This window comes from Coregonus clupeaformis, chromosome 5 (assembly GCF_020615455.1).
Source record: "Coregonus clupeaformis isolate EN_2021a chromosome 5, ASM2061545v1, whole genome shotgun sequence".
In the NCBI taxonomy this organism is placed as follows: Eukaryota; Metazoa; Chordata; class Actinopteri; order Salmoniformes; family Salmonidae; genus Coregonus; species Coregonus clupeaformis.
The window spans coordinates 32,330,025-32,474,203 of record NC_059196.1 but is presented as its reverse complement, the minus strand read 5'-3'; the positions used below and the strand labels follow the sequence as shown (position 1 = coordinate 32,474,203).

The following is a 144,179-nucleotide window of genomic DNA, read 5'->3' as shown; positions in this document are numbered from 1 at the left end:
CATGGAAAACAGTGTGTAAATGTCAAGTCATATAGAGCCTGAGGGGAACTGGGACAACATAGGGAATGGCACAGTTTAGAAATGACTTTTCCCACACTCTATTTTAGTATGTGCTCTTCTGCACTACTGTCTCTCTCACTTACTCTCTCAAGGTGTTACCCACACACACACACACCAGCAGGGCACGCACACACACACACACACACACAAGCAGGGCACGCACAAGCACACACACAACAACAGCAGATTATTCTTTCTCAAGACAGATGAACATTGTGTACCTAGCAGAGAAATTCAACAGCAGTCCTTTCAATGTTATTTTTCTTCATATTTAATGTAACCTATTAAACCAGGAAGTCCCATTGAGACAGGGGCGCAACTTTCACTGGGGACAGGGGACGGGGGGCATGTCCCCCCCACATTCTGAAATTGCATTTTTGTCCCCCCCCAGTTTTATCATTGGAATGTGATACAAAACAAGGCAATGGTGTGCTTTAGGACCATGCGGATGCCTCCGAGCGGTCGGATAGGCTGTTTGGAGTGTTTATCCGACTGGATAAAAAAAATAATAATAATAATAATAATAATAATGTCCCCCCCACTTCTAAAACCAAAGTTGCGCCCCTGTGTTGAGATAAGCATCTCATCCTCCTGCCCCTCACTCTGCTGATGAGACTACTCATCTGGTTTCCTAGATAATATCAGTGTCTGATTGAAAAGCAAGGACGAAAGGACAAAGACAAACACTTTAGCCGTTAAGGGAATGGGGAGGTGGTTACTAAACTGTATGTTGAATCAATGATAAACTGCTGATAAGGGAACTCTGCCACAATCCGGAGGTTGATTGGTTGATTGGTGTGTGTGTGTTCATTATTTTATTAGTCTCCAAAGTATATGGTTTAGATGTGTAACAGAGTTAAGAACGTACGATAAACTCACTCCAAAGCTAGCTCCATGGCACCGATGGAGCCATCCAAGAGGTACCTTTTTGCAACTAGCTCTCACAGTCTCATGTCAGAATTAGACTTTCATCCATGTTTCTCAAACACTTTATGAACACCTGTTCTTTCCATGACATAGACAGACCATGTGAATACAGTTGAAAGCTATCAAATCACATCAAATCAAATTGTATTTGTCACATACACACGTTTAGCAGATGTTATGCGGGTGTAGCGAAATGTTTGTGTTTCTAGCTCAAACAGTGCAGTATATCTAACAATTCACAACAATACACACAACCTAAAAGTAAAATAATGGAATTAAGGAATATATAAATATTAGAAATATTAGGATGAGCAATGTCGGAGTGGCCGTAAATAGACTAAAATACAGTAGAATAGAATACAGTATATACATATGAGATGAGTAAAGCAAAAATATGTAAACATTATTAGATTGACTAGTGTTCCATTATTAAAGTGGCCAGTGATTTCAAGTCTATGTATATGGGACAGCAGCCTCTAAGGTGCAGGGTACGTAACCGGGTGGAAGCCGCCTAGTGATGGCTATTTAACAGTCTGATGGCCTTGAGATAAAAACTGTTTTTCAGTCTCTCGGTCCCAGCTTTGATGCACCTGTACTGACCTCGCCTTCTGGATGATAGCGGGGTGAACAGGCAGTGGCTCGGGTGGTTGTTGTCCTTGATTATCTTTTTGGCCTTCCTGTGACATCGTGTGCTGTAGGTGTCCTGGAGGGCAGGTAGTTTGCCCCCGGTGATGCGTTGGGCAGAACGCACCACCCTCTGGAGAGCCCTGCAGTTGCGGGCGGTGCAGTTGCCATACCAGGTGGTGATACAGCCCGACAGGATGCTCTCAATTGTGCATCTGTAAAAGTTTGTGAGGGTTTTAGGTGCCATGCCAAATTTCTTCAGCCTCCTGAGGTTGAAGAGGCGCTGTTGCGCCTTCTTCACCACACTGTCTGTGTGGGTGGACCATTTCAGATCGTCAGTGATGTGTATGCCGAGGAACTTGAAGCTTTCCATTTGCTCCACAGCGGTCCCGTCGATGTGGATAGGGGCGTGCTCCCTCTGCTGTTTCCTGAAGTCCACGATCACCTCCTTTGTTTTGTTGACATTGAGGGATAGGTTATTTTCCTGGCACCACACTCCCAGGGCCTTCACCTCCTCTCTGTAGGCTGTCTCGTCATTGTTGGTAATCAGGCCTACTACTGTTGTGTCGTCTGCAAACTTGATGATTGAGTTGGAGGCGTGCGTGGCCACGCAGTCATGGGTGAACAGGGAGTACAGGAGGGGGCTGAGCATGTACTCTTGTGGGGCCCCTGTGTTGAGGATCAGCGAAGTGGAGGTGATGTTTCCTACCTTCACCACCTGGGGACGGCCCATCAGGAAGTCCAGGACCCAGTTGCACAGGGCAGGGTTCAGACCCAGGGCCCCGAGCTTAATGATGAGCTTGGAGGGTACTATGGTGTTGAATGCTGAGCTATAGTCAATAAACAGCATTCTTACATAGGTATTCCTCTTGTCCAGATGGGATAGGGCAGTGTGCAGTGCGATAGCGATTGCATCGTCTGTGGATCTATTGGGGCGGTAAGCAAATTGAAGTGGGTCTAGGGTGTCAGGTAAGGTTGAGGTGATATGATCCTTAACTAGCCTCTCAAAGCACTTCATGATGACAGAAGTGAGTGCTACGGGGCGATAGTCATTTAGTTCAGTTACCTTTGCTTTCTTGGGTACAGGAACAATGGTGGACATCTTGAAGCAAGTGGGGACAGCAGACTGGAATAGGGAGAGATTGAATATGTCCTTAAACACTCCAGCCAGCTGGTCTGCGCATGCTCTGAGGACGCGGCTAGGGATGCCGTCTGGGCCGGCAGCCTTGCAAGGGTTAACACCCTTAAATGAAGGAGAGCCCACAGTCCTTGGTAGCGGGTCGCGTCGGTGGCACTGTGTTATCCTCAAAGCGGGTGAAGAAGGTGTTTAGCTTGTCCGGAAGCAAGATGTCGGTGTCCGCGACGTGGCTGGTTTTCCCTTTGTAGTCCGTGATTGTTTGTAGACCCTGCCACATATGTCTCGTGTCTGAGCCGTTGAATTGCGACTCCACTTTGTCTCTATACTGACGTTTTGCCTGTTTGATTGCCTTACGGAGGGAATAACTACACTGTTTGTATTCTGCCATATTCCCAGTCACCTTGCCATGGTTAAATGCAGTGATTCGCGCTTTCAGTTTTGCGCGAATGCTGCCATTTATCCACGGTTTCTGGTTAGGGTAGGTTTTAATAGTCACAGTGGGTACAACATCTCCTATACACTTCCTAATAAACTCAGTCACCATATCCGTGTATTCGTCGATGTTATTCTCGGAGGCTACCCGGAACATATCCCAGTCCGCGTGATCAAAACAATCTTGAAGGGTGGATTCCGATTGGTCAGACCAGCGTTGAATAGCCCTTAGCATGAGTACTTCCTGTTTGAATTTCTGCTTATAGGAAGGGAGGAGCAAAATGGAGTTGTGATCAGATTTGCTGAAGGGAGGGTGGTGGAGGGCCTTGTAGGCATCCCGGAAGTTGGAGTAGCAGTGGTCGAGTGTTTTAGCAGCACGAGTACTACAGTCAATGTGTTGATAGGACTTCGGTATCGTTTTCCTCAAATTTGCTTTGTTAAAATCCCCAGCTAAAATAAATGCGGCCTCAGGATATGTGGTTTCCAGTGTGCATAAATTCCAGTGAAGTTTTTTGAGGGCCGTCGTGGTATCGGCTTGAGGGGGAATATACACGGCTGTGACTATAACCTAAGATAATTCTCTTGGGAGGTAGTACGGTCGGCATTTGATTGTGAGGTATTCTAGTTCGGGTGAACAAAAGGACTTGAGTTCCTGTATGTTATCACAATCACAATCACTGCTAGAAGCAGAGCTGCCATTTCTGTTGGCGCCATTTTCTATGATCCCTTATTGATGTTACTTGTTAAATCCACTTCAATCAGTGTAGATGAAGGGGAGGAGACAGTTTAACCTTTTACTGCAGTGGGCTAAATCAGGGTCGCAGAGTGTTTCTTGGTAGGCTTAAACAAATCGTCTTTGAAACAAAAGTGTATACATCACACACATGGTTATGGGCTTAAAAAAAATAAGACACCTGTACCATGTCAGATATAGAGTTGAAATGTATTACATTTTGAGTTTGCATCCCTATATTACACTTTATATACATCACAGAAGACTGAAATGTAACAAAACTGTTTGACATAGAAACACCGGGTTTTCAGCATTTAAAATAATTTTTATTATGCAATTATGAAAAATATTAATAACATTCCACCCATGAAGCCACTAGTTAATTTGACTACAGGAAAGAGCTACAGAATGATTTTTAAGCCTTGAGACAATTGAGACATGAATTGTGTGTGTGCCATTCAGAGGGTGAATGGGCAAGACACAAGATGTAAGTGCCTTTGAATGGGGTATGGTAGTAAGTGCCAGGTGCATCGGTTTGTGTCAAGAACTGCAATGCTAATGTGTTTTTTAGAACTTTATCACATACTGTATAGTTGCGGATGGGTTCTTAGCAATTGCGGGCGGGTGCAGATGAACAAACAGCTAACCCGTGCACCACTAGTGTGTAGGGGTCTGTGTGTGTCCTGTATAGGGTATGTCTGTATGAGTGTGTGTAGGGGTCTGTGTGTGTACTGTATAGGGTCTGGCTGTGTACTGTATATGTGAGTATAAGAGAAATATATTGTACAGGAGTTGTCGATGAAGACAACAGCTGTCTGTCTCTGATGTGAAATGTCAGATCTGAAGTTAGTTAGTTTGTATGTCTGTGCATGTTCATATTTTATACAAAACCATCAGTCTAATGAGGTTTTCATGCATGCTCTCTCTTTCTATCTTCCACTCTCATCCCTCCATCCCTCTCATCCCTCCATCCCTCTCCATCCCTCCATCCCTCTCCATCCCTCCATCCCTCTCTCCGTAATAAAGAGACATCAAGCGACATCAAAGGGACACCCTGTTTACTGCTCCAGTCTTCTGTTTTTATTGTGTTCCAGCGTTTCATAAACATGACCTTTCTGTACAAACACACTGTTTCATGTGGGCCATCAATGCCAACCGGTGAATGCACGCTGTGTGTGTGTTCATGCGCGGCGTGCGTTTGTGTCTGCTGATGTTCCATTAGGCACATCAATCGACAAGTCACTGTTACAAGTAGCTTTTTCTCTCCCTGTCGCTCTTCTCTCTCATCTCAACCCTTATTGTAAATCAAAAGTTCGGGGACGTTTCTAGCATTTTAGGGGCCCTAAGCAAGATTCGTTTTTTGGGACCCTTAGCGTTTACACACCATGGCGCTTATGTCGCTTATGCCTAGAAACTGCACTGCATGAGCTTGTTGTCACTTGAGGCAGTAAAAAGTACCTTCATGTCTTAAAATCAACACTCTAAAGTAATTTTGTCCCCTGTGTGCGTCCTTGATTTGACAGTAGGGTAGACAGTTTTTTGTTTTTTTACACGTAGCTATGGATACACGTAGCTATGGTTTAACTTTTTTATTTATTTCTATATATTTCAGTGACCTCCGGAGGTGAGGCTGGGATGTTAAATCTCTACAAAGAAACAAGCCTCCTCCCTCGGGTTAAAAGACAGGCAGGGCAGGGTGATATTGAGGGAGTGCCTGGACAAGGTCAGGGCAGGGACAGGGGGCAAAGGTGAATGTTGGAGCATGGCATAGGAGACAGGGGTGAGTGAGATGGCTCTATGGGGTGTGGAGGGGATCAAAGCGGGGGTTTAAACTCACTGGAGGAATGTGTGTTTGGATGGAGGGCATGTGGACGAGTATCTGTGTGTCAGCAGTAGTGTGTGTGTGTGTCTGTGTGTCATCAGTAGTGTGTGTGAGTGTGTCTGTGTGTCAGCAGTAGTGTGCGTGTGTCAGTAGTGTGTGAAGGACTGAGTTTTCCTTTTCTCCTCAGAAGGCCTGCAGCTCAAGGTTTTCATCAATCTCCCTCATCCTCCCCTTTCTGCCTCTGTCTCTACACTCTATTCCTTTAATCCTCTCTATTCCTCTCTATTCCTCTATTCCTCTCTATTTCTCTCTATTCCTCTATCCCTCTCTATTCCTCTATTCTTCTCTATTCCTTTATCCCTCTATTCCTCTCTATTTCTCTCTATTCCTCTCTATTTCTCTCAAGTCCTCTCTATTCCTCTCAATCCCTCTATATCCCTCTATCCCTCTCTATTCCTCTCTATTCCTCTCTATTCCTCTCTATTCCTCTATTCCTCTCTGTTCCTCTATGTTCCTCTCTATTCCTCTCTATTCCTCTCTATTCCTCTCTATTCCTCCATTCCTCTCTATCCCTCTCTACTCCTCTTTATTCCTCTCTATTCTTCTATTCCTCTCTATTACTCTGTATTCCTCTCTATTTCTCTCTATTCCTCTCTATTCCTCCATGGCTCTTTATTCATCTCTATTCCTCTATTCCTCTCTATTCCTATATTCCTCTGTATTCCTCTTTATTCCTCTCTAATCTTCTATTCCTCTCTATTCCTCTATTCCTCTCTATTCCTCCATGCCTTTCTATTCATCTATATTCCTCTATTCCTCTCTATTAATCTATTCCTCTCTATTCCTCTCTATTCCCCTATCCCTCTCTATTCCTCTCTATTCCTCTGTATTCCACTCTATTCCTATATTCCTCTCTATTCTTCTATTCCTCTCTATTCCACTGTTCCTCTCTATTCCTCTATTCATCTCTATACCTCTCTATTCTGCTCTAATCCTTTCTATTCCTCTGTTCCTCCCTTATTCCTCTCTGTTCCTCTATTCCTCTCTATTTCTCTATTCCTCTCTATGCCTCGTTATTTCTCTATTCCTCTCTATTTCTCTCTATTCTTCTATATTCTTCTATTCCTCTCTATTAATCTACATTTTTACATTTAAAAATTCTATACCTCTACTCCTATATATTCCTCTATTCCTCTTTATTCCCCTCTATACCTCTATTCCTCTAATCCTCTATTCTTCTATGTTCCTTTATTCCTCTCTACCTCTCTATTCCTCTCTAGTCCTTTCTATTCCTCTCTATTCCTCTCTATTCCTCTCTATCCCTCTCTAGTCCTTTCTATTCCTCTCTATTTCTCTCTATTCCTCTATATTCCTCTATTCCTCTCTATTCCTCTATGCCTCTCTATTGCTCTCTATTCCTCTGTTCCTCTCTATTCCTCTATTCCTCTCTATACCTCTCTATTCCTCTATTCCTCTCTGTTCTTCTCTATTTCTCTATTCCTCTCTATGCCTCTTTATTTCTCTATTCCTCTCTATTTCTCTCTATTCTTCTATATTCCTCTATTCCTCTCTATTAATATATACCTCTATTCCTCTCTATTCCTATATTACTCTTTATTCCCCTGTCTATTCCTCTATTCTTCTCTATTCCTCTCAAGTTCTATCTATTCCTCCATACCTCTCTATTCCTCTCTATCCCTTTATTCCTCTCTATTCCTTTCTATTCCTCTCTATTAATCTATACCTCGACTCCTATCTATGCCTCTATTCCTCTTTATTCCCCTCTATACCTCAATTCCTCTCAATTCCTCTATCCCTCTATAATCCTATATTCTTCTCTATTCCTTTATTCCTCTATACCTCTCTATTCCTCTCTAGTCCTTTCTATTCCTCTCTATTTCTCTATATTCCGCTCTATCCCTCTCTAGTCCTTTCTATTCCTCTCTATTTCTCTCTATTCCTCTATATTCCTCTATTCCTCTCTATTCCTCTATGCCTCTCTATTCCTCTCTATTCCTCTGTGCCTCTATATTCCTCTATTCCTCTATTCCTCTCTATACCTCTCTATTCCTCTTTATTTCTCTATTCCTCTCTATTTCTCTCTATTCTTCTATATTCCTCTATTCCTCTCTATTCCTATATTACTCTTTATTCCCCTGTCTATTCCTCTATTCTTCTCTATTCCTCTCAAGTTCTATCTATTCCTCCATACCTCTCTATTCCTCTCTATCCCTTTATTCCTCTCTATTCCTTTCTACTCCTCTCTATTTCTCTCTATCCCTCTCTATTCCTCTCTGTTCTCGATTCCTCTTTTCCTCTCTATTCCTCGATTCCTCTCTACTCCTCCATGCCTCTCTATTACTCTCTATTCCTCTATTCCTCTCTATTCCTCTATTCCTCTATTCCTCTCTATTCCTCTCTATTCCACTCTATTCCTATATTCCTCTCTATTCTTCTCTATTCCTCTATTCCTCTATATTCCTCTCTATTTCTCTCAAGTCCTCTCTATTCCTCTATTCCTCTCTATTTCTCTATCCTCTCTATTCCTTTCTATTCCTCTCTATTTCTCTCTATTCCTCTATATTCCCCTATTCCTCTCTATTCCTCTATTCCTCTCTATTCCTCTTTTTCCTCTCTATACCTCTCCATTCCTCTCTATTCCTCTCTATTCCTCTGTTCCTCCCTCATTCCTCTCTATTCCTATATTCCTCTCTATTCTTCTCTATTCCTCTATTCCTCTATATTCCTCTCTATTTCTCTCAAGTCCTCTCTATTCCTCTATTCCTCTCTATTTCTCTATCCTCTCTATTCCTTTCTATTCCTCTCTATTTCTCTCTATTCCTCTATATTCCCATATTCCTCTCTATTCCTCTATTCCTCTCTATTCCTCTTTTTCCTCTCTATACCTCTCCATTCCTCTCTATTCCTCTCTATTCCTCTGTTCCTCCCTCATTCCTCTCTATTCCTCTATTCCTCTCTATTCCTCTCTATTCCTCTCTGTTCCTCTATTCCTCTCTATTTCTCTCTTCCTCTCTATGCCTCTTTATTTCTCTATTCCTCTCTATTTCTCTCTATTCTTCTATATTCCTCTATTCCTCTCTATTAATCTATACCTCTAATCCTCTCTATTCCTATATTCCTCTTTATTCCCCTCTCTTCCTCTATTACTTTCTATTCCTCTCTATTCCTCTATCCCTCTCTATTCCTCTATTATTCTCTATTCCTCTCTATTTCTCTCAAGTTCTATATATTCCTCCATACCTCTCTATTCCTCTCTATCCCTTTATTCCTCTCTATTCCTTTCTATTCCTCTCTATTTCTCTCTATCCCTCTCTATTCCTCTCTGCTCTCGATTCCTCTCTTTTCCTCTATTCCTCTCTATTCCTCTCTATTCCTCTCTTTTCCTCTATTCCTCGCTATTCCTCTCTATTCCTCTATTCCCATATATTTCTCTATTCCTCTCTACTGCTCTATGCCTCTCTATTCCTCTATTCCTCTCTATTCCTCTATTACTCTATATTCCTCTCTATAACTCTCTATTCCTCAATTCCTCTCTATCCCTCTCTACTCCGCTTTATTCCTCTGTGTTATTCTATTCCTCTCTATTCCTCTCTATGCCTCTCTATTCCACTATGCCTCTCTATTCCTCCATGCCTCTATATTCCTCTCTATTCCTCTATATTCCTCTCTATTCCTCTCTATTCCACTCTATTCCTCTATTCCTTTATATTCATCTCTATTTCTCTCATGTCCTCTCTATTCCTCTATTCCTCTCTATTTCTCTCTATTCCTCTATATATTCCTCTATTCCTCTCTATTCCTCTCTATTTCTCTATTCCTCTCTATTCATCGATTCCTCTCTAATCCTCTATATTCCTCTGTTCCTCCCTTATTCCTCTCTATTCCTCCATTCCTCTCTATTCCTGTCTATGCCTCGTTATTTCTCTATTCCCATCTATTCCTCTCTATTAATCTATACCTCTATTCCTCTCTATTCCTCTATTCCTCTTTATTCCCATCTCTTCCTCTATTCCTCTCTATTCCTCTCTAATCCTCTAACCCTCTATTTTCCTCTATTCTTCTCTATTCCTTTCTATTGCTCTCTATTTCTCTCTAAACCTCTCTATTCCTCTATTCCTCTATATTCCTATATTCCTCTCTATTCCTCTCTGTTCATCTCTATTCCTCTATCCCTCTCTATTCCTCTATGCCTCTCTATTCCTCTCTATTCCTCTATTACTCTATATTCCTCTCTATACTCCCTTATCCTCTCTATCCCTCTCTACTCCTCTTTATTCCTCTCTATTCTTCTAATTCTCTCTATTCCTCTCTATTCCTCTCTATTCCTCTCTATTCCTCCATACCTCTCTATTCCTCTATTCCTCTCTATACCTCTCTATACCTCTCTATTCCTCTCTAATCCTCTCTATTCCTCTGTTCCTCCCTTATTCCTCTCTATTCCTCTATTCCTCTCTATTCCTCCATACCTCTCTATTCCTCTCTATCCCTTTATTCTTCTCTATTCCTTTCTATTCCTCTTTATTTCTCTCTATTCCTCTCTATTCCTGTCTGTGCCTCTCTATTCCTCTATTCCTCTCTATTCCTATATTCCTCTATATACCTCTCTATTCCTCAATTCCTCTCTATCCCTCTCTACTCCTCTGTATTCTTCTCTATTCTTCTATTCCTCTCTATTCTCTCTATTCCTCTCTATTCATCTATTCCTATCTATTCCTCTCTATTCATCTCTATTCCTTTCTTTTCCTCTCGATTTCTCTCTATTCCTCTATATATTCCTATATTCCTCTCTATTCCTCTCTATTTCTCTGCTCCTCTCTGTTCCTCTACTCCTCTATATGCCTCTCTATTCCTCTCTAACCCTCTCTATTCCTCTGTTCCTCCCTTGTTCCTCTCTATTCCTCTATGCCTCTCTATTCCTCTCTATGCCTCGTTATTTCCCTATTCCTCTCTATTTCTCTCTATTCTTCTATATTCCTCTATTCCTCTCTATTAATCTATACCTCTTTTCCTCTCTATTCCTCTTTATTCCCCTCTATCCTCTCTATTCCTCTCTATTCCACTCTATTCCTATATTCCTCTCTATTCTTCTCTATTCCTCTATTCCTCTATTCCTCTCTATTCCTCTCTATTCCTCTGTTCCTCTCTATTCCTCTATTCATCTCTATACCTCTCTATTCCGCTCTTATCCTCTATATTCCTCTGTTCCTCCCTTATTCCTCTCTGTTCCTCTATTCCTCTCTATTTCTCTATTCCTCTCTATTTCTCTCTATACTTCTATATTCCTCTATTCCTCTCTATTAATCTATACCTCTATACCTCTCTATTCCTCTATTCTTCTCTATTCCTTTATCCCTCTATACCTCTCTATTCCTATCTATTTCTATCAAGTCCTCTCTATTCCTCTATTCCTCTCTATTCCTCTCTATCCCTCTATTTCTCTCTATTCCTCTCTATTTCTCTCTAATCCTCTAATCCTCTCTTTTCCTCTATTCTTCTCTATTCCTTTCTATTCCTCTCTATTCCTCTCTAATCCTCTCTATTCCTCTGTTCCTCCCTTATTCCGCTCTATTCCTCTATTACTCTCTATTCCTCCATACCTCTCTATTCCTCTCTATCCCTTTATTCCTCTATATTCCTTTCTATTCCTCTTTATTTCTCTCTATTCCTCTCTATTCCTCTCTGTTCCTCTCTATTCCTCTATTCCTCTCTATTCCTAAATTCCTCTATATACCTCTCTATTCCTCAATTACTCTCTATCCCTCTCTACTCCTCTTTATTCTTCTCTATTCTTCTATTCCTCTCTATTTCTCTCTCATTCTTCTCTCTATTCCTCTCTATTCCTCTATGCCTCTCTATACCTCTCTATGCCTCTATTCCTCTCTATTCCTCTCTATTCATCTCTATTCCTTTCTTTTCCTCTCTATTTCTCTCTATTCCTCTATATATTCCTATATTCCTATCTAGTCCTCTCTATTTCTCTGTTCCTCTCTATTCCTCTATTCCTCTCTATACCTCTATATTCCTCTCTAACCCTCTCTATTCCTCTGTTCCTCCCTTATTCCTCTCTATTCCTCTATTTCTCTCTATTCCTCTCTATGCCTCGTTATTTCTCTATTCCTCTCTATTTCTCTCTATTCTTCTATATTCCTCTATTCCTCTCTATTAATCTATACCTCTATTCCTCTCTATAACTCTATTCCTCTATTACTCTCTATTCCTCTCTATACCTCTTGTCACGGTTTCGGCCGAGGCTGCTCCTCCTCCTGGTTCGGGCAGGCTTCGGCGGTCGTCGTCTCCGGAGTACTAGCTGCCACCGATCTATGTTTCATGTTCGTTTGGTTTGGTCTTGATGTTGTACACCTGTGTCTAGTTAGTCCTCGTTAGTGTTCTATTTAGTTCTCGTTGTGTGTGTCTGTGTTTGTGTGTTATTGTTTCGCTGTCGTGTTTTGTGCGCTACTGTTTGCCTTGTGCATTTCGTATTTTCCTCCTCTGTGTTAGGAGGTTTATTACGCACTGTTTGGTGACCCTTTTGGTTTTCGCCTGTGTGCGGACTTTCTCGCCTCCGGGCGTTTTGACTCGTGATTTTGAGTGTGCTGTTCACTAAAGTCTATTGGACTTATCTTTCTGCGTCCTGCATCTGATTCCTGCACCACACCCACCTACAGCACCCACTGACAGAATAACACACCATTATGGAATCAGCAGGATTGGCTGTGACACCTGTGTCGCTCGAGGAGCATATCCATTGGCAGGAGGGCCAGATAAGACAACTGGAGACCGCTCTACAGGACGTGATCAACACCCTGCACCGATGGGAAGCCAGCAGGGTACCCACACCTCCACCTACCCTGTCCACCCCATCGGCCGGTCCACCAGCCCCAGGTCCGGAACCCAGGAGGATTCGGCTCTCGCTCCCGAGGGCATATGACGGCACAGCTGCCGGGTGTCAGGGGTTCCTCCTGCAGGTGGAGCTCTACCTGGCCACTGTACACCCGGTGCCCTCGGGACACGAGCGCGTTTCCGCCCTCATCTCCTGTCTCTCGGGAAAGGCGTTGGAGTGGGCTAACGCCGAGTGGAGGAAGATGGACGCCAACACCATCTCCTACGCCGAGTTCTCCCGCCGCTTCAAGGCCGTGTTTGACCATCCACCTGAGGGCAAAGCGGCGGGGGAGCGGCTAGTCCACTTGAGACAGGGGAGGAGGAGCGCAAAGGCGTTTGCTTTGGAGTACCGGACTCTAGCGGCGGATGCAGGGTGGAGTGAACGGGCTCTCATTGACCATTTTCGGTGTAGCCTCCGGGAGGACGTTCAACGAGAGTTGGCCTGCAGGGATACCCATCTGACTTTCGACCAGTTGGTTGATATGTCCATCCGTTTAGACACCCTGCTGGCCACCCGTGGACGTCCCGAGGGGGTCCGTCCATTCCGCCCTCCGGCACCTCCGAGCCGAGCCCTATGGGCTCGGGGGTGCCGGCGCTAGAGAACGGAGTAGGGGAGCCCGAGGGGCCTGTCTCCTGCACCAAGTGCGGTCGCGGAGGGCACACTGCGGCAAGGTGCTGGGGAGGGTTCTCCGGGGAGAAGACGACAGGCCACGCACTGGGGGCCTCCCAGGTGAGTAGACGCCCCACCTACCCAGAGCTTTCTGTTGCGCACTTTTGTATACCTGTTGGTTTTCCACAGGTTGCACCTCATTCCCAGCATAAGGCGCCTAGTAGATTCAGGCGCAGCTGGGAATTTTGTTGATCGAAAGTTTTGTTTAGAGTTAGGGATCCCTCTCCTACCCGTTGACAAACCTTTTCCCGTTCATGCCTTAGATAGCCGTCCGTTGGGGTCGGGGTTGATCAGGAAGTCACAGCGCCACTTAGGATGTGTGCGCAGGGGGGTCATGAAGAGACTATACAGCTGTATCTGATCGACTCTCCTGCGTACCCAGTGGTGCTGGGGATTCCCTGGTTAAGCACCCATAACCCTGCTATTTCGTGGCAACAGAGGGCTCTCGATGGGTGGTCTGCTCAGTGTGAGGGGCGATGTCTGGGTGTTTCCGTGGGGGCGACTTCGGTGGAAAGTCCAAACCAAGTGCCCGCATTGCACATTCCGCCTGAATATGGGGATTTAGCTCTTGTGTTTAGCAAAACTAGGGCGACGCAGTTGCCTCCCCATAGACAGGGGGATTGTGCGATTGATCTCCAGGCAGGAGCAGCGCTCCCACGGAGCCATGTGTATCCTTTGTCTCAAGAGGAGAGAAAGCTATGGAGACCTACATAGCCGAATCTTTGAGACAGGGATACATTCGGCCTTCCACTTCCCCCGCCTCTTCGAGTTTCTTTTTGTGAAAAAGAAAGATGGAGGGTTGCGCCCGTGCATTGATTACCGTGGTCTCAATCAGATTACTGTGAAATACAGTTATCCACTCCCTCTGATTGCGACCATGACGGAGTCATTGCATGGGGCCCGGTTTTCACAAAATTGGATCTCAGGAGCGCGTATAACTTGGTGCGCATTAGGGAGGGCGATGAATGGAAAACAGCGTTTAGTACCACGTCAGGTCATTTCGAATATCTTGTCATGCCATATGGGTTGATGAATGCTCCATCAGTCTTTCAATCCTTCGTAGATGACATTTTCCGGGATATGCAGGGACAAGGGGTGGTCGTGTACATTGATGATATTCTGGTGTACTCGTCTACCCGAGGCCGAGCATGTAACCCTGGTGCGACGTGTATTGAGGAGGCTGTTGGAGCACGACCTATATGTCAAGGCAGAGAAATGTCTGTTTTTCCAGGAATCGGTCTCCTTTTTGGGTTATCGGTTGTCCGCGTCAGGGGTGAGTATGGAGGTGGATCGTGTGTCCGCTGTGCGTAATTGGCAAACTCCAACCACTGTAAAAGAGGTGCAGCAGTTCTTGGGCTTTGCGAATTACTACCGGAGGTTTATCCGGGGTTTTTGGACAGGTGGCAGCTCCCATCACGTCCCTTCTGAAGGGGGTCCGGTGCGCCTGCAGTGGTCAGCTGATGCGGACAGGGCCTTTGGGAGACTGAAGGACCTGTTTACGTCGGCTCCGGTGCTGGCGCATCCGGATCCCACAATTCCCTTTCAGGTTGAGGTGGACGCGTCTGAGGCTGGTATAGGGGCCGTGCTCTCTCAACGGTCCGGCTCGCCACCTAAACTCCGCCCCTGTGATTTTTACTCCAAAAGCTCAGCCCGGCGGAGCGTAACTGCTGACGTTGGGGACAGGGAGCTGTTAGCTGTAGTTCAGGCCCTTAAGGTGTGGAGGCATTGGCTTGAGGGGGCTCAACACCCTTTCCTCATTTTGACTGACCATCGGAACCTGGAGTACATCCGGGCAGCGAGGAGACTGAACCCTCGCCAGGCTCGATGGAGTATGTTTCTCACCAGGTTCGTATTTAAAATCACGTACATCCCTGGGTCCCAGAATGGCAAGGCAGATGCACTGTCCCGGCGGTATGACACGGAGGAGAGGTCCGTTGAGCCTACTCCCATACTACCGGAGTCTTGCCTTGTGGCACCGGTGGTGTGGGAGGTCGATGCCGAGATCGAGCGAGCGTTGCGTACCGACCCCAGCCCTCCACAATGTCCTGAGGGTCGGAGGTACGTTCTGCTCGAGATTCGGGATCGACTCATCTACTGGGCTCACACGTCACCCTCCTCAGGACATCCGGGTATTGGCCGGACAGTGCATTGCCTTAGCACTAAATACTGGTGGCCTACTTTGGCTAGGGATGTGAGGGTTTACGTCTCCTCCTGCTCGGTGTGCGCCCAGTGTAAGGCGCCCCGACATCTGCCCAGGGGTAAGTTACAGCCCCTACCCGTTCCACAACGACCATGGTCCCACCTCTCGGTGGATTTTGTAACAGACCTTCCCTCTCTCAGGGGAATACCACCATCCTGGTCGTTGTGGACCGGTTCTCTAAGGCCTGTCGTCTTCTCCCTATGTCGGGTCTTCCTACTGCCCTACAGACCGCTGAGGCCCTATTTACCCACGTCTTCCGGCATTACGGGGTCCCCGAGGATATAGTGTCTGATCGAGGCCCCCAGTTTACCTCCCGTGTGTGGAGAGCGTTTATGGAGTGTTTGGGGGTCTCGGTTAGCCTTACCTCAGGGTACCACCCGGAGAGTAACGGGCAGGTGGAACGTGTCAACCAGGATGTGGGTAGGTTTCTGAGGTCGTATTGCCAGGACCGGCCTGAGGAGTGGGCGCGTTACATTCCCTGGGCCGAGATGGCCCAGAACTCTCTCCGCCACTCCTCTACTAACCTAACCTCTTTTCAATGTGTATTAAGTTACCAGCCGGTTCTGGCACCGTGGCAGCAGAGCCAGATCGAGGCCCCTGCGGTGGATGATTGGATGAGGCGCTCGGGAGAGACGTGGAACGCTGCCCACGTCCACCTGCAGCGGGCCGTCCCTTCGTCACAAGGCGAGCGCCGATCTCCACCGCAGTGAGGGCCGGTGTACGCACCCGGAGATTGAGTCTGGCTCTCTACCAGAAACCTGCCCTTCCGCCTGCCCTGCCGGAAGCTGGGTCGGCGGTTTGTGGGGCCCTTTAAAGTCCTGAGAAGATTGAACGAGGTGTGTTATAGGTTACATCTACCTGTTGAATATAAGAATATTAACCCCTCGTTCCATGTGTCTCTTCTCAGGCCGGTGGTAGCTGGTCCACTCCAGGACAATGAGATAGGAGAGACTCCTCCGCCCCCATTGGACATCGAGGGGCTCCGCGTACACCGTTCGGTCCATCTTGGACTCCAGACGCCGGATGGGGGGTCTCCAGTATCTCGTGGAGTGGGAGGGGTACGGCCCGGAGGAGCGGTGCTGGGTGCCGCGGAGGGACATCCTAGACCCATCTCTCCTGTCGGAGTTCCACCGGGACCATCCCGCGCGCCCTGCTCCGCGTCCTCCTGGTCGTCCCCGAGGCCGGGGTCGGCGCACGGCTGGAGCCGCGCGTCAAGGGGGGGGTACTGTCACGGTTTCGGCCGAGGCTGCTCCTCCTCCTGGTTCGGGCAGGCTTCGCGGTCGTCGTCTCCGGAGTACTAGCTGCCACCGATCTATGTTTCATGTTCGTTTGGTTTGGTCTTGATGTTGTACACCTGTGTCTAGTTAGTCCTCGTTAGTGTTCTATTTAGTTCTCGTTGTGTGTGTCTGTGTTTGTGTGTTATTGTTTCGCTGTCGTGTTTTGTGCGCTACTGTTTGCCTTGTGCATTTCGTATTTTCCTCCTCTGTGTTAGGAGGTTTATTACGCACTGTTTTGTGCGCCTTTTGGTTTTCGCCTGTGTGCGGACTTTCTCGCCTCCGGGCGTTTGACTCGTGATTTTGAGTGTGCTGTTCACTAAAGTCTATTGGACTTATCTTTCTGCGTCCTGCATCTGATTCCTGCACCACACCCACCTACAGCACCCACTGACACCTCTCTATTCCTCTATTCCTCTATTCCTCTATATATTCCTCTCTACTCCTCTTTATTCCTCTCTACTCCTCTCTATTCCTCTCTATTTCTCTATTCCTCTCTGTTCCTCTATTCCTCTCTATTTCTCTATTCCTCTCTATTTCTCTATTCCTCTCCATTTCTCTATTCCTCTCTATTCCTCTCTATTCCTCTCTATTTCTCTATGTATCTCTATTCCTCTATTCCTCTCTATTCCTCTCTAAACCTCTATATTCCTCTGTTCCTCTCTATTCCTCTCTATTCCTCTACTACTCTCTATTCCTTTCTATTCCTCTCTATCCCTCTCTGTTCCTCTATTCCTCTCTATTTCTCTATTAATCTCTATTCCTCTATTCCTCTCTATTCCTCTCTATTCCTCTCTATTTCTCTATTCCTCTCTTTTTCTCTATTCCTCTCTATTTCTCTATTCCTCGCTATTTCTCTATTCCTCTCTATTCCTCTCTATTTCTCTATTCCTCTCTATTTCTGTATTCATCTCTATTCCTCTATTCCTCTCTATTCCTCTATTCCTCTCTAGTTCTCTATTCCTCTCTATTTTCTCTATTCCTCTCTATTTCTCTATTCATCTCTATTCCTCTCTATTCCTCTCTATTCCTCTCTATTCCTCTATTCCTCTCTATTCCTCTCTATTCCTCTCTATTTCTCTATTCCTCTCTTTTTCTCTATTCCTCTCTATTCCTCTATTCCTCTCTATTTCTCTATTTCTCTCTATTTCTCTATTCCTCTATTCCTCTCTATTTCTCTATTCCTCTCTATTTCTCTATTCCTCTCTATTTCTCTATTCCTCTCTATTTATTTATTCCTCTCTATTTTCTCTATTCCTCTCTATTTCTCTATTCATCTCTATTCCTCTCTATTCCTCTCTATTTCTCTATTCCTCTCTATTCCTCTATTCCTCTCTATTTCTATATTCCTCTCTATTCCTCTCTATTTCTCTATGTATCTCTATTCCTCTATTCCTCTCTATTCCTCTCTAAACCTCTATATTCCTCTGTTCCTCTCTATTCCTCTCTATTCCTCTACTCCTCTCTATTCCTTTCTATTCCTCTCTATCCGTCTCTGTTCCTCTATTCCTCTCTATTTCTCTATTAATCTCTATTCCTCTATTCCTCTCTATTCCTCTCTATTCCTCTCTATTTCTCTATTCCTCTCTTTTTCTCTATTCCTCTCTATTTCTCTATTCCTCTCTATTCCTCTATTCCTCTCTATTCCTCTCTATTCCTCTCTATTTCTCTATTCCTCTCTATTTCTCTATTCATCTCTATTCCTCTATTCCTCTCTATTCCTCTCTATTTCTCTATTCCTCTCTATTCCTCTATTCCTCTCTATTTCTATTCCTCTATTCCCTCTCTATTTCTCTATCTCATCCTCTATTCCTCTCTATTCCTCTCTATTCCTCTCTATTCCTCTATTCCTCTCTATTCCTCTCTATTCCTCTCTATTTCTCTATTCCTTCCTCTTTTCTCTATTCCTCTCTATTTCCTCTATTCCTCTCTATTCCTCTCTATTCCTCTCTATTCCTCTCTATTCCTCTATTCCTCTCTATTTCTCTATTCCTCTCTATTTCTCTATTCCTCTCTATTTCTCTATTCCTCTCTATTTCTTTATTCCTCTCTATTTTCTCTATTCCTCTCTATTTCTCTATTCATCTCTATTCCTCTATTCCTCTCTATTCCTCTCTATTTCTCTATTCCTCTCTATTCCTCTATTCCTCTCTATTTCTATATTCCTCTCTATTCCTCTCTATTTCTCTATTCATCTCTATTCCTATATTCTCTCTATTCCGCTCTATTCCTCTATTCCTCTCTATTTCTCTATTCCTCTCTATTTCTGTATTCATCTCTATTCCTATATTCCTCTCTGTTCCTCTCTATTCCTCTATTCCTCTCTATTTTTCTATTCCTCTCTATGTCTCTATACCTCTCTATTCCTCTCTATTTCTCTATTCCTCTCTATTTCTATATTCCTCTCTATTCCTCTCTATTTCTCTATTCATCTCTATTCCTATATTCTCTCTATTCCTCTCTATTCCTCTATTCCTCTCTATTTCTCTATTCCTCTCTATTTCTGTATTCATCTCTATTCCTATATTCCTCTCTGTTCCTCTCTATTCCTCTATTCCTCTCTATTTTTCTATTCCTCTCTATGTCTCTATACCTCTCTATTCCTCTCTATTTCTCTATTCCTCTCTATTCCTCTATTCCTCTCTATTTCTCTATTCCTCTATTCCTCTCTATTTCTATTTTCCTATCCTTTCTATATCTATATTCCTCTCTATTTCTCTATTCCTTTGTATTTCTCTATTCTTCTCTATTCCTCTCTTTTCCTCTATTCCTCTCTATTTATCTATTCATCTATATTCCTCTATTCCTCTATTCCTCTCTATTTCCCTATTCCTCTCTATTCCTCTATTCCTCTCTATTTCTCTATTCCTCTATATTCCTCTATTCCTCTCTATTTCTCTATTCCTCTATATTTCTCTCTATTTCTCTATTCCTCTCTATTCCTCTATTCCTCTCTATTTATATATTCATCTCTATTACTCTATTCCTCTATTCCTCTCTATTTCTCTATTCCTCCTTATTTCTCTATTCCTCTCTATTTCTCTATTCCTCTCTATTCCTCTATTCCTCTCTATTTCTCTATTCCTCTCTATTTCTCTATTCCTCTCTATTCCTCTATTCCTCTCTATTTCTATATTCCTGTCTATTCCTCTCTATTTCTCTATTCCACTCTATTCCTCTATTCCTCTCTATTTTCTCTATTCCTCTATTCCTCTCTATTCCTCTCTATTCCTCTATTCCTCTCTATTTCTCTATTCCTCTCTATTTCTCTATTTCTCTCTATTTCTCTATTCCTCTCTATTCCTTTATTCCTCTCTATTTCTCTATTCCTCTCTATCCTCTATTCCTCTCTATTTCTCTATGCCTCTCTATTTCTCTATTCCTCTCTATTCCTCTATTCCTCTATTCCTCTCTATTCCTCTCTGTTCCTCTATTCCTATCTATTTCTCTATTCATCTCTATTCCTCTATTCCTCTCTATTCTTCTATTTCTCTTCTCTCTTCTTAATTATTCTCTTCCCTTTCCCCTTTTCCTTCATTTCCCATTCTCATTCTTAATCTCTGATCTCCTACCAGTTGCTGGCCTCTGTCTCTCAGACCCTCTATCCATTTCTAGAGTATGTGTTCATCTCTCTTCCTTCTTCCCCTTCCTTTATTATCTCTCTCTCTCTCTCTCTCTCTCTCTCTCTCTCTCTCTCTCTCTCTCTCTCTCTCTCTCTCTGTCTCTGTCGCTCTCTCTCTCATATCTCTCTCTCTCTCTCTCTCTCTCTCTCTCTCTCTCTCTCTCTCTGTATTTTTTCCCCTCTCATTATCTATGTGATCAGTATAACTCTGTTGGGGAGAGGTGAGGGATGGTGTGTACACAAGGTATAACTCTATGGGTCTGTGGTAGAGAGGTGAGGGATGGTGTGTACACAAGGTATAACTCTATAGGTCTGTGGTAGAGAGGTGAGGGATGGTGTGTACACAAGGTATAACTCTATGGGTCTGTGGTAGAGAGGTGAGGGATGGTGTGTACACAAGGTATAACTCTTTAGGTCTGTGGTAGAGAGGTGAGGGATAGTGTGTACACTAGGTGTCACAGCAGTGATTTGCTTTTACAGCAGGTATGTTTGCCTAACAGTCACCTATCAAGGAGAAACTCTCCTTCTCCACTCTTCATTTCCTTATGGACTTTTTACAGACCTCGCTCTGTCAGCTCCAATGGCCCTTGTAAAGAATAACCCAAATCACAGCTAGTTAATGTTCACCCCATTTGTCAAGTGTCTTACAAATTCAGTTATATGAGTGTGTGTTTTTGCTCGCTCGGTCATGGATCTTCATGTGGGAAAATTCAAATTTCCATCACTGTAAAAACTCACATTTTCCTCAGTGGTCATAATATTGGCCTCATATACAGTATAAGCACATGGCATGTAGCGTATGTGTAATGCCTTGACTGTTGCACTCGCTCTGCCAAAACCCACGACCATTGCTATTCGAACTTCCGGGATGGTTTTAAGGCTCTCCCGCACCCTCCTTTTGGCAAATCTGACCACGACACCAATTTTCTTCTCCCTTCCTATAGGAAGAAACTCAAACAGGAAGTACCCGTGCTTAGGACTATTCAACGCTGGTCTGACCAATCGGAATCCACGCTTCAAGATTGTTTTGATCACACGGACTGGGATATGTTCCGGGTAGCCTGGGCCTGGGGCTCCATGCAAGATCTCACTTCGTGGAGTTGCAATGATCTTGAGAATGGTGAGGAATCAGCCCAGAACTACACGGGAGGATCTTGTCAATGATCTCAAGGCAGCTGGGACCATAGTCACCAAGAAAACAATTGGTAACACACTACGCCGTGAAGGACTGAAATCCTGCAGCGCCTGCAAGGTCCCCCTGCTCAAGAAAGCACATATACAGGCCCGTCTGAAGTTTGCCAATGAACATCTGAATAATTCAGAGGAGAACTGGGTGAAGTTGTGGTCAGATGAGACCAAAATCGAGCTCTTTGGCATCAACTCAACTCGCCGTGTTTGGAGGAGGAGGAATGCTGCCTATGATCCCAATAACACCATCCCCACCGTCAAACATGGAGGTGGAAACATTATGCTTTGGGGGTGTTTTTCTGTTAATGGGACAGGACAACTTCACCGCATCAAAGGGACGATGGACGGGGCCATGTACCGTCAAATCTTGGGTGAGAACCTCCTTCCCTCAGCCAGGGCATTGAAAATGGGTCGTGGATGGGTATTCCAGCATGTCAATGACCCAAAACACACGGCCAAGGCAACAAAGGAGTGGCTCAAGAAGAAGCACATTAAGGTCCTGGAGTGGCCTAGCCAGGCTCCAGACCTTAATCCCATAAAAAATCTGTGGAGGGAGCTGAAGGTTCGAGTTGCCAAACATCAGCTTCGAAACCTTAATGACTTGGAGAAGATCTGCAAAGGGGAGTGGGACAAAATCCCTCCTGAGATGTGTGCAAACCTGGTGGCCAACTACAAGAAACGTCTGACCTCTGTGATTGCCAACAAGGGTTTTGCCACCAAGTACTAAGTCATGTTTTGCAGAGGGGTCAAATACTTATTTCCCTCATTAAAATGCAAATCAATTTATAAAATTTTTTACATTCGTTTTTCCTGATTTTTTTGTTGTTATTCTGTCTCTCACTTTTCAAATAAACCTACCATTAAAATTATAGACTGATCATGTCTTTGTCAGTGGGCAAACGTACAAAATCAGCAGGGGATCAAATACTTTTTCCCCTCACTGTAGGTGATGTTATGCCCATTGTGACTATTAAAACCTACCCTAACCAGAAACCGTGGATAGATGGCAGCATTCGCGCAAATCTGAAAGTGCGAATCACTGCATTCAACCATGGCAAGGTGACTGGGAATATGGCAGAATACAAACAGTGTAGCTACTCACTCCGCAAGGCAATTAAACAGGCAAAACATCAGTATAGAGACAAAGTGGAGTCGCAATTCAACGGCTCATACACGAGACGTATGTGGCAGGGTCTACAGACAATCACGGACTACAAAAGGAAAACCAGCCACGTCGCTGACACCGATGTCTCGCTTCCAGACAAGCTAAACACCTTCTTCGCCCGCTTTGAGGATAATACAGTGCCACTGACGAGGCCGACGTGATTAAGACATTTAAGCATGTTAACCCCCGCAAGGCTGCCGGCCCAGACGGCATCCATAGCCGTGTCCTCAGAGCATGCGCAGACCAGCTGTATGGAGTGCTTATGGACATATTCAATCTCTCCCTATCCCAGTCTGCTGTTCCCACATGCTTCAAGATGGCCACCATTGTTCCTGTACCCAAGAAAGCAAAGGTAACTGAACTAAATGACTATTGCCCTGTAGCACTCACCTCTGTCATCATGAAGTGCTTTGAGATACTAGTCAAGGATCATATCACCTCTACCTTACCTGTCACCCTAGACCCACTTCAATTTGCTTACCGCACCAATAGATCCACAGACGATGCAATCGCCATCACACTGCACACTGCCCTATCCCATCTGGACAAGACTAATACCTATGTAAGAATGCTGTTTCTTGACTATAGCTCAGCATTCAACACCATAGTACCCTCCAAGCTCATCATTAAGCTCGAGGCCCTGGGTCTGAACCCCGCCCTGTGCAACTGGGTCCTAGACTTCCTGACGGGCCGCCCCCAGGTGGTGAAGGTAGGAAACAACATCTCCACTTCGCTGATCCTCAACACTGGGGCCACACAAGGGTGCGTGCTCAGCCCCCTCCTGTACTCCCTGTTCACCCATGACTGCGTGGCCAAGCACGCCTCCAACTCAATCATCAAGTTTGCGGATGACACAACAGTAGTAGGCCTGATTACCAACTATGATGAGACCGCCTACAGAGAGGAGGTGAGGGCTCTGGGAGTATGGTGCCAGGGAAATAACCTCTCACTCAACATCAACAAAACAAAGGAGATAATTGTGGACTTCAGGAAACAGCAGAGGGTGCACCCCCCTATCCACATCGACGGGACCGCAGTGGAGAAGGTGGAAAGCTTCAAGTTCCTTAGCGTACACATCACTGACAAACTGAAATGGTCCACCCACACAGACAGTGTGGTGAAGAAGGCGCAACAGAGCCTCTTCAACCTCAGGATGCTGAAGAAATTCGGCTTAGCACCTAAAACCCTCACAATCTTTTACAGATGCACAATTGAGAGCATCCTGTCGGGCTGTATCACTGCCTGGTACGGCAACTGCAACACCCAAAACTGAGGGCTCTCCAGAGGGTGGTGCGGTCTGCCGAACGCATTACTGGGGGCAAACTACCCGCCCTCCAAGACACATACAGCACCCGATGTCACAGGAAGGCCAAAAAGATCATCAAGGACATCAACCACCCGAGCCACTGCCTGTTCACCCCGCTATCATCCAGAATGCGAGGTCAGTACAGGTGCATCAAAGCTAGGACCGAGAGAATGAAAAACAGCTTCTATCTCAAGGCCATCAGACTGTTAAATAGCCACCACTAGCACATTAGAGGCTGCTGCTGTCTATTGAAATCACTGGCCACTTTAAGAAATGGAACACTAGTCACTTTAATAATGTTTACATCTTTGACTACACATCTCATATGTATATACTGCATTCTATTCTATAACATTCTACTGTATCTTAGTCCATGCCTCTCTGTCATTGCTTGTGCGTATATGTATATATTCTTAAATCCCATTCCTTACTAGTTTTGTGTGTATTAGGTATATGTTGTGACATTTTTTGATATGACTTGTTAGATATTACTGCACTGTCGGAGCTAGAAGCACAAGCATTTTGCTACACCCGCTATAACATCTGCTAAACACGTGTATGTGACAAATAAAATTTGATTTGACAGAGACACCCTGTAATATACAGCCTAGAGAGCCTGTAGCTGGTCTGTAGCTGGTCTGTAGCTGCTCTGTATTACCGTGCTGTGAGCTGACACACTGGATGACATGTTAATGAAACACACATTCTGACCTGTCCAGAGTGTGTGTGTGTCAGCGGCGGTCAGTGCCGTTTCAGATGAGGGAGGACGATTTTTTTTTCAGGAGCATGGCCTTATTTCTATTACAGCATATTGGATGACTGTCATTCATATTCCATTCACCCAGTTAAATGTAACAGCGATAGGTTTAGGATACTACATGATACTCACATTTTCCCTGTACCCATCATGAGGTTGCAACAACCTAGCCTATGAATAAACGTTTATAACGTAGGTGCACACATGTCGAGAGACACATTTGATTTGACAGACAGTGACACATGCAGTGGCGATTTTAGCATGTAAATCTTGGTGGGGCAAACAATTTTTTTGGGGGGATGCATGCCAGCAAAGCCACTACATAACACAACACAACATTAAACAATACATTAATTGCACTATAACGGTGACAAACGGTGCCCACAAACTGTTAGGGCCTACAGTGAGGGAAAAAAGTATTTGATCCCCTGCTGATTTTGTACGTTTGCCCACTGACAAAGAAATGATCAGTCTATAATTTTAATGGCAGGTTTATTTGAACAGTGAGAGACAGAATAACAACAAAAAAATCAGGAAAAACGAATGTAAAAAATGTTATAAATTGATTTGCATTTTAATGAGGGAAATAAGTATTTGACCCCTCTGCAAAACATGACTTAGTACTTGGTGGCAAAACCCTTGTTGGCAATCACAGAAGTCAGACGTTTCTTGTAGTTGGCCACCAGCTTTGCACACATCTCAGCAGGGATTTTGTCCCACTCCTCTTTGCAGATCTTCTCCAAGTCATTAATGTTTCAAGCCTGACGTTTGGCAACTCGAACCTTCAGCTCCCTCCACAGATTTTCTATGGGATTAAGGTCTGGAGACTGGCTAGGCCACTCCAGGACCTTAATGTGCTTCTTCTTGTGCCACACCTTTGTTGCCTTGGCCGTGTGTTTTGGGTAATTGTCATGCTGGAATACCCATCCATGACCCATTTTCAATGCCCTGGCTGAGGGAAGGAGGTTCTCACCCAAGATTTCACGGTACATGGCGCCGTCCATCATCCCTTTGATGCGGTGAAGTTGTCCTGTCCCCTTAGCAGAAAAACACCCCCAAAGCATAATGTTACCACCTCCATGTTTGATGGTGGGGATGGTGTTCGGCAGCATTCCTCCTCCTACAAACACGGCGAGTTGAGTTGATGCCAAAGAGCTCGATTTTGGTCTCATCTGACCACAACACTTTCACCCAGTTCTCCTCTGAATCATTCAGATGTTCATTGGCAAACTTCAGACGGGCATGTATATGTGCTTTCTTGAGCAGGGGGACCTTGCGGGCGCTGCAGGATTTCAGTCCTTCACGGCGTAGTGTGTTACCAATTGTTTTCTTGGTGACTATGGTCCCAGCTGCCTTGAGATCATTGACAAGATCCTCCCGTGTAGTTCTGGGCTGATTCCTCACCATTCTCATTATCATTGCAACTCCACGAGGTGAGATCTTGCATGGAGCCCCAGGCCGAGGGAGATTGACAGTTCTTTAGTGTTTCTTCCATTTGCGAATAATCACACCAACTGTTGTCACCTTCTCAACAAGCTGCTTGGCGATGGTCTTGTAGCCCATTCCAGCCTTGTGTAGGTCTACAATCTTGTCCCTGACACCCTTGGAGAGCTCTTTGGTCTTGGCCATGGTGGAGAGTTTGGAATCTGATTGATTGATTGATTCTGTGGACAGGTGTCTTTTGTACAGGTAACAAGCTGAGATTAGGAGCACTCCCTTTAAGAGTGTGCTGCTAATCTCACCTCGTTACCTGTATAAAATACACCTGGGAGCCAGAAATCTTTCTGATTGAGAGGGGGTCAAATACTTATTTCCCTCATTAAAATGCAAATCAATTTATAACATTTTTGACATGCGTTTTTCTGGATTTTTTTGTTGTTATTCTGTCTCTCTCTGTTCAAATAAACCTACCATTAAAATGATAGACTGATCATTTCTTTGTCAGTGGGCAAACGTACAAAATCAGCAGGGGATCAAATACTTTTTTCCCTCACTGTGTACATAAATCTGTCCCAACAGCAGATTCCCAACAGCAAGAGCACACCTTACCACTGCTACACCTTGTCTGGCAGCGAAACAGTTCATTCAGCCTCATTTACTGCCTTTAAAAAAAACATAGCTTATATGGCTGACTTGCGATGTACAAACTATGGCATAAGGGGACAACAAGCGGATAAGAGGCAATCCGTAATTTCGATGAAGACATTAATGAGCGAGCTAGGATGGACGTAGTCATTATAACTTTTGAAATGTACAGCAACAGAATTCAGAACATGGGTCGTTCTTACAGTGTTCTCCCTGTACACCAAGTCAGAACCATAGGATAAATAAAGGGGGCATATAAGCAGACAATGAAAGCTCTTACAATATTCAATGATTACATTTCTCTAAAACAGGTTATAGGCTACATGTGCACCACAGAGTCAGAACAGTAGGCAAAATTAAGAGGGGAAAATAGACCCAATTTTTAGGGTGAGGCACACAGCTTACTACACAACATACACTTAGTATTACTTTCTTAGCTACAGTATACATATCTCCCTGGCATATTACATCAATTTCGGACTCACTTGAACAGGAAGATGGCGCGGTGGTTCTTCGTGGGCAAATTTTGTCATCAAACTTTGTCATCAAAGTCTCACATTCTCTGGATTTATGGTGCATTCAAGACAACTGGGAACTCTGAAAAAAACAACAAGGTTGAATCATGATAATGTCAGTGATCTTCAGGTCGTAGCTCTAGGCTCCCGAGTGGTGCAGCGGTCTAAGGCACTGCATCTCAGTGCTTGAGGTGTCACTACAGACCCCCTGGTTTGATTCCAGGCTGTATAACAACCGGCCATGATTGGGAGTCCCATAGGGCGGCGCACAATTGGCCCAGCGTCGTCCGGGTTTGGCCGGTGTAGGCCGTCATTATAAATAAGAATTTGTTCTTAACTGACTTGCCTAGTTAAATAAAGGTAAAATACATTTTAAAAAAAGAGGCCCGAGATCCCGATTTACAATTCCGAGATGGATGACCGTTCAAAACATATTTTCCCAACCGGAGCTAGTTTTTTCCTGAGTTCCCAGTTGTCTTGAACTCACTGAAGTCAGATTTCCCAGTTCTGAGTTAGCAGTTGTGTTGAGCGCGGCAGAAGTCATGCTGGATTGACAGCATGGCCAATGTTGATGTTTATCATTTTAAGCTTGGAAAAGAGACCCTTAAACCGAGAATTGGGACCACACACCCACTCCACTGAATGGCAGGCTAGTGTTTGCTTTGCAATGCTTGCAGTTAGCCACTGATTCCTTCCAAACCACTCAATGTTGAATTTGCGATTTCCAACTTGTTGTGTAATGTTTATGTCCAATGGCCGATGAGCACAGATACGTTTTATCTATAATTTCTCTTCATTATTTATCTTAGCTAAGATTTTGAAAGTATGATGTTGACATGATCAGTCCAATCAAAGCTACTGTAGATATAACATAATTTGACGTCATTTTATCTGTGGCCAATGATCTTGAGCCTTCTTGGAAGGGCACTTCTAATGTAACTCTATGGCAGCACCCAAGTGGCTTGAATTTTCGTGCTCTACCCTTAGATTTGGCAGTGACGTAGTGTCCCCATGAGTGACAGAACACTGAGCCAATCATGGTGCGACTAGAGATCATTACCCACCTCTACGCTCTGTATTTTCCGCTGGCTGCCCCACCACCACAGAAAGCACTGAGCTAGGCTGAAACACCTGCATTTTGGAGCTGCCTTACTCAAGAAAGCAAAAAAGAGACCATATTTGTATGAAGGCTTTATTAACTCAAAGATGTTTTATGTATTTTTTACATTGTTTGCAAACTGATATGTGACATGTATTAATGCCAAAATAACATGTAAAACAGGCACAACACTTCAGCTGTATGTGACCAGGCGAGAAAACCTTTCCAAGCCAAACCATATCATAACCTCTACACACAGCCTTCATCGTTGTCACCATATTAGCTAAAGTAATGTCACAGTCAGCATAGCTAATAGAACGAACGTGTTAGTAAACCTGCTTTACGGTGTACATTCAATAAGCAGTTACACCGGCGGGCCCCGGTGGCAATAAATTAGTAAAACCAAAAGCTTACCTTGACTTGGAAGAGTTCCAGTGTTGTGTTGGATAGTCATAGCCAGCTAACTAACATAGCATCCCTCTGTTTGAGCAGGGTGTTTCAGTAGGCTAAACTAGCTAGCTGCATTTGCTAGCTAAGTGAAACTGAAAGTGAAAAAATGACGAAATCTCTCTCTATTTCTCTCTTGTTTCTCCTTCATTTAGGAATAAATTAATTTGTTCAAAACTGTTCAACTATTTTCTTTCTCTCCCTTTGAGTCAATTACTCACCACATTTTATGCACTGCAGTGCTTCCTAGCTGTAGCTTATACTTTCAGTACTAGATTAATTATCTGATCCTTTGATTGGGTGGACAACATGTCAGTTCATGCTGCAAGAGCTCTGATAGGTTGGAGGACGTCCTCCGGAAGTTGTCGTAATTACTGTGTAAGTCTATGGAAGGGGGTGAGAACCATGAGCCTCCTAGGTTTTGTATTGAAGTCAATGTACTCAGAGGAGGACAGAAGGTAGCTGTCCTCCGGCTACACCATGGTGCTACCCTACAGAGTGCTGTTGAGGCTACTGTAGACCTTCTTTGCAAAATAGTGTGTTTTAATCAATTATTTGGTGAGGTGATTGTATTTAGTATACTTTTATCTAAAAATGATAACTTTTTAAATGTTTTAAATTTTTAAAAACTATGAAATTCACTGAGGAGGATGGTCCTCCCCTTCCTCCTCTGAGGAGCCTCTACTGGTGTGTGCATTGGGGAAGGGTTTGTGTGTGTCCGTGTGTCTTTCTGTGTCTCATCTACACATGCGTGCACACAAACACACACACACGTTGGCGATATTAAAATCCCAGCGTGCTCTAACTGCAGTGAATAAGAGAGATTGTGGCCTGCTGAGTTTATTGCATGTCCGAAGCAGACTGCAGAGAGAACGTTGAGGGAATGTTACAGGAACGTTGAGGGACCGTTACAAAGACGTTTAGAGCTGTTTATCATCAGCCCCTCTGGATAAAGTAAAAGAGAGGAAAGGAGGCAGAGAGGGAGGGGGTTAAGGGGGAAGGGTTTTGGAGAGGAAGTGTTTTTTGGGGAACTTTAGTTTTCCCTAGAGTCTTTCTTTAGCTCTGAGGCATCTTTGCCCTTGAAACATTGACAGACACAGCCTTGTAACGGCAATGTGGATAGTACAGAACACTCACTGACAGACACAGCCTTGTAACGGCAATGTGGATAGTCCAGAACACTCACACACAGACAGAGTACTGTATATGTGTATGAGAGAGTGACAAAGCAAGAGAACATGCAAGTGCATAAATATGTTTGTGTATAGACCATGTGTGCAATTTACTTCAAATATATATACAGTATATACAGTACCGGTCAAAAGATTGGACACACCTACTCATTCCAGGCTTTTCTTTATTTTTACTATTTTCCACATTGTATAATAATAGTGAAGAAATCAAAACTATGAAATAACACATACTGTATGGAATCATGTAGTAACCCAAAAAGTGTTAAACAAATCAAAAGATTAGCCACCCTTTGCCTTGATGACAACTTTGCACACTCTTGGCATTCTCTCAACCAGCTTCATGAGGCAGTCACCTGGAATGCATTTCAATTAACAGGTGTGCCTTCTTAAAAGTGAATTTGAAGAATCTAAAATATAAATATATACTTCATGATTCCATATGATTCCATTTGTGTCATTTCATAGTTTTGATGTCTTCACTATTATTCTACAATGTAGAACATTGTAAACATAAAGAAAAACCCTGGAATGAGTAGGTGTGTCCAAACTTTTGACTGGTACTGTATATATACAGTATACAGACACACACTCAAATATATATATGTATACATATACATACACACACATATATAAATGGAAGATGTAGAGGGTGCTCAGCCAATGTGATTCGAGGTGCAACCTATGTTTTATCAATGTTATGTTTTGGGCTCATAAATACTTTATCGGGGGTAACATCTCATCCTCTTTATCTCTCTCTCTCTCTCTCTCTCTCTCTCTCTCTCTCTCTCTCTCTCTCTCTCTCTCTCTCTCTCTCTCTCTCTCTCTCTCTCTCTCTCTCTCTCTCTCTCTCTCTCTCTCTCTCTCTCTCACACTTTGTGTACTGACACCTGATCTGGCCTAGCCCCGCCCACCTCCTGCAGGGCTTCAGGTGTTGGCCATTATTAACCTGTCAATCACTCAATAGCTGTCAATCACAGCCCTCCACTTCTCCTCTCTCTGCCTCTCTGCCGCTCCCTCCAACCATTTAACAGTTCCCCTTCTATTCATTAGACTTTTATTGTGATAACTGGTCTTGTTCAATTTCATGCCCTTTCCTCGCTATAATCAATCTGCACAACATGCCCATTAGTTATTACTATTAGCCTCAGTTTCAATTGTCTTAGAATTTAATAATGATTTAATTTATTTTCTGTTTAGTCATTGAGGCAATGGAGTGTGTGAGCAGTGTGTGTGCGCGTTTCTATCTCCCTCATCTCTCTCTCTCTCTCTCTCTCCACATCGGGGTGTGTGTTTGTGTGTGTGGGTGTGTGTGTGTGTGTGTGTGTGTTGATAACAGTGGTTAGAAAGAAAACAGGACCTTGTGTTTCAGTGGACCGTGGTGGTCAATGAAGCCATAAACGCCAGAATAATTACTCTTGATGAAAATACATCAAAGAACACACACACACACATATATTAATGCACATACACAAAAACGCTAGCATATTTTCTCTCGGCCTTCACCGCTCTTGCGCAAACATTTAATTAAAAACCAGAAGTCTTAAATGCCGTGAAATTACATTGGCGGTCCCAGTATTTATGATAAGAGCTATGAATTATATTCTCATCCTGAAAACACAACACCAATAAATTACACTTCCACTTACAAGCAATGACAAAGTTTTGTAAATATGGTTTAATCTCCTAAATGCCTTTGTATTTTTACTTACTTACTTACTTACTTTCTCTCTCTCTCTCTCTCTCTCTCTCTCTCTCTCTCTCTCTCTCTCTCTCTCTCTCTCTCTCTTTCTTTCTCTTTCTCTTTCTCTTTCTCTTTCTCTTTCTCTTTCTCTTTCTCTTTCTCTTTCTCTTTCTCTTTCTCTCTCTCTCTCTCTCTTTCTCTTTCTCTTTCTCTTTCTCTTTCTCTTTCTCTTTCTCTTTCTCTTTCTCTTTCTCTCTTTCTCTCTTTCTCTCTTTCTCTTTCTCTCTCTCTCTGGGAATTAAAGGTAATTGAGGAGGATGTAGGCTAATGACAGTGGAGACTTGTGTTGGCCACAGTGGTTTCTGTCTGGGAGCAGAGCTGGAATACACAATAGGGCATCTGACATTCTCAATGTTACTGTGGTGCTGGGGAGAATAAAATCCACTTAGAGAGAGATTGGGAGAGAGAGACAGTCTGGGGATGAGTAACCATGAGGTCTTTGACATCGGCCATGTCCAGAAATAACCCCTAGTAACACCAACAGAAAGTTTGAGGAGAAAACACCAACCTGAATAAAACATCTAACAGTTAATCTCTGACTTGTTCATAGACAAACTCACCATCTTGATCTGTCTTGGGTAGTCAGTGGAGAAACAGTCTTGCTAACTCCTAACCCATTCAGCAGGCATAACCCAGCCTCTCTCCAAGATCCTGAGCAGCCCCTGTTTCACACAGAGTTGTTTGTCAACGTCCTGACTCTAACAGACTCTACAAACCCTCCATTGTCTTATTGCCTGTATAAGAAGCATACGATTAAACCCCCCGATGGAGCGAAGGAGGCTGGAATGGGGCATCTCCCGCTGAGATTTGACAGCCTTCTGTTTACCAAACGCTCCCTCCTTTCTCCCTCCGTCATCCCTCCTTTCTCCCTCTCTCTCTGATTCCACCCATTCAAAGGGATGGCCAGGCAGAGGGGAAGCCCTTAGGCAAACAGACTCTGAGCCCAGGGACAGAAGACCATTGATGGCAACCGTATTGACAGGAACACTGAAAGACAGGGAGAGAGAAGAGAGAGGAGAGAGTGAGAATGAGTGATGTGAGAAAGAGGGGCGAGATAATGGAGGGAGGTAGGTTTGGGGGATTGAGAGAAGGTTCTGGTAAAATTTTTGTCAGAATGTGTCGGAAATAGACGGATCATTATCCAGATATAAGTGAGTTACAATCAGTCAGATGTTGCTGAAGTAATACTGCTCACGTGTGTGTGTGTGTGTGTGTGTGTGTGTGTGTATGTGTTCTGTGTACAGTGAGGGAAAAAGGTATTTGATCCCCTGCTGATTTTGTATGTTTGCCCACTGACAAAGACATGATCAGTCTATAATTTTAGGTTTATTTGAACAGTGAGAGACAGAATAACAACAACAAAATCCAGAAAACGCATGTCAAAAATGTTATAAATTGATTTGCATTTTAATGAGGGAAATAAGTATTTGACCCCTCTGCAAAACATGACTTAGTACTTGGTGGCAAAACCCTTGTTGGCAATCACAGAGGTCAGACGTTTCTTGTAGTTGGCCACCAGGTTTGCACACATCTCTGGAGGGATTTTGTCCCACTCCTCTTTGCAGATCTTCTCCAAGTCATTAAGATTTTGAGCCTGACGTTTGGCACCTCAAACCTTCAGCTCCCTCCACAGATGTTCTATGGGATTAAGATCTGGAGACTGGCTAGGCCACTCCAGGACCTTAATGTGCTTCTTCTTGAGCCACTCCTTTGTTGCCTTGGCCGTGTGTTTTGGGTCATTGTCATGCTGGAATACCCATCCACGACCCATTTTCAATGCCCTGGATGAGGGAAGGAGGTTCTCACCCAAAATTTGACGGTACATGGCCCCGTCCATCGTCCCTTTGATGCGATGAAGTTGTCCTGTCCCCTTAGCAGAAAAACACCCCCAAAACATAATGTTTCCACCTCCATGTTTGACGGTGGGGATGGTGTTCTTGGGGTCATAGGCAGCATTCCTCCTCCTCCAAACACGGCGAGTTGACTTGATGCCAAAGAGCTCGATTTTGGTCTCATCTGACCACAACACTTTCACCCAGTTCTTCTCTGAATCATTCAGATGTTCATTGGCAAACTTCAGACGGGCCTGTATATGTGCTTTTTGAGCAGGGGGACCTTGCGGGCGCTGCAGGATTTCAGTTCTTTACGGCGTAGTGTATTACCAATTGTTTTCTTGGTGACTATGGTCCCACCTGCCTTGAGATCATTGACAAGATCCTCCCGTGTAGTTCTGGGCTGATTCCTCACTGTTCTCATGATCATTGCAACTCCACGAGGTGAGATCTTGCATGGAGCCCCAGGCCGAGGGAGGTTGACAGTTCTTTTGTGTTTCTTCCATTTGCGAATAATCGCACCAACTGTTGTCACCTTCTCACCAAGCTTGGCGATGGTCTTGTAGCCCATTCCAGCCTTGTGTAGGTCTACAATCTTGTCCCTGACATCCTTGGAGAGCTCTTTGGTATTGGCCATGGTGGGAGTTTGGAATCTGATTGATTGATTGCTTCTGTGGACAGGTGTCTTTTATACAGGTGACAAGCTGAGATTAGGAGCACTCCCCTTAAGAGTGTGCTCCTAATCTCAGCTCGTTACCTGTATAAAATACACCTGGGAGCCAGAAATCTTTCTGATTGAGAGGGGGTCAAATACTTATTTCCCTCATTAAAATGCAAATCAATTTATAAAATTTTTGACATGCGTTTTTCTGGATTTTTGTTGTTGTTATTCTGTCTCTCACTGTTCAAATAAACCTACCATTAAAATTATAGACTGATCATTTCTTTGTCAGTGGGCAAACGTACAAAATCAGCAGGGGATCAAATACTTTTTTCCCTCACTGTATGTGTGCGTGTGTGTGTGTACGTGTACGTGTGTGTGAATGTCCTTGCGTGAATGCACGACTGCGTGTGAGCATCTGCATGTGAGTGTGTATGGCTGAAAGAGCATGTGAGTTCACAAAGACCACAGCGGCTGCTCTGACTAGATCATTGTCCTAACTAGATAAGAGAACAGTCTGCAGTCACCACTCTAAGATTTATCAAAAGACACACGCACCATTACACAGCTATTCCCACACACTAAACACTTCCCACACACACACATTTCCCGGTCATTACCCATGGATGCCCTGGAGTGACAGGGTATCAATTTCAGAGGGGACCCAGTGGCCCGTGTAGCCCTCTCTCAATGGAGACAGGGGTGTGTGTGCGTAGTGTGTACGTGCGTCTGTGTGTGTGCGCGTAGCATTAATTACCTGTGTGCTGCTCAGGCTGCGGTGGGAAGGCACAAAGGTCATCCCCGGGGAGGGGGTAATTATTAGGAAAAAAGCTTTTTAATTTACCGCTGTCTGGTGCCATTCCTGTGAGGAAAGGAACCATATCACACAGCGCTTTGTGAGAGGGATTAAGGCCCATAAAGGCACACAGGTGTCCTACCCCACTGACCTTATGACCTCAGAGACATTCTGACTTTATCAGGACATCCATTGTCCCCATTGAACTGAACTGAACTGTTCCCACTCATGTCAGTCACCTGAAGGGGATAACAACAGGATATAGAGTAACGGAAATGATGATGTCAGGAGATATGACATAATATCCCACATCCATGCTAACACACGCATACAAACAGACAGACACACGCGCACACACACACACACACACACACACACACACACACACACACACACACACACACACACACACACACACACACACACACGCACTACATAAACCCATTCCTTTACATGCAACACCACAGACGCACACACCCAGCGGGGGGCCAATACGTTTTTTAATGAGAGCAGGGTATTCTGTCAGATTGGTTTTCCCAGATCGGTCAGATTTCTTTAGCCTGCGTGCTCTGTCTGCAAATAAATGAACCCTGCCACTCACTCACTCCACCAGAGCAGAGCCAGCATGGGGTCCCAGTCTCCTGACAGACAATGATCTCTCAATCCAAGGGGACGTAATCCATTTAGTTGGGGCGGCAGCGTCCATTTTGTGCCTTTATTAAAACGAGCCTTTAATGCGTTCCTGTGGTTAACGGAGGCGACCGAGCGGAGAAGATCACCACATGGCTGTTTTCTCTGAGTCAGGCTCTGGACAAGCTGCTTCACTCTATATTACATGGACAAACATGAGGTTGGGTTTTATCAGATAGTGAATTATTATCCCAATGATGTCTCACTACCAGCAGCACCTCTACTGTCAGAGACAGCATGTCACGCCCTGGCTCTGGGGACTCTTGTATGTTGAGCCAGGGTGTTAGTTTCTTTGTGTAGTGTCTATGTTTCGTTTTCTATGTTCACGATCTAGTTTAAGTGTTTCTATGTTGGCCGGGGTGGTTCTCAATCAGAGGCAACGAGAATCAGCTGTTGCTTGTTGTCTCTGATTGGGAACCATACTTAGGCAGCCTGTTGTGCACTTGTGTTTTGTGGGATCTTGTTCCGTGTAGGTTTGTGTTTTGTTAACCGAGGACTTCACGTATCGTTTGTTGTGTTGTTATTGTATCGTGTTGGAAAAGTACACTATTAAAGAAGATGTACGCATATCACGCTGCGCCTTGGTCTACTCATTATGACGATCGTGACACAGCACCTGACGGCTGATCCAGCAATATTCTTCTAGTGGTGTGAATCTCATCTGATCAGTTGTGCAGTCTTGGTGAGGTATCCAATCTTTGTTAAATAAGTTTAGTAATAATAAAATCGATTAACTTTTTCACACAGGACAATTTACTGTGTAGCAGTTCCATATCCAATGTTGTGCCTGGTCTACATTGTTAGTGCATGCAGAAAGTGCAGGGAAAAGATGTGGGTAAGTGGTTGGTGGGACAGCTCAGGACTCCAACATGTGGAAGTAATGCTTTGTGTCAGTGGGGAGAGGTATGTCTAAATCTCCTCTGAAAAGAAACGACTCCTCGGCCCCAGTTTCTGCAGCGAAACTAACCGGCTAAAGGTGTCCAGCTATGAGGTCGCACACACACAGACACACAAACACACACACACAAACACACACGCAATCTGGAGATGGGCTGCTGTTGCCATGGGAACACATGCCAAATCCTTGAGTGAGACGTATTTAAATGGAAATATCCTGAACCCTGATACATTTCAGAACCCTTCTCTTTTCCCTCTCCTTGTCTTGGCTCGTTTGGGCATGGCTGGTTGCACGGGAAAGACAGCAGGGGCCGAAAGGTTTTTAAGAAGATTATCATACCCACAGTGAGGGAATACAGAAACGAATCAACGCACACAAACGCAACAATGACGTCAAGGAGGGAGAAAGAGGAAGATGGGGAAAGGGCAACGGATGATTTAATTCAAGTTGTCATGTTCATGCTTAAAAACCAGGACAGCCCTAATTCCTCTTTAATATGACTTTTAAAAGGATACTGAGCCGTTTGGAATGAGTTGGGAGTGGATAGAAGGGAGCGAAGAGGGTGGGGGACATAAAGCTTGTGGATTTGGATGAGGACTTCTCAAATAGTTTAAATGGCACATTAATGTTTTCCTCTCAATTCTACCAACTAACATCAGAAGGTTTGAGTTTTATATTTATAAAAGAAAAAGAGCAGAGGAAAATTCAGTGTGGATAACAGGATTTACTCTTCCCCAAGATGACTCCTGCTCTCCATGTGACCAATGCTGTGTGTGCACATGCTTGTTGGAGCTTATATTTGTCCCAATTGGAAATGTGTTCTTTGCATATCCCAACTCTTCCTGAGACACCATCGGAGAGTGAGGTAACAGCCAGGGTCTGCCATTATCAACGGCGACCCTGGCACAATTAGGGTTAAGCTCTTGCTCAAGGGCACCGACAGATTTTTCAACTTGTTGGCTTGGGGATTCAAGCTAGCAACCTTTCGGTTAATGGGCCAATGTTCTGACCGCTAGGCTACCTGCTGCCCACAAGATGCGTGTGACAGGTGTGTGTGTGTGTTTATGTTTATGTGATACATATTACCAGGGTAGCCGTGGGTAGCATTGAGTAGGCACTGATAAACTGGTCCATTATGGTCTGCCTTGGCAAAGATCCCCAAGGAGCAGTACAACACAGAGAATATTCCTCTTGTTAAGCACTAGCTTGACTCTGCCTTTAGTTTGCTGTTTACCTACATCTTACACTAAAGGAAGCAGCTTATTAATCAACAGTGTTTTTCTCTTCCTGGGTGCAAATGTGCCGTGTTTTGAGTAATGATCGTCTGAATTTAATTTGTACACCTTTGAACGTGTCTGCCAGTGGGTGGGTGTATTTGTGTCCGTGTGTGTTAGCAGTTCTGCTTCTGTGTATGTGTGAGTGCGTGTGTTTCATTTATAACCCTGGGCAGTAAAATGTGCTGTACCGCTGCTCTCTCTAATTAATCACTTAGCTGGTGCTAGAGGCTACAGCTGCTCTGCTTTGTCCTGGAGAAGTACAACACAGCACTATAACCTACTTCACATCCTAATAGCCTACACATCACTAACGCTCTCCCTCAACACATACATCCCACTGGGACAAAACTGGTTGAATCAATGTTGTTTTCACATCATTTCAACAACAACAATTCTATCAACCCAAAAATTAAATTTGATGACAGTGAATCAACGTGGAAAACTGATTGTATTCGCAAAAAGGAAATTAATTATTTTAACCTAAATCCAATGACATGGTGAAATGTTTTGATGATTTCACGTTGAAATCACGTTAGTGGACAAAAAAACTAATGTAAATCAAAACTAGACGTTGAACTGATGTCTGTGCCCAGTGGGATATGCTCACATGTAAAAAAATTAAATACATTTTCTTTGTCACATGTGCCGAATACAACAGGTGAAATGCTTACTTACAAGCCCTTAACCAACAATGCAGTTTTAAGAAAAACAAGTTTTAAGAAAGTATTTACTAAAATGAACTGAAGTAAAAAATTTAAAACCAAGAAAATAGAAACAAATAATTAAAGAGCAACATTAAAATAACAGTAACGAGGCTATATACAGGGGGTACTGGTACAGAGTCAATGTCTGGGGCCACAGGTCAGTCGAGGTAATTGAGGTAGTACAGTTGAAGTTAGAAGTTTACATACACTTAGGTTGGAGTCATTAAAACTAGTTTTTCAACCACTCCACAAATGTATTGTCAACAAACTATAGTTTTGGCAAGTCGGTTAGGACATCTACTTTGTGCATGACACAAGTAATGTTTCCAACAATTGGTTACAGACAGATTATTTCACTTATAATTCACTGTATCACAATTCCAGTGAGTCAGAAGTTTACATACAGTGGGGGAAAAAAGTATTTAGTCAGCCACCAATTGTGCAAGTTCTCCCACTTAAAAAGATGAGAGAGGCCTGTAATTTTCATCATAGGTACACGTCAACTATGACAGACAAAATGAGAAAAAAAATCCAGAAAATCACATTGTAGGATTTTTAATGAATTTATTTGCAAATTATGGTGGAAAATAAGTATTTGGTCAATAACAAAAGTTTCTCAATACTTTGTTATATACCCTTTGTTGGCAATGACACAGGTCAAACGTTTTCTGTAAGTCTTCACAAGGTTTTCACACACTGTTGCTGGTATTTTGGCCCATTCCTCCATGCAGATCTCCTCTAGAGCAGTGATGTTTTGGGGCTGTCGCTGGGCAACACGGACTTTCAACAAATGCTTCTTACGAAGCCACTCCTTCGTTGCCCGGGCGGTGTGTTTGGGATCATTGTCATGCTGAAAGACCCAGCCACGTTTCATCTTCAATGCCCTTGCTGATGGAAGGAGGTTTCCACTCAAAATCTCACGATACATGGCCCCATTCATTCTTTCCTTTACACGGATCAGTCGGTTTGGTCCCTTTGCAGAAAAACAGCCCCAAAGCATGATGTTTCCACCCTCATGCTTCACAGTAGGTATGTGTTCTTTGGATGCAACTCAGCATTCTTTGTCTTCCAAACACGACGAGTGGAGTTTTTACCAAAAAGATCTATTTTGGTTTCATCTGACCATATGACATTCTCCCAATCCTCTTCTGGATGCACTCTAGCAAACTTCAGACGGGCCTGGACATGTACTGGCTTAAGCAGGGGGACACGTTTTGCACTGCAGGATTTGAGTCCCTGGCGGCGTAGTGTGTTACTGATGGTAGGCTTTGTTACTTTGGTCCCAGCTCTCTGCAGGTCATTCACTAGGTCCCCCCGTGTGGTTCTGGGATTTTTGCTCACCGTTCTTGTGATCATTTTGACCCCACGGGGTGAGATCTTGTGTGGAGCCCCAGATCGAGGGAGATTATCAGTGGTCTTGTATGTCTTCCATTTTCTAATAATTGCTCCCACAGTTGCTTTCTTCAAACCAAGCTGCTTACCTATTGCAGATTCAGTCTTCCCAGCCTGGTGCAGGTCTACAATTTTGTTTCTGGTGTCCTTTGACAGCTCTTTGGTCTTGGCCATAGTGGAGTTTGGAGTGTGACTGTTTGAGGTTGTGGACAGGTGTCTTTTTATACTGATAACAAGTTCAAACAGGTGCCATTAATTCAGGTAACGAGTGGAGGACAGAGGAGCCTCTTAAAGAAGAAGTTACAGGTCTGTGAGAGTCAGAAATCTTGCTTGTTTGTAGGTGACCAAATACTTATTTTCCACCATAATTTGCAAATAAATTCATTAAAAATCCTACAATGTGATTTTCTGGATTTTTTTTCCTCAATTTGTCTGTCATAGTTGACGTGTACCTATGATGAAAATTACAGGCCTCTCTCATCTTTTTAAGTGGGAGAACTTGCACAATTGGTGGCTGACTAAATACTTTTTTGCCCCACTGTACACTAAGTTGATTGTGCCTTTTTAAACAGCTTGGAAAATTCCAGAAAATGATGTAATGGCTTTAGAAGCTTCTGATAGGCTAATTGACATCATTTGAGTCAATTGGAGGTGTACCTGTGGATGTATTTCCAGGCCTACCTTCAAACTCAGTACCTCTTTGCTTGACATCATGGGAAAATCTAAAGAAATCAGCCAAGACCTCAGAAAAAAATTGTAGACTTCCACAAGTCTGGTTCATCCTTGGGAGCAATTTCCAAACGCCTGAAGGTACCACGTTCATCTGTACAAACAATAGTACGCAAGTATAAACACCATGGGACCACGCATCCGTCATACCGCTCAGGAAGGAGACGCGTTCTGTCTCCTAGAGATGAACGTACTTTGGTGTGAAAAGTGCAAATCAATCCCAGAACAACAGCAAAGGACCTTGTGAAGATGCTGGAGAAAACGGGTACAAAAGTATCTATATCCACAGTAAAACGAGTCCTATATCGACATAACCTGAAAGGCCGCTCAGCAAGGAAGAAGCCACTGCTCCAAAACCGCCATAAAAAAGCCAGACTACGGTTTGCAACTGCACATGGGGACAAAGATCGTACTTTTTGGAGAAATGTCCTCTGGTCTGATGAAACAAAAATAGAACTGTTTGGCCATAATGACCATTGTTATGTTTGGATGAAAAAGGGAGTGGCTTGCAAGCCGAAGAACACCATTCCAATTGTGAAGCACGGGGGTGGCAGCATCATGCTGTGGGGGTGCTTTGCTGCAGGAGGGACTGGTGCACTTCACAAAATAGATGGCATCATGAGGAAGGAAAATTATGTGGATATATTGAAGCAACATCTCAAGACATCAGTCAGGAAGTTAAAGCTTGGTCGCAAATGGGTCTTCCAAATGGACAATGACCCCAAGCATACTTCCAAAGTTGTGGCAAAATGGCTTAAGGACAACAAAGTCAAGGTATTGGAGTGGCCATCACAAAGTCCACGATCATCTCCTTTGTCTTGATCACGTTGAGGGAGAGGTTGTTATCCTGGCACCACACTGCCAGGTCTCTGATCTCCTCCCTATAGGCTGTCTCATCGTTGTCGGTGATCAGGCCTACCACTGTTGTGTCTTCAGCAAACTTAATGATGGTGTTGGAGTTGTGCCTGGCCATGCAGTCATGGGTGAACAGGGAGTACAGGAGGTGACTGAGCACGCACCCCTGAGGGGCCCCCGTGTTGAGGATCAGCATGGCAGATGTGTTGTTACCTACCCTTACCACCTGGGGGCGGCCCGTCAGGAAGTCCAGTTGCAGAGGGAGGTGTTTAGTCCCAGGGTCCTTAGCTTAGTGATGAGCTTTGAGGGCACTATGGTGTTGAATGCTGAGCTGCAGTCAATGAATAGCATTTTCAAGTAGGTGTTCCTTTTGTCCAGGTGGGAAAGGGCAGTGTGGAGTGTAATAGAGATTGCGTCATCTGTGGTTTCTGGGATAATGTTGTTGATGTGAGCCATGACCAGCCTTTCAAAGCACTTCATGGCTACAGACGTGAGGGCTACGGGTCGGTAGTCATTTAGGCAGGTTACCTTGGTGTTCTTGGGCACAGGGACTATGGTGGTCTGCTTGAAACATGTTGGTATTACAGACTCGGTCAGGGAGAGGTTGAAAATGTCAGTGAAGACACTTGCCATTTGGTCAGTGCATGCTCAGAGTACACGTCCTGGTAATCCATCTGGCCCTGTGGCCTTGTGAATGTTGACCTGCTTAAAGGTCTTACTCACATCAGCTACAAAGAGTGTGATCACACAGACGTCCAGAACAGCTGGTGCTCTCATGCATGCTTCAGTGTTGCTTGCCTCAATGCGCGCATAGAAATCATTTAGCTCGTCTGGTAGGCTCATGTCACTGGGCAGCTCGTGGCTGTGCTTCCAATTGTAGTCCGTAATAGTTTGCAAGCCCTGCCACATTCGATGAGCGTCGGAGCCGGTGTAGTAGGATTCAATCTTAATCCTGTATTGACGCTTTGCCTGTTTGATGGTTTGTTGGAGGGCAAAGCGGGATTTCTTATAAGCGTCCTGGTTAGAGTCCCGCTCCTTGAATGCGGCAGCTCTACCGTGCGGATGTTGCCTGTAATCCATGGCTTCTGGTTGGGGTATGTACGTACGGTCACTGTGGGGACGACGTCATCGATGCACTTATTGATGAAGCCAGTGACTGATGTGATGTACTCTTCAATGCCATCGGAAGAATCCTGGAACATATTCCAGTCTGTGCTAGCAAAACAGTCCTGTAGCTTAGCATCTGCGTCATCTGACCACTCCCGTATTGAGCGAGTCACTGGTACGTCGTGCTTTAGTTTTTGCTTGAAAGCAGGAATCAGGAGGATAGAGTTATGGTCAGATTTGCCAAATGGAGGGCGAGGGAGAGCTTTGTACGCGTCTCTGTGTGTGGAGTAAAGGTGGTCTAGAGTTTTTTTTCCTCTGGTTGCACATGTAACATGCTAATAGAAATTAGGTAAAATGGATTTAAGTTCTCTGCATGAAAGTCCCCTGCCATTAGGAGTGCCGCCTCTGGATGAGCATTTTCTTGTTTGCTTATGGCCTTATACAGTTTGTTGAGTGCGCCAGCAGTTATTGACAAATAGACACAGACCGCCACCCCTTGTCTTACCGGAGGCAGCTGTTGTATCTTGCCGATGCATGGAAAACCCAGCCAGCTGTATGATATCCATGTTGTCGTTCAGCCACAACTCGGTGAAACATAAGATATTACAGTTTTTAATGTCCCGTTCGTAGGATAGTCTTGATCTGAGCTCATCCAGTTTATTATCCAATGATTGCACGTTGGCTAATAGTACGGAAGGTAGAGGCGGGTTACCCACTCGCCGTCGGATCCTTACAAGGCACCCCGACCTACATCCCCTATATCTCCATCTCTTCTTCATGCGAATGACAGGGATTTGGGCCTTGTCCGGTGTCTGAAGTAAATCCTTCACGTCCGACTCGTTAAATAAATAATGTTTGTCCATTACGAGGTGAGTAATCGCTGTTCTGATATCCAGAAGCTCTTTTCGGTCATAAGAGATGGTGGCAGAAACATTATGTACAAAATAAGTTACAAATAACGTGAAAAAACACACACAATAGCACAATTGGTTGCGAGCCTGTAAAACGTCAGCAATATCCTCCGGCGCCATCTCTCTAAGGAAGCGTTTATCCCTTTGTTGTTGGTGTCATTAATGGCCTATGGGACAATAGATGGGCATAAGTAAGTACACTGAACAAAAATATAAACGCAACATGTAAAGTGTTGGTCCCATGTTTCATGAGCTGAAATAAAAGATCCCAGACATTTTCCATATGCTCAAACAGTTTCTCTCAAAGGTTTGGTAAAAATGTGTTTACATCCCTGTTAGTGAGCATTTCCCCTTTGCCAAGACAATCCATCCACCTGACAGGTATGGCATATCAAGAAGCAGATTAAACAGCATGATCATTACACAGGTGCACCTTGTGCTGGGGACAATAAAAGGCCCCTACAAAATGTGCAGTTTTGTCACACAACACAGTGCCACAGATGTTTAAAATTTTGAGGGAGCGTGCAATTGGCATGCTAACTGCAAGAATGTCCACCAGAGCTGTTGCCAGATAATTGAATGTTAATTTCTCTACCATAAGCCGCCTCCAACGTTGTTTTAGAGAATTTGGCAGTACGTCCAACTGGCCTCACAACCGCAGACCACGTGTATGGCGTTGTGTGGGCGAGCTGTTAGCTGACGTCAACGTTGTGAACAGAGTGTCCCATGGTGGCGGTATGGTTATGGTATGGGCAGGCATAAGCTACAGACAACAAACACAATTGCATTTTATCGATGTCAATTTGAATGCATAGAGATACTTTGACGAGATACTGAAGACCATTGTGGTGCCGTTCATCCGCCGCCATCACCTCATGTTTCAGCATGATAATGCACGGCCCGTGTCACAAAGATCTGTACACAATTCCTGGAAGCTGAAAATCTCCCATTTCTTCCATGGCCTGCATACTCACTAGAAATATCACCCATTGAGCGTGTTTGGGATGCTCTGGATCAACGTGTACGGCAGCGTGTTCCAGTTCCCGCCAATATCCAGCAACTTCGCACAGCCATGGAAGAGGAACTCCTGAGTGGCGCAGTGGTCTAAGGCACTGCATCGCAGTGCTAACTGTGCCACTAGAGATCCTGGTTCGAATCCAGGCTCTGTCGCAGCTGGCCGGAAGACTCATGGGCGGCGCACAATTGGTCCAGGGTAGGGGAGGGAATGGCCGGCAGGGATGTAGCTCAGTTGATAGAGCATGGCGTTTGCAACGCCAGGGTTGTGGGTTCGATTCCCACGGGGGGCCAGTATAAAAAAATATGTATTCACTAACTGTAAGTCGCTCTGGATAAGAGCGTCTACTTAAATGTAAATGAGTGGGACAACATTCCACAGGCCACAATCAACAGCCTGATCAACTCTATGCTAAGGAGATGTGTCGCGCTGCATGAGGCAAATGGTGGTCACACCAGATACTGACTGGTTTTCTGATTTTTTTAAGGTGTCTGTGACCAATATATGCATATCTGTATTCCCAGTCATGTGAAATCCATAGATTAGGGCCAAATTTATTTATTTCAATTGACTGATTTCCTTATATGAACTGTAACTCAGTAAAATCTTTGAAATTGTTGTTGTTGTTGTGTTTATATTTTTGTTCAGTATAATTAACTATCCCCCTATATCCCACATATAGAAGGTCAGAGGGTTGTTGTAGCTTAATGATTTGGTGAGGGATGACAAAACCTAAAGCCCAAAGACTAAATCCCAAAGCCCACCCCAGAGAATAGCCTCAAAAGCATGAGCTCACCCCCTATAAGAGAGATGGGCACAGTGGTTGGCAGGGAGATTGGCAGTGATTTATGTTGGCAGATATGGCACCCTGCGTGACATGCCACTGAGCTCATTATTTAGGCGTAGCACTCATTTACATACATTTGCATATTACTTACAGGAAACACTAACCCCATGACATCATTTCAGATCACCTTTCTGAATGGATGGAGGGAGTTTAATCAGATGAGTGTGTTGTTATGGCTTTTTTCAGTAACACTTAGAATGCAAGTAAAATACAAACCTAATCATTATCATTATGTCATGGCATGGTTCATTAATAGTATGATAGAGTAACAATATGTAGGCGTGGTGATATATATGGTAATGACAGAGGACCAACAGTGTCATGCAGGGTGCCTCGTTTGACGGCTACACTGAGTGTACAAAACATTAAGAACATCTGCTTTTTCCATGACACAGACTGACTAAGTGAATCCAGGTGAAAGCTATGATCCCTTATGATGTCACCTGTTAAATCCACTTCAATCAGCGTAGATGAAGGGGAGGAGACAGGTTAAATAATAATTTTTAAGCCTTGAGACAATTGAGACATGGATTGTGTATGTGTGCCATTCAGATTTTGAATGGGCAAGACAAAATATTGAAGAGCCTTAGAACGGGGTATGGTAGTAAGTGCCAGGAACTGCAACGCTGCTGGGTTTTTCATGCTCAACAGTTTCCTGTGTGTATCAAGAATGGTCCACCATCCGAAGGACATCCAGCCAACTTGACACAACTGTGGGAAGCATTGGAGTCAACGTTGACCACCATCCCTGTGGAACGCCTTCGACACCTTGTAGAGTCCATTCCCCAACAAATTGAGGCTGTTCTGAGGGCAAAAGGGGGTGGTGCAACTCAATAGTAGGAAGGTGTTCTTAATGTTTTGTACACTCAGTACTAAGGCTGGAGAATAAAGAGAGGGTTTCTTGGTCAGTATACAATCCCACAGTCTGAGCACCAACCCAGAACACTAAATACTTCAAGCCATATCCAGCTTTTACATCTGCTATTGTTTTATCTGGCTTACCTTTCTTATGTCTTGTTGTGACTAACAAGAATGACCTCAAAATATTTCCTTTCGTTTTTATTTCTCTTTGGAGTTCATTCGTTCTAAATGAGTTGACCCATCAGAGTCTATTTGGGGTTAGGTTAGAAAGGTTCAGATGCTATTCTGTGTCCATGCCAGACTCCTTCTCTGCTGAACGACTTAACGACCACCCCAGATGGACGACATCACTCCCTGCTACCGCAGCCTGCCGCCGCTCAGAGAGACACGGTCGCCAAGGGAAACAGACAGAGGGAGAGAGGAGGGAAACATGACCTGCGATTCCTCCACCCCTCCACGGCCACCCCTCCTCCACCCCTCTCTCTAATCCCAGACAGTAAAAGTTAACAGTGCGGGATATAGACAGGACCATCACTCATCCCACCTCAACCCCGCCCCTCATTCCCCCTTGCTGCCACTCCCAGAGGGAGAGGGCTGATATTGGCCATGGCCCTCAGGAACCTCCCAGGCCCCAGGACAGACCTCCACCAGGCCTCCGGGGCTCCGGCTGTGCTGTGATCTCCTGGCCAGGCTGCTGCTGGATGGGTGTCAGGGCAGCACACAGCAACCTTCAACTCCCTTTCACTCTGTCCTCATATTTCACTTCTCACCTCCGTGAAATCCTCTGTCTCTTACTCAATCTCCCCCTCTACCCCGTCTGTCTGTCTCCCTGTTCGCCTGTTCTTTCATGGTTGATTCTGTCTGGTAGTGTTGTGGCGCTGGTTTCTGACTGGTATGGATATAGAAAGTAGGCCTGTGTTATTTTGATTTGGAGGGCGTGTGTGTGCGTGTGTGTGTGTTACCCTCAAAGTGCAGCGTCTTTCCAAAAGGACAGCGGGAGGGAGACGTGGTTTCATGTTTAGGTTGGATCCACTCTGACACTGATTGAGCTGGGTTCTGCAGAATCTCACATTTTTGTAATGTGAACTGAATGACAAGGTCAGTGTGTGTGTGTGTGTGCGTGTGCGTGTGTCTGTATGAGTGTGTGCACGTTTGTTGTAATGTGAATTCAATGGAAAGTCCAGTGTTTTACAATCCCAATGCTGTGGCCAGTGCTTTCTAGGTTGTGGCAATGGTAACATCTCTCATTAGCTCACAAAAAAGGCATCAGAATAAAGAATACAGACATCCATTCATTATTCATTAAAACCATTAATTCAGGTCACTATCTGATGTCAAATGCAGGTTAAATGGAGGTGAAACAACACAGATTGTCAGAAAAACGTGGTGTCCACATTTTTGCCATATTTGAATCTGTTCTTTTTCCTGCAGTCTGAACAGTCAAAAAGCACATGGAATCAGATATTTCAATCCACATTTCAGATACAAATCTCATTCCTGGCCATGCGACTTGTGTCTGAACAGTCAAATCTGATTTATTTGCCCTCAAGTGGTTTTTAGTCTGTTACAGTATTTGGCATTGTTGCTTGCTAGCTACTCTGTTGACAGTTTGACAAGAACATGTGGTAGCTAACTAGCTTGTTAATTGTTTACAAACAAATTAGTGAATGTGCTAGAAAGCTAAACAGCTACCTAGCTAGCTAGTTGACTGCTGTGGCTAGTCAAAAAGGAGTTGTTTTGAAAGTTGGATCATCTTATCCTTTGAGGCTACAAAAGTGTTCTTACACTATGATTTAGAACATTCAAAGTAACTGGGAAACGTCCATGGCAGGCATTATTGTCATCTTAGCTTGCTACATAACTTTTGAGTTATATGAAGCACGAGAACCACCACCAATCAGCCTACACCACTCTCTCTCTTTTTCTTTTTTTCTCTGTGTGTGTGTACATGTGTTTGTACATGTATGTGGGGAGGCGGGGGGGGGTTGTACGTGTAAGTGTGTATGGGATTAACAGGTCTGGAGGTGTGACAGGTTAGAGACTTCTCAGTGACAGGCCAGCTTTAACTCGTCTGCTCCTTCAGCTCAGCACCAACACGTGTTGAGAGACACACACACACACACTCCATTGAACATATACGGTTGGAATAAATGATCTGAACATGTAAAGCTCCCTCCCTCCCTCATCTCTGCTTCTCTCTCTCTCTCTCTCTCTCTCTCTCTCTCTCTCTCCGCTCCCTCCCTCACTCCCTCCCAGGACAGGTTCAGGGTAAGGGCAGATGAAGGGAAGGAGTAAAGGGGGCAGTATGGCTGCCTGGAGGGATGGAGGAGGGAGAGAGGGGGGCAGTATGGCTGCCTGGCCAAACGAGGTGCAGCCGAGTCTTCTAATGAGGTGACATGTTCCCTTGTAAACCGACTCTGACAGAACAAGTGCTCGCTCGCTGCTCGCTCCATGCTCCATGCTGTGGTATTACAGATAGAGGACAGGAGAGAGAGCAGAGGAGGAGAGGAGAGGGGGATGGACAGAAACAACATGTTAGCGCAACACTCATCCACCTATGGTTTTACTCAGTGAGTGCACTGGGGGAGGAACATTCATACACTCATGGAGTCACTCAAAGTCAAGGACTAGGAGAGAAATTGAGAGGTGGAGAGGGAGAGAGGGAGAGGGAGAAAGAGAGCTGCCCACAGGCGTGGAATGACTCACGGTGAAGGAGGAAGAGAAATTTAGAGAGAGGGCGGAGGGAGAGACAGAGGGAGGGAGAGGAAGAGGAGGAAGAGGAGGAAGAGAGCAATACACAGTCATGGACTGACTCACGGTCAAGGAGGAAGAGTTGAAAGACATAAGAAGAGAGGGAATGAGGGAGATATTATTGAGAAAGACAGAGTGGAGGAGTAAACGTGGGGAGGAGGGGCTCGCATAGCTAGGCGCATTTTAAATTTACAGCCTTTGGTCGCTTAAGATAAACGCAGACATTAAAATCATTACCGCCGTGTGTTACGATAAGCCTTCCTCTGCTGGGGCCAAAGGCCTCTGTTTTATGGCTCTTTTATTTAGTAACCCTCTATGGTTTCTATGGGTCTGACCCCCCCCCCACACACACACACACACACACATATTAACTCTCTGCCTTATCAAAGAATGTCATTGTGTAATTATTATTCAACATATTATCCAGATATCAATGCTGGCATAGCCTCAAAGTACACACACTCTCACACTCGCACAGGCAGACAGACACACACACAGACAGACACACATATCCACACTTTTGCGCCAACAAAACACACACACGCACACTCACATACCCAGACACCTTGTGTACATGTTTACAGTCTATAAAGATTATAATTCAAATGTGATGCCTTTACAGGATTGTATTTGTTTGTATGAGGAGGTCATCTGCGCTTTCAGAAGAAGGGCCTTGGAGTTTTAGCATTCTCTGGCTTGTGGTTGGCCAGGAATAGAGAGATGTTGAGTGTCAAGTCAGAGTAATTCAATAAATCTTATCATTCAGTCAGTCCAATAGTTAGATATTGACAGGGGCATATACACTATGTTTATTATCGTGCACACACATTATTACATGGCCAACATTTCCATAATGTCCATGTGGAGGAAAGGTAACCCTGTAATTCAGGGTTTATTAAAACTCTCATGCCTCTGCACCAGATTTATGTTTTACATTTTCCTCTGAGCATAAGCAGAGAGAGAGGAGAGAGGGGGAGAGAAAGAGAGGGGGAGGGGGAGGAGAGAGGGAGAGGGGGAGGAGAGAATGAGAGGGGGAGGAGAGAGGGGGAGAGATGGAGAGGGGGGAGGAGAGAGGGAGAGAGAAGGAGAAGGGGGAGGAGAGAGGGAGAGAGAAAGAGATAGAGCAGAAGGAATGAGAGAGACGAGAGTTTATTTCCCAAGGCATTCCAAGCGTACCTGTCTGCTACCGTAGGCCCTCTCGTCTTTATTGCATCCCGGAACTGGTATGCTTTTGATAGAGAGAGACATGCAAGGCCATGGTACAAAGCAAAGAAATAGATATATTAGGCAGAAATTAATAAATTTTTCCCACTTTCGCTGGGGCCTCAATTTCTCTAAAGTAAATGGTAAGACTCCACTATCTACAGACTGTGTGGAGATTCATTGACTGGCTTGACAGTTGGCTTTGAGTACGGTGAAGTGTGTGTGGGATAGTGGGATTTGATTTAAGGCTTTGTTATTGAATCCACACTGTATTAGAATTCAGTTGGCTATCCTAATGTCTGCTAATGTTTCTCCTCTCATTGTGTGTGAGATGATAGGCAGCAATGTTTCTGCAGACTTGACCTTATTAACCAACTTTCTTCACGCACACGCACACACACACACACACACGTTATTGAGTTAACCTTCTTCCTATTCCTACACTTGCACATGCGATAACACAGAAATGCACATAAATGCCTTGCCCTCTAAATGTTTGTTCCACTCAGTTCATATGGAGAGTCCCAGGTGCATATCCCTTGGTTTTCCCCTGACTGACTGGAGCTCACACTCTTGACCCAGTTTAACAATAGAACAGTGACCCCTTGATGATCGAGCTCAGCAGTTATAGTAGAGTCATTACCAATTTAACTACATCTATATGATCAGTTCTAGAGAAGAGAAAGAAGTGAATGGCAGGAGCTAGTAATCTGCTCTCTTCCTGCAGGTCTAGTTTGGCAGTGAAACAGAGTGAGAGCTGCAGTAGTAGAGGTAGTCAGTGTACCGTAATGCAGAGCGTACTGCGGAGCACTGTGACTGATGTTCCATCCTTACCGTCTCACAGTTGGATTGATGTGCCATGCTGCTGCAGTCAAGGCCAGTGACTCGGCGGGGGGGAGGTGAACCTTGGAGGTACAGGATGGACGGCAGGAGATATACGAGCCTAACTGCTTTTTCATTAAGCGTACTGTCATTGTGAAAAAGGTATTTTCTTTTTGCTCATTATCCCTCGTCTCCTTTCCTCCTTTATTCACTCTAATAGTTTTCCGTTCAAGGTCAGATCAGTCATTTCGGTTTATATGGACGGAGAGGAGGACGGGAGGAGAGGAGGACGGGTGGAGAGGAGGACGGGTGGAGAGGAGGACGGGAGGAGAGGAGGACGGGAGGAGAGGAGGACGGGAGGAGAGGAGGATGGGAGGAGAGGAGGACGGGAGGAGAGGAGGACGGGTGGAGAGGAGGACGGGAGGAGAGGAGGAGGAACGAGGGAGGTGGTAGATGAACAGTGGGCTCTGTTCTGTTCTGTTCTGTTCTGTTCTGCACCACAAGGAGAGTGATGGGACTCAGGGAGGGAGATAGATCATGAGAGCCTGACTGACACTCGGAGACGAGGTGCTGACGTCGTAGCATGTAGATTTAGTAAAGGGCAAAGTGCAACACCTCCCCTAATGATGAGTGGATTGGTATGTGTAACATTGAATTGATTTAACACTTCCATCTAAACCATTTGTTTGGGTTTTTCACTTTACAGTATCTTTATACGCAGAGACAGGGTGGCTATCTTGCTCTGTTTTAGTGGAATTGGCCTAGATGTACTTTGCCCTCCCCCAGCCCATTTGGTTAAGCAATAAAGACATTCAATATTTGTTTAATCCATAACTATGTTGAGGTAGTGGGCTCTGTGTTTATTCCAGAACTATGTTGAGGTAGTGGGCTCTGTGTTTAATCCATAACTATGTTGAGGTAGTGGGCTCTGTGTTTAATCCATAACTATGTTGAGGTAGTGGGCTCTGTGTTTAATCCAGAACTATGTTGAGGTAGTGGCCTCTGTGTTTAATCCAGAACTATGTTGAGGTAGTGGGCTCTGTGTTTATTCCAGAACTATGTTGAGGTAGTGGCCTCTGTGTTTAATCCAGAACTATGTTGAGGTAGTGGGCTCTGTGTTTATTCCAGAACTATGTTGAGGTAGTGGGCTCTGTGTTTAATCCATAACTATGTTGAGGTAGTGGGCTCTGTGTTTAATCCATAACTATGTTGAGGTAGTGGGCTCTGTGTTTAATCCAGAACTATGTTGAGGTAGTGGGCTCTGTGTTTAATCCATAACTATGTTGAGGTAGTGGGCTCTGTGTTTATTCCAGAACTATGTTGAGGTAGTGGCCTCTGTGTTTAATCCAGAACTATGTTGAGGTAGTGGGCTCTGTGTTTATTCCAGAACTATGTTGAGGTAGTGGGCTCTGTGTTTATTCCAGAACTATGTTGAGGTAGTGGGCTCTGTGTTTAATCCATAACTATGTTGAGGTAGTGGGCTCTGTGTTTAATCCAGAACTATGTTGAGGTAGTGGGCTCTGTGTTTAATGCAGAACTATGTTGAGGTAGTGGGCTCTGTGTTTATTCCAGAACTATGTTGAGGTAGTGGGCTCTGTGTTTATTCCAGAACTATGTTGAGGTAGTGGGTTCTGTGTTTATTCCAGAACTATGTTGAGGTAGTGGGCTCTGTAGGATCATTACTCACTAATTAATGTATCTCTACACACTCTTCTCCTCCACTATTCCTCTAATATTTCTTTTTACAGCCATGTCCCTAAGCACACCCTCACATTCCCTTCACATTCCTCACACATCCTCCTTGACATTTCTGACATGGCGGCCGGGAGTATATTTAAAAATATATATTTTGGGGTTTCCAACAAAGCCCATAACTCAGGCACCCATTCCCTCCCCGGGTTGTAAAGAGAGGGAGGAGAGAGAGAAGAGAGGGAAGAGGAATGAAAGGCGAGTTGCTGATTTATGCGGTTAGAGAGGGACATAAATCCTCTGGGTCGTCAGAGAGGAGGGGTGTAGAGGGGTGCACACAGCCCTGGGTCGTCAGAGAGGAGGGGTGTAGAGGGGTGCACACAGCCCTGGGTCGTCAGAGAGGAGGGGTGTGGAGGGGTGCACACAGCCCTGGGTCGTCAGAGAGGAGGGGTGTGGAGGGGTGCACACAGCCCTGGGTCGTCAGAGAGGAGGGGTGTAGAGGGGTGCACACAGCCCTGGGTCGTCAGAGAGGAGGGGTGTAGAGGGGTGCACACAGCCCTGGGTCGTCAGAGAGGAGGGGTGTGGAGGGGTGCAGCACCAGGCCCAGTGACTCTCTGGGGTAGAAAACTCCAAACAAAAAGCAGTCTGCATACTTCAGTTTGAAAAATTGTTCCCCCTTGCTTGCTCAGAACACACACACACGCACACACACACACACACACACACACACACACTGGTCTCTGTGTAAATGTATGTAATTTTTATGGGCAACATGAATAATGCATGAGAGACCATTGTGGTGCTGTGCAGAGCGAGGATGTAAATCGATAGGTATTCACTTTGGCTTGACGACTCTGTTTCTCCAGGCTCTCTGTCTGGAGAAGCAGGGCTTGCTGTACTATAATGTCTGTCACTGAAACACCTATGCTTCAGTCCCAACAAAACCCCATATTGAAACAATGACAGATTCTGTCTATTCATATCTATTAATAAAGAGGTGAGAGAATGGAATTTCTCTATTGATGAAGTGAAAAGTTGGCAAATGTTTTGGTATCGTCAGAACAGCAGACATAGTAGCTACGATCTTCTCTGTCTGTCTCCACGAAAGTTAAATGTTTTTCATTGTGGGGACAACTCCATAGAATACATGTTTCTCATTGTGAGATGTGTTGTGGGGGCAACTCCATAGAATACATGTTTTCTCCATTATGTTCTATTACGTTCCTGTCTTGAACAGGTTGACTCAGTTGTCTGTGTGTCATTTGTTCCCATGAGACAATAGGTCATTGTGGGGATGTCTGCCACACCTGTTGTTGATGGACAAAGGTCATGACCTCCAGGGGAAGAGAATCAGGAAGTCAGTAGCTGTGGACTTGTGTCTGGGTGGCTGTCTGCACTCTCTTTCTCTTTTTCACTCTACCTTTCTCCTTCTTAGTCTTAGTGTCTCAACTTTTATTATGGATTGGCTTTCTTTCTCTTGTTTTGGGGTCTCTCTCTCTCTCTCTCTCTCTCTCTCTCTCTCTCTCTCTCTCTCTCTCTCTCTCCTCGCTCTCTCGCTCCCTCCATTTCTTTCTGTCTTTCTCTTTTACTCTTTCTCCCCCCTCCCCCTTTCTCTCCCCTCCTCTCTCTCTCTCTCTCACTCACACCCCCCCCTCTCTCTTTCTCCCCCCTCTCTCTTACTCTCTCTCTCTCTCCTCCCCTCTTTCTCTTTCTCTCACCACCCCACCCTCTCTTTCTCTGAGCATTTTAACAGAGGCTGCTGGCCTAATCCACCTGGCTTTGGGTCTCAACTTCCCAAATGCCAACATGAGAGATGCCCATAACTCACCACACACACCCACACCCACACCCACACACACACACACACACACACGCACACGCACACACACAAACACAAGCACACACACTTACACACACACACAAACACTGGGAGTTACTTGTCTGTCAGCCCCTTGTTTGATTTCCTTGGATCGGTGTGTGTGTTTTTGTTGCAAGTTTTCACACCCCCAGATTAAATCCTCTCACTGAAATTACATTTTAACGCCTTGTACTGGGAAACAGTCTGTCATTAAGCAAGGCAGGTTTTTTTTGCAAGGCGATGTTAAGAGTGTGTGAGCCATACGGTGAAATATGTGTGAGCCGAACAATGAACTGTGTGTGTGTTTGATGACACAGACACTGATTGTGTTTTTTACGATACGTTTGGTTCCCCTCAAATTGAAATGAACAGAAAAAAACAGAGGTCTATTTTTAAGTGAACTGAATTCCTCAAAGTGGGAGAATATATTTCCCTCTTTCTCTCTCTCTGGTTCTTTCTCCTGGTGGACACGTAAATCACCTCTGTTTCACCACCTCAGAAGCTTCAGGGACACAGAAAGCCCAGCAGGGCCTTAATTTAGGTTGCAATAAAGAGAGAGGGAGGGAAAGCGAGAGAGAATAGCTGATATACTGAGAGAGAGAGAGCGAGAGAGAGAGGATATGAAGAGGCGAGAGATAAGCAGATGAGAGGTCGAGACGTAGAATCATCGGTGATCCCTCTGGTTGATCTCTTTTGTGTAATGAAAGATCAGACACAGCTGTGGATCTATCCCTGTGTGTGCGTGTGCGTGTGCATGTGCATGTGCGAGAGAGAGAGATAGAGAGACAGAGAGAGAGAGAGAGAGAGACTGTCTGGAAATACTCACTTGGTCTCTTTCTTCCCATGCCACCTCCCCATGACACACATGAAAATGCATTCAAGCTTCATACACACACAAACACACACACACGCATACACACACAGCTAATTAAGCTGTAGTAACACAATATAAATTCCGAACAACTTAATCAATCTCCAAAGAGCAATATATAATACCCTACTCTGTTTACAGACATATGTTCATCTTGGATATATTTCCCAACCAGTCCCTCACTTCCAGGTCCACTCCCATGACGTCTATATAACCATGTGCTCTGTGTGTGAGCACAGCACACCAGTTCCCCTGTGACACTGACAGGAACACAGCAATAGAATGAAGAGGTTACCTAAGTGGTCCCATCAGGCTGATTCCTCACAATGGGTTCTGTGACCCAGTTTAATCGTCAATTAACAGGGGCGAGACTCAGATTCCCATGGTGATAGTCCATCCACGTGCTCCCCAGCAGGTCCACTCAGATACGGCCATAAAGGGGATGGAGGTACCCCTCCTTCAAGAGAGCTGGTTGACAATCAAACACTAGTTGTAAAACCACCCATATCTAATACAGAACTACTCATCAAGGGAGACAAAGTAGTAACAGATATGTGATGTCATTGTTTTTTAAAATTCATATTGTATATGATTCACTCAGTGAAAAGGCTTCATTTAGAAGGTCAGCATGTTCCCAGGTACAGCTTGTTGCTCTTGGTCTGTGAGCAGCTAGCTACTTCTCCAGGTCTGTAGTCAGTTCCTGGCTGTGGTGCTTAGGTGGCCCTTTATAGCCACTTAATGGACTGAGCTGAGCAGTGCCATGAGTTCAAACAGCGCTAGCAGGCTAACCGGTGAGCCATAACACAGCTCTCTTCATAATGCTAACCTCATTGTGGCCAAGAGCTGACGCCATCAACGTGTGCACCTCCTATAGAATAGACCTACAGCCTCTAAGTAAACAGAGAGGGACCAATTGACGCTCTCTCACCTGGGTTACATTCCTAGTCTCCAATTAGATCCGGAACACACTAATGCATACACAAGCAAGAACACACACAACCACATTATGGTGGCCAGTAATAACCTGATCCTGAACATCTCTAAAACTAAGAGCATTGTATGGGAGGCAGCTTCCTCCGAAGCTGCCTCCCCTCCTTGTTTAGGCAGGCTTCGGCGTTCGTCGTCACCGGCCTTCAAGCCACTGCCGCTCCATATCTCATCATTCCATTTGTCTTGTCTTGTCAATTACACCCACCTGGTTCATATTCCCCTCATTAGTACGTGTTTAAGTGTTCCCTCTGCCCCCCTGTCCTTGTGGGTGATTGTTCATTGTGAGGATTAGTAGTTCGGTTGAGCTCAGTATTTTGTATTGCCAGGGTATTTTCCCTGTGTGCATGTTTGTTCCAGTGCACCTGTTTTGTGCACTGGACTGGTTACGCTGGATTACGGAATAAACTCTGTATACTGTGATTTACCCTCCAGCGCCTGACTCCTTCAAATCACACATCACAATTTGGTACAAATTTTTCCCTGAACTCTAGACTTCAGCTGAATCTGGTAATGAATGGTGTGGCTGTTGAACAAGTTGAGGAGACTAAATTACTGGTGTTACCTTAGATTATAAACTGTCATGGTCAAAACATATAGATTCAATGGTTGTCAAGATGGGGAGAGGTCTGTCCGCGATAAAAATATGTTCTGCTTTTTTGACACCATACTACACAAAGCAAGTCCTGCAGGCTCTAGTTTGGTCTTATCTTGATTATTGTCCAGTCATGTGGTCAAGTGCTACTAAGAAAGACCTAGTTAAGCTGCAGCTGGCCCAGAACAGAGCGGCACTTCTTGCTCTTCATTGTAATCAGAGAGCTAATATAAATACTATGCATGCCAGTCTCTCTTCGCTAAGAGTTGAGGAGAGACTGACTGCATCACTTCTTCTTTTTATAAGAAACAATGTGTTGCAAATTCCAAATAGTTTGCATAGTCAACTTACGCACAGCTCTGACACACACACTTACCCTACCAGACATTCCACCAGGGGTCTTTTTATAGTCCTCAAATATAGAACAAATTCAAGAAAGCGTACAGTATTATATAGAGCCATTATTGCATGGAACTCTCTTCCATCTCATATTGCTCAAATGAACAGAAAACCTGGTTTAAAATACAGAAAAAGCAACACCTCACAACGCCTCTCCCCTATTTGACCTAGATATTTTGTGTGTATGTATTGATATGTAGGCTATGTGTGCCATTTTTAAATGTATGTAGTTCTGTCCTTCAGCTGTTCTTTTCTATTAATGTTCTGTATTATGTAATGTTTCATGTTTTGTGTGGACCCCAGGAAGAGTAGCTGCTGCTTTCGCAACAGCTAATGGGGATTCTAATAAAACCCCAAAAACCACTCACAAATAAACCTTACACAAACACACACTCTCACTAATAAACACAAACATGCAAACTCTCTCACCTACACACAAACACACACTTTTTCCCACTGACACACACAAACACACACTCACTAATACACACAGACACATTCTTGCCTTGTCTCTAGGGCCACAGGAAGACCTCTCACACACTGCAGTCTGTTGGCCTGGTTCTGGGCCTGGTGTTGTTGTTGGACCAGTGGACTGAGTTAGCAAGGCTAATATTAATCATTCAGCCAGAGCCAATACAGGGGGAGACAACCTGTGGATGGGGTTAGGTATGGGTGAAAGCCCCAGCCTAGCTCTTTACTCTACCCCAGACTCCCCCACTCTGAGTCAGGGTAGAGATGGCCAGACTGAGGGGGTGGAGGTATGGAGGTTTGGAGCACAGAAATTGTTAGGGGATAAAGTTGAATTAGGGAGGTGAACAGGGCTGGACTTTATATCTAACACACATAAACACCCACATGTAGTGCACACACACACACCAACACACACGCACGCATGCACTCACACACATACACAAACTGTTACACACACCCACACACACACATCCCTGTACACACGCAGAAGGAAACAGGGCATGCAAGGGGCCCATATGTACAAGAGCTTCAATCACAGACCATTCTCAATTCTTGATCTTATCAAAGTATGTCAGACCACACTCCCCTGACGAAGGCGCTATTTTAATTCCATTCTCCAAACCGCTGAAAGCGGAGGGATTAAGAATGAGTGTTTGAGGAGGGATATGCCCAGATGTTAGGCCGATAGGAATCTTATTGTTGTCACTGTTCCATGTCTGAGCCCTGTTGAACAGAAAAACCCCAGCCGAGCCAGACTCTCAGTGGTATTACCAGTCTTGTGTGTCTCAGTCAATCTATATTCCTTTCTTTCACCATCAGTTTGAAACCACTCGATGATGGATGATTTGTGTGTCGCGAGGTGCCTTTTCTTTCACTCTATCATTTTATTTTTCATTCTTTTTTTTTTTGTTTGAACTTCTTTCCATTCTCCTCAGAGTGAAAGAGTGGATTGGAATAAGTAAAATGTTTGTATTGAATCTCTCTCAGCCCTATCATCACTATTCTCCCTCTTTCTTTTTCTAGTATACTGTCTATACGCCCGCGATTCAATCAGATAGAGCATTAACCCGCGTTGGCCGTTATCGGCATAGCAGATGTTTTGACAGTGTTGGAGGAGTAACTGTGGTAATGAGCTGACATATCGGTGAGCGGCTGCTCTTTTGTGTCACAAACCACACCCTTTCCCTACCACGTTAGAAGTTCAAAAGAGTGATAGAAAGTGTGAACCCGCTATCAGAAATGATCGTAAAATAGACCCAATAGACGTATGCAAAATTTGTGACAGACACACAAAAAAGTAAATTTTCTTGTGTCCACCACATGATGTTGTATATAGTGCATTTCAATCACAGATGAAGGCAGTAGGTCACGTAGCCCTTTCCTGCAGTCAATGACCAAAAGCACCCTCTTTGGCCTCAAGGCTGGAATGTTATTAATATTTGTCATAATTTCATAATTAATCGAGATTATAAATTTAAAAATGACAAAAATCCGGTGTTTCTATGTCAGTTTTGTTACATTTCAGTCTTCTGTGATGTATATAAAGTGTAATATTGGGATGCAAACTCAAAATTGAATAAATTTCAACTCTATATCTGACATGGTACAGATGTCTTCTTTTTTTTAAGCTCATAACCATGTGTGTGAGGTGTATACTTTTGTTTCATAGTAGATTTGTTTAAGACGACCAATAATCACCAATAATCACTCTGTGTGACCATGATTTAGCCCACTCAAAATTGAATAAATTTCAACTCTATATCTGACATGGTACAGATGTCTTCTTTTTTTTAAGCTCATAACCATGTGTGTGAGGTGTATACTTTTGTTTCATAGTAGATTTGTTTAAGACGACCAATAATCACTCTGTGTGACCATGATTTAGCCCACTGCAGAAAAATGTTAAGACAGAAACGATAGGAGGGAGGTTGGTTTAGCAACCCAAACGTTACATGTTCGAATCACATGATGGACAACTTCAGCATTTTAGCTAATTAGCAACTTTGCAACTACTTACTACTTTTTAACTACTTAGCTAGCATGTAAAATAATGTACTGGACATAAATGCATAATGAAGCAAAGTAATTTGTGTGTTCAATTAGATTAAGGGCTAGATTTGACAGCTCTAATGCAGGTCCACCTCCGACCCCGCCAAAAAACCCGCTATGTGGATGTCTGCTAGCGCGGATCTGATCTCTCTGAACTCCCCACCCCCCCACTATCTCTCTCTCTCTCTCTCTCTCTCATACTGTTATCAGGGGTATTTCTGCACTGATATGTGATAACAAGGTTCTGTTCAAACTAATTGAGCCTCAAGTGTTCATCAGGAGATAGTTCAGGGGGATTGAAGGAGAGGGAGGAGAGGAGGGGAGGGAGGAGTGGAGAGGAGGGGGCGACTTGATTAACCTGTGGTTGGCCTGCAGGGATGTCACCCTAATCCACCCTGAACCTACACATACGCACGCACGCACACACAAACACACACACACACACACACACAATCCCTGAACCATTCAAAATCACCCCACCACCGCCACCCTACCCATACCTTCCTCCCTCACCTTCCAGTTGTGTGCTGACGAGGCAGGCCAATGGGCTGGACAAACAGACAGACAGACAGACAGCAGTTAGGGGATAGTGGTTTGTTCTGGAGATTACAACAGGGGTCAGAGGTCAGGATATAAGATGGGGCCAGCTCTGCAGCAGAAGGATAAGGAGCTGAGGAGCCACTGAGTGGTCAAGTGGCTGACCCCCCTCACCTTCATCTGGGAGTAGCCTAACGGCCGTCCGGCTGGCTGAATAGACCCCCAGGCCTGGAGGTAAGATTAGCCTGGTCCTGGACACACTGATAAACCTACAAGTCCAACAGCATACACACAAGCAATCACTAGGGATAATCCCACTGGAGGTAGTCATTCTCCAGACATAAAGCAGGTGAAGGACAACTTATTGACCACTTTTGTCTTGTGGGGATATGTATGCTTCTGTGTGAGTATCGAGTGTTGAGAGTTTCCCTTGTCGAAGTCTACGGTCGCTTTGTTATAGGCATATGTCTATGGCTGTTATTGCCAAGTGGAGTCCATCTTGGATAAGCAGCAGCCAGGAGGATATAACCAGTGAGTTATGGGTCCATGTTATCCTGATCCTCCCTGCAGCTCTCAGACAGATGTGTGGACGATGACATGTTTAAAAACTGACATGTTTTACGAGGTGACGAACAGAGAATTCGTAAACACAAGTTCAGTTGCGTCTCCCATTTCCCTCCCATCCTCTACTCCCGACCCACTACTCCTCCGATCCCTCCCTTCACCCCTCCCTTCACCCTCCAGCCGACAGAAGTTGGCTGCAGGCTTGTCAGTCCCCAATTAAAGGAGTTGAAAGTGAGTGTCATAATAAAATAATGTTGCAAGATTAGAGGAGCCTGAAGGAGGAGAAGGGGAGGGGGAGAGGAGAGGAGGGAGGGAGGGAGGGAGGGAGGGAGGGAGGGAGGGAGGGAGGGAGGGAGGGACCAACCTCCCATTTAGGGGAGATATATTCAGAGGTTACTGGAAGGATAAATAAATACATAGAAGCATTTTATAAACTCAGCAAAAAAAGAAATGTCCCTTTTTCAGGACCCTGTCTTTCAAAGATAATGAGTAAAAATTCAAATAACTTCACAGATCTTCATTGTAAAGAGTTTAAACACTGTTTCCCATGCTTGTTCAATGAACCATAAACAATTTATGAACATGCACCTGTGGAACGGTCGTTAAGACACTAACAGCTTACAGACGGTAGGCAATTAAGGTCACAGTTATGAAAACCTAGGACACTAAAGAGGCCTTTCTACTGACTCTGAAAAACACAAAAAAAAAGATTCCCAGGGTCCCTGCTCATCTGCGTGAACATGCCTTAGGCATGCTGCAAGGAGGCATGAGGACTGCAGATGTGGCCAGGGCAATAAATTGCAATGTTCGTACTGTGAGACGCCTAAGACAGCCCTACAGGGAGACAGGACGGACAGCTGATTGTCCTCGCAGTGGCAGACCACGTGTAACAACACCTGCACAGGATCGGTACATCCGAACATCACACCTGCGGGACAGGTACAGGATGGCAACAACAACTGCCCGAGTTACACCAGGAACGCACAATCCCTCCATCAGTTCTCAGACTGTCCGCAATAGGCTGAGAGAGGCTGGACTGAGGGCTTGTAGGCCTGTTGTAAGGCAGGTCCTCACCAGACATCACCGGCAACAACGTCGCCTATGGGCACAAACCCACTGTTGCTGGACCATACAGGACTGGCAAAAAGTGCTCTTCACTGACAAGTCGCGGTTTTGTCTCACCAGGGGTGATGGTCGGATTCGTGTTTATCGTCGAAGGAATGAGCGTTAAACCGAGGCCTGTACTCTGGAGTGGGATCAATTTGGAGGTGGAGGGTCCGTCATGGTCTGGGGCGGTTTGTCACAGCATCATCGGACTGAGCTTGTTGTCATTGCAGGCAATCTCAACACTGTGCGTTACAGGGAAAACATCATCCTCCCTCATGTGGTACCCTTCCTGCAGGCTCATCTTGACATGACCCTCCAGCATGACAATGCCACCAGCCATACTGCTCGTTCAGTGCGTGATTTCCTGCAAGACAGGAATGTCAGTGTTCTGCCATGGCCAGCAAAGAGGCTGGATCTCAATCCCATTGAGCACGTCTGGGACCTGTTGGATTGGAGGGTGAGGGATAGGGCTAGGGCCATTCCCCCCAGAAATGTCCGCGAACTTGCAGATGTCTTAGTGGAAGAGTGGGGTAACATCTCACAGCAAGAACTGGCAAATCTGGTTCAGTCCATGAGGAGGAGATGCACTGCAGTACTTAATGCAGCTGGTGGCCACACCAGATACTGACTGTTACTTTTGATTTTGACCCCCCTTTTGTTCAGGGACACATTATTCAATTTCTGTAGAACTTGTTCAGTTTATGTCTCAGTTGTTGAATCTTGTTATGTTCATACAAATATTTACACATGTTAAGTTTGCTGAAAATAAAGTTTAGTTTTGATTTTTTTCTAGATCTTTTATTTTCCCGGGTCTCTTTCTCCTCAAATCTTTCTCTTTCTCTCAAGGGAAAGTGGAGCTTCACGCTAGTGAAAAATCTCATCCTTCCATCTTCACTGGTATTATTTTGCTGATGTTCCTGTTTCAATAGCTTTGTCATTCTGTTTCAGAGCTCTATTTTTCCTTGTTTGTTTAGTTCCTAGGTCCTCCATCATATTCCGTTCATTTTCCGACATCACTGTGGAGAGTCCTGGAAAACTGTGCCTCTGGACCGGGTTGTTGCTAGAGGAGGAGGAACTCCCATAAGTGCTTTTTCATGTTGTTGGGTGTTAGTCTGCGATAGTTACAGTCTCCTGTGTCTGTCAAATGAACGCAACACAAAAACAAACGTTATACTCTGAACTAAATACTTTTAGAGAAAGCTCAATCTAAATTAACACATGCTCTGTCTTTCTATCACGTTCATTTTTTGTTTTAGGTTTCTGTTTTTCACCAAGACTATTCTCTGTTATCCATCAGAGGTAAAAGCTTGGCAAGTCTCCACAAGGTCAGCAGCACAGTGCTAGAAGCGTCTCGATCAATAAACCCTGATGTCTGGAGGGGAGGGTTTCTACCCAGCACTTTTCCCACCAGGCCTTTCAACTCTAACAGGGTTTAAATTTTTTCTTATATTTTTTTGCATGCAGGTCCCTGTTGGTTGCTTAGCTTCGATATTTCCCCTTTCTTCATAATGGCACTATTTCACAATAGCACACTAATTCCCTGTGAGTCATAATAGCACATTTTCACTCCAGTCACCCTCCAGTCAGCCACCTGGACAGCTTTGTGAAACAGCAAAACACTTCCCTCTCCTTGGATTTAGCCATGAGAATAATGTTGGTCCAGAGATTAGAGTGGAAGCGTTTGGGTTATGACATTGTCGGAACCTGACTGAAGGACCCCCTCTAGACTCTAGAGTCCCTACACAGTAGATGCTGTTCATGGAGAGATCAATGTGAAGAGGTGTTGCACTATTGTCACTGGTTCATACTGGCAAAGTCTGCCTTTCAAATCTTCAAATTGAGTAGCATCACAAAAGGTTCCAATCTTAACCTTGGCTCTGACAGTAAGGGGTTGGAGGGTTAAGCCAGTTTGAGAAGCTAGCACTTCATCTGAAGGTTTTTCAATTACATCGCTTGAAAAAGCGGGTTTGTGGGGGTTGGTAGGGCTGGGAATGTTGAACGTTGACTCAAGCCTTTGCCCTATTTTAAGTCTGTGTTTAAGTGACAACATAGGTGGGTCCAAATTATCTCAATCTCAAGTGACGTCTAAAACGTGGATTTCAGACCATTTCCACAAACATCTGAACAAGATGTTATAGAAAAACGCCAGAAAACGTTTAATTTATTTTCATGAAAATAAATATGGTATAATATTTCACATTGTGGTACATTGCTCCACATGAATGCCAGATACAGTATATTATAATAATGGTGTAAACATTGGCATGGCTTTTCCACCATCTGCAGTTTAGCTTCTCCCTAATGAAAGGAATGATTAACACAATACATCAGAGAATGTTCTTGGACCTCATTGGGAAGAACTAAAGAGGTCAAACCAAGTTATTGAGAGGACCGATTTGGTTGTGGTGGTGACTGCTGTCATTTGCTTGTAGAAGTGGTGAGGAGAGAGACTGAATTCCAAATCTCGTGTCCCAAAACATTGGTCAATACCTGAGCTTTCAAGATGACTTTGATTGACTTAGCTTATTATGCAGACTAGAGACCTAGCATTAGAGACCTAGACCATTAGACTAGAGACCTAGCATTAGAGACTTAGACCATTAGACTAGAGACCTAGCATTAGAGACCTAGACCATTAGACTAGAGACCTAGCATTAGAGACCTAGACCATTAGACTAGAAACCTAGCATTAGAGACCTAGACCATTAGACTAGAGACCTAGCATGAGAGACCTAGACCATTAGACTAGAAACCTAGCATGAGACCTAGACCATTAGACTAGAGACCTAGCATTTCAAAATGACCTACACCTCTCTTTCTGCCTTTCTGTCTTTTTACTTTCTCTGTGCAGCTCTTTCTAATTTCCGTCTCGTTTTATCTCTTTCATCTTCTCCATCTCTCTGTCAAACCTCTGCTTCTCTCTATTCCTATCTGTCTCTGTCTCTCTCTCTCTCTCTCTCTCTCTCTGTCAAACCTCTGCTTCTATCTATTCCTATCTGTCTCTCTCTCTCTATCTCTCTCTCTCTCTCTGTCAAACCTCTGCTTCTCTCTATTCCTATCTGTCTCTCTCTCTGTCAAACCTCTGCTTCTCTCTATTCCTATCTGTCTCTCTCTCGCTCTCTCTGTCAAACCTCTGCTTCTCTCTATTCCTATCTGTCTCTCTCTCACTGTCAAACCTCTGCTTCTCTCTATTCCTATCTGTCTCACTCTCTGTCAAACCTCTGCTTCTCGTTGTCTCTCTATTCCTATCTGCCTCTCTCACTGTCAAACCTCTGATTATCTCTATTCCTCTCTCTCTCTCTCTCTCTCTCTCTCTCTCTCTCTCGTCAAATCTCTGCTTCTCTCTATTCCTATATGTCTCTCTCACTGTCAAACCTCTGCTTCTCTCTATTCCTATCTGCCTCTCACTGTCAAACCTCTGATTCTCTTTATTCCTGAAACAAGTGTCCAGAAACAAGCTACAAATGGACAGTACCAAAACAAATGATCTAATGATTCTGTCTCTTCACAGCCAAATCTGCAGAGCTGGGAAGATTGTATCCCCCATACAAATAACATTATATTGGTAGCAATAATTTTATATAATAATTTAAATTGAAAAATTCTAAGTTTTGAATCCGGCGTCGTTTCGCGTATCAGTTCATAAACACTATGCCATGGAATCGGTACTTCAAAAATCTCTTCCCAACTATTTTGCAATCTATATGGGACAGCTGTCAATCTTTTGGTCCTTAAATTAAACTGTTAAACTTTTTTATTAATCACAATTTTCCTTAATCAATTATGTTCTTTAATGCAAGGCCGACAGACAAGTTCCTTACTTTTTCCTCCTTCCACTTTCCTCTTCCATTTTTGCATGGATGCTGCAATTATTTGGTTGTAATTGTCACGAGGGTCTATGTCGTCCAAGTATGACCAAGGCGCAGCGTGTCCAAGAAACATGACTTTATTAAATAAACGTTATCGGACTACAAACAAAAGACGACTCAATGAAGTCCACGGTACACTGACCAAAAGGAACAAAAACCCACAAACCCAACAAGAAAACATACAGATTAAATATGGCTCCCAATCAGAGATAACGAGCCGACAGCTGACACTCGTTACCTCCGATTGGGAGTCTTAGACCAAACCTAGAAATGAACCCAACAGAAAGGCAAACCTAGAAATACACACAACAGAACTACCAACATCGAAATACACCCAAATACCCAACAAAACAAAATACACCCTGAATCAAATATCAAAGTCCATGGAGCCAGAGTGTCACAGTACCCCCCCCTAAAGGTGCGCACTCCGGGCGCACCAGCATACCGTCTAGGGGAGGGTCTGGGTGGGCGTCTGTCCATGGTGGCGGCTCTGGCCCAGGTCGTGGTCCCCACCCCACCTTAGTCACTATCCGCTTCCGTAGCCCCCTCCACATGACCACCCCCCAACTAACCCCCACTGGATTAAGGGGCGGCACCGGACTAAGGGGCAGCACCGGACTAAGGGACAGTACCTGACTAAGGGGCTCTGGCGGATCCTGGCTGGACGGCTCTGGCGGATCCTGGCTGGACGGCTCTGGCGGATCCTGGCTGGCGGAAGGCTCTGGCTGATCCTGTCTGGCAGAAGGCTCTGGCTGATCCTGTCTGGCGGAAGGCTCCTGGCTGATCCTGTCTGGCGGAAGGCTCTGGCTGATCCTGTCTGGCGGAAGGCTCTGGCTGATCCTGTCTGGCGGAAGGCTCTGGCTGATCCTGTCTGGCGGAAGGCTCTGGCTGATCCTGTCTGGCGGAAGGCTCTGGCTGATCCTGTCTGGCGGAAGGCTCTGGCTGATCCTGTCTGGCGGAAGGCTCTGGCTGATCCTGTCTGGCGGAGAGCTCTAGCGGCTCCCGGTCTGGCGGACGGCTCTGAAGGCTCATGGCAGACGGGCGGCTTTGCAGGCTCAGTACAGACGGGCAGTTCCTGCGGCGCTTGGCAGACGGACAGTTCAGACGGCGTTGGGCAGACGGGCAGTTCAGACGGCGTTGGGCAGACGGACAGTTCAGGCCCCGTTGGGCAGACGGCAGACTCTGGCCGTCTGAGGCGCATCGTAGGCCTGGTGCGTGGTGCCGGAACAGGAGGTACCGGGCTGAGGACACGCATCTCAGGGCTAGTGCGGGGAGAAGCAACAGGGCATGCTGGACCCTGGGGACGCACCGTAGGCCTGATGCGTGGTGCCGGAACTGGAGGTACCGGGCTGAGGACACGCATCTCAGGGCTAGTGCGGAGAGAAGCAACAGGGCATGCTGGACCCTGGGGACGCACCGTAGGCCTGATGCGTGGTGCCGGAACTGGAGGTACCGGGCTGAGGACACGCATCTCAGGGCTAGTGCGGAGAGCAACAACAGGACGCACAGGACTCTGGGGACACACAGGAGGCTTGGTGCGTGGTGTATGCACTGGTGGTAAAGGGCTGGAGACACGCACCATAGAGCCAGTGCGTGGAGGAGACACAGGGCTCTGAAGACGCACTGGAAACCTGGTGCGTGGTGTAGGTACTGGTGGTACTGGGCTGGAGCGAGGAGGTGGTACCGGAAATACCGGACCGTGCAGGCGTACTGGCTCCCTTGAGCACTGAGCCTGCCCAACCTTCCCTGGGTTGATGCTCCCCGTCGCCCGACCAGTACGGGGAGGTGTAATAACCCACACCGGCCTATGTGGGCGAACCGGGAACACCATGCGCAAGGCTGGTGCCATGTACGCCGGCCCGAGGAGACGCACTGGTGACCAGCTGCGTGGGACCGGCTTCATGACATCCGGCTCAACACTCAATCTAGCCCGGCCGATACGTGGAGCTGGACTGTACCGAACCGGGCTATGCCTGCGTACAGGAGACACCATGCGCTCAACTGCGTAACACGGTGTCTGCCCGTACTCTCGCTCTCCACGGTCAGTCCAGGGAGTAGGCGCAGGTCTCCTACCTGACTTCGCCACACTCCCTCTTAGCCCCCCCCCAATAAATTCTTGGGTAGTACCCACAGGCTTCCAGTCTTGCCTCCGTGCTGCCTCCTCATATCGCCGCCTCTCGGCTTTAGCTGCCTCCAGCTCTTCACGAGGACGGCGATATTCTCCCCGGTTGTGCCCAAGGCCCCCTTACCATCCAGAATCTCCTCCCATGTCCATGAATCCTTTATGGGTGGATATAAATCCTGTGTAGGTGGATCCTGTTGCCGCTTGACACGCCGCTTGGTCCTTTTATGGTGGGTTTTTCTGTCACGAGGGTCTATGTCGTCCAAGTATGACCAAGGCGCAGCGTGTCCAAGAAACATGACTTTATTAAATAAACGTTATCGGACTACAAACAAAAGACGACTCAATGAAGTCCACGGTACACTGACCAAAAGGAACAAAAACCCACAAACCCAACAAGAAAACATACAGATTAAATATGGCTCCCAATCAGAGATAACGAGCCGACAGCTGACACTCGTTACCTCCGATTGGGAGTCTTAGACCAAACCTAGAAATGAACCCAACAGAAAGGCAAACCTAGAAATACACACAACAGAACTACCAACATCGAAATACACCCAAATACCCAACAAAACAAAATACACCCTGGCTCAAATATCAAAGTCCATGGAGCCAGAGTGTCACAGTAATTTTGGGTAGAGCAGACATTTCCATATGTTTTTGTTAGCTGAATGTGCGACATAACTCACTGTTGCTGGTAATATCATTTACGAAGATTATACCTTTTTTAAACATTTTCTCAAAAAAGAACGGTTTCTCATCAATTAGTATATTTGAGTTTAACCACAATATTTGTTGCAATATTTGTTCTGTCATTTCTGGAGGATTAAATTGAAATTGCAACCAACTTTATATGGCTTGTTTTAGAAATAGTGATATTTGGGAGATTATTTCCTTTTCAAATACCTGAAAGTGAGGGGTTGTAATTTGAATAAAGGGAAAAAGTCCCTTCTTGAACATTGGGTGAGACAATCTTACTAGATTGCTAGAGAACTAGTTCGGATTTAAGTATAATTATTGTATGACTGAAGCTTTTAGTGATAGGTCTAATGCTTTAATATTTAATAATTTCTGTCCTCCGAATTCATATTCATTATATAGATTGGCCCGTTTAATTTTGTCTGGCTTGCCGTTCCAAATAAAATGGAATATTTTTTTCTCATATAATTTAAAAAACTGTTCGCTAGGCGTAGGCAAGACCATAAGCAAATAGGTAAACTGGGATAATACTAAAGAGCTAATCAGGGTGATTTTCCCACAAATTGATAGGTATTTACCTTTCCATGGTAGCAAGATCTTATCTATTTTTGCTAACTTTCATTAACATTTATTGGAGTGAGATCATTTATTTCATTTGGGATATGTATTCTGAGTATATCCACATCACCATCAGACCATTGTATTGGTAAACTACAAGGTAATGTAAAAATTGTATTTTTTAGTGATCCAATATGTAATATAGTACATTTATCATAATTTGGTTGTAATCCAGAGAGGTTCGAAAATGTATCTAGATCCTCTATGAGGCTGTGGAGGGATTTAAGTTGTGGATTTAAAAGAAAACATGAATCATCAGCGTACAATAACACCTTTGTTTTTAAGCCCTGGATTTCTAATCCCTTGATATTATTGTTGGATCTGATTTTAATAGCTAACATCTCGATGGCAATAATAAATAGATATGCCGATAGTGGACAACCTTGTTTCACTCCTCTTGACAGTTTAAAACTTTTGGAGAAATAGCCATTATTTACTATTTTACACCTAGGGTTACTATAAATGATTTTAACCCATTTTATAAGAGATTGTCCAAAATTGAAATGCTCCAGGCATTTATATATAAACCCCAGTCGTACTTTATCAAATGCCTTTTCGAAGTCTGCTATGAATAGTAGGCCTGGTTTCCCAGATTTTCCATAGTGTTCTATTGTTTCCAGTATTTGCCTTATATTATCTCCAATGTATCGGCCATGTAAAAAACCTGTCTGATTAGAATGAATAATGTCCGACAATACCTTTTTAATTCTATGCGCTATACATTTTGCTAGAATTTTTGCATCACAACACTGAAGTGTAAGGGGCCGCCAATTTTTTAAATGGACTGGATCTTTATATTTTCCACTTGTATCCTGTTTCAGTAATAATGAAATCAGACCTTATTCTTGAGTGTCTCATAATCTACCATTTACATAGGAGTGATTAAAACATGCTAATAACGTTGAACATTAAAACAGGAATGTTCTGTGGAGTTTGATCTTGTTCAACTTCAAATCAAATCAAATCAAATTGTATTTGCCACATGCGCTGAATACAACAGGTGTAGACATTACAGTGAAATGCTTACTTACAAGCCCTTAACAAACAATGCCGTTTTTAAGAAAAGTTAAGTAAAAAATAGATAATAAAAATAATAATAATAATAATAATAATAATTAAAAAGCAGCAGTAAAATAAAAAACAGTAGGGAGGCTATATACAGGGGGTACCGGTACAGAGTCAATGTGTGGGGACACCAGTTAGTCGAGGTAATTGAGGTAATATGTACATGAGGGTAGAGTTAAAGTGACTATGCATAGATAATAAACAGAGTAGCAGCAGCGTAAAAGAGGGGGTTGGGGTGGGGGGGCAATGCAAATAGTCCGGGTAGCCATGATTAGCTGTTCAGGAGTCTTATGGCTTGGGGGTAGAAGCTGTTAAGAAGCCTTTTGGACCTAGACTTGGTGCTCCGGTACCGCTTGCCGTGCAGTAGCAGAGAGAACAGTCTATGACTAGGGTGGCTGGAGTCTTTGATAATTTTTAGGGCCTTCCTCTGACACCGCCTTGTATAGAGGTCCTGGATGGCAGGAAGCTTGGCCCCAGTGATGTACTGGGCCGTACGCACTACCCTCTGTAGTGCCTTGCGGTCGGAGGCCGAGCAGTTGCCATACCAGGCGGTGATGCAACCAGTCAGGATGCTCTCGATGGTGCAGCTGTAGAACTTTTTGAGGATCTGAGGACCCATGCCAAATCTTTTCAGTCTCCTGATGGGGAATAGGCTTTGTTGTGCCCTCTTCACAACTGTCTTGGTGTGTTTGGACCATGATAGTTTGTTGGTGATGTGGACACCAAGGAACTTGAAGCTCTCAACCTGTTCCACTACAGCCCCGTCGATGAGAATGGGGGCGTGCTCAGTCCTCTTTTTTTTTCCTGTAGTCCACAATCATCTCCTTTGTCTTGATCACGTTGAGGGAGAGGTTGTTAATAATGTGAAATGTTCTGCAGTCTTCTTTCAAAGATCCACCACATTACACTGCAAGTACACACACAGGCATATACACACACACACTCACACACACACATACACACACACACACACACACACACACACACGAAGGCATACACACACAGTATTGTACAGCTTCTGGTCCCCACAAGAATAATTAAACACGTCCACACACACACACACACACACACACACACAAAAGCATACACACACACCTACACACGAAGGCATACACACGCACACACACACTCGCAGGCATACACACACACACACGCACGCATACACACACACATACAGACACATGCAAACACACACACACACACACAGGCATACACACAGACATACACGCACAAACCACTCACTTTCCCTTCAAAGCCGATAAGCATCTCCTTCTGCAATCGTTCTTCCCTAGCTAATGTATGCATGCCTTGTTATGGTGCTTCCTCAGGAAACATGTAAAATACCATTTGGCAGAGAATACAGTACTTCAGCTCACATTCTAAAAATGGCCTCAGTTCTCCCTCTTTCTCTCCCTATCAAAGCCTCGGACGATCAGTGTTTTATTGCTGCTGGAAATGAGCGCAGGAAACAGATGCCATTCTGATTAAACACACCGACCGTGCTATAAGCTCTCCGACGCCTTGTGGCCTGAGACACAACCTGCAGCTCACGGTCAGCAAGATCTATCTGCGCTCATGTGCCGCAGAGGGAACTCACTGCCAACTCACTGGGGAAGTTTACAAGTGTGTGTGTGTGGTTATAATAAGTAGGAAACAAAGCCAGTCGGATGGTTTCTACTTTAATAAGAATGCACCATATGGCAACCCTTCATTTTCTTCACTTTTGCTATAACTTTACAAACTAGATATAAAAGACCATAAATAATGACATAAGTTACATGTACCTAAAATCCTTGACAAAATAAATCAAATGACCAAATAATAATAATAAAAATACAAATAAAGAAAATAGATTGAAAGAATGTTAGATCTACCTGGCTGGATCATATGGCATCAGAAGGCATAGAATGACAAACATTAATTTGTGTTTTGTTATGTTTTTTCATCATTAACTAAATGAAAAAGTATTATACAGTACATTCTGTTTTCCTTTCCTCACAATTCTTGCATACTTCCACATGACAGGTCCTTGACGGATTAAAACCCAACTTCACCAAAGAGAAGAGTATTGAGCTGGGCTGGTATGGTGGACGGAGGAATCTGTAGTAGGTGAACCAACACATATCATCGGAAAAACATTCAGATATTAACGGTTATATATATTTTTTTTATCATTTGAATGAAACCTGACTGTCATTTGGTGCATATCTGAAAAAATAAAAATTGAAAGAGACCAATGATTTCCCCTTCTTTTCACCCTTCCCAGCATCAAGTCCTTGTTGGCTATATAGGTGCGTACTTTTAAAACAACCCCTGCTCAAAATCCGGAGAGATGTCTTTGCATCAGCTCGGAGAGTCCACTCTGGTTTCTAATGAGAGAGCCTATGCCGCTGACTGTCCGTGTGTCCTTCTGTGTTTCTGTGAGTATAGGAGGCCATTGTCCATATATCCAACTGGATCCCACAACTAAAGCCAATGCAGTTAAGGGTGTGTTGAAAACGGCAAAGCTCTTTAACTGCTGTTGCTGAAGAGGATTGACAGAGCATGAGCAGTGGCACACTTTACATAGTTTTTGTAGATACAAAGCAATTCATGAAATTCCAGAAACAAATCCGTAAACCCCCTCCACTGTGGCATAAAAACAGACAACTATTGATAGTACTTCGAAGACATCATTGACACTCATACAGACACAAACACACACTCACTCACTCACTCACTCAAAACACACATGGTGCACACTCATCACACTACCACATGCTCGCTGTTACCATACACTCACTTTACATGCTACCCAAAAACATAAAGGAAAATAAAATTGAAAATTCATAAAACAAGTACATCGTCTGCTGGAGCAGGGTCTAGTTTATATTACATTCTTTTAACGTTTTTTAAGTGTTGCTGAATCATTCATTTGTTTCTGTAAGCTATTGGTGGTGGTCATGGAGCGCTAGTCTGTTTGTCCGTTCTTAAAAACGGATTGACGGCGAACAACGAACGTGCAAGACATGGAGAGATGGATTCTCATCTTGGAGTTGGAGGACACTCCAAGGAGAAGAGGAGGAATTCTGGTCATGGGGAGAGAGGGAGGAATCCTGTTGATGATAGACGGCAGCAGCTGGAGGAGAGAGGGAGGGAGAGAGAGAGAGAGAGAGAGAGAGAGAGAGAGAGAGAGAGAGAGAGAGAGAGAGAGAGAGAGAGAGAGAGAGAGAGAGAGAGAGAGAGAGAGAGAGAGAGAGAGAGAGAGAGAGAGAGAGAGAGAGAGAGAGAGAGAGAGAGAGAGAGAGAGAGAGAGAGAGAGAGAGAGAGCGAGAGAGAGAGAGAGAGAGAGAGAGAGAGAGAGAGAGAGAGAGAGAGAGAGAGATCACGTCAGTCATGGTTGTCATGCCCAACAACACATACCAGTTAAAGAATATGGAAAGTTCTAGTCATACATAGCTAAACAAACACATCAGCCTTCACCGACCGATACAATGACACTGCATTATTGGTAGGCAAAAACCAACAATAGAAAACATTTTCTTCATTATGGGAACCGATCCTGAGTCATGCCATTCTGATTGGCTGCAGACCTGGGTTTAAATACTATTTGAAATCTTTCAAATACTTTAAGCTTTTTGGTTTAGCCTGCCTAGAGTGCCAGATGGGCAGGGTTTGCAGTTTTGCTACTCTTCTATTGGTTCAATTGCACCAGGCAAGCGCAATCAAGCACAGCAAAAGTATTCAAAATGATTTCAAATAGTATTTGAACCCAGGTGTGAACGGCTGCGGTGTGCTGTCTGCTGACTCAGTCAGTGATTAACCGTCCTCATTCGCACGCCGGGCGGGTTAGAGCAGTGACTGATCTGAGAACAGGGCTTATTGATCTACTCTATGGCCTCAGGTGCTGGGCTGCTTGTTTATTAACACACCACTCAAACAGATCAGCACTCAATGAGCTCACCAGTGCAGAGAGAGAGAGAGACAGTACTACAATATAGATACACTGCAGAAAGAGACAGTTAGACAGTACTACAGTATAGATACACTGCAGAGAGAGAGACAGTTAGACAGTACTACAGTATAGATATACTGCAGAGAGAGAGAGAGAGTTAGACAGTACTACAATATAGATACACTGCAGAGAGAGACAGTTAGACAGTACTACAGTATAGAAATACTGCAGAGAGAGAGAGAGTTAGACAGTACTACAGTATAGATATACTACAGAGAGAGATAGTTAGACAGTACTACAGTATAGATACACTGCAGAGAGAGAGAGTTAGACAGTACTACAGTATAGATATACTGCAGAGAGAGAGAGTTAGACAGTACTACAGTATAGATATACTGCAGAGAGAGAGAGTTAGACAGTACTACAGTATAGATATACTGCAGAGAGAGATAGTTAGACAGTACTACAGTATAGATACACTGCAGAGAGAGAGAGTTAGACAGTACTACAGTATAGATATACTACAGAGAGAGATAGTTAGACAGTACTACAGTATAGATACACTGCAGAGAGAGACAGTTAGACAGTACTACAGTATAGATACACTGCAGAGAGAGAGAGAGTTAGACAGTACTACAGTATAGATACACTACAGAGAGAGATAGTTAGACAGTACTACAGTATAGATACACTGCAGAGAGAGAGAGAGTTAGACAGTACTACAGTATAGATATACTGCAGAGAGAGAGAGAGTTAGACAGTACTACAGTATAGATATACTACAGAGAGAGATAGTTAGACAGTACTACAGTATAGATACACTGCAGAGAGAGACAGTTAGACAGTACTACAGTATAGATACACTGCAGAGAGAGAGAGAGTTAGACAGTACTACAGTATAGATACACTGCAGAGAGAGAGACAGTTAGACAGTACTACAGTATAGATATACTGCAGAGAGAGACAGTTAGACAGTACTACAGTATAGATACACTGCAGAGAGAGAGAGAGTTAGACAGTACTACAGTATAGATACACTGCAGAGAGGGAGAGAGTTAGACAGTACTACAGTATAAATATACTGCAGAGAGAGAGAGAGAGAGTTAGACAGTACTACAGTATAGATATACTGCAGAGAGAGAGAGAGTTAGACAGTACTACAGTATAGATACACTGCAGAGAGAGACAGTTAGACAGTACTACAGTATAGATACACTGCAGAGAGAGAGAGAGTTAGACAGTACTACAGTATAGATATACTGCAGAGAGAGAGAGTTAGACAGTACTACAGTATAGATATACTGCAGAGAGAGAGAGAGTTAGACAGTACTACAGTATAGATATACTGCAGAGAGAGAGAGTTAGACAGTACTACAGTATAGATATACTGCAGAGAGAGAGAGAGAGTTAGACAGTACTACAATATAGATATACTGCAGAGAGAGACAGTTAGACAGTACTACAGTATAGATACACTGCAGAGAGAGACAGTTAGACAGTACTACAGTATAGATACACTGCAGAGAGAGAGAGAGTTAGACAGTACTACAGTATAGATATACTGCAGAGAGAGAGAGTTAGACAGTACTACAGTATAGATATACTGCAGAGAGAGAGAGAGTTAGACAGTACTACAGTATAGATATACTGCAGAGAGAGAGAGTTAGACAGTACTACAGTATAGATATACTGCAGAGAGAGAGAGTTAGACAGTACTACAGTATAGATATACTGCAGAGAGAGAGAGAGAGTTAGACAGTACTACAGTATAGATACACTGCAGAGAGAGAGAGTTAGACAGTACTACAGTATAGATATACTACAGAGAGAGATAGTTAGACAGTACTACAATATAGATATACTGCAGAGAGAGACAGTTAGACAGTACTACAGTATAGATACACTGCAGAGAGAGACAGTTAGACAGTACTACAGTATAGATACACTGCAGAGAGAGAGAGAGTTAGACAGTACTACAGTATAGATATACTACAGAGAGAGATAGTTAGACAGTACTACAGTATAGATACACTGCAGAGAGAGAGAGAGTTAGACAGTACTACAGTATAGATATACTACAGAGAGAGACAGTTAGACAGTACTACAGTATAGATACACTGCAGAGAGAGAGAGAGTTAGACAGTACTACGGTATAGATACACTGCAGAGAGAGAGAGAGTTAGACAGTACTACAGTATAGATACACTGCAGAGAGAGAGAGAGTTAGACAGTACTACAGTATAGATATACTGCAGAGAGAGTTAGACAGTACTACAGTATAGATATACTGCAGAGAGAGAGAGTTAGACAGTACTACAGTATAGATATACTACAGAGAGAGAGAGAGTTAGACAGTACTACAATATAGATATACTGCAGAGAGAGAGAGAGAGTTAGACAGTACTACAGTATAGATACACTGCAGAGAGTGTTAGACAGTACTACAGTATAGATACACTGCAGAGGGTTAAAAAGTGTAATATCCAACAGTACTGCAGTATACACATAATGATCCAGCTCAGACCTGAATAAGCTCACATACTGTAGTGTTTTATAGTTAATAGTTTGTTTGTTTTTTGTGTTAATACTAACAAAGATATGTCAAATAAAAATCAAATGAATTCAAATCAAATGTTATTTCTCACATGCTTTGCAAACAATAGGTATAGACTAACAGTGAAAGGCTTACTTACGTGCCCATCCCAACAATGCAGAGAGAAAACAAGAGAAATAATCGAAAAATAATAACACGAGGAATAAATACACAATGAGTAACGATAACTTGGCTAAAAGAACTGAGGGAAGGGTAGTTTATAGATTCTTACCATGGTGATTGATGATTGAATAATGTCCAGCATGTATTCTCTTGTTTATTTTGATGTCGTTGTCATTGTTTTTTGTTACATATCCATCTCTCCGCAGTGGTGCACAGTTGTGGCCAAATAAATCCCATACTCCTTTGCTCTCAGTTCAACGTTCAGGAAACAAATACACAGTAAGAATCCAACTGGTCCAAACAGCTGTCCATCAAAGAACATAAAGCAATAATCAGACCCAGGGGGGCGGGCTGTAATCCAGAGGGGCTGATGAAAGATGATCCAAATAAAATGTTTGAGGAGGGGTGAGATGGTGGTTTGGGAGGACAAGGGGTATGAATGCACCTCTTTAGATCAAAGACATTCTGAGAAAAATGCTTAATGTCCTGAGGGCAACAAAACAGCCCAATCTGGGACAAAACAAGACCAGAACAGAGCAAAAACACGGAACCCACTTCCCCTCCATCCCTCCCTCAACCTCTCAGATTCAGAACATCAGTGTTTATCTCGAGGTTGGAATCCTCCATTTTGTCTGTTGGTGTTCGAACAGATCCAGCTGAGAAAGACAATGGAGGGTATGGCAGCGAGTCACAAAGAACAATTCATACACACACAACTTAACAGTTACGGGAAAAAAATCTGCTCTGTGGGTATTTCAGAAAGAACGTTACAGAAACATTACCCTTGCCCAGAGGAGCGATCCCCTCTGAATTCCTTCCAGACCGTTGAAGGCACTCCAGTTGGCCTCTCAGAAAAGCTTTCCGTCCGTCCCATTCCCAGCGCCACTCGGACAGAAAAATATCCCATTCTCAATAGGGCAAGGTCTAATGTCTGATAAAAAGTGCAATTTTTTCCCACTTTTCTTCTTCTGGTTCTTTTCTTCTTCTTTTAAATCCAATTTAAAGTGCATGGATGAGGTAAACAATTTGATCGTTCATTTGTCTTTTGATATTTCATTTTTATTATCCGTAAGAAATGAAGTCGTTTCCTTCTCCTGGATCAGACCGGAACCATTCTGCCTTGCATCTGTTGCATTTGGGAGAGCATTCCCTGGACGCTGGTCAGGATCTTATTCTGGTGTGCAGTTGAGGAGATTCCAATTCGGCCCATGTCCCTGTTTTAACAAGAGGAGGAAAGAAAACATTAGGAACCAAGATAAACTATGACAGCTTCCTGATTCATATGACAGATTTAACAGCCTCTCTAGGTGTCAACCCGGCCTAATATTAATGAGTAAAAAAGTCAGACAGGTCTCTCCTGGATGCATAAATGCTGAGTAAACCAAGCATAACTCACTCCTGTGTCATATGAACCACAGCCTCTGGGGTGGTGTATCCTGCTGCGGTGAAGTTGTCGCTGTATCTCTCCATGCCGATAGCCTGCAGCCAGTCCTCAACAGAGCCCAGGGCCGAGGACACCTCCGGGCTGACTGGCTCCAGGAGGGTGGTGCTGGGTCTGGGGATGGAGAGGGATGGAGGGGGAGATGGTCAGTCTACATCCAGACAATTTCCACTATATTAAAGCAACAGTACCTAAACCTTTCAGTTGTCTAACCCACCTAAATCTTTAGTGAGTTTTCTTTTGACCCTCCAAATATATATATATATATATATATTTAATAACTACAATCTTTACCCATTGACCGAAATGAATAAGCCTCAACCCACTAACTGTGTATCAAGCTACCTAAGCCACCATTTTGAGAAACTGTTGTCAAACGACTTGGCAGTAAGAAACTGATGGATTAGAATGGCACTGCTCTTGTTTCTTACATTTTTTAAACATTTTACATTTTAGTCATTTAGCAGATGCTCTTATCCAGAGCGACTTACAGTTAGTGAGTGCATACATTTTCATACTGGCCCCCCGTGGGAATTGAAACCACAACCCTGGCATTGCAAACGCCATGTTCTACCAACTGAGCTACACGGGGCCTACATCACCTCACCTGTAACTCAGACATAACTACTACACCAGAACAACCAATTAAATCAGGACCTGAGGAGGTGGGAGAGACACGGTGCTCTCTGGCCTCATGGGTAATGATGTTTTTGATCATCTGACGTTAGCCACAGGGGCCAGGCACATGTGAACTGCCGTCTACCCTGAGGCTTTGAAAAAGGAACTGTAATTCTTCAGCCTCTCTTCTTTCTTTCTGTCTCTCTCCCCCTCTCTCTCACACACACACACATCTTTTTTTCTGACGGAATCAGCAGGTTATTCAAACTAAGCGCTAGCATGCGTCCCATCTCCATTTGTCCTCCAAGACAGAAGCCAAGTGAAACACAGTTCCTCCCTGGTGTCACCGACACAGTTAGTTAATCGTTATTTAAAGAGAAAACATTAACAACACACACTGTGGTTTTAACCGCACACTGCTTCTCCTCTTGATATTCATCATGACTCGTGTCGTTCTTTAAAAGCACACACCAACAGAGAACTACATTTCCCCTCCTTTTACATCCCTCCTTCACAACGATGTCTGCCATCAAATATTTACCCAGGGACGGTGCGGCCGAGGTGAGGGACTGAGCACGCTCACTACGGTCCCGCTCCACTGCTCCCCTCCTCCATAATTTAACAGGTGTTGGCTAAGAGGCTTGGGCCACTGGGTTCAAGCAACACTTTTGTCTGGCTGGGGACTGTTGAGGGAGTCAACAGGGGTGGGGGGAGCTCTGGGGGTAATACACAGGCCCCTGCTTCGTTGTGAAAGACATTGTGAAACATACTCTGGTGCTTTGGGGGTCTTTCTCCATCTCCTTGAGCCATGGAACCAGTATGTGGATTTGAGATGTTGCTACCTGTATCCTCTGTAGAACATTTCTCCCCCCTTCTTTAACTGTAAAAGCTGTTTATGGGATTCAGTTCCATTAATTCACTCTCTCTCTCTCTCTCTCTCTCTCTCTCTCTCTCTCTCTCTCTCTCTCTCTCTCTCTCTCTCTCTCTCTCTCTCTCTCTCTCTCTATCTCTCTCTCTCTCTCTCTCTCTCTCTCAGGAAATCCCTGTCTCACCGTGTGGTCTCTCCTCCAGTCCTCTTCAGGCTGTTGGGGTTCCGGATCAGTTTGTCTAGCATGTTGACGATCTGGCCAAACTTGGGCCTGTCGCCCCTCTCCCTCTGCCAGCAGTCCAGCATCAGCTGGTGCAGTGCCACAGGGCAGTCCATGGGCGGGGGCAGCCTGTACCCCTCATCTATGGCCTTGATCACCTGAGGGGAGAGGGGGCAGAGGTTAGGGTTGATGGTAGACTGTGAGCTGGATTACTCAGCCATCCTAAATACACTGTAATGATGATGTTATTATAATTGAATAATAGGATGGAAACATAACAATTGCACAGATAATACTTTTTATTATGACATAACATAATTATTATTTGATGTTTTAAACCTGAATATGTTCTCATTGTACACTTACATCCTGGTTACTCATGTCCCAATATGGCCGCTCTCCGTATGACATCACTTCCCACATGACGATGCCGTAGCTCCACACGTCGCTGGCCGAGGTGAACTTCCTGTAGGCGATGGCCTCTGGGGCTGTCCAGCGAATGGGGATCTTCCCTCCCTGTGATTGACAGGTAACAGGCTGTTAGTATTGCTCATACTGTACCAAAGACATAGATACATTTCAGTATGAAAAATGTATCCCCTCACTAACTGTAAGTCGCTCTGGTTAAGAGCATCTGCTAAAATGACTAAAATGTAAATACATACAAGCATAAAAACACATACAAATGCTGACAGGTAGATACACTCACACTGAAATTGATTAACACTACAGCCACATACGCTCTCTTACCCTGGTGGTGTATGCAGCCTCGGGGTCGTCCTCCAGTACTCGTGACATTCCGAAGTCAGACACCTTACACACCAGGTTGCTGTTGACCAGGATGTTGCGTGCGGCCAGGTCTCTGTGGACGTAGCTCATATCAGACAGGTACTTCATGCCTGACGCGATGCCACGCAAGATGCCCACCAGCTGGATCACCGTGAAACGCCCGTCATTCTTCTAGAGAACCAAACAAACAAAGAAATTAATGTTAGGTAATGTTTGTATGCAGTGTACTGGCAGGATGTGTTGATGATTGTAGATAGTAAGTAATCATAATCTTGATGATGTTTCTTGTTTGACATTCATTAAGAGGATATCGTCCGTAATAGTCACGCTAGAGTTCTGAACATACGTAAGCAGACACATACCACACACAGAGTTGAATACGCACACACTGCATGACTTACCCTCAGAAATGCATCCAGCGAGCCATTCTCCATGTACTCTGTGATAATCATCACTGGTTTACCTGAAGAAAGAGCGAGACAGAGCGAGAGCGAGACAGAGCGAGCGAGAGAGAGAGAGAGAGAGAGAGAGAGAGAGAGAGAGAGAGAGAGAGAGAGAGAGAGAGAGAGAGAGAGAGAGAGAGAGAGAGAGAGAGAGAGAGAGAGAGAGAGAGAGAGAGAGCGAGAGAGAGAGAGAGAGAGAGAGAGAGAGAGAGAGAGAGAGGGGGGGAGGGGAGAGAGAGAGAGTGAGGGGGAGAGGGGGGAGAGAGAGAGAGAAAGAGAGAGAGAGAGAGAGAGAGAGAGAGAGAGAGAGAGAGAGAGAGAGAGAGAAAATGAAAGGCAGATGATTATGTAAGTAAATGATGCACATCACAGCCCAGCGCAGCAGGAGAGCAGTGGTTCTCAGGTGAGTGTGTGTGTGTGTGTGTGTGTGTGTGTGTGTGTGTGTGTGTGTGGTACACCATTTGTCTCAGTCCTGTAGTGATTTAATTAGTTCTGTGTAACAGTCCTCATGTCTACCACTTACTCTACACACGGAAAGGGATCTCTACTGTAACATAACACCAACACACACACACACACACACACACACACACACACACACACACACACACACACACTCAAGTACACTAACAAGCAAACGCAAGAAATGTGCACATACGGTCGCTTCAGAAAGTATCACACCGCTATACTTTTTCCACATTTTGTTGTGTTACAGCCTGAATTTTAAATGGATTAAATGTAGATCTTTTTTTCCACTGGCATACACACAATACCCCATAATCTCAAAGTGTTTTTAGACAAATTTACAAATTAAAGCTGAAATGTCTTGAGCCAATAAGTATTCAACCCCTTTGTTATGGCAACCCTAAATAAGTTCAGGAGTAAAGCTTTGCTTAACAAGTCACATAATAAGTTGCACGGACTCTCTCTGTGTGCAATAATTGTCTTTAACATGATTGTTTAATGACTACCTCATCTCTGTACCCCACACATTCAAATATCTGTAAGGTCCCTCAGTCCAGCAGTGAATTTCAAACACAGATTCAAACACAAAGACCAGGGAGGTTTTCCAATGCCTTGCAAAGAAGGGCACCTATTGGTAGATGGGTAAAAAAACAAACAGACATTGAATATACCTTTGAGCATGGTGAAGTTATTAATTACACTTTGGATGGTGTATCAATACACCCAGTCAATACAAAGATACAGGCGTCCTTCCTAACTCAGTTGCCAGAGAGGGGAAAACCGCTCAGGGATTTCACCATGAGGCCAATGGTGACTTTAAAACAGTTACAGAGTTTAATGGCTGTGACAGGAGAAAACTGAGGATGGATCAACAACATTGTAGTTACTCCACAATACTAACCTTATTGACAGAGTGAAAAGAAGGAAGCCTGTACAGAATACAAATATTCCAAAACCTGCATCCTGTTTGCAACAAGGCACTAAAGTAATACTGCAAAGAATGTGGCAAAGCCATTCACTTTTTGTCCTGAATGCAAAGTGTTATGTTTGGGGCAAATCCAATACAACATATTACTTAGTACAACTCTCCATATTTTCAAGTGGTGGCTGCATCATGTTATGGGTATGCTTGTAATCGTTAAGGACTGGGGAGTTTTTCAAAATAAAAACATTAAGGGAATGGAGCTAAGCACAGGCAAAATCCTAGAGGAAAACCTGATTCAGTCTGCTTTCCAACAGACACTGGGAGATGAATTCACCTTTCAGCAGGACAATAACCTAGTTGCTTACGAAGAAAACAGTGAATGTTCCTGAGTGGCAGAGTTACAGTTTTGACTTAAATCTACTTGAAAATCTATGGCAAGACCTGAAAATGGTTGTGAAGCAATGATCAACAACCAATTTGACAGAGCTTGAAGAATTTTGAAAAGAATAATGGGCAAATGTTGTGCAATCCAGGTGTGGAAAGCTTTTAGAGACTTACCCAGAAATAATCACAGCTGTAATCGCTGCCAAAGGTGCTTCTACAATTAATTGACGTAGGGGTGTGAATACTTATGTAAATGAGATATTTCTGTATTTCATTTTCAATAAATGTGCTAACATTTCTAAAAACATGTTTTCACTTTGTCATTATGGGGTATTATATGTAGGTTGGTGAGAAAAAAAATTATTTAATCAATTTTGAATTCAGGCTGTAACGCAACAAAATGTGAAATAAGTCAAGGGGTATGAATACTTTCTGAAGGCACTGTATACACAATCTCTATGAATCTATGACAATCTGTCTATTTATGTCATTCACCATTCTCTCTGCTCCTTTCCTCCTTTCATGCCAACCTTCTGTACATTCTGTCACTCTCCACATCCTCTCTCTGTTTCTTTCTCCCTCTCACACTTTCTCTTTTTCCATGTCACTCTGCCACTACTTTCTGCCCTTTCTCATCCCATCTCTCTCTCTCTCTCTCTCTCTCCCTCTCCCTCTCTCTCTCTCTCTCTCTCTCTCTCTCTCTCTCTCTCTCTCTTGTCTTTCTCTCTCGCCCTCTCTCTCCCTCTCTCTCGGGGGAGTGTCTGTCTCTTTCTTTCAGCAGGAGGGAGATTCCCTGGTGGTTCTGTGAAGGTTTGCGTGTCTTTGTGTGGCTCTGGGAGGTAGAGGGGAGGAGGGGGGAGAGATGGAGGCGCAGTGTGGTTTATCCCATAGCGCTAGCAAGATGGTGCCTGCCTAACCAGCCATACAGCAAACACATGGCGAAGAGTTTACTTTTAACTCCACTTGGAATTGTTAGATACTGTGCTATGATTATGAATGATTTTAAACATGTATACTCACATTTGAACTGTTATTAGAAATACATTTGAGAGTTATTAGAGTGTTTCCTAGTTATTAGTGTCTAGTTTCAGTGAGTAAAGTAGTTAGTAGTTTCAGGGTCTGAAGGTGAAGTTCTCCCACTCTGCAGTGGACCGATCCGATTGCCAAGAGGCTGTCAGTCACGGCTCCGTGTGGCGCGTGATTGGCACTCCATGACTTACAGGGCTATAGCAACGCCCCAAAGAGGAAGTGGAGTTCAACCATATTTGTCAACCATCTTTGTTCTGTTTTGTTCTCCCCTGCTGCCCCGGGCCGCTGCTGATTGACAGCTCCCCAACCAAGTCTGAGGAGCGTCTGACCTACGAGCCCCAGCTCGCCCCTTCTCAGCCCCGCCCTCTTCCTCCCAGCCTATTGGCATGCTAATGTCTTGTTTACTGAATATGTCCCGCCGCCTTTGGCAATGAGCTCTGAGCAGGGGCCCCGCCAATAGGCCAATTATCACCTGCCCAAAAAAATGGCTAGGGAGGGTAGAGGATAACGTATAGGAGAATGTTTGGAGAACGTTGAGGTAACGTTCTCCAAACATGAGCCGATGGCGGGGGAGAACACAAAGAGGCCTGCTACTAACTCTCACTGGATGTAGTTTTTATTGTTTTTTTTTTATAAAAGGACCCTTATAAATTTAGCAGCGCTTACATTATGTACATGTGGGAATTTAAATTGATCACATCCTAAAGGAAAGCTGGGAAGGCTCAAAGTGTTAACGACTAACGATGGACGGCCAGGGGTTTTTATTATGTCAGAGTGATGCTATGAAAAATAAAGGGCCAAGATGAGAGGCTATTCTGGCTCAACTCTGAGTCTCTGATTTTAGCCTATTTATGTATTTAGTGCATATTTAGTCTTCATCAATAATTAATAAGACTTAATTGGCCTCTTGGATATGCAGTGATGCCGTACTGAGGCGAGATGGAAGTCCCTTTTAACTAGATTGGAATGCAATTCAAATAATGGATTCTTAATAGATTCCACCGACACACTCAAGTGTGAAGGACTAATTGCAGAGAAACTGGTTTTTGTCATTACAAAGACGGGAGGAAGGGGAGAGGGAAATTGGATGCAGTCCTCTACTCTCAAACTGTTTCTGTTTCCAGTCTGGTATCTCAATTACTCGTTCTCTCCATCTCTCTCAGTGTCTGCTTGTCTTTCAGCCTCCCCTTTCCTTCCCCCCCTCCACTATACCAGTCTGTCCATATAACCAGGCAAGATAACTGGGACTCTGAGGTAACACTCACACACACATGTACCTAATCAAAGGTGAACAGACACACATTCATAGTAAAAGACATGAAGAAATAAAACGCTAAACCAGTATGACATCAATACAAACTCTCTCTCTCAAACACCCACGCAATGCACTACGAACTGAACACACAACTAGTTTCCCACACATACACCCCCTAACCCCATCACACACTCTAAACAATAAGGGGTGAAGGGGTAAGAAGCCAGCGTCTGGTGTGGCGGCAGTAGAGGGTCTGTCCTGCAGATAGGGTATCACTCTCTAACCCCAAACATATTTACAGCTGACACCATGATTAATGAGCTAGCTACAGCGCAGAACACATTAGCCCCTGTAGCCAACCTGCATCAGACCTGTTCCATCTGGACTCCAACCACCTGGGGATTCCCAGGATGGGCGCTGTGTCCGGACCCACACCACCCCTACCCCCTACCCACGGCCCTCTGGGTAACAGGGCTGGGATGGGAACAACCCCCCTTCCCCCCCTTGCTATCTCCAAAGTCACCCAAAACCACAGACATTGTATGAGCTTGTCCCTTTCAGGTTTATTTTGTCTAATCATAGTTTATGTTGTCCATAGGAAAAATATAGAGTATATGATTGGGTTTCTATATTATAAGCTCCACAATAATTTGATTTACGCCTTTTAAAAATCCTCCAATCAGGATCCTACTTACACTTGGTGACCACTCCCTCCAGGTGAATGATGTTTGGATGGTCGAATTGGCCCATGATGCTGGCCTCAGACAGGAAGTCCCGCCTCTGCTTGTCAGTGTATCCTGCCTTCAGGGTCTTAATGGCCACACAGATCTCCCTCTTCCCTGGCATCTTCAGACGACCGCTGCACACCTCCCCAAACTCACCTGGAACACACACAAAAACACACACCTTATCAAACTCACATATTTTCAACATGGTCAAGAAAAAACCTAATAACACAGATACCACACACTTATTTCTACTAGAGGGAGAGAAGGGAACAGGTGGGGGTGGGAAAGGGGGCTGTACTTTAATAATTGATCGACCCCCTCTGATCCCCAATCCCTCCTTCTCAGTCGAGCACCGGCTGACTTTTTCCACTGGCAGACAGGGGAAAACAGGAACATTATATTTTCCCTCCCAAGTCATTTTATTGTCTATTGACCCAATGAGTCTGGCCAAATATTACCAGTCTGACAGAACGGTCATGTTGACATAGTAAAAGTATGTGCATTAGTAAGTCCAGTCCGTACCGATGCCAATGACTTTCTCAATCTTGATACAGGAAGCGTCAATCTCCTTGGCAAACTCTCGGACAGCCTGGTTGGGGTCTTCATAGGTGAAGGGGTCTACGTATATCCTCACTCCTGAGAGAAAGGGGGAGAGAAAAGGGAAGGTTAATGCATTCTGACCAGTAGAGCCCCCTCTGTTCTTCATTTTATACTGCCTTCCTCTCTTTCACCTCTCTCTTCTCCTTTATCCTTTAATTCCTCATCTCTCCATCCAATGTCTCTGTTAGATTGGTGTAATAACTCTAATTTCAGAGTTAAATAATAAGAGTCTAAAATAATATTAATGTATTTGTCTTGTCAATAGGTTTTCACTGGAGAATACTGTGATGAATGTTATATGGCATTACTTTTGGAATACACATTTCATTCACAATTTCTTCAGAGGCTCTTCTAGCAACAATGAAATAATGAATGATGTCGCTGATCAGTGAACGTTTCTACTAGCATAGGTTGAGTACAGTGAGTGGTCTACCTTGGTGTAGGTGTTTCTCTTCATCAGCATCCTGCTTGGCCTTGCTGTACTTACTCTTTCTGGGGACAAAAACAACATGGCCGACGTGGTTAGCTAGGTTCATCAGCACAGAGCAAGTCCATGGTGTTATTATTGATGTGTTCACTGGCTGTCTAAGACCACCAGATGTGCAGGACAATGTTGCACTAATGACTTTTAAACATGACAATGTGCCTCTCTGTCCTTTTAATGACTGTTAAACAGCTCTGTGAGCCACGCAGAGCGCTACCCACCCCTCCCCCACAGGATGGTCAAGACACAATGACAGACAGTTACCGTCAATTAATATGAATCAAAGACGGCCACCTGCTTGGCTGGAAGAGCCGCAATCACACACACATAAGCGCGCACACACACACACACAAACATCCCCCTTCTCCATCGCCCACACACTCTCTCTATCTCATACATATAGAAGTGTGCAATCACACAGGAGTGCACACACACACACACACACACAAACAAACACTGGCCAGTAAAAGACAGAGCGTGGTTAAAGCGTGAAGAGAGAGACCCCATCTGCATGTAATCCCATCTGTGTGTCACTGCTTTGTCCTGCTCTACTGCTCACTGGTTAACACCCTCTGATTGGGTCACTGCAGATCCACCTGCTGCCTCCTTCTCGCTCACTTTTTCTCTCTTCTTCTGCCCCTCTCTATCTCTCCTACTCTCTCACTGTCTCTCTCGCTCTCCATCTCCCCGCAGGTCACAGAAACTAACTACCACCCCATATTACAGCCATAGCGAGAGATAGAGGGATAGAGATGGAGGGAGGAGAGGGGGAGAGAGGAAAGAGGCGATGTAGTGGGAGAAGAGGAGTGAGGGTCGCTGATTACATCTCTTCAGCTGTCACACCGTCAATCATGTCTCAGGTGTGGCTACACATCACTCACTGGGGCTGTGTGTTAGTGTGTGTGTGTACCTATCGTCGACGTGTGACAGCCACTTTTTCAAGCCTGCCTCTGCAGCTGCCCAGCAAGACATTCTCATCACAGAGGCAAGATGGAGAGAAATAAAACAGGGAGAGAGAGAGAGACAGAGAGAGAGAGAGAGAGAGAGAGAGAGAGGGATGAGAGTCTCACCTCTTGCTGATGACGAAGGCACTGATGAGGATGAGGAGGAGAACAACACTGCCCACCACAGACACCAGCAACACTGTGGAGTTAGTCCCATCTCCGATGATAGGAGCTGGAACTGAATATGAGAGGAAGAGAGGGAGGGAGAGAGAGTGAGAGAGAAGAAAGAGGAGGAGAGGAGAGAGGAATACAAATGTAGAGAGAGAGGGGGGACAGGTAGAGAGAGAGAGAGAGAGAGAGAGAGAGAGAGAGAGAGAGAGAGAGAGAGAGAGAGAGAGAGAGAGAGAGAGAGAGAGAGAGAGAGAGAGAGAGAGAGAGAGAGAGAGAGAGAGAGAGAGAGAGAGAGGGAAAGGAGAGGTAGAGAGAGAGAGAGAAAGGAAAGGTAGAGAGAGAGAGAGAAAAAGGAGAGGTAGAGAGAGAAAGAGTGGGTGTGCAGAGACAGAGCAAAGTCAATATCATTCAGTCTAATCAGGTCCAGAGATGTAAAACCTACAGTAGATGTTCTATTTGCCATCGTCATTAACCTCCTCTCCCTTCCTCTCTCCCTCTGTGTGTGGCCCAGAGTATTTGTTCTTGTTCCCTATCCTCCATGTTATGAGTCCCCATAAAGTATTGTGCTTCTCAGAGGCCCATTGAGACACAATGCAGTACCATTGTGTCATTATCATGGGCCACTATCTCTATCTCATCACAAAGAGACACCTGTGCCTAGACGGATCCCAATGTTTCACTACAGGACAGAACAGACGTCATCCTGCCCACATTGGACGATCAGATGACATAGGGCCTCTTATTGTAGGTCAGGATTGTTCATAACAGTCAATATTATACTTATGAGTTTGAATGTTTGTTGAATGTTTAGGTGTTATTCAGATGTATTAAAACAGGTGATATCAGCATCTGACGTTATGACTATATCATTAATGTTCCAACATGTTAGAAGTGGTGAGAAAGATGTAAGTGGGTAGCGTGTGCTAAAACAGAACACATGTTTACACTTGCTCTGTGTCACTATGACATCATCACAGTGAATTGTGCGATGCTGTCAAGGTAGCGCTCCACTCACCAGAGTTGGTCATGAACTCGAAGGGAGCGCTGAACTCTCCGTAGCCGGCGGCGGTGCGAGCGCGCACGTGGAACACGTAGGAGGTCAGAGGAGTCAGGCCCTTGATGTCAGTGTTCCTGGACGACGTCTTGATAATGCGATAACTCCTCTCATTCTGGTCCTGAAGGAGAGAGAGGGATGAAAATAATTGAGGTGGTTTTCCTGGCATGACAAATGTTCTTACTTTAGATTCCTGAGAGGCTACAGTGTCGGATTGTCACCTTTTCACTGTTCATAAAAATGTAGAATTATCAACCTGTCAGGTTCAATGTTATTCTGAAGCCTGAGGAAAAAAACTGCATTCCCAGAGAACTGCATTTCCCACCTCACCTTCTCGTAGTATTTGACCTCATACTCCAGGATGACCCCGTTGGCTTTCTCAGGCTGCTGCCAGGCCAGGGAGATGGTGTGTCTGGTGATGTCCTTGGCCTGGATGGAGTTGATGGGAGATGGGGCTATGGACAGAAAGAAAAGAGAAAAAGAGAGAGAGATTTTAGCATTGACCTTTGCTGTCTTGTTGTTTTGACCCTCTGAGCCCCTAAGTCTGTTTCTTTCCTATTGCTCTTGCTGAGAATGTCACCAGAACATGCCATGAGGCAATCAACTCTGTCTGTCTGTCAGCTTGGCTCCCATTTAAAGGGCTTAGGCGCTGTACAGCTAAATGGCTACGGCTACAATGCTACAGCTAAGGAGTCCAATGGTGAAGCTCTATTGCTAAGCCAAATGGTTGGAATGCATCAAAACAAACCATCCCATTGCCTACGGCTACAAGGTTAGTTTCAGATCCATCTCCCTTCTTCTCCACACAGCAGATGCTCCAAGCTAAGCTAAGGACTATCTCACTTCCTGCCCCGCCAATTCCAAAGATTCTTCGGTCACCCTGGGAAACCACTGCATTGCTATGACGTCTCCCCTGCTCCCTTGCTGTTGCTGCTCTGTCTTCTTGCCAATCAATAGTTTTTTATTAAACGTAGGCAGAGATCATTATCTAAAGCCCATTCTACAGCAGCCCATAGTGAAACAGTATTTCAACCAGCTGCTCTGTGTTCCCCCTTTAACATGTGAAGGTTAAAACACAGATAACAGCTCACACTCACTCCCTCCCTCCCAACTCGCTCCAAAAGTCAAACCTCTAGCTCAGAGACTGACAACACACAAATTGGGTCAGAGTCAGGCACAGACGACACTACAGAGACACATCATCCATATGGATTTCATTGTCTGGGAAAAAAACATCCACTTACTGATCGAAAAGCAAATGCAGAGGCGGAGCCTACAAAAGACCAGCACACACTCATGCCCAAGGAAAGAGAAATACAGTTATAGATAGAGGGTCACACAGACAAACAGACAGGCAGAGTACACATACACACACACACACACACACACAGTCAGGTAGAGCTGGACGGTGGAGTTCAAAGACGTCTTCAGACACGGCAGGGCTCTACGCTGACCTTTTTTACAAGGAGCACGTGTGCACCTAAGTTGAAAAATATTTGAGATATTGAAGCTAGAATCCTTCATTCTTCTAGGCGCACTGGTGCTCCTAAATAAAAATTCCAGGTCGCACAGCAAAATATTTAGACGCATATGCAAGTAAAATGTTCGCACTGTAGAGCCCTTCAGGGAGAAACATACACCCTTCCAGCCTCTCGCCTGCTCAACAGCCTCCAAATAAAACCTTGGCAAAGCTTCAACACCCATTAACCCTTCCCCCATATATACACATTACACACACAGACCCAGTCACACACAGACCCAGTCAAACACAGACCCAGTCACACACAGACCCAGTCACACACAGACCCAGTCACACACAGACCCAGTCACACACAGACCCAGTCACACACAGACCCAGTCAAACAGACCCAGTCACACACAGTCCCAGTCACACACACTATCCTGAATCTCTACCATAGTCTACCTTACATTATCCTCACATCCCCAAAGCTTAAAACGTTGTTGCTGATGGTTCGGTAGCCTACCGTCTGCCATTTAAAGTTAGCTAGAGTAGGTCTACTGTAGAGGCTAAGTGAATCTCTGACCCGTGACTCTGGTTACCGTAACCTTGCTATCCTACACAGTCTACCTGCTGCTGCCTTTTAAACAATTACACTGCTGTGATTAATGAGGCGACCCTCATCCTTGATTATGATTGGATTATCTGTGACAATATATACATTGTATTCCCCCTGACCAGTCCAGGGGTTACTGTCCTGGGAGGCTAGTGTTCACTCTAATGTTAACACAACCAGGCTTTTAGGGAGGGATTGAGTTCAACCAGGCCTGGAATCCAAGCACCAACGATGGGTTAGGTTTCAGTGGTGGGGGCGGTGGGGGTTGGAGGGGGGCGATGGGTCTGGAACAGGGTAGAGGGGGGTGTACAGACAGCTCTCAGAGCGAGCGGCGGTAAAGGGGTGGGGGGGTGTACAGACAGCTCTCAGAGCGAGCGGCGGTAAAGGGGTGGGGGGGTGTACAGACAGCTCTCAGAGCGAGCGGCGGTAAAGGGGGGGGGGGGTGTACAGACAGCTCTCAGAGCGAGCGGCGGTAAAGGGGTGGGGGTGTACAGACAGCTCTCAGAGCGAGCGGCGGTAAAGGGGTGGGGGGGTGTACAGACAGCTCTCAGAGCGAGCGGCGGTAAAGGGGTGGGGGGGTGTACAGACAGCTCTCAGAGCGAGCAGGGGTAAAGGGGTGGGGGGGGTGTAGCAGACAGCTCTCAGAGCGAGCGGGGGTAAAGGGGTGGGGGTGTACAGACAGCACTCAGAGCGAGCGGCGGTAAAGGGGTGGGGGGGTGTACAGACAGCTCTCAGAGCGAGCGGCGGTAAAGGGGTGGGGGGGTGTACAGACAGCTCTCAGAGCGAGCGGCGGTAAAGGGGTGGGGGGGTGTACAGACAGCTCTCAGAGCGAGCAGCGGTAAAGGGGTGGGGGGGTGTTCAGACAGCTCTCAGAGCCGAGCGGCGGTAAAGGGGTGGGGGTGTACAGACAGCTCCAGAGCGAGCGGCGGTAAAGGGGTGGGGGTGTACAGACAGCTCTCAGAGCGAGCGGCGGTAAAGGGGTGGGGGTGTACAGACAGCTCTCAGAGCGAGTGGCGGTAAAGGGGGGGGGGGGTGTACAGACAGCTCTCAGAGCGAGCGGCGGTAAAGGGGTGGGGGGTGTACAGACAGCTCTCAGAGCGAGCGGCGGTAAAGGGGTGGGGGTGTACAGACAGCTCTCAGAGCGAGCAGGGGTAAAGGGGTGGGGGGGTGTACAGACAGCTCTCAGAGCGAGCGGCGGTAAAGGGGTGGGGGGGTGTACAGACAGCTCTCAGAGCGAGCGGCGGTAAAGGGGTTGGGGGGTGTACAGACAGCTCTCAGAGCGAGCGGCGGTAAAGGGGTGGGGGGGGTGTACAGACAGCTCTCAGAGCGAGCGGTGGTAAAGGGGTGGGGGGTGTACAGACAGCTCTCAGAGCGAGCGGCGGTAAATAGATTTCCCTGGGTTGTGTCATCCTGCCGGTCGGGCTAAAGTGTTGCCTCTGTTAAACAATTAAAACGGTGGCCATTTGTAACCCTCAAATCAATCTTACTGGAGGGCGCCTGGCAGCCAGACCCACTTTGAAGGGCCCCCCGGAGGTGGCCAGGGACGCTCCCGACCAGAAAGAAACCCAAAGGGTTAGCCGGCCCATTCCCCTTAGGTAATCCACACATCCATTTTTTCTCCAAAGATGACAGATATGGCGATTTAAACGTGTTCTGGTCCTCTTGTTGCTTTTTTTCCAAAGGCTAAAGTGAAGTTAAAGATGAGTGATTCTGTGAGTGGTTCCTTCTGAGGCTCGGTATAGAGGAGGTGAAGTTTACAATGGAAGGACACACACTGTACTATCAATCAGGGAAAAGTTTAGAGGAGATAAAACACTCACACACACCTTGTGTCACTATCACACGCCAAACACTCGGCCAGGATCAAAATAACACAGGCAATGTAGGAGATTAGAGATGTAACCGTTGTAAACTAGTTGGCTGGCCGGCACCTCTGTACACAGAGCTGAATGTGGGGCAGATCTGTAATGTCTTAACGCCTCCTGAAAGCGTGGGCTACAACGCTTCTGGAATACTAAGTGGAAAAGCAATGAATATTCAGATCTCATTTCCCAATAATGTGCTCCAAAAACTCTTTCACAGCTCGCCCGCCGCAACACTCACTCACACACACCCAAGCATGCATGCACGTGTGCACACACACACAAACTCATTATACCAACAGACAGATGGAAACACACATAAAAAACATACACATACTCACATTATCGCTCACAGACAGTGGAGAAACTCAATTGCACACAGCAGCCCATGCATATATTAGCAAGCAGAGACACATTAGTAGAGCTGGGAACGAGCAAAACAGACAAACTGAGATTGGTTGAATGTTTGCTCCCTGGATGGATGGAAATGTCTTGGTGGGTAAGTTTGTTGAGCTAGCTACTTTTTGAGCTACTTTCTGAGTCTGTATGTCACAGTGAGAAAGAGTTGGACCCTGTGAATAAGTTACGCTCTTGAATGAGTTAGTTTGTCTTGCAGAGAGAAAGAGAGGGAGAGAGTTGAGTGAATTAGTTTGTCTTTGTGAACATGTTCGTTCTGAGATATTCAGGTAACTGGACCAGCTGTGGTCAGACCGTGTGGTTGGGAGAATATGTGGTGGATTCTGGTTTGACATTAAAGAAACAAAGGCTGGGGAGCACATGTGGGTGCCATATTGGAGTCTGGTTGCCAGATTGGAATCATTTGATTTGCTGCAGCAGAGGAAAAAACAGGCGAAGTGGGAGCTGTTTTTCAGGGCATCGAGAAAATGTTTCCCCATATGAGATCCCCAATAAAGTCTCCTTCCACCCACGACTGTCACGGATTCTGCCGAGGCTGCTCCTCCTCCTTGCTCGGGCAGGCTTCGGCGTTCGTCGTCCCCGGAGTACTAGCTGCTGCCGTTCGATGTTATCGGGGTTTGTTTAGTTTTGTCTGTATTGTTTACACCTGTTCGTCATTATGTTAATTGTTTCCCTTATAATTACCCCTGTCTCTCATCTGTACTTTGTGTGTTATTGTTTTCCCCTTCACGGTTGTCTATTTTGTGAGCGGGTTATTTCCTCCCTGCGTGGAGTTATTTTCTGTGTCCTTTTGAATCCTTTTCGTATTAAAAGTACGTATCCGAGAGTTCTGTGTCCTGCGCCTGACTTCGTTTACCGCATCTCACAGACAGTCGTGACAACGTCCCCATGTTCACATGCATTTCCGATTCAGCATAGTGATGGAAACACACACACACACACACAATGACAAACACTTGCACATACTAACTCACTACCTTTTCAACACATTAGACATACACACACACACACACACAGAGAGAGAGAGAAACACACGGCCAAACACACACACACAACACAGACACACACAGCCAAACACACACACACACACACACACACACACACACACAAGATGTAGAGTAAAGACTCTGGATCTCGTAAACTTTCTAAACATCCATTTACAGCCTGAGGTCGGCACAAAGCTGGACATCCTCCCAAAACCCTGACCGCCACCCCTCAACTCCACACAAACCCCTTACTTCATCCAGAGGGGTGAAGGGGTTACACCCTGTCTGATTTACGAGGGGGATTGTTCATGGTGAAATTAGAAATCTCTCCCACCCTCTGCACTCTTCCCTACAGAAACCTGAGTCTTGATCAAGGGTGGTGGCCCAAGTGGCTTTTCACAGAGCATATCATAATAAATCTATCATAATAAATGTGTAATCCACTGTGTCTGGATGGGGGTGATATAGAGAGAGGGACAGCCACAGATGACTGTCTGGATTACAGGGGGTGAAATCAGAGCTCTGAAAACCCCTACTGAGTATTAGGGGAGAAAGCCAACAAACTCTGGTGCTATTCTCTTCAACCCGCACACACACTTTCTCAGACACACACACGCATTCTCTAACACACACACGCACACATTCTACACAACACACAAAATAACCTGCACACGCAAGACATTTTTGCCTCACATGCACGCACAAGCATGACCACACATACACACACACTCCCAATGCCTCCAGCTGCAGAGGGCCAACTTAATGTAAGTATTAGAGAATGGAGAACAGTTGTGAAACATGCTTCAGTGACGAGCCAAAGGCAACATCATTTATATATCTTAATATTTAAAGTGAGGTGATCACCCCAGAGCTACACAGGGGGATGTTAGTGTGTGTGTGTGTGTGTGTGTAGGGGGGGGCCTAACTAATACAACTCTGACATAGGTTTGGCTCACAGGACAACTGGTTTCACAGCAGCTCCAGATCCATTAATCTTTCTCCCCAGACCAGATAAATCAAGCCATCCTGTCCTTAAATAGCCAGTCAGAATCATCCAGTCACTGTCCTAACCAGAAAGAGATCTTCTCTTTTCCCAGGGATCAAAATAGCAACACAAAAAGGCACTTAGCCCGCCACCCAAGAGCACCGCAGTAAAACCAGAGGTAATAATCATCTATCAGGGGAAAGGAAAGGTCACAGCCGTAAAACACATTTGCACAACAACTGGAGAAAAAATGGCAGAACGACAAAACAACAGGGGCCTTTCAGCGCACCACCAGGCAGAGAGCTCTAGTGTGGTTGTAGAGGGCCAGGCGCGGTATTCATGATCCCATTCCACTGGAACAATACACAGACACTGCCCTACCCAACAGACCACAACAACTTAATTAAGCCTAACCAAATCAATACAATTCCTTAGAATGGAAATGTTGCCTGATTCCCCATTCCCCTTAAAATAAAATAAAATTCAAACATTCAAAGCACATCTCAGCCTTTACCAAGACAACACAACCAACAACAACAGTCTCCAGCATCTCTCTCTCCCCACCAACACACATCTCCCCCCAACCAACCCCAACCCCAACTCACCGGCCTGGTTGGTAGTGACCGTCACCGACACGGCCTGCTCAGGTCCAGGGCTCTGTTGGGAGACCCCGTTAACAGCCCAGATCTCAAAGGTGTAGTTGGTGTGAGCGTGCAGGTCATTGATAGACACCTTGGTGGCCCTGAGGCTCAGCTGCTGGGGGCTGAAGTGGACCCCGTTCCCACAGGGCTGACACCGTGTCCCCTCGGGCCCGCAACGTTTACACACCACGTTGTAGCTGAGGTCCTGGCGTCCGCCAGAGGAGAGAGGGGCGCTCCACTCCAAGTTGACCGATGTCTCATTGACGTTGGAGATGAGGTGGAGTGGCGCCGTCGGGGGTCCTGGGACAGAGAGGAGGGAGAGAAAGGTGCAGCGTTAGAGAGCTGGTCTGAAGTACTCTCACTTTACCAAACTCATGGGTAACTGTCAGACAAAGCAGCTGTGAGAAGAGACTAGGTTTGAAGTGACTGAGTAGACTTTGGTGTTGCAAATAAAGACAAAACTAAATAGTTGAAATTAAAACACTTTGTTTTGGGGAATTCAATAATAGTGTTTGTCAAACATTGGCAAACAGTCATTAAGTTAACCCCCCCCGCCCCCTCTCTCTGACTAATGAAGGTCACATGGGTGAGCAAAGGGATCGACACGGGGTGAAATATGAATGCCAGTCCATCTACTGACGAATCATTTCACAATGGAAATTAATTATCGGTGTTATTTTTGGAGGAGCGACGTGGCAATAAATGATTACACAGAGAAACAGAGCGAGAGAGGGGGGGGGAGAACGACTGGAGGAGTGTGTGCATGTGAGTGTGTCAGTATGGGTGTTTGTGTGGTGAATCTGGTGATAGTCCATGCATTTACAACTAGTAAAGAAGAGGACGAGAGAGAGAGAGAGAGAGGGGGGGCAGAAGGAGAAGACAAACACCGTCTGTTCACCAGGAAGCAAAAAGCCACTGATTAGTATGGAGGACAGGGGCTGTACTGGGGAGGAGAGAGAGAGCGAGAGAGAGAGAGAGAGAGAGAGAGAGGAGGTCGTTCCAATCTAACGGCTCCTTATAGTCTATAGAGATGGTTTGGATGGAAGTGAGCAGTGCTCTCTCCTTTAGGATGGAGGGATAGAGAGAGAGATAGAAAGGAAAGAGGAGAACTGGTGTGGAATTGAGTTGGTCCTCATGTATAGTGTGTGTGTGTGTGTGTGTGTGTGTGTGTGTGTGTGTGTGTGTGTGTGTGTGTGTGTGTGTGTGTGTGTGTGTGTGTGTGTGTGTGTGAGTGAGTGAGTGAGTGTGTGTGTGTGTGTGTGTGTGAATGTGTGTGTGTGTGTGTGTGTGTGTGTGAGTGTGTGAGTGTGTGTGTGTGTGTGAGTGTGTGTGTGTGTGAGTGTGTGTGTGGGTGTGTGTGTGTGTGTGTGTGTGTGTGTGTGTGTGTGTGTGTGTGTGTGTGGAGTGAGTGTGTGTGTGTGTGTGTGTGTGTGAATGTGTGTGTGTGTGTGTGTGTGTGTGTGTTGGGTTAATATTAGCATCACCCCTACCTTCAAACCCTCCCTCTTCTGACAATCCACTATCAGTTCTCATTAAACATTATGATGAAACATCCCTCCCTCCCTCCCTCATCCCCTCTCCTCTCTTCCCTCACCCCTCCATCCAGTCAGTTACAGATGAGGGTTTCTATATTAAGGTGGCGGTGGCTGCAGAACCATCACTGTAATGATCTTTTGTCATGTAAGGTTCACTGTAGCAGTCTTCCTATTTCTGCTTCCTCTGTGGTTTCCTGCTAGAACACTGAGCTATTAAACAGATCGATTTTCTTAGTGCCATTCTGTCATAAACAGTAGAGGACTAAGGTCATATGTATGTGAGCTGGTTTTATCCCCAGCACAATGGGGTTTTGGGTCCATGACTGAGCACAGGAGATAATGCAGTGTGTGTATGTGTGTGTGTGTGTGTCAGTTTTGGAGTGTGTGTTTGTCAGTAAGATGTGTCTGTGTCTGTCTGCTATTTGTTGCCATGGTAAGTCATGCTGCGCTGTATAACTTTATGACGGGTTATTATATAATGTTATTTTCAATCACAGACACATTCCAGAAGCTCCCTGCTCTCCTACATTCCATGCACACTACCTTTGGCCATACCTGGTGCTCCCAGAATTATCCAGACGGAGAGGGCGAGCGTAGGAGAGAGGGAGAGAGGGAGCCATCAGCTGTGACTGGCACTGGGTAATTCAACAGTAGGGAACGCAACTACAACGCTTCCAAAATTCTACTTGGAGCAGGCGCCGTCTGTGGCCAGGGCATGATAGTAGCCAATCTTACAGGCTGCAAGAACACAGATAGTGAGAGAGACAAGGTACAAAGAGATACACACACAGTACACACCCCACGCACTGTGTTATGTTGCTTTCATTCAATCATATCTACTTAACATCTTTCTCTCTTTCTCGGCAATTCAACAAGCTGACTGCGGTTTCTATCTAATATGCCATTTTGCAGACGCTTTTATCCAAAGCGACTTACAGTCATGCGTGTATACATTTTTGTGTATGGGTGGTCCCGGGGATCGAACCCACTACCTTGGCATTACAAGCGCTGTGCTCTACCAGCTGAGCTACAGAGGACCAGCTGGTATCTTCTATTCATTTTCTCTAACTCTACCCATCTGTCTTAATTTTCCTCCTCTGAAACCCAGACATTTCACCAATGCCTTATGGCTGGCTATCATCAAACTAATAGAGAAGAGAGAAGTTACCACACAAGAGTTACACAAATATCACATAGCCGCCCCTCCTCCCTCTCTAGAATTAAACTATGCTTTATTGGCAGGGCTGCGAGGTGCAATGTAACCAAAGCCATGGGCATTCCAACACAATTAACAAACAAATGTCACCCCATTTGGCCCAGTGTCTCCTCTGAGCCAGGTTCTCAGCCCATAAGGCCTACACTACACTACACTACACTACACTACACTACACTACACTACACATGCCTCAAATTGTAACCTAGCTGACACTTTTCCGACTCTGGCGACGGCGCTATCCTTTCCTCTTGATTGACAGCTTGATTTGAAGGCTCAGCTTTCAAGGAGTTCCTCTCTACTGTACCTATTTCCATAATAGCTGGGAAGTCTAGAGGGTTGTATTCCACCCAAGGGTACTGGACCAGAAGAGTAGGACAAAAGAGGGATTATGTGAGAGGTGCGTTTCAGACAGCCAGGACACCGATTGGGCCAAATAGCCTGTCAATCACTGAGGCGGCCGAGTACTTGGCAGGACCAGGTAATGGCATTGAGCCCTGGGGCTGGAGGGCTGGTGGTTTAGGAGAGGGTGAGGTGTGTGTGTGTGCTACCTAAACTTTACCAAAACGTTACCACATCGTTACCAAGACGTTACCGCATCGTTACCTGAAACTATTTCCACCATGTCAACTGAGCATTAGGACAAAGAGAAGGAGGGATCCTTGTTCATCAACATTCTTTCGTTCTCCCTTTTGCCTCCATCTTACCCACTTTTCCTATCTCCCAACTCAGCACTCAGCCAACAATTACTGAGACAGAAAAAGAGAGGGAGGGAGAGTGGAGGGGTGGGGTGGGGTGGGGTGAGGTGAGGTGAGGTAAGGGAATTGGGATGGAGAGGATAGTGGGGGAGAGGGATATGGAGGCTAGGGAGGGGGGGCGGCTATCCACGCTGCACCAGTCTGTGGGATTACACAGCATCCAGTTATAATCATCAACCGCCATCAGAGGACCCTGAGCTAAGAGGGGGGAGAAATGTTTTCAATTACCCACACACGCACACACAACACACACACGCACATGCACGCATACACAACACACACACCAATTACCAGGGATAATAGCATTTTCCCTGTCTGACCTCCAGCAGGGCGAACTTAGTCTGTGTTCGTGACGCTGAGTGTGTTTTGTGCAAGACAAAGAAGAGAGAGAGAGAGAGAGAGAGAGAGAGAGAGAGAGAGAGAGAGAGAGAGAGAGAGAGAGAGAGAGAGAGAGATCGAGAATGAGAGCGAGAGAGAAAGACAAAGAGAGACAAAGAGAGAGCGAGAGAGAGAGAGAGAGAAAGGAAGAGAGGGGAGAGAGATGGGGGGGATGAATGCTTGAGTGACAGCTGTGATTATAAGGGCTAACGTGGTAGAAACCCAGATCACCACAGAAAAATAAAACACGGTCAGACAGACAGACAGGAGTCAAATGTCAAAGGTCACCCAACTTACAGACAGGTCACAGAGTCACGTACAAGGCCCCATCTTTGTGTTTTTAACATTCAGGATCAGGTTCCCCCATAACTTAGCTAAGACCCTATTAAATCAGACCCTGCCAGTAGCAGATAAATAGACTTCCTCCCATTGAGAAAGGCAGCATAGTTAAACTGATATGTAGCTGTGTTTCTTTTTGTTTCACAGATTCACACTGCAAACATTGTTTGGTTATGTACAGTCAGGGACGGCTTGTTCAATAGGGCGATATGGGCGACGCACTGCCAAACGGGAAAAGGAAGGGATTTTTTTTCTAATCAATTATAAAAAAAAAAATTAAAAAAAAAATTATAATTTTTTTTTATAAATTTATAAAAAATTATATCACGGCAACAGCAGTTATCAGTGTTCACGTCTGATCTGCCAGCCACTAAATGTCAAATCAGGCTAAAGTCGTGCTTCAAATGGCCCCGCCCGTTTTTGGGCGATTTCAGTCAGGTTGAAAATCGCCCAGAAGTCTCTCATAGCCTGTCATGTAAAATCTATTTTTTTCACATTTCAAAGCTTTCAACACATTCTCTATGGGTGTCTGTGTGCATGCACTTACGCGCTTTCGTCATACGTGACGTAACGTTGAACGTAACTAAGACAATGGCGGCTATCAGCGTCTATGTTGCGACCTGCAGTGTGGCGTTATTTTATGTTTTTAATTTGTAGACTTAGTTTACAAACATTCTGCAAACATTCTGCTTTGGACTGATCTTCGGTTTTGGACTGATCTTGTTGATCGTGTACATACCCGCTACGAACGGACTAAATAATGAAAACGCTGCTGGCAGAGAGGTGGAGCCGGCCACCTTCACCCTGGTCAGAGCGGACCGCGATCCTGGTAAGAGAGCGACTGTACCCCGACATTGAACTGCTTTCTGTGTCATTGAACCTTACTATTGTTGATAAAACAAGTTTACTGGAGAACGGAGAAAAAGTAGAGACTTTTGGACAAGGTGGATAATTGTATAATATAAGGCAGTTTATTCAGAGGTAAAGATATCTGCAATCGCGTTCACGGACCCGTTCGTCAAACTCTTAGGGAGCTATAAATCAAGCCCCATTACTTACCATATCAGATAAGAGAAATTGCTGCAGCTACATATATTTTACATCCTGGCCCTACATAGTTCACTATTTGCATCACTTACCAAAATATTACATGTGGTCATATATGCTTGGAAAGTGGAGATGCCATAGAACGTCAAAAAAGTAAACATTGCTGGAGACACATTGCGTTTGCTAGCGAAGAGATTTGTTGTGGCAAATGAACTTGGGCTGGGAATTGCCAGGAACCTCACGATAAGATATATGCATCAGCATTGCGAGTCTCATGATTCTATACGTATTGCGATTCGATACTGTGATTTTATTGCGCACCATATGTCTGTTGCAGAGGGATCAGAAAGCCATGAGAACGAGTTTTGATCAGTCATGGAAATAAAAGTGCTGAAAACAAATTGGCTCCCAATGTGAAAAGATTGAGAACAAGCTATGAAGGAACAATAATGGTGTTTTGGTGCAGGTACAGCCAACTAGCGCTAAAATATTGCGATATTGTCAATACAGTATATCGTAAAGTATCACTATGTAACTCGATTTCTTTCACCCCAATCCCTCAAATTTCGGTAAATAACTGAATTGTTTGCCCCACATTTAGCTAAGATGATTAGCTAGCCAGCTAAAATGTTTTATTTAGTTAGCAGTCGCATCTACAATAGTTTACTGTCAATAACATGTCTCCAAAAATGACGTGGTGTCTCCAATTGTGTTGACATTTTACAATTGCAATGCGCATCCATGAGTATCCACTTTCTGTAGCTCAGCTGGTAGAGCATGGTGCTTGTAACGCCAAGGTAGTGGGTTCGATCCCCGGGACCACCCATACACAAAAATGTATGCACGCATGACTGTAAGTCGCTTTGGATAAAAGCGTCTGCTAAATGGCATATTATTATTATTATTATTATTATTATCTGAAGAGAGCCCCGAAACATTGTGTGCAGACATTTTATGCAATAAATGAAGTAGGTTCAATCTAGTAGTTCTGATCTTCTGATTGGTCCTGATGAGTTGGGCGAGGTCCCCTCCAGGCTACTGTCACTGTTGCATTGGCTCTGAGTCGGGTTCTCTGTCTTCAAATGTTCAGCCTAAGAGAGGGGATTTTTGTGTGTGTGTGTGTGTGTGTGTGTGTTTAACAGTGATGATGTGTGTGTGTGTGTGTGTTTAACAGTGATGATGTGTGTGTGTGTGTGTGTTTGTGTGTGTGTGTGTCCTCAGAGCAAGAACTCGTGAGTTGGAAGAACTGAGAGGCCTATGGCGTGGGTGTTGTCCTTGGCCACCTGCTGACAAGGCTGACAAGATAGGACCCTTTTGTCCATTGTTATTGGATAGGAACATAACTTATAACCAGCTCCTGACCTAAATAGATCTTAGCACAACATTTTACTCAACATATCATATTCCATATTCACTATAACAAATATATTTACTACGACATTAGCAAGAACCGCCACATCCTCAGCCGGCTAATCCAGTGTGTGAAGTTTTGCGGAGTGTTTGAGTTAGCTTTGCGAGGCAAAGATGAAACTGAGGGCTCCACCAACCCTGGTAAGCCAACACTTTTGAGATCAGTCAATAAATGCTTCTGGTATTGACTTATATGCTGCCCCTGTCTTCATGTTGTTGCTGGACATATCTTTTTTTAAATGTGTGTAGGTCACCTAAATCATCAGAAAAATTGCCCCTCCTGAGAATTTTTTCAGGAGCCGCCACTGTGTACAGTGCATTAGGAAAAAAATCAGACACCTTGATTTTTTCCACATTTTGTTACGTTACAGGCTTATTCTTTTTTTTTTTAAATATATAATCTCATCACTCTACACACAATACCCCATAATGAGAAAGCGAAAACAGGTTTTTATATTTTTTTGCAAATGTACTAAAACAGAAATACCTTATTTACATAAGAATTCAGATCATTTGCTATGAGACTCGAAATCGAGCTCAGGTGCATCCTGTTTCCATTTATCATCCTTGAGATGTTTCTACAACTTGATTGGAGTCCACCTGTGGTAAATTCAATTGATTGGACAAGATTTGGAAAGGCACACACCTGTCTATATAAGGACCCACAGTTGACAGTGCATGTCTGAGCAAAAACCAAGCCATGAGGTCGAAGGAATTGTCCGTAGAGCTCCAAGACTGGATTGTGTCGAGGCACAGATCTGGGAAAGGGTACCAAAACATTTCTGCAGCATTGAAGATCCCCAAGAACACAGTGGCCTCCATTATTCTTAAATGGAAGAAGTTTGGAACCACCAAGACTCTGAAACTGAGCAATCGGGGGAGAAGCGCCTTGGTCAGGGAGGTGACCAAGAACCTGATGGTCACTCTGGCAGAGCTCCAGACTTCCTCTGTGGAGATGGGAGAATCTTCCAGAAGGACAACCATCTCAGCAGCACTCCACCAATCACGCCTTTATGGTAGAGTAAAAGGCACATGACAGCCAAAAGACCCCTAAAGGGCTCTCAGACCATGAGAAACAAGATTATCTGATGAAACCAAGATTGAACTATTTGGCCTGAATGCCAAGAGTCACGTTTGGAGGAAACCTGGCACCATCCCTACGGTGAAGCATGATGGAGGCAGCATCATGCTGTGAGGATGTTTTTCAGCGGCAGGGACTGGGAGACTAGTCAGGATCCAGAGAAAGATTAGCGGAGCAAAGTACAGAGAGATCCTTGATGAAAACCTGCTCCAGAGCGCTCAGGACCACAGACTGGGGTGAAGGTTCACCTTCCAACAGGACAACGATGCTAAGCACACAGCCAAGACAACGCAGGAGTGGCTTCGGGACAAGTCTCTGAATGTCCTTGAGTGGCCCAGCCAGAACCCGGACTTGAACCCGATCGAACATCTCTGGAGAGACCTGAAAATAGCTGTGCAGCGACGCTCCCGATCCAATCTGACAGAGCTTGAGAGGATCTGAAGAGAAGAATGGGAGAAACTCCCCAAATACTGGTGTGCCAAGCTTGTAGCGTTATACCCAAGAAGACTTGAGGCTGTAACCGCTGCCAAAGTTGCTTCAACAAAGTGCTGAGTAAAGGGTCTGAATACTGAAAGTACGGGTGGCTACTTTGAAGAATCTCATATATAAAATATATTTTGATTTGTTTAACACTTTTTTGGTTCCTACATGACTCCATATGTGTTATTTCATAGTTTTGATGTCTTCACTATTATTCTACAATGTAGAAAATAGTAAAAATAAAGCAAAACCCTTGAATGAGTAGGTGTGTCCAAACTTTTGACTGGTACTGTATGTAAATGTTATATTTCAGTTTTTTTATTTTTAATACATTTACAAACATTTCTAAAAACCTGTTTTTGCTTTGTCATTATGGGGTATTGTGTGTAGATTGATTAGGGAACATTTTTAGAATAAGGCTGTAACGTAACAAAATGACTACAGCTCAGCGTTCAACACCATAGTGCCCTCAAAGCTCATCACTAAGCTAAGGACCCTGGGAGTAAACACCTCCCTCTGCAACTGGATCCTGGACTTCCTGACGCGCCACCCCCAGGTGGTAAGGGTAGGTAACAACACATCTGCCACGCTGATCCTCAACACGGAGGCCCCTCAGGGGTGCGTGCTCAGTCCCCTCCTGTACTCCCTGTTCACCCATGACTGCATGGCCAGGCACGACTCCAACACCATCATTAAGTTTGCAGACGACACAACAGTGGTAGGCCTGATCGCCGACAATGATGAGACAGCCTATAGGGAGGAGGTCAGAGATCTGGCCGTGTGGTGACAGGATAACAACCTCTCCCTCAACGTGATCAAGACAAAGGAGATGATTGTGGACTACAGAAAAAAAAAGAGGACTGAGCATGCCCCCATTCTCATCGACAGGGCTGTAGTGGAACAGGTTGAGAGCTTCAAGTTCCTTGGTGTCCACATCACCAACAAACTATCATGGTCTAAACACACCAACACAGTCCTGAAGAGGGCACGACAAAGCCTATTCCCCCTCAGGAGACTGAAAAGATTTTGCATGGGTCCTCAGATCCTCAAAGAGTTCTACAGCTGCACCATCGAGAGCATCCTGACTGGTTGCATCACCGCCTGGTATGGCAACTACTCGGCCTCCGACCGCAAGGCACTACACCCCACCCCCTCTTTTACACTGCTGCTACTCTCTGTTTATTATCTATGCATAGTCACTTTAAATCTACCCACATGTGCAGTTGAAGTCGGAAGTTTACATACACTTAGGTTGGAGTCATTAAAACTCGTTTTTCAACCACTCCACAAATTTCTTTTTAACAAACTATAGTTTTAGCAAGTCGGTTAGGACATCTACTTTGTGCATGACACAAGTAATTTTTAAAACAATTGTTGACAGACAGATTATTTCACTTATAATTCACTGTATCACAATTCCAGTGGGTCAGAAGTTGACTGTGCCTTTAAACAGCTTGGAAAATTCCAGAAAATGATGTAATGTCTTTAGAAGCTTCTGATAGGCTAATTGAGTCAATTGGAGATGTACCTGTGGATGTATTTCAAGGTCTACCTTCAAACTCAGTGCCTCTTTGCTTGACATCATGGGAAAATCAAAATAAATCAGCCAAATCAGAAATAAAATTGTAGACCTCCACAAGTCTGGTTCATCCTTGGGAGCAATTTCCAAACACCTGAAGGTATCACGTTCATCTGTACAAACAATAGTACGCAAGTATGAACACCATGGGACCACACAGCCGTCATACCGCTCAGGAAGGAGACGCGTTCTGTCTCCTAGAGATTAACGTACTTTGGTGCGAAAAGTGCAAATCAATCCCAAAACAACAGCAAAGGACCTTGTGAAGATGCTGGAGGAAACAGGTACAAAAGTATCTTTATCCACAGTAAAACGAGTCCTATATCGACATAAGCTTAAAGGCCGCTCAGCAAGGAAGAAGTCACTGCTGCAAAACCGCCATAAAAAAGCCGGACTACGGTTTGCAACTGCACATGGGGACAAAGATCGTACTTTTTGGAGTAATGTTCTCTGGTCTGATGAAACAAAAATATAACTGTTTGGCCATAATGACCATCGTTATGTTTGGAGGAAAAAGGGGGTCGCTTGCAAGCCGAAGAACACCATCCCAACCGTGAAGCACGGGAGTGGCAGCATCATGCTGTGGGGGTGTTTTCCTGCAGGAGGGACTGGTGCACTTCACAAAATAGATGGCATCATGAGGAAGGAAAATTATGTGGATATATTGAAGCAACATCTCAAGACATCAGTTAGGAAGTTAAAGCTTGGTCGCAAATGGGTCTTCCAAATGGACAATGACTCCAAGCATACTTCCAAAGTTGTGGCTTAATGGCTTAAGGACAACAAAGTCAAGGTATTGGAGTGGCCATCATAAAGCCCTGACCTCAATCCTATAGAAAATATGTGGGCAGAACTGAAAAGGCGTGTGCGAGCAAGGAGGCCTACAAACCTGACTCAGTTACACCAGCTCTGTCAGGAGGAATGGGCCAAAATTCACCCAACTTATTGTGGGAAGCTTGTGGAAGGCTACCCGAAATGTTTGACCCAAGTTAAACAATTTAAAGGCAATGCTACCAAATACTAATTGAGTGTATGTAAACTTCTGACCCACTGGGAATGTGATGAAAGAAATAAAAGCTTAAATAAATCATTCTCTCTACTATTATTCTGACATTTCACATTCTTAAAATAAAGTGGTGATCCTAACTGACCTAAGACAGGGAATTCTTACTAGGATTAAATGTCAGGAATTGTGAAAAACTGAGTTTAAATGTATTTGGCTAAGGTGTATGTAAAGGTTTAAGGTCTACACCTGTTGTATTCGGTGCATGTGGCAAATAAAATTTGATTTGAAAAAGTCAAGGGGTCTGAATACTTTCCGAATGCACTGTATGTACCCAAGGTGATCGTATAGTATAACTAGGTGTGTGATGTGATTCACAAGAGAGATTATAGGGGAGAAAGATGGAAAGAGAGGGGGCAATGGTCATGGAGGAAGATGATCAAAATGTAAAATGTGTTTGTTATCACTGTAGGCGTGTGACTAATGCATACATTATTTGGTGTTTTTCGTTGTACGCTGAGGATATTTTTGTAGAATTCTGCATGCAGAGTCTCAATTTGGTGTTTGTCCCATTTTGTGAATTCTTGGTTGGTGAGCGGACCCCAGACCTCACAACCATAAAGGGCAATGGGTTCTATAACTGATTCAACTATTTTTAGCCAGATCCTAATTGGTATGTCGAATTTTATGTTCCTTTTGATGGCATAGAAGGCCCTTCTTGCCTTGTCTCTCAGATCGTTCACAGCTTTGTGGAAGTTACCTGTGGCGCTGATGTTTAGGCCGAGGTATGAATAGTTTTTTGTGTGCTCTAGGGCAACGGTGTCTAGATGGAATTTGTATTTGTGGTCCTGGCAACTGGACCTTTTTTGGAACACCATTATTTTTGTCTTACTGACATTTACTGTCAGGGCCCAGGTCTGACAAAATCTGTGCAGAAGATCTAGGTGCAGCTGTAGGCCCTCCTTGGTTGGTGACAGAAGCACCAGATCATCAGCAAACAGTAGACATTTGACTTCAGATTCTAATAGGGTGAGGCCGGGTGCTGCAGACTGTTCTAGTGCCCTCGCCAATTCGTTGATATATATATATATATATATATATATATATATATATATATATATATATATATATATATATATATATGTTGAAGAGGTTGGGGCTTAAACTGCATCCCTGGCTCACCCCACGGCCCTGTGGAAAGAAATGTGTGTTTTTTTATCCGCATACTTGTTGTTTGTGTACATGGATTTCATAATGTCGTATGTTTTTGCCCCAACACCACTTTCCATCAATTTGTATAGCAGACCCTCATGCCAAATTGAATCAAACCCTTTTTTGAAATCAATAAAGCATGAGAAGACTTTGCCTTTGTTTTGGTTTGTTTGTCAATTAGGGTGTGCAGGGTGAATACGTGGTCTGTCTTACGGTAATTTGGGAAAAAGCCTATTTGACATTTGCTCAGTACATTGTTTTCACTGAGGAAATTAACTAGTCTGCTGTTAATGATAATGCAGAGGATTTTCCCAAGGTTGCTGTTGACGCATATCCCACGGTAATTATTGTGGTCAAATTTGTCTCCACTTTTGTGGATTGGAGTGATCAGTCCTTGTTCCAAATATCGGGGAAGATGCCAGAGCTAATGATGATGTTAAATAGTTTAAGGATAGCCAATTGGAATTTGTTGTCTGTATATTTTATCATTTCATTGAGGATTGTTCTTTGTTATAGGGCCAAAAAGATTGGAGAAGTGGTTTACCCATTCATCTCCGTTTTGGATAGATAGCTCTCCGTGTTGTTGTTTGATTAGTGTTTTCCAATTTTCCCAGAAGTGGTTAGAGTCTATGGATTCTTCAATTACATTGAGCTGATTTCTGACATGCTGTTCCTTCTTTTTCCGTAGTGTATTTCTGTATTGTTTTAGTGATTCACCATAGTGAAGGCGTAGGCTCAGATTTTCTGGTTCTCTATGTTTTTGGTTGGATAGATTTCTGAATTTCTTTCTTAGGTTTTTGCATTCTTCATCAAACCATTTGTCATTTGCCGGTTTTCTGTTAGAGATTTTTAGATTTGATAGGGAAGCTGAGAGGTCAAATATACTGTTTAGGTTTTCTACTGCCAAGTTTACACCTTCACTATTACAGTGGAACGTTTTGTCCAGGAAGTTGTTTAAAAGGAATTTGTTGTTACCTAATTGTTTTTTGGTAGGTTTCAACACTACTTTCCTTCCATCTATAGCATTTCTTAATATTATTCAGTTCCTTTGGCTTTGATGCCTCATGATTGAGTATTGCTCTGTTCAAGTAGACTGTGATTTTGCTGTGGTCTGATAGGGGTGTCAGCGGGCTGACTGTGAACGCTCTGAGACTCTGGGTTGAGGTCAGTGATAAAGTAGTCTACAGTACTACTGCCAAAAGATGAGCTATAGGTGTACCTACCATAGGAGTCCCCTCGAAGACTACCATTGACTATGTACATACCCAGCGTGCGACAGAGCTGCAGGAGTTGTGACCCGTTTTTGTTGGTTATGTTGTCGTAGTTGTGCCTAGGGCGGCATATGGGGGAGGGAATGCTGTCACCTCCAGGTAGGTGTTTGTCCCCCTGTGTGCTGATGGTGTCAGATTATTGTACAGTTCTGGCATTTAGGTCACCACAGACTAGTACATGTCCCTGGGTCTAGAAATGATTGATTTCTCCCTCCAGGATGGAGAAGCTGTCTTCATTAAAGTATGGTGATTCTAGTGGGGTTATATAGGTAGCACACAGGAGGACATTTTTCTCTGTTGAGATCATTTCCTTTTGAATTTGTAGCCAAATGTAAAATGTTCCTGTTTTCATTAATTTAATAGAGTGAGTTAGGTCTGCTCTATACCAAATTAGCATACCCCCTGAGTCCCTTCCCTGTTTCACACCTGGTAGATGGGATTCTATAGATTGAAGCCTCTCTCTCTCTCTCTCTCTCTCTCTCTCTCTCTCTCTCTCTCTCTCTCTCTCTCTCTCTCTCTCTCTCTCTCTCTCTCTCTCTCTCTCTCTCTCTCTCTCTCTCTCTCTCTCTCTCTCTCTCTCTCTCTCTCTCTCTGATGGAAGAGTGAATCTTGGATGCAGTGTTTTATTTCCTAATTAGTTCTATGTCACATTGACTGATCACTAAGTACCACCTGGAATCAGAATGCAACACCAGCGGTGTGTGCAAACCACTATGCATGTGAGCTGCGTGTGTGTGTGCATGCTTATGTGTGTGTGTGTGTGTGTGTGTGTACACTTACTGGTGCAGGGCATGGATGCAGGGTCAGTCTCAGAGCGGAAGTAGCCCTTGTCGCAGGCACAGGACGTGGATCCCTCTCTAACAGAGTAGCTGTGGAGAGGACACTTGGAGCAGGCACCGTCTGTGGCCAGGGCACGGTAGTAGCCAATCTTACAGGCTGCAAGAACACAGATAGTGAGAGAGACAAGGTCAGTCGGCAAGGTACAAAGAGATACACACACACACTCACAAATAGTACACACCCCACGCACTGTGGAATGTTGCTTTCATTCGATCATATCTACTTAACATCTTTCTCTCCCTCTCTCTCTCTTGTTGGGCGATTCAACAAGCTGACTGCAGTTTCTATCTTCTATTCATTTTCTCTAACTCTACCCATCTGTCATCATTTTCCTCCTCTGAAACCCAGACATTTCACCAATGCCTTATGGCTGGCTATCATCAAACTAATAGAGAAGAGAGAAGTTACCACACAAGAGTTACACAAATATCACATAACCGCCCCTCCTCCCTCTCTAGAATTAAACTATGCTTTATTGGCAGGGCTGCGAGGTGCAATGTAACCAAAGCCATGGGCATTCCAACAAAATTGGAAAACAGAAAGGAAAACACTGCACACTGCTGCCCATGCTCCCAGGTGATACTTATTTATAACAACGTTTACACCCTTAGGTCTTCATCAGGCATCCTCATCATGCATCCTGATGAAGACCTAAGGGTGTAAATGTTGTTATAAATAAATATCACCTGGGAGCATGAGCAGCTGTGTGCAGTGTTTTCCTTTCTGTTTTCCATGAGTTCACCTACAACTCCAGCACCTGGGAAAATACCTGGATGTGCCTAGGTTCCTCAGATTTTGTACATTCCAACACAATTAACAAACAAATGTCACCCCATTTGGCCCAGTGTCTCCTCTGAGCCAGGTTCTCAGCCCATAAGGCCTACACTACACTACACTACACTACACATGCCTCAAATTGTAACCTAGCTGACACTTTTCTGACTCTGGCGACGGCGCTACCCTTTTCTCTTGATTGACAGCTTGATTTGAAGGCTCGGCTTTCAAGGAGTTCCTCTCTACTGTACCCGTTTCCATAATAGCTGGGAAGTCTAGAGGGTTGTATTCCACCCAAGAGCACTGGACCAGAAGAGTAGGACAAAAAAGGGATTCTGTGAGAGGTGAGGTTCAGACAGCCAGGACATCGATTGGGCCAAATAGCCTGTCAATCACTGAGGCGGCCGGGTACTTTGCAGGACCAGCGAATGGCATTGAGCCCTGGGGCTGGAGGGCTGGTGGTTTAGGAGAGTGGGAGGCGTGTGTGTTTCTGTGTGTGTGTGGTTGTGTGGGTGGAGAGGGATCGTTTTCCCTGTAGAATAAAAGTGTGTAATCATCTGAGTGTTTTATACTAGGCTGGGTTTGTCTATCAGTCCCACAAAGTCCCAAAAATGCATTCAAAGGCATGAAATTGTAAATCCACATTCATAAATTAATGAAGAAAATTCGACACGCAAAACACGTACACTTTGAGTAGTGTTCAAAACAAAGTTCCACATGCATCTACCACACTAACCCAAACTCATGCCTTTTCACTCACACCACACAATCACACAAGAGGAATTCCACCGTAAAGATAATACACATTCCAAACCATCCAAAGAAAACACACACACACACACACACACACACAAACACACAAGGATGTTCACAAACTCCAAAAAGTGAGAGAAATTCTTTACTCTGAGGCACAACAATGAAACTGGGCTCCTTTCCCTGTCTTTCTCTCCCTCCCCCGTTAGCGTTAGCTAGCCACAGGATTAGCGTAGCCTCTGGTAGCCCCCAGCCCAGCCCAGCCTAGCCCAGCTCAGCCCGGCTTGCTGCTACCTGCTGAGTCTTTATCTCCTCATCCCCTCTCAGTCAATCAGCCCCAATCATTGCCGCTTCACCAGTTAACGCTCAGCGCTAAGGTCCTCTTTGATTCAAGCCGGCAGGGGTTAGAGGAGAGGAGAGCCTATAGTCTTCTTCTCACAGTGGAAGACAGAGGAGAGGATTAAAACGGAAGGTGCTTTGTGTTATCTCTCTATCTGTTAAGGATCTTTGACAATCTTTAACACCCAAATGTGTCACAGAGGCACGACAGAGACTGGTATTGTGTTGAGGGGTTGTGACCGTTTTGAGGGTTTTAAGAGAAACGTCAGGTTTAGGAGGGGTTTTTGTCAATGTGCTATGACCAGGAAGCTGACCAGGGGAGGCAGGGGGGAGATCCAGCTGGTTTAGACTGATCACCCCTCACTGAAAGCTGGGGGGAGAGTTAATTGAGGTCCATGCTTCTAGGTCTTTGAGCCATGGCCTCTGTGTAATTAGAAAGAGAGGTTGAGAGTGTTGTGAGGAGAGGTCCAGCTCACACTGTGCACCGCTGATTCTTTTATTACTCTGTGATTATCAATCTGTCCTGAGGTGACCTCCACTACCAAATAGCCCCCGCCTTATTCTTCAGCAGAATTATTTGCAAACCCTCAAAATCCCCCTTCCACATAGAGATGGGTTGGCATCTTCATTTGTGGTCTGAATTTTGCATCTTGGAAATAGTTTGAAAGGGGATGTCAACATAGTGTTTATAATAGCGCCTTGCCCTGCAGAAAAGGAAAAGGCACTGGGAAGAGAAATCCTAGTTAAGCCAGGGAATTGCTTCCCATTAGGAGTGTGTGTGTATGTGTGTGTGTGTGTGTGTGTGTGTGTGTATGTGTGTGTGTGTGTGTGTGTGTGTGTGTGTGTGTGTGTGTGTGTGTGTGTGTGTGTGTGTGTGTGTGTGTGTGTGTGTGTGTGTGTGTGCGCGCGTGCGTGCGTGTGTGTGTGCATGAGACAGACCACAATGCTGGGTGGTCTGGAAGACTGGGGCTTTACTAAGGAATCTCCCTTAAGACTGCATGGATTTATCACCGCCCAGACCGGCCTTGACCAACACGCACACACATAGAGAAATTCATATTTTTATCAAATCTAGCTAAGGAGCCCTCATTATATCGTCTGATTCTCCTTTAGCATTCACAAATCCTTCCCTCTGTAATAGGCTTTCTCTCTATATCTAAATCTCCTTTTTCTTTTCCTCATGTCTCTTTCCCTCCCTCCCTCCCTCCCTCCCTCCCTCCCTCCCTCCCTCCCTCCCTCCCTCCCTCTTTCCTCCAACTCCTTCTCTCTCTCCCCATGCCTCCTTTCAGAGCGGTAGGGTTTTGTCAGGTGCCAGATCCTGGTGCTAGGAGATGAAAGGCAGACAAAGGGACTGGTGACTTACTGTTCTATTCTGGAATGGCTCAAAATGGAATCCCTTATAGACTGGGACATCGCATTCTTCCCTTCATCCCTCTCGCTTCTTTCACTCATTCAACCCTCCTCTATTGCTTTAGTCTTTTCTTTGTCACCCCCTCTCTCCTCTCTCTGTGTTGTCTGTAAGCTGAAGCACATTTGGGGGTGTGGGATAAGGAGAGGGGGTTTGTAGGAGTTAATGAGTCGTTTTGTCGGGGTGGTGGGGGTTCTACTCACCGCGTGAGATGACGGGAAAGGGGAAAACTTCTGTTCAAAATAAAACTGTCGACGCAACCATCTGCAAAAACCACACAAAAGCTGGAGATACAATGACAACTAAGTACCTACACACCCACCGACTAAAAACTCAATGTTCTCCACACAATGACAACTACCTACACATTAGTCTTCGAATAGCCCACAACATCCTCCACAGCAGCCAACTGAAATACACCAACACACACATCCAGTTACTAAAATTTCACCAAGTGACCCGCACGCAAACCATGGCAGATACCGACTCACAAGGCCACACAACAAAGCTTCCTATACACTCAAGACATAAAGCATGAGAGAAAGAACGAAAGAACCCCATGAATAGCCGGCCAAAACCCAAGAATGCAACACGCAACACACACATAAACTGGGCTTGGCCAGACAGAACAATTGCTTCCTTCAAACCGAAAAAGAATAAAGTTCAAACTACATCGTTTCCCCCTTTCATCAAAACGCTTTGTTTTCTTTTGTTGTTGAAATTCAGCGGCTCTTGTCTCAGTCATAACAGACAGTGAGTGTTCTTCTGAAGGGGACTGAGGCATCCTCACAAAGCCTTTTCTTTCACAACGAAGCGATCGGTTTTCAAACCTGAGGGAAAAGAGAGATTCTCCTTCTTTCCTCTACCTTAAAGAGCCAGTATGTTCTTTTCAGACTTTCTTTCTTTCTTTTAACAGAATCTCTCTCCTTTTTCTCCTTAGTCTCTCTCTCTCTGCTCCAAGGAAACAGAGTCGGATGCCCCTGATGACAAGCCATAAGAAACACCAAAGCATTACTAGTCCAAGGGAGTAGGGGTTTATACCCCAGCTAGCAGACAGCCTGAATAAAACAGGTTTCAAAGTAATGGACACACTCCCCCCTTCCCACACACACACACACACACACACACACACACACACACACACACAGAGAGAGAGAGAAAGTGAAACAGATTTAAAAAACACATACAAATCCCAAAACTTGAGCCTCTGGCCATTAACTGGGGCTAACTAGGCGCTAACCATTAGCATCTGTTATTAAAACAGCAGGAGAGTGGAACAGGTTAAGTCATTAATTCAGTCTGTGGGGTTATTAATTACCCCCGGCCCTGATGGTGACACGCAGCCACACGGCCACCGAAACCTATCATTGTGATGGATGAGAGACACACGGCCATCGAAACCGACCACAATGATTGATGACAGACACTCGCCACGTGTCTTAATCCTGACCTGAATGGTGGGAAAAGGAGCCATAGCAGCGGAGCTAACAGGGCTAACAATGCAAATATCAGGGTTGATATCCATATTAGCCCTAGTTAAGGTCCAATCATAACCAAAAATGCTAACAACAACAAAGGTTAGCCACGCTAACCGTTGCTAGGAGAGCGAACGTGGCTAATATATAAAGCTGACGCCAGACCAGTGCCACTCGGTTGCCAGAGGTCTGTCTGTCTGGGTCTGACTGTCTGTCAGAGCCAGATGATTTATAAGTGTATGTCCAACAGAAACAATCCATCACCCAGGAGCCACCCAAGAAGCTGTTCTAATTAAAATGGCTCTACCTGACACCACTATGAACACACGCCAAAACCTGAGGCAAACACACCAGAAGGGTAACTTGAGGTAAAAATGAAGAATTGTTTACTTTAAAGAGACATTTCTTGCATTAAAACTTTACAAGTGCTTAAACATGCAACATTTATGATTTTAGACCACTACCGTACTCCAAATTTAACCATTTAAGTACATAGGACAGATCCTTTTTAAAAGCCAATGTCTGTTTTCATCCATGTTGCTAATGTGTTGCTAGCATCATGACGCCGACTATTGTTATTATTTGGATTGCATAACTTTAATATTGAAATATTGTTCTCAGACTTCCTGCAGGCCCAGGTCTCTGCGTTTTTTATGACACGTAGGCCCCACTTCCCCCCACCGACCACTCCACCCTGTACTCTCTTTGTTGGACCACAGAGTACAGGAGCCTGTTAGCACAATGGCTATATCAGAGAAATCTACTGTATTACACCCAGAACACTCAGTGGACAAGTCCACCCCTCAAGAATGGACACAGGGTGTGGAGGGGGACTTCTGGGAGAGAGAGAGAGAGAGAGAGAGAGAGAGAGAGAGAGAGAGAGAGAGAGAGAGAGAGAGAGAGAGAGAGAGAGAGAGAGAGAGAGAGAGAGAGAGAGAGAGAGAGAGAGAGAGAGAACAAAAGATTGAGACAAAGAGAAAGAAAGAGATAGTGGGCAAGACAGAGACAGAGAGAGACACAGAAAGACAGAGGGAGATAAACAGAGACGGGAAAGAGACAGAAAGGGGGTAGAGAGAGAGAGTGGCAGGGGGTTTAAACAGATCCACCTTTGTGTGTGGGGAATCAAGCTTGACTTGGCCCTATTGGGTGGAGGGGTGCTCAGATTCCACTCTTGTGCCCATGCCAGGTTCTGAGGGTGGCACAACCTAAGCCGGGCACAGCGCCAGAATACTACGGACCTTTTGTGACCCAGGATTCACACGGCAGGTGGGTAATGAATAACAATGCCTACACACACCGACAAACACACACACACACACACACACATACCAACACACACTCTTACATATTATATATACACAACTGCACGCACATACAAAAGTCTCTTATACACATGTATACTGCACATACATGCTGTTTTAAAATCTTCCACAAAACACACACATCAGGCTTTGCGTGATCATTCTAGCAGGGGACAGCGGTGCAGCAGGAATCAGTAGAAGGTAAACAGTCAGGTTATTGTCTATGCTACATTTCCCCACAGTCCTCAAGGGGGAAAGGCTCAAGAAGGATGAGGTGGTGGTGAGGGGGTAGGAGGGGAGTATCTGCGACATTGTTTATAATGAAAGTGTTGCATTTTTATTCAATTATAGGGAGAAATAACAGTGTGGAGGGGGGTATGCTAATGTTGTTGTGCTAAGGGACGTTCACACATCACACAGATCAACAATTGGCTGGTTTGGTTACTATCCTGTACTGTAGAATCAACAAGAATGGGACAGGAAAGGGAGGATGTGAAAGGGAAACAAACAACACACACACACACACACACACACACACACACACACAAGGCTATAAGAATAGGAGGACAAGAGGAAAGGGAAGCGATATGGAAACTGTCTCTATAAATAAGGTAAACAAAGGTCAGTGTTTCCTCAAGCATGTTATAAATCACCTACGTACATGATCTAGTCATTACACACACACACACACACCATCTGATACCTACTGCCGACAGCTCACACCACACCACCCTAACCTGCTTTCTACAGCAGCTTAACCTGGTAGTGCCCTCAAGTAGTGACATTGACCTCTTGGGCTAATGTGGTAGATCATATGGGTCAATATGATATCATATGGGTAAATATGACATTGTGTTGGTCAATATGACATCATTGGATCAATATGACATCATATGGGTCAATATGACATCATCGTGTCATCAGCCCCACATAGTTCTATGTCACACAGCTCAAGGTGAAAAATGATTTACAGCCTACTCCACACCAGGGCACACTCATGTCATGTACCACGGTGTTGCAAGGAAACACACACACAAGTCATGGTCACAGGGATCAGTTTCACATTAACCTAGTGATTTCTCTAGAGGTGATAGGTGGGTAAGGGTTAGTGTTAGGGTGTGGGGGTAGTGCATCATAAAGCAGGGTATTTTTAGGTTGTTTGTTTAGGTAATCCACTTGTAGCTCCCAGACGTCAGTCTGTCTGGGGCAAAACACCTTCCATTGTGTGTGTGTGTGTGTGTGCGCGCACATACGAGCTCTGTGTGTTAGTGTATGCAGTGTGTGTGTGTGTGTGTGTGTGTGTGTGTGTGTGTGTGTGTGTGTGTGTGTGTGTGTAACTGCGCTATGTTAACACTCAGTGTGTTCTCTGTGTGTGTGTGTGTGTGTGTGTGTGTGTGTGTGTGTGTGTGTGTGTGTGTGTGTGTGTGTGTGTGTGTGTGTGTGTGTGTGTGTGTGTGTGTGTGTGTGTGTGTGTGTGTGTGTGTGTGTGTGTGTGTGTGTGTGTGGACGTGTTTAACTATACTTGTGGGGACCAGAAGTCCCCACAAGAATAGTAAACAAATAAAAATTTGACCAACTGGGGACATTTTGTTAGTCCCCACAAGGTCAAATGCTATTTCTAGGGAGTTTAGGGTTAAGGTTAGAATTAGTGTTAGTGTTAGAATTAGGTTAGAATTGGGTTAGAATTGCTCTCCATCTATTCTCTCTGTCTCTCCATCTATTCTCTCTGTCACAACATTCTTTTTTTATTTTTTTTATTTTAGGGGGTAGATCAGCTTTAATATTGCAGATAGATTGTAACTTCCATCAATGTAATTGTCTGCATCACTTCCAATCCCCCATATGTTGTTTTTTCTCGCATATATATATATATATATATATATATATATATATATATATATATATATATATATATATATATATATATATACACATACATACATATAAATACATATACATACATATATATATATATATACACATCCTTTTAAAAAATATATTTCCCTTTATAACTTTCCAACCCCACCACCCCTTCCCTAATTTGAGTAAACTAGTGAACAACAATGCTTAGGCCTCTACTTCCAGCTTATACATACAATAAACATTTTATTGACACAGTCAATTTTACAATAATTCTATTTTGTTTATTTTTACTCCTGAACTTCCTCTACCCTCAACCTCTCCGATCATTTTCATGATGTCCATCTGGTTTGCTTCTATATGCCATGTCTTTCTAACTGTGCTCTTTCACAAAAAGCTCTCAACCTATAACCTAGTGGGGCAAAAAAGTATTTTGTCAGCCACCAATTGTGCAAGTTCTCCCACTTAAAAAGATGAGAGAGGCCGGTAATTTTCATTATAGGTACACATCATCTATGACAGACAAATTGAGAATTTTTTTCCCAGAAAATCACATTGTAGGATTTGTTATGAATTTATTTGCAAATTATGGTGGAAAATAAGTATTTGGTCACCTACAAACAAGCAAGATTTCTGGCTCTCACAGACCTGTAACTTCTTCTTTAAGAGGCTCCTCTGTCCTCCACTCGTTACCTGAATTAATGGCACCTGTTTGAACTTGTTATCAGTATAAAAGACACCTGTCCACAACCTCAAACAGTCACACTCCAAACTCCACTATGGCCAAGACCAAAGAGCTGTCAAAGGACACCAGAAACAAAATTGTAGACCTGCACCAGGCTGGGAAGACTGAATCTGCAATAGGTAAGCAGCTTGGTTTGAAGAAATCAACTGTGGGAGCAATTATTAGGAAATGGAAGACATACAAGACCACTGATAATCTCCCTCGATCTGGGGGCTCCACGCAAGATCTCACCCCGTGGGGTCAAAATGATCACAAGAACGGTGAGCAAAAATCCCAGAACCACACAGGGGGACCTAGTGAATGACCTGCAGAGAGCTGGGACCAAAGTAACAAAGCCTACCATCAGTAACACACTACGCCGCCAAGGACTCAAATGCTGCAGTGCCAGACGTGTCCCCCTGCTTAAGCCAGTACATGTCCAGGCCCGTCTGAAGTTTGCTAGAGTGCATTTGGATGATCCAGAAGAGGATTGGGAGAATGCCATATGGTCAGATGAAACCAAAATAGAACTTTTTGGTAAAAACTCAACTCGTCGTGTTTGGAGGACAAATAATGATGAGTTGCATCCAAAGAACACCATACCTACTGTGAAGCATGGGGGTGGAAACATCATGCTTTGGGGCTGTTTTTCTACAAAGGGACCAGGACGACTGATTCGTGTAAAGGAAAGAATGAATGGGGCCATATATCGTGAGATTTTGAGTGGAAACCTCCTTCCATCAGCAAGGGCATTGAAGATGAAACGTGGCTGGGTCTTTCAGCATGACAATGATCCCAAACACACCGCCCGGGCAACGAAGGAGTGGCTTCGTAAGAAGCATTTCAAGGTCCTGGAGTGGCCTAGCCAGTCTCCAGATCTCAACCCCATAGAAAATCTTTGGAGGGAGTTGAATGTCCGTGTTGCCCAGCGACAGCCCCAAAACATCACTGCTCTAGAGGAGATCTGCATGGAGGAATGGGCCAAAATACCAGCAACAGTGTGTGAAAACCTTGTGAAGACTTACATAAAACGTTTGACCTGTGTCATTGCCAACAAAGGGTATATAACAAAGTATTGAGAAACTTATGTTATTGACCAAATACTTATTTTCCACCATAATTTGCAAATAAATTCATTAAAAATCCTACAATGTGATTTTCTGGAAATGTTTTTCTCATTTTGTCTGTCATAGTTGACGTGTACCTATGATGAAAATTACAGGCCTCTCTCATCTTTTTAAGTGGGAGAACTTGCACAATTGGTGGCTGACTAAATACTTTTTTTCCCCACTGTACTTATTATGGACACAGTATGCTTTACATTAGTTATCTTGTTGTTATTAGTTGTTGTTAGTCCCATCCTTCAACTCCATTCAACACCACCCATCTATCTTTTAACACCATCCATATTGGATTTCTATTTGCCATATATTTTTCAACTGTACTGTGATGTTTTACAAAAGTTCTGAACCCTTCTATTCTCATTGTTTCTACAGATTGTAAATTAAAAATAAACATTTTTGCTAAAAGTATTATTATATTATTGATCGATTGACTATGACTTTTCAGATCACTCAGTATTGCTATATGCAGGGTTAGCTACAGGTAAATATTGCAATCCTTTAGCCATTCCTGGACCTGTGTCCAAAAACAAGCTACAAATGGACAGAACCAAAACAAATGATCTAATGATTCTGTCACAACATTATTTCTCGCTTCATCCATCCCTCCCTCCTTAGTGCAGGCTAATCTGAGGATGGTGAACCAATAGCAGTAATATTGACTTCCTAACAGGGGCCATGACTTAACCAGGAAACGCTTGTTTAAAGACCAATCGCCCTCTCTACCCATAACTGACTGCTTCACCTTTTACATCTCAGGCCTTTTATCACAGCAGTGCTCTCTCTCTCTCTCTCTCTCTCTCTCTCTCTCTCTCTCTCTCTCTCTCTCTCTCTCTCTCTCTCTCTCTCTCTCTCTCTCTCTCTCTCTCTCTCTCTCTCTCTCTCTCTCTCTCTCTCTCTCTCTCTCTCTCTCTCTCTCTCTCTCTCTCTCTCTCTCTCTCTGGCGAGAGGCGTCAAGGGATATTTCTCCTGCAGTATTTGACAGTGTTGTGGATCAAGCAGGATTCAGGTTTATAATCGAGGAGACGTGTGTGTGTGTGTTCCATCTTCATCGACACAAACACGTCACATACATACCACTATCCCCACTCCCTGAGTTCTGGCTCTGACAGTCTCGCCAGTGTATGTGTGTGTGCGTGTGTGTGTGTGTGTGTGTGTGTGCCATATGTCAGTGTGTTTTCAGAGGTGGAAAAGGCTGGTATGCACGTGGCACAGAGACTGTGATTAGAAGAGGCCTTTTCTTATTAAAATGGGCATTGAGTCGAAACTCTGGCCCATCAGAGTAGATCAAGCCTTTTTTTCCTGGGCACTCTTTTTGTCATAACCCCTAACTGATTACCACAGCCAGGCCTTTCATTCCCAGAGGACTTCTGCTCTGGGAAACACGATGAAGATGGAAGAAAATACCACCTCCTCCGCCTGGCAGGATAGAGGGCAGATCCAAATCGGAGGGAGAGAGAGAGATGGATGAAACACTCGTCAAGGTGTTTGCAATCAGCCTCCATTGTGAGAAACCGAGGGAGATTTGGCAGGCAAAGCATCTATGTGTGGTTATGTTGGTGTTGTATTCAGCTGTGCTGCTCACGCTATAAGATTTAAAAGTTAAGAGAGAAGTCACGGTTGAGTGGGTGATCTGACCTCAATAGATATCGCAAACGTACACACAGAAGCACATACACATTTCACAGAGATGGATCACTAACACACATGCACACACACACCTCAACATCAGTTTTAGAATGCTCTTGATCAGAGGGATTTTGGGGAGATGGTGAAGAGACGGATGAAGTGGAGAAAAGGACGACTGCCAAACTGGAACTAAATCTCTCCCACTTAACTCCCTCTCTTTGTCTCATTCTCCTTCTGCCCTCTGCTTTCTCTCTCCTTCTCATTCCCCCTGTCTCCTTCTCATTCCCCCTCTCTCCTTCTCATTCTCCCTGTCTCCTTCTCATTCCCCCTCTCTCCTTCTTGTGAAAGTACTCTTTCTCCCTCAGTCAAGTCAATGAAAGTGGCAGTGGCTATCTTTCCTTTTCAGAGCCTCACTCCCTCTCTTTCTTTGAAATTATCTGCCCGTGCCCTCTATAGATTGGACTCTTTCTCTCTCTCTTCAGAGCCTTGTCTGTACATCAACCCAGCTTTTCCAGGAGAGAATAAGAAAGAGAGGAAGAAAAAGAAAGCGGGGTAGAAGAGTGGTGAGAGAGCAAGAGTGGGTCCAAAAATGGTTAGATAGAGAGGAGAGCAAGAGAGAGAGAAAGTGGAGGAGACTGAAAAAGATGGAGAGACAGCGAAAGGGAAGGACAGAGAGGGAAGCAGAGGGGAGGGCAGCAGAGAGGGCAGCAGGGAGGGCTGGGGTGTGTGGGTAGAGAGCGGCCTGGGGTATTGATTCTGGGGCTTTTGACATGCTAATTTGCTTAGTGACTGCTTTAATCGTTCCCTCTTCCCATCGCAGCCTTCAAAAATAGAATGCTTTTCAAAAAGATGAGGGAGGAGAGAGGAGGAGCGAGAAAGAGCTGGCTCCAAAACCAGATTTTCAATAACGTCCCCTGAATGTTCACGAACATTAGCTGAATTCATGAAGTTTTAACAATGTGGTTACATGTGGGTTATGCGGGTGGCGTTCGGTGAGCTCAAGCGTTGTTTTTGTTGTGTTTGTATTGTCCGAGCGTTGCCCGCCTGCTTGGGTCACACTCAAAGAGCAGTCTTTTCCTGGTCTGAATGGGGTGTAAGGAGAGAGGGCGATGAGTGTTAGGAACGGCAGGGGAAAGCGTAGAGCCAGGACTGCGGTCCGAGCAGGAAGAGACTTTCAGCACCTCCAGTAATGATAGCTGAATTACAGTTCATCTGGTAGAGGGAGGGTGAGAAGGAGTGAGGGAGGGAGTGAGGAGAGGGAGGGCAAGCTGTTTTACATAAGTGAAGCTAAACAAGCAAGAAATATGAGGACTCTTTAAGGTACAGCAATTATTTTAGCGTGATTTCTGGAAAAATAGGGGGAGGATGCATCCTCCCTCATGAGATGTTTTATCCTCTTTGTCATATGTTTTTATTTTCTCCTACCTGGTGGTAATATATTTCTTGTCTCTCCATTCAACAACACTAAATGAGTTTCTCTGGAGAGGCAGAAAATGTGACGCGCACATTCAATTCTATTCTACTCTCGTGTGTGTGAGTGTGTGTCGGAATAGAGACAGGCAACAATGTTCACCATGGTGCTCAGCCTCACGACAGCGATTATCATTTCATTATTCAACTCACTTCCTGCTGCTGTCATCAGAGACAGCCTGACTAGCACTAACAACCCCGTAGGAGAGAGGGAAGGAGGGAGGGAAAGAGGGGGGAGGGAGGGAGAGAGGGAGCGAAAGGGGAGAATGGAAGAGAGTGAGGGATGGGAGAATGGAAGAGAGTGAGGGATGGGAGAATGGAAGAGAGTGAGGGAGAGAGGGAGGGAGGGAGGGGTGACACAGAGAGAAATACATAAAGAGAGGGAGAACAGGGGGTGGAAGAGAGAGGGAGACTACAGATGCAATACCTCATTTGCGTTTGTGTATTTAGAGTCATGAGGGACTGAAGGCATAAATAGAATTACGTGGTGAATTTAGATGATGCTCCCTAGTGCATATTTAACAATGTCAACAGAATGAGAGAGAGAGAGCGAGAGCAAGAGAGAGGACTACATCTCATACAACTACATCAATACTGGAAGGCTCTGTAGGGTAGCACCATGGTGTAGCCGGAGGACAGCTAGCTCCGTCCTCTTCTGGGTACATTGACTTCAATACAAAACCTAGGAGGCTCATGGTTCTCACCCCCTTCCACAAATTAATTTATTCATAATTGAAGGAGGAGCAAGAGAGAGAGAGAGAGAGAGAGAGAGAGAGAGAGAGAGAGAGAGAGAGAGAGAGAGAGAGAGAGAGAGAGAGAGAGAGAGAGAGATATTTAGTCATTATCTTTTCACTTTCACTTACTTAGCTAGCAAATGCAGCTAGCTAGTTTAGCCTACTCAGCTCAAACAGAGGGATGCTATGTTAGCTAGCTGGCTATGACTATACAACACTGGAACTCTTCCAAGTCAAGGTAAGCTTTTGGTTTTACTAATTTATTGCCACTGAGGCCTGCCGGTGTAACTGCTAAACTGCTTACACTGGCTGTACACTGTATTGCATGATTGTAGTGGGTTTACTAACGCGTTAGTTCTAGTAGCCATGTTGACTATGACATTACGTTAGCTAATATGGTGACAACGATGTAGGCTGTGTGTAGCAGTTATGATATGAAGGTTTGGCTTGGAAAGGTTTTTTCGCCTGGTCAAAGACAGCTGATGTGTTGTGCACTGAAGTCCACAAGCGAACGGAAAAGGTGAGAGGAGGAGCGCGCGAAGATGCCAGAAGGAATACAACGAGCTGTTTATATGTGGCTATGAAAGTGAACTGTTTGCGTGTGATCAGGGGTGTATTCATTCCGACCGATTCTGTTGAAATACGTTTCTTAAATGGAAGCAAACGGAATGAAATGGGGATAAACATATCTGAATTTGTCCAATAGAAACTCTCGTTTGCAACTGTTGGACTAATGATTACACCCTATATCAGCTAGATGCAGGTAAGAGTGTGTAAGGTGGTATTGAATGTGTTACTGTCTGTCCATGTGTCACTGTCTGTCACCTCAAATCTTTCTCTCAACCTGTGTAAACTTTCCTTCATATGCTAGGTTGTAGCAACCTCATGATGGGTGCAGGGAAAATTAGAGTATCATGTAGTAGCTTAAACCTATCGATGTTATATTGACCTGGGTGAACGGAATATGAATGACAGTCATCCAATATACTGTAATAGAAATAAGGCCATGCTCATAATTGTTTTCTTTTTTTCAATGAGCGTCCTCCATCTTAAACGGCACCGACCGCCACTGCCCTTCCTCACCCCTCCTGCTCCTCGCTCTACAAGACTCTCACACTTCTCAAGTCGCCTGCCTCCAACACATACACACAGAAACGCACACACAAGAACGCAATACACATACAAACCTGTACACACAAACAGTCACACACATTAACTCACATGAATGCAATACACAGACTGACTCACACATAGACACCACATCGATACACACACTCACACATTCCCACAAACCCCCCCCCCCCCCCCACCCCAACAATGGAGTCACCCTCAACAGACGACAAGCGGGAGAGAGCTCTACCCCGCTACCCAAGCTCATAGAAACAAGGGAATGAGAGAGAAAAGAAAGGAACCCAAAAGCAAACCCCCGGTCCTCCTCAGGGTCCCTGCCTGGCCCCTTTACCCCCTGTACCCCTTGGCCCCTGTGCTCTGTGTACATCCTGGCGGCCCCCGAGCACCCAGCTGTCAGGATACTGACGTCTTAATCAATCCTGGCCCACGACCCTGTCACACATACCAGCAAGATGGATGAACAACTTAGTGACCTTTGACCCTCAGCCAACGTTCACAATCCACTGACCCCCCCTAACCCACACACCCCACAACCTCACTGCTCCAACAATGATGGAGGAGTCCCATTCACTCACCACTGCTGGGAACCAGAGGCCAAGGTACCCCCATAACCTTTACACACACACACTCACACACACACACACACACACACTCTTTCTGACAGAGGACTTGAGACCCACCCCCCCATCTCAGCCCCTCTTTAGTGTCTTGGTCCACATGATTATATTGAAGTTGAGCCCCCCTCTATTCTGCCTCGTCATGCTGGGGAATATTAACCAGCTCATCAGTGCACTTGAAGGCTGACAGTGAGCTGCACCTTTTGACCCATCAAACACTGAGGTGAACCCTGGACTGACGATCTGGTAGCCATGGAGACCCAGGCAGAATGTGTGTGTGTCTGACCCAACTCTGATGTGATAGAGCACATAGCACTGATGTTATATGACACAGCACATACATACACACAGAGCAAAAAGGCACATTAACACATGACTAGACACTCATAGAAACAATCAGTTGCCCGTGAGTTTGGTATGAGAGGGAACTAAATATTGCTGACTCACACCAGTAACGATACATAATCTTTCAAAGAGATTAACTGAATTGAACGACTGTATTTAACTGAATTGAACGACTGTATTTAACTGAATTGAACGACTGTATTTAACTACCCTCAATCTGCTCTCCTTCATCCCTCCATCTCTGCTCTCTCCTTCTTTGAAGACAGCCCAGGGGAGGGAGAAACCTGGCCCCTGCCAACCACACAGCCACAGCGACCGACAGGGGAGATGGGCTACATTCCTAAGAACATTCTTGCCACGAAATGCTACCCCCTCACCCGCAGCCTTTCCCACACACACACACACAAACACACCATCTGTGACCATTTGTACCTCAGTGCGCCCTCCTCGTCCCCCCTCAGAAGGAGCCAGCCAGCCCTAGTACCCTAAATCACCAGGCCTGTTTGTCACGCAATTAGTCCTCTGAGATAGAGCTTAAAGGCTCCCCCGTAAATTAAGGTAGGTAGAGTGGCACATCCCCCGTTAATCAACCTGGCCAGCCTCGGACCCCACGCTGGAGCAGCCCACCATCTGGCTGGGATTGGGGCTGGTGGTGGGGTGGGGTGGGGGAGGAGAGAGAGAGAGAGAGCGAGAGAGAGAGAGAGAGAGAGAGAGAGAGAGGGAGAGAGAGAGAGAGAGAGAGAGAGAGAGAGAGAGAGAGAGAGAGAGAGAGAGAGAGAGACTCCAATCTATAGAGGGCACGGGCAGATAATTTCAAAGACTGAGAATCATCTGGCTGGGATTGGGGCTGGGGTGGGGTGGGGAGGAGAGAGAGAGAGAGACTGGGAATCATCTGGCTGTGAGTGGGGTGGGGTGGGGTGGGGAGGAGAGAGAGAGAGACTGGGAATCATCTGGCTGGGATTGGGGCTGGTGGTGGGATAGGGAGGAGAGAGAGAGAGACTGGGAATCATCTGGCTGGGATTGGGGCTGGGGTGGGGTGGGGAAGAGAGAGAGAGAGAGAGAGAGAGAGAGAGAGAGAGAGAGAGAGAGAGAGAGAGAGAGAGAGAGAGAGAGAGAGAGAGAGAGAGAGAGAGAGAGAGAGAGAGAGAGAGAGAGAGAGAGAGAGAGAGAGATACTGGGAGTCATCTGGCTGGGATTGGGGCTGGTGGGGAGGGGAGGAGAGAGAGAGAGACTGGGAATCATCTGCCTGGGATTGGAGCTGGGAGGAGAGAGAGAGACTCAGAGAGACTGGGAATCATCTGGCTGGGATTGGGGCTGGTGGTGGGGTAGGGTGGGTTGGGGTGGGGTGGATTGTGTTGTGGAGGAGAGAGAGAGACTGGGAGAGACTGGGAATCATCTGGCTGGGATTGGGGCTGGGAGGAGAAAGAGAGACTGGGAGCTACTGGAATCTATTTAGACTGATCTCTCCTGAGCCATTTATCCAGCAGAGTCACACGACAGACCGGCAGGCCTGTTCCTCTGGCCTAACTAACACATCCCAATAGCAGGCCTGTTCCTCTGGCCTAACTAACACATCCCAATAGCAGGCCTGTTCCTCTGGCCTAACTAACACATCCCAATAGCAGGCCTGTTCCTCTGGCCTAACTAACACATCCCAATAGCAGGCCTGTTCCTCTGGCCTAACTAATACATCCCAATAGCAGGCCTGTTCCCCTGGCCTAACTAACACATCCCAATAGCAGGCCTGTTCCCCTGGCCTAACTAACACATCCCAATAGCAGGCCTGTTCCTCTGGCCTAACTAACACATCCCAATAGCAGGCCTGTTCCCCTGGCCTAACTAACACATCCCAATAGCAGGCCTGTTCCTCTGGCCTAACTAACACATCCCAATAGCAGGCCTGTTCCCCTGGCCTAACTAACACATCCCAATAGCAGGCCTGTTCCCCTGGCCTAACTAACACATCCCAATAGCAGGCCTGTTCCTCTGGCCTAACTAACACATCCCAATAGCAGGCCTGTTCCCCTGGCCTAACTAACACATCCCAATGGACTGGATAACTACGCAATTTACAATCATCACTGCTTCTATTACCCAGCCTGATACCATGTAGGAGAGACGCAGGGAGGGGAGGAGGAGAGAGAGACAACAAGCAACAGAGAGAAAGGTTGGTGAATAGAGGAGTGAGACAAAGAGACAAACGGAGAGAGAGGAGGGATATATGGTAAAGAAGGAGGCTACTGTATGGAGATAGAGACGGAAGGTGAATGAAGAGAGAAAGATAGAGAAGAGTAAAAGTAACCACGCAGAACAGCAGCTGCCCGCGGCAAGAGGAATATATACAGTTGAAGTCGGAAGTTTACATACACCTTAGCCAAATACATTTAAACTCAGTTTTTCACAATTCCTGACATTTAATCATAGTAAGAATTCCCTGTCTTAAGTCAGTTAGGATCACCACTTTATTTTAAGAATGTGAAATGTCAGAATAATAGTAGAGAGAATGATTTATTTCAGCTTTTATTTATTTCATCACATTCCCAGTGGGTCAGAAGTTTACATACACTCAATTAGTATTTGGTAGCATTGCCTTTAAATTGTTTAACTTGGGTCAAACATTTCGGGTAGCCTTCCACAAGCTTCCCACAATAAGTTGGGTGAATTTTGGCCCTCCTGACAGAGCTGGTGTAACTGAGTCAGGTTTGTAGGCCTCCTTGCTCGCACACACTTTTTCAGTTCTGCCCACAAATGTTCTATAGGAATGAGGTCAGGGCTTTGTGATGGCCACTCCAATACCTTGACTTTGTTGTCCTTAAGCCATTTTGCCACAACTTTGGAAGTATGCTTGGGGTCATTGTCCATTTGGAAGACCCAAGCTTTAACTTCCTGACTGATGTCTTGAGATGTTGCTTCAATATATCCACATAATTTTCCTTCCTCGTGATGCCATCTATTTTGTGAAGTGCACCAGTCCCTCCTGCAGCAAAGCACCCCCACAGCATGATGCAGCCACCCCCGTGCTTCACAGTTGGAACGGTGTTCTTCAGCTTGCAAGTCCCCCTTTTTCCTCACAACATAACGATGGTCATTATGGCCAAACAGTTCTATTTTTGTTTCATCAGACCAGAGGACATTTCTCCAAAAAGTATGACCTTTGTCCCCATGTGCAGTTGCTTTTTTATGGCGGTTTTTCAGGTTATGTCAATATAGGACTTGTTTTACTGCGGATATAGATACTTTGTACCTGTTTCCTCCAGCATTTTCACATGGTCTGGGATTGATTTGCACTTTTCACACCAAAGTACGTTCATCTCTAGGAGACAGAACACGTCTCCTTCCTGAGCGGTATGACGGCTGCGTGGTTCCATGGTGTTTGTACTTACGTACTATTGTTTGTACAGATGAACGTGCTACCTTCAGGCATTTGGAAATTGCTCCCAAGGATGAACCAGACTTGTGGAGGTCTACAAAAAATTTTCCTTAGGTCTTGGCTGATTTCTTTTGATTTTCCCAAGATGTCAAGCAAAGAGGCACAGAGTTTGAAGGTAGGCCTTGAAATACAGCCACAGGTACACCTCCAATTGACTCAAATGATATCAATTACCTGGGGCGGCAGTAAGCTTAGTGGTTAAGAGCGTTGTGCCAGTAACTGAAAGGTTGCTGGTTCTAATCCCCGAGCCGACTAGGTGAAAAATCTGTCGATGTGCCCTAGAGCAAGGCACTTAATCCTAATTGCTCCTGTAAATCGCTCTGGATAAGAGTGTCTGCTAAAATGTAAATGTAATTAGCCTATCAGAAGCTTCTAAAGCAATCATTTTCTGGAATTTTCCAAGCTGTTTAAAAGGCACAGTCAACTTAGTGTATGTAAACTTCTGACCCACTGGAATTGTGATACAGTGAATTATAAGTGAAATAATCTGTCAGTAAACAATTGTTGGAAAAATTACTTGTGTCATGCACAAAGTAGATGTCCTAACCGACTTGCCAAAGCTATAGTTTGTCAACAAGAAATGTGTGTAGTGGTTGAAAAACAAGTTTTAATGACTCCAACCTAAGTGTATGTAAACTTCCGACTTCAACTGTATACAGTACCAGTCATAAGTTTGGACACACCTACTCATTCAAGGGTTTTTCTTTATTTTTACTATTTTCTACATTGTAGAATAATAGTGACGACATCAAAACTATGAAAAAACACATTTGGAATCATGTAGTAACCAAAAAAGTGTTATATTTGAGATTCTTAAAATAGCCACCCTTTGCCTTGATGACAGCTTTGCACACTCTTGGCATTCTCTCAACCAGCTTCACCTGGAATGCTTTTCCAACAGCCTTGAAGGAGTTCCCACATACGCTGAGCACTTGTTGGCTGCTTTTCCTTTACTCTGCCGTCCGACTCATCCTAAACCATCTCAATTGGGTTGAGGTCGAGGGGATTGTGGCGGCCAGGTCACCTGATGCAGTACTCCATCACGCTCCTTCTTGGTAAAATAGCCCTTACACAGCCTGGAGGTGTGTTGGGTCATTGTTCTGTTGAAAAACAAATGATAGTCCCACTAAGCCCAAACCAGATGGGATGGCGTATGGCTGCAGAATGCTGTGGTAGCCATGCTGGTTAAGTGTGCCTTGAATTCTAAATAACTCACAGACAGTGTCACCAGCAAACACCATAACACCTCCTCCTCCATGCTTTACAGTGGAAACTACACATGCAGAGATCATCCGTTCACCCACACCGCGTCTCACAAAGACACGGCGGTTGGAACCAAAAATCTCCAATTTAGACTCCAGACCAAAGGACAACTTTCCACCGGTCTAATGTCCATTGCTCGTGTTTCTTGGCCCAAGCAGGTCTCTTCTTCTTATTGGTGTCCTTTAGTAGTGGTTTCTTTGCAGCAATTCAACCATGAACGCCTGATTCACACAGTCCCCTCTGAACAGTTGATGTTGAGATGTGTCTGTGACTTGAACTCTGTAAAGCATTTATTTGGGCTGCAATTTCTGAGGCTGGTAACTCTAATGAACTTATCCTCCGCAGCAGAGGTAACTCTGGGTCTTCCATTCCTGTGGCGGTCCTCATGAGAGCCAGTTTCATCATTGCGCTTGATGGTTTTTGCGACTGCACTTGAAGAAACTTTCAAAGTTCTTGAAATTTTCCGGATTGACTGACCTTCATGTCTTAAAGTAATGATGGACTGTCGTTTCTCTTTGCTTATTCTCTTTGCTGTTCTTGCCATAATATGGACTTGGTCTTTTACCAAATAGGGCTATCTTCTGTATACCCCCCCTACCTTGTCACAACACAACTGATTGGCTCAAACGCATTAAGAAGGAAAGAAATTCCACAAATTAACTTTTAAGAAGGCATATCTGTGAATTGAAATGCATTCCAGGTGACTACCTCATGAAGCTGGTTGAGAGAATGCCAAGAGTGTGCAAAGCTGTCATCAAGGCAAAGGGTGGCTATTTGAAGAATCTCAAATATAAAATATATTTGGATTTGGATTTGTTTAACACTTTTTTGGTTACTACATGATTCCATTTGTGTTATTTCATAGTTTTGATGTCTTCACTATTATTCTACAATGTAAAAAACAGTAAAAATAAAGAAAAACTCTTGAATGAGCAGGTGTGTCCAAACTTTTGACCTGTAGTGTATCTGAGGCAGACCGAAAATTTCTCTCCTTAACTTACCCTGGCATTCAGCGTTCCTCTCCTCGAATCCCGGGTTACACAGGCAGTTCCCGATAGGCACCAGCCACTCTCCGTCCGCCCCACAGTACATTTTGGGAACGTCACGCTCCTCTGAATTATCCACGCAGGATCCTCGGACTTCCACCAGTGAGGAGGTATCGGCCCCGGTGATGGTGTCAGGGAACTGGGCCAGGTTCCTCACAGCCAGGGGACACTTCTTATAGAACACCCTGACAGACACCAGGGCGATGCAGGCTCCCACGTCCTGGAAGGCCAGGTAGAAACCCTTCCGGGATAAGGCTCCCACGTCCCTGACCTCCGTGTTCAGCTTCATGATGCGATCTCCGATGTCCACCTGGGTGAAGCTCTCGTCTGCCGCCACCGTGTCGATCTTGCCAAACTGGTTCTCTCGGATGTAGCGCTCCTTGTCGTTGTTGGACTCGTAGTAGTAGAGGTTGAACGTCTCCTTGCAGGTTCCCATGACACCAGGGAGGCTGTTACAGTCGCGCAGGGTGAACTTGATCTCGATGTAGACGCGCTGGGCGCCACCCCGAGGAATCCAGTCGGTTCTAAGCCAATTGTTCTGGTTGGGTTCCATCACATTACACACCTGGTACGTCCTGATGGGAATGTTCTTCTCATCCATGATGCTCACCTCCTCCCACTGAGGAGAGACACGGAGACAATGTTAGGAAAACATCTGACAAACATTATGTCAACATTAGAAAAATCTGAAAAATGGTAAGCCACATAAAAACATTGACTTGCAGACATACATTGAGAAAGACCATTACAAAATAGTGACTCAATATCTGTGTCTCAGTAGGCCAATTATTTAATGGCCTAACTTGTCAATTAATGAATAATAAATGCATGACAAGGCCTAATATAAATAGTACGGCCTGTTATAATGAAACTACTAATGGTAAGTAGACATAGGCCTACTGTACTGTGTTCATTCCTGACTAGTACCTTTTATCTCCACATAAAAGGAGACCAACCAAATCTTTGGGGAACATGCACCATTCAAATTATTGTTTTAATGTCAAATTGAATGCCTCAATATAAATCCCCATAACTCCATGATTAATTTAAAGGTCACCAAATGAAGAGTAATACAGAGAGAGTGCGAAGAGAAAGAGAAGGGGGTATTGAAACAATCTTACGTATGAGCTAATCTATAGGCCCTACGTCTGTAATGGCTTATAGTGATTAGAATAGAAACCCAAATGATTAGAATAGAAACCCAATAGAAAAGTGTGTCTGTGTTCTTTCTGTAGGCCTACAAATTATTTTGGAGAGTGAGAGGGTTTTGACAGCACACATGTGGATCGGGTGTATGGATTACATTATCGACGACTGGCTGGCTTATTTTTATAGGAGCAATGTTTGTTTTACTTATGATAAAGTCCCCGCTACTAAAGAGCATAGGGTATATTGCGTTTTGAAAGGCATTGGGCTCATTATGCCATGCTCTTAAATGTCCAATGCAGCTGTTTTTATCTCAATATCGAATCCTTTCTCTGTAACAATTAAGTACCTTACTGTGATTGTTTTCAATTGTAAATGGTCAAAAAGAAACAAAAATAGCTTCTTAGCAAAGAACAATTTCTCAAGCAAGAATTTTGCTAGGACTGTCTGGGAGTGGTCTGAGTGGTGAGGGGAAAACTGAAAACTAGCTGTTTATTGGCAGAGAGGTTTGGAAATCTCTTTCTTATTGGTCTATTAAACTAATTTAACGCCTTGTGATGTGAACAGGCAGGCCAAAACTCCATCCCACCAAAAGAGGCTGAAATTTCAGGCAGTCTTTTCAAACAGTTCTTACAATAAAAGGGCATTATTGTCATTTTCACAATTTCACAGTATTATTTGACCTCATAGTGTGGAAATATATATATAAAAACACAGGAAAATCACGTTTTTCACTGTACTGGGCCTTTACATTTTTCATAATATGGTTTAAAAATGGATTAAGAATGTATTGCATTTAAAAACAAGAGCAGACAAGCCAGCCTTCTGCTTGTATCTGGTTAGGACTATATACAATTTAGAGAAAGAAGTCCAAACAGAGCTATTACTACGGGAAAGGATGTATCCTGTGCTGAATTTGATTCAACGTGTTATCATAAATAATCTCGTTCAAAACCCTATTCCTTTGAGTAGGGGAGATAACGCTAAACATGGCTGAGGCTCCGATTTGAGAGTGTCCGTAACCTCCGCTGCTCTATTCCACCGCTTTCTTCACTCTGCTTGGCCCTTTATCGTGGAAATCAACCGGCGTTGCAGATAAGGCCGCACCTTTCCCCGATAGCGGAGGAGAGGGAGAATGGGGGTAATTGGTCGTAATGAGGTGAACGCAGGCCTGTCGGCGCTGCCAGCACCCTGTCAATCACTCCGCCTCGGAGGAAACGGCTGAAGGAGGAACAGACTGCAACGAACAGAAGCACACACGAGCCAAGTTCATTGAGCAACAACTCAACCCAATGGTGAATAAAACAAGAGTTGGAGATGCGGGGCTGAGACAAAAGGTCAACGTTTTTTTATGGGTCTATAGCATACCATAAACAGTATCACTAAAATATAATGGATATGCCAGAAGATGTATGAAAAGAAAGAAGAATGTAATTCCTCTTAGATAGCTGTCCTGTAGCTCAGTTGGTAGAGCATGGCGCTTGCAACGCCAGGGTTGTGGGTTCGTTTCCCACGGGGGGCCAGTATGAAAAATGTATGCACTCACTAACTGTAAGTCGCTCTGCATAAGAGCGTCTGTTAAATGACTAAAATGTCAATGTAAATAGCATATGCTGCTCTACTTTGGGCCACCTTGTTGGTTTAGTCTAAAACTAGAAGATGGTTCCGTGCAATTGTTCAGACGCCAGTGCTGCTGCTTCGGCTCAGGGAACAACTGACAGGGGAGTGTGTGCCAGACAGGCCCCAGTCGCACTCTGTACATGATCAGCGCAACTATATCCCAATTAGACCGCGGGATCACGCATTTACTCCGATCACATTCCCTATCGCTTTATGGCCCAATCCAATCCTACGGCGAGGACTGAAACCCGCTGCCCTTTCCCTTCATTCATCCATTCCAAATGGCCCTTTCTGTGCTGCCAAGTTCCTCTCCCCCACGCCTCAATGTGGGAAAATAATATAAAGTTTCTCCACAAAGATCGATTCAATCCGCCATCTATTCAGGAAACCCGACGCCCGCTACAGTATCGGACTCGAATCTGACGATTATGGCAAGTAGAGGGAGAGAAGGAGGGAGGGGGCCGGTAGGCTATAGAGGACAGCATCTCTCCATTTTGACTCAATGGGTGACTCGCGTCCTAACGAGGGGCACTTACCCCTCCTTCTGTTGGGTTGGCGACCCAGCCCAACTCTCCCGCTACGGATCTGGAGTCCAGTAACGTCACTGAAACACATAGAAAGAGAAGTGAGCAGTTATAGGCTGTTCATAACACTGATGATATGTAACCTTTTCCTATAGCACCTACAGTGCTAATATACCGTTTGGAAAAGCCACCGTGCTGTTATGTTACCATAGTTGGATAGTTATGCAGCTTGATCGAGGAAAACAATTATGTGCAATCTGCTCAACGAAAAACCAATCAGAAATAGGCTAATGATCAATGTGTAACGACGTATCTATAGGCCATTGTCCACGCATATAACTCCATAAACTATGTAATATGTTTGCATTACTCAAATGCGTAATTTGGATATATTTTTTCAAGGGGATTTGTGATTAAAAACACAAAGGGACCCCATTTTACGGGGATTTGATATTTTGTATAAAGAACAATGGGTATTGTCATTGTAACCTAGTGAGTGAAACTCTGGATGTTTGGTCCTCTGTAGCTCAATTGGTAGAGCATGGCGCTTGTAACGCCAGGGTAGTGGGTTCGATACCTGGGACCACCCATACGTAAAAATGTATGCACACATGACTGGAAGTCGCTTTGGATAAAAGCGTCTGCTAAATGGCATATTATTATTATTATAATAAATAGGCCTAGATATTGGAGACTCCGTTTGTCTGTTTTAACTCGGGTCCTGAGGTTCGCTGATGATCAATCGATGTAAATTAGAGGAGCTAAATTAATTTGCTTCAGTGTGAAATCAAAAATAATCCGTGGTGAGATTTCAATAGCCCCTTATCTTTCTTACTGCAATCCTCTCCGTGCGCAGTGATGAAAATCACAATTTTAAGCGCTGAAATACGCATTGAATTTAACAAAAAAAAGTGGATTTCATTTAAGATGTTAGCATTTATCTGAAATTACTTGGCTTAGGTAATTATTTGAGTATTGTTTATTGTTTTGAAGTTAATGCGTTTGACATAGAAAATGCGCAAGAGCCACTTCATAATTGAATGGTTATGAACTAAAATAACATGGCTCATTTTATAACGGGGGCTTTTGCACAACGGCCTTGCACAAAACCAGACACAGACATGTCCGCCAAAGCAATAATGATTGCTGTATAAAATCGAGTCTTTGTAGCCTATATGGCTCAAGAAAAAACTAATTTTGTTGAATAAGGTGACTGTTGCCTAATTAACAGAGACTGTGAAGTAAGACTTCCCAGCACTCCACTCGGACCCTGCTAGAGCCCCATATAGACATCATACGCTCCGGCTTTCTGCCAAGAGCTTTCAACAATTTGGGTAGCAAAAGGACCTAGTAGCCTACGAAACAAAACCTTTGATGGGTTTGACGCATATGGAAATCCAATGTCAGAGAATGCATGTTGTTGAGCAAATTAATAGTGTTGCCCCCTTCTTTGAGTGCTGCAGGTCCTTGCACGAGTCCAGAATAGCTACCGGACAACGGACTCCTGGTCCGTCTCACACACGAAGTGGACTGTGTATAAACTAACCGAGAACAAGTCAAAGACGGGGCTCCGCTGTTATTCCAAGTCTTACCTTCATTTGGGGGGTAAATCCGTGCCGAAGAAACAAACGTAGAAATCCCAAGCAGCACAGAGGTCAACGTAAACAAAATCCCAGCCATGAGTGCCATTTGTCGTTCGCCTTTTTTCTCGTCGTTCGTTCTGCTCCTCACAGTTCTTGCTCTCTCTCTCTCCCTGTGGAATATGCGTTTGAAGCAGGGATAGAGCGACGCTCCGAAAACAGCCGGGAGGCGGGGCTGCGCGCTCTGACGCGGCAGTCAATCCAAATAGGAAACGCAGCGGACGGGAAAACAGGGGCAAATAATCATTAACTGTCCCCCTACCCCTCAGCCATGAGTGGACACTTGGCCAAAAATGGGACTGTGTAAAGGGCCAGTTGTTACTGTAATATTTAGTGCATTTCTTTCATGCGGACACCACTATTGTTCTTGTTAAAGAGAACCAATAAACTTCCAAGATAATGTTGTTACATTGTTATTAATAATGCACATGAAATTCCCAATAACGTTTCATGACTTCTGTCCAAGTTTCTGAATTTTTAAATATTGGTATACATTATTAGATCTAGGCTATAGCACCAGTGTCTCAAAAGTGCTTTGCTCAAAGAATCCTAAAAAATCTTAATTATTTCTTCGGACTAGTCGTTGTCATGTGTAGGCAGATAGTTGTCATTCTTCTCATAACGTGAATTATCCGCCTACTCGTCATTGGGACCGCGTTGTGATCCCTACATGAATGTCGTCTCCAGTGATGCGCAGCGCTGTCCAAGATGAAACACTTTAGACCAATGTCGCCACCTAGCGGATACAATCACAGATGTTCCATAATCCAATAGATACAGACCCGATAGCATAACACGAAATCCCACTTTTGGAAATTGATCATAACAATTCTGTGATGAATGATGGGCACGAATCCCGTGTTATTGGATTATAGTCGTTATTCTAAAAGCATTTGATCAAGGTTGTATTGGAATTAAGGTGTGTTGGGCTGATACATCTGGGGTTCCATCCCTGAGTTGTGATAACAAACATTCTAATAACAGTTAACGCCTAAAGGTCTGCAGACTATGAAAGGTATAGAAATAAATCGCTAAGAGTAGCCTAATGTTTTCCTTTGGGTTCTTCCTCAAACAATGAAGGCATTATTCGGTTTTGAAAAATCCCATGTGTCCACCCTTTTGGTTTAGCCTGTCTGTCTGTCTATTTACACGTTTTCTTCACCCTCCCTCCCTCACGTCCTCCTACGCAGGCTGGATCTTTCTCCATGCTCCCGCGGATGAGCCAAGTTTTGCAGCCTCCAGGCAGGCTTCAGTGAGCCTCAGAGTGCCATCGTCATGGGATAGGTGGGTAGTTCTCGCATCACCTCACACAGTTACTAATACATACACAAAGGGCCAGCAGGTTACCCATAGTTCTTCCTCATCATGCCTCTTTCATTTAAAGTGATGCTACAGAGGTTTTGTATAATTTAAGCCAGTAGTTTTAAAGTAGTAGAGCCAAAATGGTCCCCGAAAATGTTGCACAATTGTGTACTATGTCATCCGTTTCGTATGATACGTTTCCTGCCTCAAAAATGTGCAATTCGTACAATATGTTACGAATTTGTAAGTGCTTAAAATCCCACTTGGATTTGTAAACAGTAGGCTATACCTGCCTATGCAACCAGTTTAGTAGGTAGTCTGGCTAATGCCTAAACCACACTCTCCATGTACAGTCATGGTTAAAAGTTTTGAGAATGACACAAATACTAATTTTCACAAAGTCTGCTGCCTCAGTTTTGATGATGGCAATTTTCATATACTCCAGAATGTCATGAAGAGTGATCAGATGAATTGCAATTAATTGCAAAGTGCCTCTTTGCCATGAAAATGAACTTAATCCCCAAAAAACATTTCCACTGCATTTTAGCCCTGCCACAAAAGGACCAGCTGCCATCATGTCAGTGATTCTCTCGTTAACACAGGTGAGAGTGTTGACGAGGACAAGGCTGGAGATCACTCTGTCATGCTGATTGAGTTAGAATAACAGACTGGAAGCTTTAAAAGGAGGGTGGTGCTTGAAATCATTGTTCTTCTTCTGTTAACCATGGTTACCTGCAAGGAAACACGTGCCGTCGTTTTGCTTTGCACAAAAAGGGCTTCAAGAAAGTCCAGCAAGCGCCAGGACCGTCTCCTAAAGTTGATTCAGCTGCGGGATCGGGGCACCACCAGTGCAGAGCTTGCTCAGAAATGGCAGCAGGCAGGTGTGAATGCATCTGAAACCACAGTGAGGCAAATACTTTTGGAAGATGGCCTGGTGTCAAGAAGGGCAGCAAAGAAGCCACTTCTCTCCAGGAAAAACATCAGGGACAGACTGATATTCTGCAAAAGGTACAGGGATTGGACTGCTGAGGACTGGGGTAAAGTCATTTTCTCTGATGAATCCCCTTTCCGATTGTTTGGGGCATCTGGAAAACACCTTGTCCGGAGAAGACAAGGTGAGCGCTACCATCAGTCCTGTGTCATGCCAACAGTAAAGCATCCTGAGACCATTCATGTGTGGGGTTGCTTGTCAGCCAAGGGAGTGGGCTCACTCACAATATTTCCTAAGAACACAGCCATGAATAAAGAATGGTACCAACACATCCTCTGAGAGCAACTTCTCCCAACTGTCCAAGAACAGTTTGGTGACGAACAATGCCTTTTCCAGCATGATGGAGCACCTTGCCATAAGGCAAAAAGTGATAACTAAGTGGCTCGGGGAACAAAACATCGACATTTTGGGTCCATGGCCAGGAAACTCCCCAGACCTTAATCCCATTGAGAACTTGTGGTCAATCCTCAAGAGGCGGGTGGACAAACAAAAACCCACAAATTCGGACAAACTCCAAGCATTGATTATGCAACAATGGGCTGCCATCAGTCAGGATGTGGCCCAGAAGTTGATTGACAGCATGCCAGGGCGGATTGCAGAGGTCTTGAAAAAGAAGGGTCAACACTGCAAATATTGACTCTTTGCATAAACTTAATGTAATTGTCAATAAAAGCCTTTGACACTTGTGGAATGCTTGTAATTATACTTCAGTATACCATAGTAACATCTGACAAAAATATCTCATAACACTGAAGCAGCGAACTTTGTGAAGACCAATACTTGTGTCATTCTCAAAACTTTTGACCACGACTGTAGGCGTAACTATACCAACTCAGAATGGGAAGAAGAAATTAAAGTGAATCATCAAAATAGCTGGCCTGGCACCATAGACTATGATTGAACTATAGGGCTATATACAGTACATCATCACTTTCCTACCCTCACCTAGGTTATTAGGCCTATATCATCATTTATTTAACTTTTTGGGAAAGATTTAAGAACAAAGCACTGGCAGGCATATCCTGTTCATCAATCCCACTAGTTGTTCATTAAATGACTCATTTATGCAGTAGTCTGACTTGTTTTGAAACAATATTCTCAGCTTTTGTAACTATAGGCTAATACCACCCTCAGATTTCCATAAAGTTTAGAATGGCAGTTACGGATCGCTCATGAGTGTTTTCATTGTGGGTGATCTCATTCTGTATAGAGCAGTCTTTGTCCCCTGTGTTTAGATAGGTCCAGTAGCTTTGATTTCCCTCATGGATGCCAGTCTCGTGAGAGGAACTCGTGTTTTTTCCAATACCAGGCAGTAAGGGCTGCTATTGAGGCCTGCTCTTGGACTAATCAAGGAAATTACATTAGATCAGAGGGAAGGAAGGTGACTGTGTTGGATATGGATGGAGTAGAAGGGTGGAGGGGTGAATATTGGCCTTATGGTGGGGGGGGTCGGGGGGTCTCCTGGGAGGCCATTCTGCGTCTTGTGGGGGTATGGTTGCTCCAGTGAAAACATCTCTATCCACATGAACTCGGTGTAGCATCTGGCGTTCCTCAAGATTGGCCACTTACTAAGTTCCAACATTGATTGTCCAATACCCGTCACGACCTGAATGGCGGTTTTCCATTTTCCCCTGACAACAAGCCACGCAACCATAAAACCCGGACTACTAATGGAACACTTTTCACAAGCTCAACCAATGGTGGCGAAGTTGCGAATTCCTGCTAACGAAGGGGCCTATTGACGTACAGGCAGGGCTGCCACTGAGACAAGGTGGGGGAAGGAGGGGGTGAGAGAGCGGGGGCACATTTCTTGTCTTCGTTCATTTGTGTCACAGGTTTTTTGATTGATTACACTCTGATAATTTCCTTTATCCTCTCATCAAACGATAAGGCACTTTTTCTAAAGTGGCATCCCACCCTTCCTCCTCCCTCCTCATCCCACTCCGCTTTCTCCAGATGGCACCTACTGCCCACACATCTGCATTGTGTGCCAATCACACACACACACACACACACAAACCTTGACTCACACACTCACAGCCGCTCCTGTGTGTTCCCTTAGTTTGTGTGTTGCAGTTTCTTTTAATTGTCAACTGAGCAAAACCCCCACCCCTCTCTCCTCCAAAATCTCCCTCTCCCCTCCAAAATCCCCCTCTCCCTGGGCTAAAACAGCTTTGGTCATTGTCTTAGCTGATTCTAGGCTGAGCCTACCTTACTGAAGCAGGGCTGAAGCCCTGAGCCCTGCGGAGAGCTGACCCCCAGGCTAAGGACCCTGCCTACCGCCTCCGGACCCCAGTCTCATGTGGTGTTTCCTGGGAACGCTGTCAGAGAGATAGCCCCTGGAGGTCAGGGTGTGTGGGAGTTGGAGAAGAGGAGGGAAGAGGATGAGGAGATGAAAGAAGCAGAAAGAGAGAGAGCTTCAAGCACCAACCCAGCAGTGTGTCAGTAACTGAGACAGGATAAGACGCTCTCATCTCTGTAGCTCACGCAACATGTCTCACTCACTGCAGGGATGGATTTAATCACATCTTCACAGTCACACAAGACATCAAATACCGGTTCTGTGGATTTCAGTTTTACAATGTCTGTTTAAACTGAAGCATGGAGACTGTTTGACTCTGAAACACCAATTCCACATTTACTATCCTTACCTGTTGCCTGTTGTTGTCCAGCAAACCACAAACTTGTGATCTCTTTGAGGTAATCCTTCTGCAAATAAAAACTTACCATACCAAAAACATCGTATCCATACAATGGCTAACACTTAACATTCTACCCTGCTATTCACTGCATCTCCAATTACTACCCACCCTCTCCCCCCACTCTCAATTACCCACCGTGGCTGGTGCCCCATGCCCAGCCGGTGCAGTGTGATCTGGCCTTTCCCTGCCCCTGGCAGCCCCCTCTCCACCTCCTGCCTGGTGGTCAGCGGTCGATATGAGCCACTGCGACTATGATTGCCAGAAACATCCGCAAGGCGTTGAGGGGCCATTTTGTCATCTTAAAAAGTCTTCAAGTACTTACAGGCACCAGCAGCCCTACAATATGGTATTTTCTTTGGCTTTGTCATTGTTTTTTTAATATGTCACAGTTGTAAGAACCCTCCATATGGAGAAGTGAAGTCTCCATGTCACTCTGTAGTGTAGGCTACACATCCCCCCATCCTTGTCTATATGAAAGATCTAACTAATCTGTCCCATTTTGTTGCAGAAGTATCACTTTGTGGTGTTAAGAGCGGGTTAATGACCTGGTAAATCTGGTGTCAGTGTGAGATACAGTTCCTGTCAGGGACGTGTTTAAATGTCAGTACAGCACATTTACTCAACGCTTAAAGTATCAACACACAACTACAAATCAGCCTTAACTTTGGGCAGGTTTTCAAGCTTTACGTAAAAGATTACATAAAAAAATAGACATTTGGCAGTGGAAGCAGGGAATAACCACTCTGGGGGAAATGATTTAAGGCGTCTGTAAGTCTTTTTATGGCATGGTGTCAGACGCTGCACAGCTCTCTTCCTATCCCAGAGATCCAGCTCTCTCCCAGGGAATCGGAAGAGACTCAGAGCGGACAGAGGATCTGGGATTAGAGAATCATTAGTCTTTCTCAGATAATTCTTTCGCCGGGAAAGCAGGAGTGTTGGAGATGGAGTTTTAACGGTTCTCACTCACAAGGAGAGCAAACATGGACATAGAGTGTGAGCACCTCTCGCCATGACACGTTTGAGTGTGGTTGACAGGACAGACAGAGTGATTTTGTAACAGAGTTAATGTCAACCCTGTTACCAATGGTACTGGATTAAGACTTTTCACTTGCTTGATGGTTGTAATCTGTACCCTCTACTAGGATATAGCTAGAGAGGTTGTGATGGAGGACATGTTGTGAAAACCTGGCTAATCAGATCAGAGATTACTTCTAGGAATGGTGACGGTGGAAGCAAACCTGCCGCCTGAATGTATCTTCTCTCTCTCTCTCTCTCTCTCTCTCTCTCTCTCTCAATTCAATTTCAATTTAAGGGCTTTATTGGCATGGGAAACGTGTGTTAACATTGCCAAAGCAAGTGAAGTAGATAGTAAACAAAAGTGAAATAAATAATAAATATTAACAGTAAACATTACACTCAGAAGTTTCAAAAGAATAAAGACTTTTCAAATGTCATATTATGTCTATATACAGTGTTGTAACAATGTGCAAATAGTTAAAGTACAAATGGGAAAATAAATAAACATAAATATGGGTTGTATTTACAATGGTGTTTGTTCTTCACTGGTTGCCCTTTTCTTGTGGCAACAGGTCACAAATCTTGCAGCTGTGATGGCACACTGGTTTTTCACCCAGTAGATAAGGGAGTTTCTCTCTCTCTCTCTCTCTCTCTCTCTCTCTCTCTCTCTCTCTCTCTCTCTCTCTCTCTCTCTTTCTTTCCTTCTCTCTCTCTTTCTCTGTCTCTCTCGCTCTCTCTCTCTCTCTCTCTCTCTCTCTCTTTATTTCTTTCCTTCTCTCTCTCTTTCTCTGTCTCTCTCGCTCTCTCTCTCTCTCTCTCTCTCTCTCTCTCTCTCTCTCTCTCTCGCAAATAGTTAAAGTACAAAAGGGAAAATAAATAAACATA

General features: G+C 44.7%; 1 protein-coding gene across 2 annotated transcripts; it reads right to left on the bottom strand.

Moving 5' to 3' along the window:
• Positions 1-72,418: 72,418 nt before the first annotated feature.
• LOC121566891 (ephrin type-A receptor 4) lies at positions 72,419-137,392 on the bottom strand. 2 transcript variants are annotated; one of them, XM_041876796.2, is made up of 18 exons: positions 137,235-137,392; positions 135,655-135,722; positions 132,308-132,971; positions 110,873-111,028; positions 96,751-97,086; positions 90,151-90,275; positions 89,782-89,941; positions 88,722-88,833; positions 87,601-87,659; positions 87,090-87,203; positions 86,535-86,720; positions 81,740-81,801; positions 81,300-81,509; positions 80,916-81,065; positions 80,514-80,707; positions 78,799-78,957; positions 77,512-78,616; positions 72,419-73,870 (listed from the first exon to the last, which is right to left on the bottom strand). In XM_041876796.2, the coding sequence occupies exons 1-17, from the start codon at positions 137,329-137,331 to the stop codon at positions 78,502-78,504; spliced, it is 2,967 nt and encodes a 988-aa protein (XP_041732730.2). In that variant the 5' UTR covers positions 137,332-137,392; the 3' UTR covers positions 72,419-73,870; positions 77,512-78,501. The 2 variants fall into 2 exon arrangements, with proteins under 2 accessions (XP_041732730.2, XP_041732732.2); XM_041876798.2 differs by lacking the exon at positions 135,655-135,722 and having other exon boundaries at positions 137,235-137,318.
• Positions 137,393-144,179: the final 6,787 nt, after the last annotated feature.

Coding starts and splice junctions, on each gene's coding strand:
- LOC121566891 (XM_041876796.2), bottom strand. CDS start 137,331: ATGGCACTCATGGCTGGGATTTTGTTTACGTTGACCTCTGTGCTGCTT. Junction 90,276..96,750: donor GGTCACTACCAACCAGGCCG/GTGAGTTGGGGT, acceptor TTCTGTCCATAG/CCCCATCTCCCATCAACTCC. Junction 88,834..89,781: donor CGAGTTCATGACCAACTCTG/GTGAGTGGAGCG, acceptor TCTCATATTCAG/TTCCAGCTCCTATCATCGGA.